At 34.6% G+C, this 131,330-nt stretch overlaps 10 protein-coding genes and 1 long non-coding RNA gene across 15 annotated transcripts; 9 read left to right on the forward strand and 2 right to left on the reverse strand.

The window, feature by feature from the left end:
• Nucleotides 1–818: 818 nt before the first annotated feature.
• Nucleotides 819–20,704, reverse strand: LOC136807371 (60S ribosomal export protein NMD3-like). The gene is made up of 16 exons (XM_067063945.1): nt 20,588–20,704; nt 12,452–12,586; nt 10,292–10,385; nt 9,846–9,926; nt 9,434–9,562; nt 9,248–9,338; nt 8,926–9,004; nt 6,931–7,027; nt 6,392–6,444; nt 6,218–6,282; nt 3,372–3,493; nt 2,875–2,990; nt 2,541–2,613; nt 2,114–2,217; nt 1,451–1,521; nt 819–1,168 (listed from the first exon to the last, which is right to left on the reverse strand). The coding sequence occupies exons 1-16, from the start codon at nt 20,623–20,625 to the stop codon at nt 1,047–1,049; spliced, it is 1,470 nt and encodes a 489-aa protein (XP_066920046.1). The 5' UTR covers nt 20,626–20,704; the 3' UTR covers nt 819–1,046.
• Nucleotides 20,705–27,892: 7,188 nt separating this feature from the next.
• On the forward strand, nt 27,893–29,970 carry LOC136807372 (ribonuclease 3-like). Its single transcript, XM_067063947.1, has one exon. The coding sequence runs from the start codon at nt 28,774–28,776 to the stop codon at nt 29,887–29,889; it is 1,116 nt and encodes a 371-aa protein (XP_066920048.1). The 5' UTR covers nt 27,893–28,773; the 3' UTR covers nt 29,890–29,970.
• A 132-nt stretch (nt 29,971–30,102) lies between these two features.
• LOC136807373 (NFU1 iron-sulfur cluster scaffold homolog, mitochondrial-like) lies at nt 30,103–31,105 on the forward strand. Its single transcript, XM_067063948.1, has one exon. It carries the CDS (start codon nt 30,208–30,210, stop codon nt 31,018–31,020), a length of 813 nt encoding a protein of 270 aa, XP_066920049.1. The 5' UTR covers nt 30,103–30,207; the 3' UTR covers nt 31,021–31,105.
• A 1,040-nt stretch (nt 31,106–32,145) lies between these two features.
• On the forward strand, nt 32,146–40,122 carry LOC136807374 (tyrosine-protein kinase HTK16-like). Its single transcript, XM_067063949.1, has 14 exons — nt 32,146–32,775; nt 33,523–33,769; nt 33,921–33,988; nt 34,586–34,723; nt 34,957–35,226; nt 35,930–36,062; nt 36,229–36,372; nt 36,826–36,965; nt 37,407–37,460; nt 37,621–37,713; nt 38,197–38,382; nt 38,709–38,800; nt 39,375–39,501; nt 39,839–40,122. Exons 1-14 carry the CDS (start codon nt 32,203–32,205, stop codon nt 40,034–40,036), a joined length of 2,463 nt encoding a protein of 820 aa, XP_066920050.1. The 5' UTR covers nt 32,146–32,202; the 3' UTR covers nt 40,037–40,122.
• A 1,183-nt stretch (nt 40,123–41,305) lies between these two features.
• Nucleotides 41,306–51,329, forward strand: LOC136807375 (caspase-3-like). Of its 3 annotated transcripts, none has more exons than XM_067063950.1 (3): nt 41,306–41,393; nt 48,877–49,036; nt 49,509–51,329. In XM_067063950.1, the coding sequence occupies exons 1-3, from the start codon at nt 41,346–41,348 to the stop codon at nt 50,729–50,731; spliced, it is 1,431 nt and encodes a 476-aa protein (XP_066920051.1). In that variant the 5' UTR covers nt 41,306–41,345; the 3' UTR covers nt 50,732–51,329. The 3 variants fall into 3 exon arrangements, with proteins under 3 accessions (XP_066920051.1, XP_066920052.1, XP_066920053.1); XM_067063951.1 differs by lacking the exon at nt 41,306–41,393 and adding an exon at nt 46,248–46,422; XM_067063952.1 differs by lacking the exon at nt 41,306–41,393 and adding an exon at nt 46,599–46,697.
• LOC136807376 (leucine-rich repeat-containing protein 58-like) lies at nt 41,358–45,539 on the forward strand. The gene is made up of 2 exons (XM_067063953.1): nt 41,358–41,954; nt 44,485–45,539. Exons 1-2 carry the CDS (start codon nt 41,497–41,499, stop codon nt 45,068–45,070), a joined length of 1,044 nt encoding a protein of 347 aa, XP_066920054.1. The 5' UTR covers nt 41,358–41,496; the 3' UTR covers nt 45,071–45,539.
• Nucleotides 51,330–52,417: 1,088 nt separating the features above from the next.
• On the forward strand, nt 52,418–55,855 carry LOC136807377 (uncharacterized). Its single transcript, XM_067063955.1, has one exon. It carries the CDS (start codon nt 52,503–52,505, stop codon nt 55,077–55,079), a length of 2,577 nt encoding a protein of 858 aa, XP_066920056.1. The 5' UTR covers nt 52,418–52,502; the 3' UTR covers nt 55,080–55,855.
• Nucleotides 55,782–57,313, reverse strand: LOC136807379 (cilia- and flagella-associated protein 68-like). Its single transcript, XM_067063957.1, has 3 exons — nt 57,021–57,313; nt 56,520–56,610; nt 55,782–56,048 (listed from the first exon to the last, which is right to left on the reverse strand). Exons 1-3 carry the CDS (start codon nt 57,225–57,227, stop codon nt 55,921–55,923), a joined length of 426 nt encoding a protein of 141 aa, XP_066920058.1. The 5' UTR covers nt 57,228–57,313; the 3' UTR covers nt 55,782–55,920.
• A 61-nt stretch (nt 57,314–57,374) lies between these two features.
• LOC136807378 (cilia- and flagella-associated protein 91-like) lies at nt 57,375–77,134 on the forward strand. Its single transcript, XM_067063956.1, has 18 exons — nt 57,375–57,624; nt 64,886–64,962; nt 65,469–65,626; nt 65,959–66,048; nt 66,334–66,390; nt 66,784–66,962; nt 67,201–67,267; nt 67,694–67,804; nt 68,879–69,036; nt 69,319–69,585; nt 69,829–69,995; nt 71,234–71,305; nt 73,599–73,745; nt 74,575–74,667; nt 75,339–75,467; nt 75,663–75,811; nt 75,995–76,086; nt 76,704–77,134. Exons 1-18 carry the CDS (start codon nt 57,558–57,560, stop codon nt 76,913–76,915), a joined length of 2,292 nt encoding a protein of 763 aa, XP_066920057.1. The 5' UTR covers nt 57,375–57,557; the 3' UTR covers nt 76,916–77,134.
• Nucleotides 77,135–107,340: 30,206 nt separating this feature from the next.
• Nucleotides 107,341–120,316, forward strand: LOC136807380 (uncharacterized). 3 transcript variants are annotated; one of them, XM_067063958.1, is made up of 19 exons: nt 107,341–107,548; nt 110,735–110,865; nt 111,606–111,674; nt 111,930–112,100; nt 112,551–112,645; nt 113,048–113,194; nt 113,534–113,711; nt 113,933–114,029; nt 114,284–114,501; nt 114,690–114,791; nt 115,056–115,292; nt 115,665–115,835; nt 117,238–117,309; nt 117,511–117,562; nt 117,963–118,000; nt 118,269–118,387; nt 118,578–118,648; nt 118,784–118,866; nt 119,632–120,305. In XM_067063958.1, the coding sequence occupies exons 1-19, from the start codon at nt 107,422–107,424 to the stop codon at nt 119,716–119,718; spliced, it is 2,265 nt and encodes a 754-aa protein (XP_066920059.1). In that variant the 5' UTR covers nt 107,341–107,421; the 3' UTR covers nt 119,719–120,305. The 3 variants fall into 3 exon arrangements, with proteins under 3 accessions (XP_066920059.1, XP_066920061.1, XP_066920060.1); XM_067063959.1 differs by lacking the exon at nt 107,341–107,548 and adding an exon at nt 110,469–110,543 and having other exon boundaries at nt 119,632–120,316; XM_067063960.1 differs by lacking the exon at nt 115,665–115,835 and having other exon boundaries at nt 119,632–119,812.
• Nucleotides 120,317–127,230: 6,914 nt separating this feature from the next.
• On the forward strand, nt 127,231–128,519 carry LOC136807381 (uncharacterized). Its single transcript, XR_010846671.1, has 2 exons — nt 127,231–127,343; nt 127,564–128,519. It is a non-coding gene; the product is annotated as an uncharacterized lncRNA (long non-coding RNA).
• Nucleotides 128,520–131,330: the final 2,811 nt, after the last annotated feature.

Raw genomic sequence — 131,330 nt, forward strand, 5'->3', positions numbered from 1 at the left:
GATTTGTAAGCACTTTTTGGTCCAAATTTGCCCAAATCGGGCTCCGTCACTTTTTGGGAATCACCATTTTGCATCAATGTGTAAAAAATCAGAAAAAACTAATGAGCAAATCCCGAGAAAAGCTGGTAACAGACGAACGAACGAACATCAGTTAATTTAAAGGACCTCCACCCACCCAGGTAGGTTCAAAAAGAAACTTACGTTGATTAGCAGAACGATTTTGCCCATTTTGTTTTTGACCAAGACCAACCAATCACAAATTAGCCTTTTTATTATTTTTTTTTGGTAAACTGTAAATAAACAAAAATATGAAAGGTAAGGTATTGAATTACTTACTTAATACTTGATTTGACAGTCCATCTTGCAGATTTTAAAAACATTTTGATTATCTTCAGTTAAGGACATCAAAAAAGTTAACTATGGTAAAAAAGACACTAAAGGTAGCCAGTTTTCCAAAAAGTTATGATATATTAGATGCTTCCAAATAAAACATTGTCATGAAGAAACAAAAGGAAAAATCCATCATTTTTATGAGTGTGATATTCATTCATTCAATATTATAAAGTGTATATAATATAATTTCTGAGAGTACAAAACAAAAAAATATTTTGAAAGTGGAAGCGGGACAGTAGAGAAGGCTTAGTCTTCAGCCATATGGGCAGATTTTAGATTTGGATGAATTATCAGATTAACTGTTGGGTTCCTAGGTATCATTCACTAACAAACTTTTTAAAAATCTGTGTGCCAGAAATAAGTTATCCTCTTTGACTTGATATTGCAGGCAGTGGCAGAAAGATTTTTCAAATATTGTTTTGGAATCATTAAGAGAAAAGCCTAACTTAAAATTTGGTGTATTACTTTTTAATTTTACTTTATTGGTTAAAAAGTTATATTCAAAAACATAAACTGTCAATTTGTCAAAATCCCAAAAATACCCTTCAAAACAAGATATCCGAGTATACAAAAAGTGAAATTTTTAAGATGAATATCAGTCCTTCTCTATTCATCCCATTTATCCAATCATTCATTCATTTATTCATTCGTTCTTAATCTTCATCACTTGCCATCTCAGCGTCCTCAATCTTTAGATCATCCAACATCTCTTCCAACCCGATCTTCGGAACGTCGCCCGATTCACTCGCACTGTCAGTAGCGAACTTCGATGGATCTACAAAATCAAATCAATGCAAGCATTACCAGAGCCCGAATTTCTTAACCGCAATTGAACGGTCTGGATTCGCTATAACAAACCTGGATCTGCTTCGTATATATACAGTAAAATAAGGTGTTGAACGGTGGAAAAGAATTTAGCTATTATACAATAACACAAGGGAATGGTAGCTTGGGTATGCTTATCAATGTTATACACATGATTGGAAAACATACAATCATTGAATTTCGTTAGAAGAGAACCTCACTAGAAACTATTATGATGAATAAAGCAACAAACCTTTATAAATATTGATGGCCGATCGATAGTCTTTATCCTCTTCCAGGTCTTCTAAAAAGTCATCGTAATCACTAAAAGGGAGAATAAAATCACTACTTCACTAACCAACAAACGCAAAACTGAAACACCTGCAAAAAAATGGATGTTTATATAGATAGAGCCGATATTGTACGCCGACAGCTCGGTAATCTAAGACTTTTAGACAGTCTTTTGATTATTTTCACGGGGTCCACCCACAGCTAGCCGGCTCGGCTATCTATGAACAGAACGGAAAAATGGGAAGGATCGGAAATCGAACCAGGAACCCCCGGTTTACGGTATTGGCGTCTCGACGACTTGATCATTGGTCTTTTTATATTTGCTTCTGTGCCATCCGAATCAAATCAATTGGACAAAAATTCATTATAAGCCCAGCTAGCACACAACGTTGTTTCAACGTTCATCTAACGTTATATGGACGTTGTGAACGTTAGATGAATGATGAAACAACGTTGTGTCAGCTGGGAGTGTTGCATAAAACTAAAACGTGACCCGACTTTCTATACTATAAGTGAATCAAAGTAACGGAACAAAATTGTTGATGATATTTGACAAAAGGAGTTCTGTCTCATCATCATTGTTTGACCATTTTCCCGCGTGTTAAGAAAAAACAAAACCACTTACTCCGAAGGGTTTTTCTCCTCCGTTTCTTTAGGGAGTTCTTTCAACCTCCAAACACGTTTAGCTCTTCGTCTAGTACGTTCCGCGAACGATTTCTTCACCAGTGCCTACGAAAATATCATTTTAACTGTGTATAATCTGTCTGGGGACTTTTGAATAAAATCTTTTCTTTTCCCTATCCAAAACAATGAAAATAAAGTGCTTGTAAAAAGGCATTATCCAGATGTTTGTGGACGGACTATAAATCAAACTGTAGACATTTTTGAAACATCAACAAAGAACAAGAACAAGGTTATTTCGATTGAAAGGCTGAGACAAAGTTTCCACTAAGTAAGAATTCATCAGAATAAGATTAAGTCACTGAACGGTTTTCATTCGAGAATTTTCAAATTTTCAAATGAGAACAAGGAGACAGTAGTTCCTTACTTACCACATCAGGAATATTTTCAGGCTTCATTTCAGCCAAATTGTCATCATTTAAATTGGCTGTTGTAAAATCGACCCTGAAATTTGAACAAATACACATTTTACATACTTGACAATATGATAGGTCAGGTAACATTGATAAACAGTAAACATATTTGAGCAACCCTAACACTTTTAATACTAAATTGTGGAGTTTTTGATAAGAGGAATAGAGAGGCTCATCCCCCATCGTCTTGCTTTGTGAAACCGCTAACATTGCAAAAGTAGAGCTAAGTCTCTGCATCATCTCTAAATATGGGACTAAATCTCCCGTAATAATGTCATTATATTACCCTTACCCATTCACGATGTCGCCAGCTTTCAGAAGATGTCCAAGATGTGTTCGGCAATGCACTTGCATGTCCGAACCAACGTCAACATTATTTTTCATCAGGTACACGTCAGCTTGACAGTACTAAAGATACAATTTTTAGATTTAACAGAATTCTCTTTAGGATTCGCGGACTATTTTATCATTGAAAAAGTAATAAGTCCACACTCTTAGGTCGCAAATAGTAGGGCAAGAGGAGGGAGGGGGTCCGGATAAAAGTGGGTCCGAATAAAAGGTGGGTGAGATAGAGACATTACTTCGGGACCTAAGTATGGTTTGGACACTTACTTAAAATAACTCATAGCAATCAATCTAACTATATAATATCGATGGAACAGTGACATCAAGCTACCTGGTTTTGAATTAAATAACTTATATGACCGAGATTTCCTTCACAAATGTGGCGGAAGTTAAAGTTAAAACTTAAAGTGGAAAGTTGCAACACTTAAATCTCAGGAGACGTACCTTGGATTTCATAGTTTGTCTGTTGATTTCCACATCAATAACAGTGAATTCAGCCAGCTGTTTTGCACCAGTGAATGGTAAGAAAGGAGCCCTCCAGTATGCAACACCACTCAATTCGCCAACTATAAATATAAGGATGGATTGTTATCATGGCTTATTGGTAAATTTATGAAGTATAAAATTCTACATGATATGAACCCCTGCTTTGTCTTCTTCTGACATCACGGCCGTTTCAAAACAGCTTGGTTTGGTTGCAAGTGACATATTGGTTAGAAAAAGCAATCAAAGTTATATAAATATTGTTGCAGTAGTGCATATCATAAATACAGAAGACTTTCCGTTATTCGTTTGTTGTTCGAAGGAAAACAGAAATTCCTAGTTCTCCTTTGGTCCTAAGCGCTGTTGGATTTAAAGTTAAAGCAATCTTCTATCAAAAATACAACCCCCATTGAGCTGAAAACTTTGTAATTACTTTTTCATAACTCTTATTAGGAGACTTGAGCACTTTTCATTTCAATGATAACAAGCAACATGCTGAACGGACCTACCTGGTGATCAGAATCAGATAAAAATAGGACAAATAGCAAGAGAGTAAGAAAGTGTAATGAGCAGCTTGAATAGATTACCGTGAGTATCACAGCTCAAATTAGTCCAAAAAGTCAAAAAAAACCATGTTAGGCACTTTTCTGCCCAAATTTGCCCCAAAAAATTATTTTTTGAAAATCGGGCTTCAGATTTTAAAGATTACCATTTTACATCAAAGTGCAAAAAATCAGGAAAAAATATGAATCCAATCTAGAGAAATGCTCTTTTTCCCTAAAAATGACATAATAGAATTTCCCTAAATAAGAAAATCCGATTTTTACGCCCAAAAATTTTTTCAGGAAAAAAGGCTTGAGTGGCGTTTTAAAGAACCTTGCCTTTTATCTTTGTCCAAAAAATTTGAAAAAAGTAATGAAACAATTTCACACAAAGTCCAGAAAACCCCATTTTTAGGCACATTTTGGCTTAAATTTGGCCCAAAAAATTGTTTTTTGAAAATCGGACTTCATCAGATTTTAAATATTACCATTTTACATCAAAGTGCAAAAAATCAGAAAAAAATATCGTTCCAATCGCCAGAAATTTTCCCTAAAAATGACATAAGGGAATTTCCCCAAATAAGAAAATCCGATTTTTACGGCCAAAAAAAATTTTCCGAAAAAAAACTGCTTCAGCCACTTTTTAGAGAACCTTGCCCTCCATCTTTATGCATAAAATCAGAAAAAACTAATGAAGCAATTTCACACAAAGTCTAAAAAACCCCATTTTAGGGACTTTTTGGCCCAAATTTGCCCAAAATTTTTTTTTAAATCGGGCTCCGTCACTTTTTGGGAATCACCACTTTGCATCACTGTGTAAAAAATAAAATAAAACTAATGAGCCGATCCCGAGAAAAGCTTGTAACAGACGAACGAACAACGGTCAAATTAAATGACCTCCAGGTAGGTCCAAAAATGTTCTGAGACATTTCAAAAGGTCTCCATACTATTACTAGGTTGAAGAGATTAAGTATGAGATTTAAGTTTGCTTAAAGAGTGCACTCTTTCTTTTGCAAAACAGAAACCATGCAAGCGAATTAAGCTAGTTCTTTTGAGATTGGTTTTCACATAATCGCAAAAAAAACAAGTGATACTTTTATGGACCTACCTGGTTATGCATTTAACACATTTATAATTGATATCTACATGACGTGACCATTAAACAATCATTCAGAACACAAATAGTGACGATCTATTTAAATTAGTCGTTTGTTTCTTATAAAAAAAACGTTTAGAAACCAAAATTTCATGCTCTTGAAATATTCTTTTATATTCAAGACTTCGTGAGCAAAAAAAACATCTATCTCATCAAAAAATTGAGTTATTCGGCTAAGAACATTGATGTATGCTTATTAATAGTGATTCTTATAGATAAAGATGCGTTTTTTGAGCCGAAAAATTCTTTTTTTACAAAAATCTGCTTGAGCCATCTTTTACCTACTTTCATGCAAAAAATCAGAAAAAAACAATGATCCAATATTTCAGTCCAAAAACCCGTTTTTTAGCCGTTTTTTGACCCAAATTTGCCCAATAACATTTTTATTTGAAAATCGGACTCCGTCACATTCGAAGGTTTATAGTTATGCATCTTTGTGCAAAATATCATAAAGAATGAAAAAGCCAATCTCGAGAAAAGCTAATACCTAAGTAATCGATAATGTGCTTATAAAAAATATCGAATTTGGCCAGTTTTTTCTTAAGAACACGCCAAGCAACTAAAATTTCCTGTCTTAAACACACATATTCTTCAAAAGTAAGCCCTCATGAGCAAAAAAACATCTATCTCATAAAAAAATTGAAGTAATTTGACTAAGACATTGATGTATGCTTATTAATAGTAATTCTTATAGATAAAACATGCGTTTTTTTGAGCCCAACAATTTTTTTTGCAAAAATTCTGCTTGAATTCTGCTTGAGCCTCTTTTACTATGATGGTACCCCTACGTTCTGCAAAAAAATCAAAAAAATTAATGATCCAATTTTTCACAAAGTCCAAAAAACCCGTTTTTTAGCCGTTTTTTGGCCCAAATTTGCCCAAAAATTTATTTTTCGAAAATCGGGCTCAGTCACATTTTGGCCACCACCATTTTGCACCTTTGTACCAAAAATCAAAAGATTCCTATGATTCAATCCTGAGAAAAGTTGGTAACAGACGAACGAACGGACGGACGAACGAACAAACACAGGTTAATTTATAGGACCTCCACCGGGGTAGGTCCAAAAAGCAAAATTAAAGCAAAATGGAGTTTTAATATTTAATGGTACCTTTTCCTGTGAATGGGTCCACCAAATGAATCGTAGTGGCGATTTTCGAGCAGATAGCAATTTGGCTGAAATGCAATACAAGAGTCCCATCAGTTATGATTGTTCAAAAAAGTGTAAAATATCAGACTTAAGAAGGATTAGATGGATAAGAGTTTATAAAAGAATGAAGTTTACCTCATGTTTCCAAGAGAGCGAGCGACTTTCAATGGTAGGCAGACAATATCGTTCTATAATTTAGATAATAATAACTAATTTTTAACTCTTTTAATTCTTTTGCTTTAAAGGGACATTAAAGTAGTAAAATGTAAAAATTGCGCGAACCACGTGTCATTAAAGAGAACAATTAAAATCACATGTCCAAAACAAACTTGTAAAACAATTGAACAATCAAAACTAGCCATATTTGGTTTGATTTTTTATTTTGACATGTGACATTTGTTTTGATTTTGTATCCGCTGCATACAGTTTGTTTACAAATTTCGCAAGTACTGTTATGTCCCTTTAAATAGACCGATGTGCGAACCCCATAATAGGCTCAACTTCAGTATTTTTCCAGCTACTCAAAAAGCTGATTGTAACACACCCCCAAAAAACAACATAAGATAAATCGACAAATCAGACCGTTCTTGCCCCCCTTTGGCATAAAAACCTGTCACCAGACTCCAAAATGTCAAAATTCTTAAAAAATGAGAAACACCCCTCAGGTGACCTACCTTACAAATGGGAGCAAGCTCCACTGAAAATGTATGTTTAAAATTAGCAGTATTATTTCGAATATCTGATGAAATTAGCCGTTCCGATTGCTTTGTTCTGAAAATAAAAGAAAATTGTTACTGAATTGATTAGAAGGTCCTAGACCACAGTGAAGAGAATCACAGGAAAAAACTTTTGATTTCCAAGGTTGGAAATTCAATATTTTTGGGTTGGAAATTTTGGTTTTATAATTGAAGATTGGAAATTTGAGCGATTACCTTAAGCTGATTTGGAAAACGTAAATTACCCATAGGTTTTGTAGAATAAACCAATGCCCTTGAAAAATCAAGTGAAAAAAACTCATGTAGAAATGACAATTTTCCAAGGCTGGTTGGAAAACATGACTTTTTGGGTGGGAAATTTTTATTTTCCAAACAGTTTGGGAATTGAAAAAAAGGTCAAAAATCGATGTAAAAACAGGGGGGGGGGCACGCAGTTATTACAAGACATGATGTGTAGTAAGTGCTTTTTCAACACTTTTTTTCAGGACCACCACCCTTTGCAGTTACTACACCTTGGTAGTAACTGTTTTCAGAAAAGATTTCCAGGTACCACCCCTGTTTTTGAGTGATATCATCAAAAACATGCTCGAAATTACCCTAAATTGCGATTGTTTTTCAACCTAAAGCCATTTTTGTGCTAGATTTTCTTTTAATTTACTTGGTTAACAGCTGTTGAGAACATTTTAATGATAATTAGGGAAAGCATAATTTCAAAGTTGGGTCTGAGAAAAATTTCAAATTTTTTTTCGTCCATAAACAAAAATAGTTTTTTTTAACAAAGAATTTTTTCACAAAAAAATTCATTTTTTGTGAAAAATTTTGAAATTTCTTTAAAAAGAATTAAAATATAAGCACTTACTACACCAAAAGAGCTAGTTTTCGTGTTTGGCACCATCCCCAAACAGCAGTTACTACACTGTGTAGTAACTGTTTTCATAACTTCTAAATACAGTACCACCACGGTAGTAAGTGTCATACTGTCTTGTAGTAACTGCGTGCCCCCCCCTGGTAAAAATACATATTTTTGTAAATTTGATACCTCGGGTTGAAAAACTAGACTTTTTGGGTCGGAAATTTGTGTTTCTCCCAAACAGTTTGGAAAACGTTAAAAATCCATGTGGAAATTACATTTTTCTAAGATTGAGACCCTTTCTTGGAAAACTAGAGTTTTTGGGTTGGAAATTTGTGTTTCTCCAAACAGTTTGGAAAACGTTAAAAATCCATGTGGAAATTACGTTTATGTAACCATTTTCTGCGCATGTCTTTTGAGAAAACCACAAGCGATTTTTCGCTCAAAACTGTTTTGATGTTTAGCTAACCTAGATATTAGGCTATAATGTGAGCAGTCAAGCTGTAAGTTTCCGTCAGGTGAGGCGTCCCTTCGGAGCGGCCTCGGTCAATCGCAGTGAGTTCGCACAGTGAAGCACATAGGTACTTGTGTCATAGTTTCAAATGGTGCCCTGCTGAGCTGTGTGGGTGATCTAAGATCAACGACGTATCTGTGCGAACAATAACGAGAGATTGACCGGGAGCCATCGAGCCTAGGTTAGCGAGTGACTGTTCACAAAAACAAAAACCTTGTTTAAGATCTCTTTTTCCACATCTCTGCCATCACTTTTTGGATTTTGGCTTTTTTCAACCTGAATTTTTGAAAATTCCAACCTTTTTTAGCTTGGGATTTTGGTATTTTTCAACCTGGATTTTTGAAAATTCCAACCTTGTTCGGTTTGGATTTTGGCTTTTTTCAACCTGGATTTTTGAAAATTCCAAGCCATGGAAAATGCAAAATTTCCAACCTTGGAGAATGTCCCACATTTCCAGGTTGGATTTTCCATTGGACTTTATCTTTTTTCCAACTAAGAAAACTTGAAATTTCCAACCTTGGAAATCGAAAATTTTTTCCTGTGAATATTAATCAGGAAATTTAGATTTCAATTTTAAATTAAAATTTACCTCAATGGAACTTGTGTACTCAGAAAGTCGACCATTCTTTTTGCATGTTGCTTGTTTGCATAGTAAAAGTCAAGTCCCTCTGAAAATGAGAAAACCTTTTTTAGCGTCGTGCGATTGGAAATTTGGAATAAAAAAACCAAAAACATCAAATGGAATTAACAAAACTTCATGGTTTTTGCTACCACAAAATCTATTCCGCATACAACTTTTATCAAAAGTCTAAGTGTTGATTGGGTGTCATATTTAAAGTATCAGACAAGATATAATTGTTTCTTTTACCTAATCATGATTCTAAATGGAAAAAAATTTATGATTCCCTTACCATGGACCTGTTTTATATTGAGACAACTTGATGCAATACCATGTTTTATGATCAACTGTTCTAAGTAATAGAATGTTTTCTTGTGTGGAACCTTAAGGAAAAAAGTAGATTAATTAATATCAAATCATAATCTTTATAAATTTTGACAGGAAAAAAAGGTCGATGGCAATTTGGATGGAAACTTACTTTTTGTCTGACTTGAACAACTGCTTTCCAGAAATCTTTGGCTTCTCTTCGATGACAATCGTCACACATTTGACCCTGTACCTGGAATTCCACAATGAAAGTCTGTTGCAAGATTGTTGACCCTAATACCTGCAAGTGAAAACAAATTTTGAAACACGTTTATTTTTGTGTTTGGTTCATCCTAGTCAAACTGAAATAGATTATCAAATAAGGATTCTGTAAGAATAGAAATCTGGTATTGCAGTTTTGTTTACAAACCAACTGGCAGTCATGATGTAAAACAAAAAACAGGACTTTGTTTTAGTTCGACAGCAGGTTTGCTATAATGTATGAAACACTGTCGATTCCCTAAGTGAGATTGACCTTGCGAGTAAAACTCACTCTTTTTTTATATAACAAAATATAAACAAACCTCCTTTTGAACTGTTAATTTGACTTTAATCCTTTTGGAATGAGGTTCTGTCCATACAAAACCAGCATCGATTAGATGTGCCTGTAAAACAAAGAAAATATTAACAAACATCCCTTATGTCGATAAATATTTGCCTCTTTTCACCTAATTTCTTTCATTTTTCTAGGGAAGAATGTACTGGCCAAAATCCTGATTTTAAATTTTTTGTTAGGACTGAATTTCAGAAAAATGGCCAAAATTCGCGGAAATTAATCCATGTGAAATGTAAACTCTTTTTGAAAAGGAAAGAAATTATTTAATATAGCTTCATAATGGTGTTATCGGATCTTTGTCATATTCCCTATACCTTCTAATAAACAACAAATAAATAAAAAACAATAGTGGTCCCCGTTGTTTTGACACTGATACTTTAGGGAGTTTTCAAATACAAGTGAAAAAGGATTTACCTTATTCAAACCTTTGAGTTTTTTCAAACATAACGCAAGTAATTCTCTTGATTCCAATTGACAAACAACCCACATATTGGGAGGTTGGAAATATCTAGAAATAGTTTACGATTAAAAAAAATGTTAGAACAATACCGGGTGACCCACGAAAAAGTTCGGACGGTTTTCGTTGGCTAGTGTCTGAAATAAAGGTAATATAAACTCAATCTTTTTTTTTAAAGATAGAGGATGCTCTAACTTAAACTTTGAGCTATTACTTTTTAAATTTGGTTCAGTGGTTCTTCATTTATGAGCTTTTAAAGTCAAAATTCAAATATCGGAAAGTGCAAAAACACGTCAAAAATGAGGTATCAAATTATAATTGTTTTCTTTATCTTTAACATTGTGTTTTTCGAGTGTGCTGATGTTTTACGACCTCGTTAATTAGTGTTGTAGGTAATTAAAGTTTATAAAATAATAAATTAACAACGAAGTAGATTTATATAAATTTATTGTAAATATTTTTATCAAAAATATTTTGCAAATAGGCATAATTTGCCTTCTTTATGAAAATGTCGTGTCTTATGAAAGAACAGAGAGTGTGGGTTTGCCTGGAATATGCTAGAAAGTGTATGGTGGTGGTTCTTTTCTGAACGAATAACTTGTTAATAAATTTTGTGAAAGTAAAGAATCTAAAAATAGTTTTAAAATTGAATAAAAATATCTAACATGCTCTTTTCTAACGATTTAACGACCTTGCTTGATTGATTGATAATAAAAGAATTTGATACCTCTTTTTTGACGTAATTTCTCTCTTTCCGAAAAGTGAATTTTGACTTTAAAAGCTCACAAGTAGGGAACTTGTGAGTCAAATTTAAAAAGTAATAGCTCAAACTTTAAGTTAGAATATCTACTTTCTACATATTAAAATTTCAAGAACTTTGAGACATTTGTTCGGCCTCGAGACGCCGAAAACTGTCCGAACTTTTTCGTGGGTCACCCGGTACACCAACCAGTCATTTCAAACTCTTTCTATATAAATCGCAGAATACAAATAATAAAGCAATACAGTGCAAAGATTGCAAAAGAAACTTCATCCAGCCAAACAGCTGAACCAACGCTTTGCTGCAGCCCTTTTTAAATTAAAACTAGAGTGTTTATTTTATTTTGTCATATCATCAGCCTATTATGGGGCGAATACACTTTAAGAAACTAGTTTTACCAAGCAGCCTTAATGTTTCTTTAGAAATCGGCCTTTTGAGCCTTAAATGTTTCTTACATGTTTCTAAACTTTTTGACGTAATCAGCCTATTTTGCATGCAAAGAAAAAAAAAACATTTGTTTTGATTGGAAGGTTCTTAAAAAAACGAATTAAAAAATGTTATTTTCTCATTCTGAGCCTCAGCATGTTTCTTAGATGTTTCTTAGGGTACAAACTATTGGTCACATTCATCTGCTACAACATCTACAAGATATTCAACTCCTGCAACTTTGTCCAAAGATTTGCAAATCTGCAGGGTTTGTAGATTGAAATTTGTTGATTGCCTACATGATTTCTTTTCTCCGACGTAACGAACGCCGACTCAAGGATAGCTAAAAATTGCTCTGAAAGGTGAGTCCGCCCGCTGTGATAATAAAGAGAAGAGAAGTCACATGGTTTATCCTTGGTCAGTCATCCTTTTTTGACATTGCTAACAAATATCGGTTTTTAACCTTAGTAAATTAAACCAAAGAATAAAAACAAATATGGCAGATTTTGTAAATTCTGTAGGGTTTGTAGGGTTTGAATGTCCAAAAGATTTGCACATTTTGTTTTGCTGAGAAAAGATTGAAATTCAGCTACAACTCCTGTGATATCTGCAAACAAAGTAGCTCAAGAGGTACTGTGTTTGAATCTCCTTCAAACGCTGCAAACCCTTCAAATTCGTGACCAAAGATTTGCAAATATGGGTTTTTTGCAGGGTTTGCAGGGTTTGTAGTGACCAATAGTTTGTACCCAAAGTTTTTAGACATTCTGAGCCTCATGTTTCTTAAAAGTGTGTTTCTTAAAAAAAACGTGTAATGTAGATGTCAAATTGATGCAGTCTTTTTAATCTGTCATGGAATATCTAAAATATAGGTCTAGCTTTAATGACAATGCCTATGTACAAAATAAAATGTAAAAACAGGAGAGGGCCAAACCTTTCACATCCTTTACAGAATTGAAGGTAGGCTTGTTTTTGGATTCCTTCAGTAATATCAACTTGACTCCTGATGCATCCAATACAAATGTTTGCTGGATTTGGTGGCGTTGGTGTGCCACATTGACAACATAATCTGCAGAAAAATGGTAACAAAAAGATCATTGATAACAATTAGAGTTTACTGCAAAGAGAAATATAAGACCCCAACAAATACCAAAAGATTTCGATATAACAACGACAGGCCAATTTCTCTTTTCGTAAAGTAGAGTCTTTTTAAAAGTCAATGCAGGATAGAATCTGCAAAATCAATAAATAGGAGGATTAGGACCCATCAGATTTTCAAATCTTTATGATCATTTCCATTCATGTAGATTTGTTTACATAAATGCACTTTGAAAATAAATTGAGCTAAACAGCAGGGATCGAATTAGCGTATCGCATTTCGCAATTCACGATAGGGTTTTGGATTACTTACAAGCTAAAAATTGAAAATTGATCTTTTTTAGGATACAAAATCATGCTTATCAAAAATTTGCGATGCACTTTCTATCCCTTATTCATTTTTTCCAGGGATAAAAGTTTTATTCTAAAACTTCCAGTACCTGATTTTAGCTTGTCCACCCTCACTTTGAGGTGTGAAGAAGAAATTTTCAAAGGGTATTTTTGCAAATTTTGCTATCTTCCAGTGGGTATCCCACACATTTTCAAGAATTTTTTTAGCTTGAAAAACTAAATAAAAGAGGTAAGTCTAGCTCATGTATGGATTTTAAATGGAACAGACCATTGGAATTGTCTACTTTATAGACCAGGAATTAAAAAATCTCATATGACATGTACAGAGAAAAAAAGAGTGTTACGCTAGCAAATTTCAAACTTGTTCAGAGGTTTCCAATGAATGACTACTTTTATTCCAGGATTTTAAATAGAAATGTCTTTTCCAACATAAAATTTATTAAATTTACTATACTATGTATACATGATTTATTAAACAAAATAAATTAGTATGAAAAAAACGTAGAATTTACCTACAGGAAGGCCTTATTTTATAAAAATTATTCCTCAATGTTATACTTTACATTTTGTAAATGGACTAAAAAAGAAAAACCCTCTTGATAATGTGAAACATCAATCGAGTTGTCTTGCAGTATGTTCAGTTCTGTCAATTCATAGCAATTTTCAAAACATTTACATACACCTTTTATCCACTTTGGTCTCAATTCACAATTCTTGAGTTCAAGACACTGTAATTGCATTGACAAAAGTTTTATGAAATGAATCAGCTTTTTACCACATTTACCAAGGTTTTTATTGTCACTCAATCTAAGATCAACCACGTTCCTAAAGGATTTGATACAGTTGATAAAGAGCTGGATAACATCAATACCAAGACCACAATCGCACAAAATTAAAGACTTGATGTTCTCAAATGGCAGTCCTTCCAAAGCACAATCTTTAGGAAATAATTGAAAGTTCATTGATAAATCCAAAACATTCAGATTTGGCAGTACAGATATACAGTCTGTGAGAATTTTCCATTTCTGGTCTTTCAAATTACTGTTACACCAGTTCAGTTTTTTTAAATTGTGGCATTTTTGAAGATCATGACATAAAGTTATTAGCTGTTTTTCTTCCATGTGATTAAACGCTAGATTTATTCCATACAGATGATCCTTCGATATTAATTGAAGAGTTCGACAAATTTGATTGGGATTAATTCCGTAAAATGACACATGAACGATTTTTAGGATAAATATTTGTGATTGATCAGGTTGATGATGTTGCATCAGAAAGTCACGTAACATATCAAATGTTTCTGTGCCAAGAATTAAAGCTGCATTTATCTTTACTGGTGTAATTCTAATTAATACTGGATTATCCAAAGCTTTAGGTTTTTTGATTTTCGTTTTGTCCTTTTTTAAAGCTTGAATTACATTGGAAAAACTTTGTGTCCCAAGAACAGAATTATATTTAAGGTGTGCAGGCAATATTTCATTCATTGATAATAAATGCAGTAAACATTTAGTAAATGATTCATTAAAACCATAACCATTTGAGATAGATTTAAAAATATTCCTTCCCACCAAGTTGAGCTCTTTGATATTTTGAATTGACCCATTTCGAAGCTTAAGTATTATCAAAACCAAAAACTCAAGGTTTTTGTCCAAATCTTCTGAAAGATTAAGAATATCAAAAGTTGATAAAGTCCAGTTTTCAATTAGATTGGAAAACAAAATAAGCTTGTGATTCTTTACTGCCAGATCTGCAAGTTTGTATAGAACATGTGCTGGTAACTTCTTTGTAGCCAATGGCATCAATTCAGGATAATTCAAAAGTTTTTGCATCACAATGGTTACCAAGTTGAAATGCATTCTTTCTTTTTTTAATTAACCTATTAAAAAACAAGGATTATTCAGAAAACACCTTTCCTGTAATTCCCAAAACGATTGCACACATATATTTTGTTTATCTCACTGGGTTTGAATTATATATTTCAGGAGCTTTGCTATTATTCTGAGCGAAGAGAGGTTTTTTCACTGTTTGCAAAGCATTTTTAGTGTTGTTTGAAAGAAAATGCAAAAGTATCTTCAATGCATTTCTATAGAAAAGCGAAGTAAGACTTGAAGTAAGAGATTGTAGACAAAGGAAAGTATAATGAAGTTTATAAGTAGGGAGTTGGAAAAAGCAATAGATAAATGAATGAAGAAAGTTGCAAGGAAGCAAGTACATAAAGCAATAGATAAACGAATGAATAAAGTTGTGAGGTAGCGTGTTGATAAAGCAATAGATAAACGAATGAAGAAAATTGCAAGGTAGCGAGTTGATAAAGCAATAGATAAACGAATATAAAGTTGCGAGGTAGCGAGTTGATAAAGTAATAGATATATAACAAATGAATGAAGAAAGTTGCGAGGTAGAAAGTTTATGAAGCAATAAACAAACAAATGAATGATAATGACAGATGTTTTCTTAGAATTTTTTGATTTCGCGTTTTGGAGTTAGGAAATCTTTTTTGATTGGTAAATCGAAAATTCACTTCGTATTTTGCGAAGTGCGAAGCTATAGGTGATGGCTTCTTCATAAAAGCAAAAGACACAAATATATTTTTCGGACCTGGCATGCGGGAATAGTGTCAGAACCTGCAGGCAACCTAGTAGGGTTGTATGGCTGTGGTTGGGTATCAGTATAGGCTAGGAATGGGATTATTATCAGTAAGGGTCAGGGTTGGAGCTCAAAACAAACACTCTTTTGCGATTTTCTCTCAGTATAGTCTGGTCTGTAGTTTGTATAATATTTTAAATAGCTGAAATCAAATGAAATCAAAAAGGAAACCTATTACACTTCATTGAAACAACTATTGAAAAAGCAGGAAATCTTATTTCTTGGATTTTACAAACATTTACTTGTCGCTCATCTCATACTATGCTTACTCTATATAAATCGCTTGTTATCCCAATTCTGGAGTACTGCTCAGTTCTATGGAGCCCTGGGTACTGTCGGCCTTATACTTGAAGAGATACAGAAATCTTTCATAAAGCAAATAAGAAGAACATCTCAAAATTACTGGGAATGTCTCATGCAGCTCATCAAGATATACTCACTTCAGAGAAGGATTGGAAAATTCTAGAAAAAAAAAGTACCAAACATCAACGATAGCTTCAAAGCAAAAGAACACCCGCATCTCACGTGCGCTTGGTTTGGGAACGCGAACTACCCATGTCTAAACTTTTCAATATATCTCCAGAACTAACAGATTTTTTGAAATTCTGTAAAAAGGTCCAAGTTCCTGAATAGTTTTACTATGTTCTGTGAAAAAATCATAACCATCAGTGAAATACTCGTTCATCTATTTAAGATTGAAGACAAAAATTTGCGAAGAAAAATAAACCTTGAGCACAAAAAAATGCTTTTTTAAACACTTTTTTCCACCGAAAAACAAATAACTTTTATAAACTTACCTTCCCCAAACATTGAAGAAGCCTCTACTAATTAAAGTAAATGAGATAAGATAAGATAAAACCTTAAAATCAACCAGAATTTACAACTTTTCGTCCGAAGCAAAAGACGTGCTTTTCTCGCAGCCATCTTGTTTTAGAATGAGAATTCCAGAGAATTCCATTCGGTTCCAGTTCCCCTGTCCTTTTTTTCATCCAATCAGATCACGCGATTTCACTTTCACTTTCTCTAGTCCAATAAGACTGCAGGATTTGAGTCATGTGACATCTCTATTGAAAAACCCGCGCCGAATAAAATAGAAATACAGGGGGTCACACTATTGCCTACAGGAACTGAAAGCAAGCAATTAAGGCCAATATTTTTGGTTTTTCTGAAGGTCAAAAGGTATAGATAGGAAGCTTTACTCAAGGAGGGATAAGGCTGGGACTATCTATTTAAAAGATATGGACAAAAAAAGGCGTGATAATTATTTTTGGGTGATAATTAAGATTTTACTTAGAAACTTTAATTCTCTTACCCCGTCTCGGGCCCCTCTGATATGAGCAAGGGAACCATGTTGGCCACCCCTACTGAAAATTTCAGATCAAAACTAACAAGGAATTAATTCCTGTAACTCGAAGAAAATTGGAAAAAGCTGGTTTTTGACTGTTTCTGATCCTAAAGTGCTATTTTTTGGTAAAAGCTATGCAATTTATGTTTGGATTTCTAGAAAGCTTATTGTCAATATATTTTTTATTTGAAAGTAATCTCTTCATGGAATAAAAAGATATAGTCAAATCTTGTAGGGTCATTTTTCAAAAAAAAATTGCCAAATTCGATTTTCGCATTTCGCCATTTTACCCTACGCAAACGCACGTGATCTAGGACAAATGTACATCTCAAAAAAATTCCAGATGAACCCCAAATCCATGGTTAAACAGGGTGCAGGAGAGTTGACTCAAACTCAATTTTAGACATGAAATCTCTCTACTGATCTATTCTTCCTTCAGGAATTGTGAATTTAACAAACCACAGCCTACCGCAAGTTGGTCTAAGGTCTACACCCCTCATCTAATTTTGACACCCTTCTTTTCAGAGTTACCGTAACTTGGTCTAATGTTGACACCCCTCCTCTAATTCCGACACCCTTTTTATCAGCTGAAAATGATAGAAAGGTTGAAACTGTTTTTCTTTGCTTATTGGTCAGAAAGGAATATAATATATTTTCAATCGGTGATTCAAGCTTTCATAATTCCTGTCTCTAAACCAGATGGTAATAATCTAACGTTCAATTGTGATCAAAGTAATCAATAATGATCGTGGTCAGTGACCACCTATCGATTTTATTGGTGATCGAATACTCACTCGACTCCAGATTTTGGCATTTTCTTCGACCATTTTCGATTTGTTCAATCATTTCTATTACTTTTCGATTACCTTTGATTATATTGAATACCTTCGATTGTAATATTGAGTACAGGCCATAATCTAGAAAGGCAGGGCAGGGTCCGTTTTGAGACAAAAAGGGTATTTTTGTTGCTTGTTTGCTCAAAAAAGGCTGCTTTTTGTACACATTTTTGAGATTTTAAGAAGGGCAGCGTTCGATAACCGGACGCTTAAAAGGCATAGAAAATGGATTGGAGTACTTTCCAGCCTATCAAATATGTTTCCAGTAGCAGCGCGTCAAAATAATCTGAAACTGCAAACCTCTTCTTCATCGAGATTTGCACCACTGACCAAAATTTCAAGTAATTTCTCTAGGCGGGTTCCACGAAAATTAACATCCTTAATAATCTGCCGTTCAGAGCCTAAAATTTTGTGAGCACGAGCTAAAGATTTGTTTCTCTTTTTACGGAACGGCCCACTACGGTCCGATTTTTGTGCGAAAAAAGCGTTTGCGTATGCTAGTTAGCACATTCTCCTAAGTAGGAGAGATTGCCAAAGGTATTCTAATTTGCACTTGTTCTTGACTGTCAGAATGCGCAATACCGTAGAGTCGTTTAATCTCGACATACGTCTTGCAATCTCGACATAGCTGTAGGCTGGTCTTCGAAATAAAAAATCAAACATAAACAAATACATACCAAAGTTATCAATCAATCACTAAAATGTACTCTCTCTCTATCACGTCACAGATTGTTAATATAATATGAGAAATGTGAAGTGTTATTACTTATACTTATATTTGAAAAGAAAACTTTAACGATGTAGTAATCGCTAAAAACTAATTAGCATGCTTTCAACGAAGATGTCTAAATCACAACAACACAACATTTTGCACGCGAGGAATTTTTTAGTAGACATTTTTACCGTGAACCGAAAATAATAAAAAGAACCCGGTTTCCTTTTGAATTTAATGTGACCGCCATACTGGCCATCACGGCGTGCGGCCTGTTAGCGCCTAGAGCGTGTGTTTTTATATATAATGAAGGGGAAACCAGGCTAAGCGCGCGAATTATTTTTATCACGTGACTTGAAGCGTAATAAAGTTGTAAAATTTTAATGATGGACACGAGAAAGTTACGAGGAAGTTTGCATGCGTTTCGTGTGTTGTGTAAAACTGCTTATAATTTGGCTTTCTTTTTAATTGAAAGGATTGCAATGTTTACTGAACTTCTAGTTTGATGGATGAACTTGTTCGATAAGAATGATACCAAGAATTTCATTCAAGGTTTGTTTTGATTATTCTACAGATCCGGTGTCGAGATTGCAAGACGTATGTCGAGATTAAACGACTCTACGGTATGAGTTACTGAGGAAACCCAGGGCAAAGACACAAAATGGTGGGAAAAATGGCTGGGAAATAAGGGGCTCAATCTTATGGCGGGGCTTCTTTTGTGCTTTGGTTTTAGGTCAGTTTTTTTGGTTTTTCCTAAGATATATCTTAGTAATTGGTTATCGAAGTAATCAATTGGTTATCGAAGTTGCCAAAGTTATCGAAAGTAATAACATAACAATCAAAGTACTCGAACGGTTATCAAGTCTTTGAAGGTTTGTTAAGAGAGTGATTGGGGGCTAACAGCGCCCCCCTAAACCCCCCTGCTGAAAAAATCGCACCTGCGGCGCACAAATTTTTCCATCGTTAAAAAATAAAAAAATAAAAAAATTTAGGAATTCAATATCGTCTTTACGCCTTCGGCGTGGCCTTTGCACCAATTCCACACTGGATTAGACAAGGGGTGTTGCTATTAGACCAACTTACGGTAAGAATAATAAGAAGGTTGCGAACAGATTTTTTCCTTCTGACTGCTAAGCAAAAAACATAGTTTTAATCAGTGATTCCGCCCTTCCTATTATTCCTACTATCTCTAAAGAAGGGTGATCAAGTTAGATGAGTATTAGAGCAACTTACGGTACAAACGTCCAATCAATGTTTTTTGTCACAAGTTTGAGTTTGGATGGCTCCCGCCCCCTAGGCCAACTTACGGTATACACAACAGCGTTAGCTTACTGGCGTGATTTTCAAAAACCCCAGGAAACCCGGAAATCAGTCAGGCACATCCTGGCAAAAATGAACGGGGTATTTTTCACTTGTGATTGGTGGCAAATGCAAGGGGTCGAAAACAAAAGTGATGTAATAGTGCTGAATACCCCACGCAATTGAACCGGGTTTGAAATATTTTGCTTCATTTTGAAGAACTGCATAGATGAAATTTTTTTTCCATAAGTCAATTTTTTCTTCGAAGATTGAAGAAACTTTTAACAAAAAAATAAAGTTCCCAGTTATCTTCCTTTTTTCCCATTTTTCCCATTTTCAGTTTGAAGTTCATTTTTATTCATTTTCACGCTTTTAGCCTGAGACGTCCTATCTCATTTACACTGGGTGACGAATACCCCATGCAAATGCTCACCCCGTTCATAATTGCCAGGATGTGCCTGTGACTGGAAATCTTTTCCCTCAAACTCAATATTGCGCTCTAATTGTATTTTTAACAATTGAATCAATCACTTTGATAAATTTGCTTTGACTGACTTTGAGCAATTTCAATCAAGTTCTTTAGTTAAAATCCCTTGAAATGTTGCAGAGTAACCAGAGATCAGGAGTTCATCAATTGGTGTGTAAAAAGGTGGCAACCCTGGGAACACCTCTTGCACTCCATTTTCTCTACTGAGGCCCTAGTTGAAATTCAGTGCTGGAGACAAGAAAATAATAAAAATGAATTTTAAAGTATTTTAAACAGCGCATACAAATCAAACTCACATTTGCTGTTGGGTTCCTGCTGATGGAGTGTACTCCATTTTTTAAGCTTTGGAGGTTTCGGCTTGAATGTTTACTTCCCGAAACCATCGAGGAAAAAAGTATGAACATGTGAGAATTACCATGGGTTTTCAACTTAAAATTCTTAGAATTTTTTTGCCGTGCTAAGCGAAATCGCTTTCCGCGAAACTTGGGAAAGTAGCTCATTTTTCTCTGTACAATTGTTGAACGCTTAACATGACCTGAAGGAAAAACTTTGAAGTTTTAGTAGTAGGTAAGCTAAAATTGAGCGATCGAGTGAAGCGAGCGAGATTAGCGCGGACTCACAACTCAGAGGTGGGATTGTGGAAAAAACCGGAAAAGGATAATTACAAGGTCTCAAAAGAAGGTTGTCTATTGCTCATTCCGACATTTTAAATTTTCCGGGGGTTTTGTTGTTTGGAATTGATTAACTAACAGTTAGGTAGGGTCAGGGTTGCTAGTAACGGCTTGTCACTGTGTCGGGTGCATACTCGGCGCCTTGGGCCCCGCAGGGTTGCTAGTAACGGCTCGAATTTCAGTCAGGTTGTAAGTCGATGTCGGAATGAGCTATAGACAACCTTCTTTTGAGACCTTGTAATTATCCTTGTGGAAGTGGCAGTTCTGGCAGTTCAGAAAAAAAGGAACAAAAAAAGGTAAATGGAAAGTCAAACACAAACAAATAAATCCTCCCTTAACATCTATCACGTCGTTACATATATTGGATGCTCCAATTTCAGCCCATAGCAGGTATAAGGTGTATCCTTAATTTATCGTTCTTTGCTTCGTGGTGTGTGTGTGTCATGTGAATGTGTTGTGTTCAGTCAGGGAAATCCCTCAATTGCGGTATACTGCAATTGCGGTAGCTCTCATTCGTGGTTAGCCTACAAAGGCTTATAACGGCTACCGTCAACTGCTCTAACTTGGGACGATTGGTCGAAACATGGGGACTCTGTGCTGTTGCATAGCTATCTGGTCTGTATTTTCACTTACTGTAAAATCGAAAGAGAAATCGTGTATTTTTAAATACGCGGTTCCTTAACTCAAATCAAATGACTTTGGAGGTTCGGTGAAATGGTGGCTGAATTGCCGTCCCATGTTTTGTCAGATAGTCCCAAGTTAGAGCAGTTGACGGTACATATAGTGCTGGTCGACAAAGATAAACAAACATCAACTGTAAAAAATTGTACGAGAAGAAAGTTTTTCTTTATTAAAAGAATCTGATCTACAGAAAAATAGACCTTTTTTCAAAGAGGCCACCCTGTTGAATAATTATGTAGTCCAGCAGAAAAACAATGATAAAACCATACATAATTATTACAATACCGTAGAATTGTCTAATATCGACATGCGTCTTCTAAAGTCGACACCGGATCTGTAAAATAATCAAAACAAACCTTGAATGAAATTCTTGGTATCATTCTTATCAAACAAGTTCATCCATCAAACTAGAAGTTCTATAAACATTGCAATCCTTTCAATTAAAAAAACAGCCAAATTATAAGCAGTTTTACACAGCACAAGAAACGCATGCAAACTTCCTCGTAACTTTCTCGTGTCCATCATTAAAATTTTACAACTTTATTACGCTTCAAGTCACGTGATAAAAATAATTCGCGCGCTTAGCCTGGTTTCCCCTTCCTTATTTATCAAAAACACACGCTCTAGGCGCTAAGAGGCCGCACGCCGTGATGGCCAGTATGGCGGTCACATTAAATTCAAAAGGAAACCGGGTTCTTTTTATTATTTTCGGTTCACGGTAAAAAGGTCTACTAAAAAATTCCTCGCGTGCAAAATGTTGTTTTGATCTGGATATCTTCGTTCCGTTGAATGAAAGCATGCTAATTAGTTTTTAGTGACTACATCGTTAAAGTTTTCTTTTCGAAAAAAACCCACTTCACGTTTCTTACATTTCAACAATCTGTGACGTGATAGGGAGAGTACAATTTAGTGATTGATTGATAACTTTGGTATGTATTTGTTTATGTTTGATTTTTGGACCTACCCCGGTGGGGTGGAGGTCCTATAAATTTTTCCGGAAAATCGGAAAAGTCGGGAAATTTTTCCGAAAATCGGAAAATCGGGGAACGTTTTCCGAAAATCTGTCCGTTCGTTCGTTCGTCTGTTACCAACTTTTCTCAGGATTGAATCATAGGAATCTTTTAATTTTTGGTACAAAGGTGCAAAATGGTAGTGGCCAAAATGTGACGGAGCCTGATTTTCGAAACAAAAATTTTTTGGGCAAATTTGGGCTAAAAAACGGCTAAAAAACAGGTTTTTTGGACTTTGTGAAAAATTGGATCATTAATTTTTTCTGATTTTTTGCATGAAAATAGGTAAAAGATGGCTCAAGCAGATTTTTGCAAAAACATTTTGTTGGCTCAAAAAACGCTCATGTTTATCTATAAGAATCACTATTAATAAGCATATATACATCAATGTTCTTAGTCAAATTACTCAATTCTTTGATGAGTTTTTTTGCTCACGAAGTCTTGAATATGAAAGAATATTTCAAGATCATGAAATTTTGGTTTCTAAACGTTTTTTTTATAAGAAACAAACGACTAATTTTAATAGATCGTCACTATTTGTGTTCTGAATGATTGTTTAACGGTCATGCTCACGTAGATATCAATTATATGTGTTAAATTCATAACCAGGTAGGTCCATAAAAGTATCACTTGTTTATTTCGAAGACCAGCCTACAGCTATGTCGAAATAAAATGACGCATGTCGATATAAACGACTCTACGGTATGCATGATACAGTAATTATGCATGGCTCTATCATTGTTTTTATGGCCGGACTACATAATTATTCAACAGGACGTCCTCTTTGAAAAAAGGTCTATTACATTGTCTATGCGTTAAAAAGATATGATGAATTATGTACAAAAATTGCCTGTTTTCTCCTTGAATCTTGAATTCTGTTTCTTGAATAAACTGCAATTGCGGTATATGAAAAATGTAAAAGTGACGTTTATACCGCAATTGCAGTAAAAAATTACTACCGCAATTGAGGGATTTCCCTGACTGGTGTTATTAGTCTGTCAGTCACGGAAATCCTTGCATTTGCACGGGGTGTGCATTTGCATTGCAACGGTTTCAACGATTTTTTCCGACCCTTTGCAAATGAGCTAGAACGTGTAAGGCAAAATGCGCGAAAATTAACAAATCGCAACCTTAGAATAAAAGGTGAAGGCTTCTTCATAAAGAGGAAAGACATGTATCTATTTTTCGGATCCGGCATGCAGGAATAGTGTCAGGACCTGCAGGCGACCTGGTAGGGTTGGGTATGGGTGTGGTTTGGGTGTGGTTACGTATCAGATTGGCTAGGAATTGGGTTATTATCAGTTAGCTTAGGGTTAGAGTTGGAGCTCGAAACAAGTATTCTTTTGTGATTTTCTCTTAATACAGTCTGGTCTGCAGTTTGTACAATATAAATAGCCGTCAGAAACGCTTTCCTGGCATGAATCCGTGGCGCAGTGTATAAGGCATTGGGTTTCAAAACTTTGGAGCTTTGCATTTAGTGGGTTCGAATCCCACCGGTGGCGATCTGTCGGTAAGTCATTCAGTAAGTTAGAAAACATAGAAAATAACTCACAAAGAACCAGAAAGTCAGGAAAAACTACGAACAAGAGACTGGAAAGTACGAAATAAATCCAGATCTGTCTTTCGTCTTTATGAAGAAGCCACGACCAGAATAAAAGGGTTCTATCGCAAAATTTCGACTTTTTGAATTTTATGCATGAATGAAATCTTGAGGGCATAGAGAAACGTTTTACCGGTTACTTTTTTCAGTTTCTCAAAATTAAGAAGATAAATAGGTTCTATCCCAAATTTTGACTTTTTCGTTGGAAGAAAAAGGTCCTATCAGGCAAATAGAACCTTTTAGACGTTATTTTGCCGATCGTGCAATCTTTTTCCGGTAAGAAGCAACAAAAATAAAAAGGTTCTATTTAATTTGGATAAAAAGGTTCTATTTAGCACATTCATTGAAAAACACCCAAATTTCACTTTTAATGCACCCGTATGCATTTCTTTAGATGTGTTATTGGTGGAAATGGCAAAAGAATTGAATGTAAGACGTACCGTGAGTGGTCCTAAATTCGACAGCCCTGCCTAAATCCGATGGGGTCTTTCAAAGATACAAACTAAAATAAAAACAAACCTTTCGCTGTGACGCAATGAAGATACCAAAGTGTCAACTAAACTGATGAGAGATTTGATACACTGAACCAATTGAACCAAATAACAATAATTGCTTCTAATACAAAACATAATTTCTTATTATATACAAAATTGTTAACGTTTTAAACACGAATAACAGATTCAGAATAATTAGAGGTAATTATTTTTACAACTCGCGCTTTTTTGATCACATTAATTGACATCTTGGCATTATAGTAATCTTGTTAAGTGTTTTATTTCAAGAACTCTTGCAATAGTTTATTGTTCAACTTGGAGAGGGAATGTTTGTAAACATATAATTTTTTTTCATAGCAGTTATTTGGGGGGTCGGATTTAGGCAGGGCTGTCGGATTTAGGACCACTCACGGTATGGTACGAACTAACCTTAAGAAATTAAGAAAAATTGACAATAGAACCTTTTTATTATAGCAATTTTGGGAACATTAAAAATAAAAAGGTTCTATCCAAAAAATCACTGCTTAATAAAAACAGGGGAAATGAATGTAAGAACATTTAAATAATTCTTTTTGTAGTTGTAGGACACAATCTTTCAGAAAAACATGGTTTTTAGGTTATCAACAATGTGGAACCAGGTTATTTTTCATGTAATTTTTTCAAAACGATTTTAACAAAATCAAAGAAAATGTCAAATGGAACCCTTTTATTCCAAGGTCGCGAAATCTCAACTTTAAAATGAAAATGGCATAAAACGAAGACAAATGGCATTTTCATTTTCTCTTTAGAAGATTCTTTAGCCTTTTTATGAAAATTTTTGTCTACAGGTTAAAATTTTGATCTGTGCATTTTTTTATAATCAAGTGTAACATTTTCCACTCTGTGTAAATGCAACGGGTCGCAGTGATCGAGTGTATTTCGTCACTTTCGTTTTCCACCCGTTGCATTTGCCGCATGTCGAACCCTGTGCAAATGCAAGGATTTCCGTGACTGTCTGTGGTTAAACAATAGCGTAAATAACAAGTATAGGGTCGGGTGGTACTCACTAATAAATTCGGGTTTGGAATGGCTAAATATTTTGTTCTTAATTTGTCATTTAATTGTTGTTTTTTCTTGTCCTTTGTCGTTATTTCTCAGTCAGGCAGGGGGGTACCGTCAGTCAACTGCTCTAACTTTTGGGACGATTGGTCGAAACATGGGACTGTTGATATCTGGCCTGTATTTTCACTTACTGTTAAATCTCTTTGACAACAAATTTGTTTTGATAACTCCACCAAGTTTATCAATCATACTTTCTGTCTTGACATGTCACGATAACTTTCACTGATAGCGCGCCCTTTTAACTTTTTTGTTTTCATTCAAAACGTGACTATGACCTAATAAGGCAGTTAGGAACATTTGACGAGTTTCTGTACGCGACCGCAATCAAAATAATCATAACAACACTCATTAAAAAATGGCGTTCGTGTCTTTTCTCACTTTTTTTAGCCTAGACGCTGTAACAAACAAAGTAAGTATAGGCACACTGTGCTTTTAATTGGCTGAAATTTTTTTTCGCGCTGGAAAAACTTTTTCAAACTTTCAGCAATGATTGACCAAACTGTTATAATGAAAATTATCCAGCGCATTTTTTATCTTCTTACCTTCTTCATTTTCAATGAAGCACTCAAAGTTTACTGAAGGTTAGCACATAAGATATTCTTATAATTATTGATATTCATTGAAACACCGTTCGTTGTGCGCTGCGGTGGTGTGCGTGACGTAACTCGCGCAGCAACTAACTCGCCTTCTGTTGGAAGATCATATTGGGCGTTTTAGCGTTACCACCCTCGAAGCAGCGGGCGCCTCTGTCTTTCCGCAACTCTTTCCACCATTTTAGATGGCCTTAACAATAGATCCAAAAGGGCGCCATAATCTTGGAAGATAATTTGTTTTCGTCTCCGGCTTTGGGAAGTAGTAATGTTTTTGGTTGTTTTTGATGGGAAATGGTAAGAAACTTAAGTTTACAAGTGTCATTTAGTTTTTGCTAGCTTATAGAATGGCAGGATCCTGGATGGTTTCCCTAACTGTAAGGTCCAGGGGGGTTGGAAAATTTTCGAAAAATTAACAAGCGGGGGGGGGGGCATTTATTTGGAACCTAAGAGTACTCACCACTTCAGTGTCGATAGGTTGTTGCGTTCTCCTAAACGACTATTGAACTCTCAATTATTAGGCCCACTTTGCCTTCTTTGGTTTTGTTTTCAACTGGTTTTTGGTTGAATAATATTAAACCGGCAAAATCAAGACATCGGCTATTATATAAACAAATTTACAACAATTGTGTTTTGCTTTCTTTTCCATGTTGTCTTTCAGCATCGATGCAGGATCCTTTTAGATATTATTTTGAAATTTTCCTTATTATTTTACAAGTATAGAAAAAAATTTTAAATCACCTTTAAAAATCCCAAAACTATTTCCTGAAATAGACCCTTTTGTTAGTCAGGAAGTCATTTTGAATAATTGAAAATTCCAGCATTAAAAACAATGAGATATTAAGTGTGTATAATTTTCTTATCGTTGTTTTGATATCTGTTGATGCTGAAGTTTTTATTATTCAACAACCTCTTGGGGTGCATAAGGAACTCCCTAATGGTCGTATGAGGTTCCGCCCCTTTAATGTAAATGTTTGTAGGTTTTTCAAAGCGTTTTGATATCGAAAATGAGATGGGGCATGATCAGATGGTCAAACTTGCTGCAAAATGAAAAAAAATCAAAAATACCAAATTTTTTTGTTGTGATTTTTGCTGACATAAGCAAAAAAATAGATTTTTTTCATGGATCGTTTCCTTTCATCCATTTGCACCTTTAGTGAAAATTTGAAGTCAAAAGCTTTCTCCTATTTGAAGTTATCAAGATTTTCTTTCTATGATGTCCTGTGATGTCATCAAAATGGAGCGAAATCGATATTTTCTCAAAAAATTTCAATTATGGAGCAAGTTGGACCATCTGACCATGCCCATCTCATTTTCTATATCAAAAGGCTTTGAAAAAACCTAAAAAAACATTTACGTTAAGGAGTGGAACCTCATGCAAGTTTGCCTAGTAATTAGCAAAGTATTTTACAATTTTCTTGACTTTCCGAATCAGGAAAGTGAAACTATTTTTATAAAACTTTGCTAGAAATACAAAAAGTTGCTTGTTCCCAATAGCATAATTTGATAGATACCAACCTTCTCTATGCTCTACAAAAATTGAAAGTTTCAAAGTGTAATATCTTTTTCTATTTGTACTTTTCCTGGCCAAGTTTGAAGGTAAATGCTACAATATCATTTTTGTCAAACTGTTTGAAATAAATTAGCAAATGTTTTATTAAATTATTTATTAACATCTCAGCCAATCAGAGTTTTGATAGCATCCAACTTTCAAGAAAGGTGTCATTAGGGGTGATAGTATTTTTCTCTTATAAAATGGAAGCTTTATTAAGCTTAAAGAGGGAGTCAAATAAGTATAAAGGCTAGCAAAAGCCTGGTCAAACTGTCCATCATATTCAATTTTGGGTAAAATATTTGGTAGATGAAAAAATAATGTCAAAGTAAGATTTTCTCTCTCAGCACCTTTCACCTTTTTAAACTTTTCCCTTTAAAATTAGATTTTTTTTTGCATTAGCAGGTGGTAAGCTTAATTTGGGATAGAAGTAGATATATGTATAGGGCAGGGGATGGAGTATAAATGGGGACTTCACACCCTCCTACCTATTATGGGAATCATTATTGACAAATTTAATCAAGTTTGTGAAAGTAATGGAACAGAATGACTGTATTAAAAAGTAAAATAAATGTCCTTCAACTATCTAAAACTATAATAATCTTTAGGGGCTGTAGGGATAGATATAATAGATCTTTCATTTCAAAAGGCCTTTACAAAAATCGAATTGGACAGACTATACCCAATTGTTATCTTGCAAATTACACCTATCAAAATCATTAACCTTTTAATTTTAAAACTTTATAGCTAATTAAGCAGAATTGTGTACCATCTTTATTGAAGATGGCAGCAGTGCAGCTTTTCAGAAGAACCATTTTAAAGAATCATAATTTCAAAAAGGCTGGTAATGTTCTGTTAAATTTTCCATCAAAAATAGTGTCAAATAATGTTGGTGCTGCTTCTCAACTTTCGTTTGAAAGGTTTTATCGTGGAAGTAACAGAAGTAAACGGCTTAAAGAGGCAAGAGAAAAGAAAAAGTTGGAAAGAGATCTTGAAAACAAATATGGAATCAAAAGCAAGCCTGAATTCAATTTTAAAACATGGATGAAGGAAAACTATATGAAAGAAGTTGATGCCTTTCAGAGCAGAATTGGTATTCAGTTCAATGACACCAAAATGTTGATTGGTGCTTTTGCCCACAATTCATTTCGTGATGAGATAGGAGCATTGGTATCACTATCTAACTCAGAAGATACAGCAACTGCAGATATCTCTGCAAGATTGCAGATCATTCGTCATTTACCTGATGTCACCTATGATCGGTTATCACTACTGGGTTATGAAGTTGCAACATCAATCATTAAAGAAGAGCTCTACAACAAGTATAAAAATTTAACCCCTTCTATTTGTCAAGATGTTTGTTTATTTTTGACAAGCCGTGAAGTTATTTCTAGCTTAGCCAAAAACATTGGCTTGGAAGACTTTTTGCTCTTGTCTCGTGAACTAGACAACCTCAATGAAGAGGCAGAAGAAAGTGTTTATGTAAACACAATGGAAGATTTGTCAATTGATACCTTTTTTGCATTACTTGGAGCCATCGAGAAAGATCTTGGCCAGACTGAAACAATAAGTTTCATAAAGGATTTCATATTGCCCCATCTTGACCATACCGACTTAACAAAATATGTTGAGATGGAGGACCCACATGGGGAGCTTATGAAGATCTTTTCTTTGCAAGGTATTAGTACAACTGTTAGAGCTCGAACAATTGTTGAAACAGGAGTGGATTCACATTTTCCAGTATTTCAAGTTGGGATTTTCTGTAGAGGAAAACAAATTGGTGAAGGAACAGGCCATTCAACTTCAATTGCCCGAGAGAATGCATTCAAAAGTACTGTTTTTCAATGCTTAGAAAATGAAGTTGATTTTACAAGGCTTAGGAAAAGCAGTTCAAAGTAGTATATATCATATAAGAATTTTATACAAAATTTTGTATACCCTTCTATGGTATATTAGAATATATTAGACTGGTAAAACTTATTTTTTCAATCAGTTTGTTCATTTTTCTGTGAAGATCTTCCTTAATGGGAAACTTATAACAAACTACTTAAAAAAAGAATGATCAGATGCTTCTTCTTTTTTGGAAAGGTCTGGAGAAAACATTTTAAGAAAATGATTGGAATTATAATTTCATCTATGACATTTTAGGCTTAGTCTGAATGAATTCTACCACACTTTTTATGATTATTTTCTTCTACTCAAGAATAAACATTTAAAATGATGCCAAATCGCTACTTTCAAGTAATGAGAAAATTTCCAAAGAGATTGCCCAATGCAGCCGTCTGCCAGAGGAGGAGTTTATCATTAATTTCCAAGTGTGTTACTGGGCCTACACAGCAACCAAGACATTTATTAAGAAAAACCTTACCATGTGTTAATGTCATATCAGCAAGAAGTATGTTTATTCGTGTTCAAGAAACTCCTAATCCAAATAGCTTAAAGTTTATCCCAGGAGTTGAAGTTCTTGAGAGTGGAACTGTTGACCTACCCACACCCTCGCATGGCTATCGTTCACCGTTAGCTAGACAGCTGTTCAGAATCCATGGAGTGCGTGGTATTTTTTATGGCAAGGACTTCATCACAGTAACAAAATCAGATGATAGTGATATGACATGGACTCTTCTAAAACCAGATATTTTTGCTGTCATTATGGACTTTTTTGCAACCAACATGCCAATATTAACAGATGAACAGCCTGCAGAGGATACTGCGATTTCTGAGGATGATGATGAAGTCGTTACATTGATCAAAGAATTATTGGACACGCGTATACGACCAACTGTTCAAGAAGATGGTGGTGATATCATATTTAAAGGCTTTGACCCTGAATCAGGAGTCTTGCAGTTGAAACTTCAAGGATCGTGTTCAGACTGTCCAAGTTCTTCGATTACTTTGAAGAGCGGTGTTCAGAATATGATGCAATTTTATATTCCAGAGGTAACCTCTGTTGAAGAAGTCACTGATGAATTGGATGACGTAAGCAATGAAGCTTTACAAAAACTGGAAAATGAATTGAATTCTAAAGAGTAGATTAGTGCACTAAAAGCCTAATTTTACTTTTTTCTTAATAATAACAATACTTAAGTTACTTGACTGTAATAAGAATCTTTTTGTAATTATACCGGTGCACCACAAAAAAGTTTCTCTCTTTGAAAATGATTTTCTCAAAATCTAAAAATTTTAAAATAACCATTCCTATTCCATTAGAAAGAAGAAAGATAAACTTAAATAATGATAGGTCATTTATTAAATTCCTTTAATCAGATCAAAAGTTATGCTCAATTTAATAAAAAAGTTACTTTCAGAAAGTGCCCGAAAACGTTAAAAATCGACCTATCAATTTTTATTTTCAAAATTGGAAATCACAATAGGCTTTACTTGATTAAGACCATTTTTCAGTAATTAAACATATAAATTTTGAAACTGATGGTTCGAAAGGGTTTAAAATCTTCATCAAGATCATTTTAATTTACTTTTACCGAAACTTTCCTCAGATTTTTGGTTCTGAAAGCCTGGATACACCTCGAAACCCATATTTGATGTATTTTAATGAATTTTTATAAGTCTTACCAGATTTTTTGGCTTTTTTCGAAGAAGTTCTTCCTTTCATTGAAATTCAAACTTCCTCTATATAAGAAAAGGTCGTTTAGACAGCTAATTATCATTTTTAATGACTGAAACGAAAATACTGATGCATCACGTAATTATGCTTCTGTTTAATTTGATAGGTCGACTTTTAACGTTTTCGGGCACTTTCTGAAAGTAACTTTTTTATTAAATTGAGCATAACTTTCGATCTAATGAACTGAATTTAATAAATGATCCATCAAAATTTAAGTTTATCTTTCTTCTTTCCAATGGAATAGGAATAGTTCTTTCAAAATTTTCAGATTTTGAGAAAATAAGTTTTAAAGAGAGAAACTTTTTTGTGGCGCACCCGGTATGTTTTGTTATATTTTTAATTTAAATCTAAAAATGAAATCACCAAACTACCTTGTTTTTTAACCAATGTTTTTGCATAATTTGAAGAAGGCTTTTTAAGTTGATTCCATTGATGACTTGTTTATATGTTATTCTAGTCATTGGCTTGCGGTTTTGCATTTTCCTCTTTTTCATTCTAAATTGATATTTTCGTTTTATTTATTTTACAGGTGACTAAATAAGAAAAAAAATTGACAAAAAAAACATCATGAGATGAAATGAATTTAAAAAATGTTTTATTCCAATGATTCATTGCATTTTTACCATGGGAAGTTATCAAGAGACCAAGCATCACAAATACTTTTGAGACATGGTAATGGTAAAGATGGATATTATTTGATACGTGATTGTAGCCGATCGCCTGGTGATTATGTTTTATCAATATGGATCCGAAATCAGGTCATGCATTTTCAAGTCCAATGTTTTGGTGATAACAGATTCGCAATAGATGATGGCCCTGTATTTCAAGGATTAGATTCTTTAACTGCACATTACAGTGTGTCACCAGATGGTTTACCTTATAAATTGACTGGTTTTGCAGTAGGACAACTACCTCCGTTGAAATCTTTGAAGTTTGGTGTTGATACTAATTTACACAGTGCTTGTCAAAAGAGGAGTATATCAACTGTAAAGCAATTACTACAAGACCCTAAAGTACGTTCAGATATTGACGGAAGGAGTTCCAAAGGACAGACAGCCCTTCACATTTCTTGTTTGAATGGAGATAATGATATTGTAGCAACCCTCTTATATGCGAAAGCAAATACTTCAGCTGCTGACAACACTGGTAAAACTCCAGTTCAGGTTTGTATTTAATATTTTCCTTTGGTTTTGATTGCTTTTAAAAACCGGGGACAAGATGGAGTTTTTACAAGCTCTTGTTTGATTTGGTTGGTCGTTAACCAGTAATGAAACAATTTTGTTACATTTTTTAAAGAACGCATTTTTTTCATTATTTCAAATGACCAATTATTAAAGTATCTTATAAAAACTCTATCTCATCTCAAAAACCGACCCATTCCCATTAAGTGTACATAATTTGACTTTCACTTATACGGTTTCTTACATTTTGGAGGCATTTCTTTTTTGTCACTTCTCAGCACTTGGAATTGTTCGCAAATCTCCTCTGGGCGAAAACATCTTTTTGAATGCTGTAGAGAATGGAAAATGTAAAAATCTGATATTTATTTCAAAATATTTTTTCAAGGCAACTTGGAAGAAAGTCGTTTCAATGTTATGTTGGGCTTTTCCAGAAGAATATTTTACCCCCACTGTTGAGGATATTGATTTTGAAGTATCGAACCCCCTGGATATCCTACTTTATTAGTAAAGACCCCCTGGATATCCACTCTTAAAAATATGCTCAACTCCCTGGATATCCTCTCTTATAAAGATACTTACCCCTGGATATGGTATTTTTTACTTGAAAAGACACTTTACCCCCTGGATATCCGCTCCCTTGTAGATATTTAACCCCCTGGATATCCGATATCCTCAACAGGGGGGGGCAAGGACTATTTCTGGAAAAGCCTATTCCTAATTACTGTTTAGGTAACATGTATGGCTGGCCATGCACAAACCTTACGAGTTCTGATCATGCAAGGGAATGCTGATTTTCATGAACGTAATACGTTGAACGGTTGGGTTCCTCTTCATGAAGTTTGTATGAGAGGTTTTATGGATTGCGTCAAAATTTTGTTGTCCTTCCAAGCATCAATGCACCCGAGAACGAGTGATGGTGATACACCACGTGATCTAGCAATCAGATATGGACATTCTGAAGTCGAAGAATTTTTAGGTGAGACTCAAATCCTCGTACATTGTGATCTACTCATAAAACACTAACCCACGTATAAATGTACAATATTTTGACTTGATTTTCAATGACAGTATATTGATTATTTGCTCATACAAAAAAGTTTCAGATTTATGAATTTCATATTATTTAGATAACTACCCTGTTCCTGCACCAAAGACGACACCAATGCAATGGCTTCATCAGAATCTTGATCGGAATGTAAGAAGTTATATTTTTTAATTTTAAACTTGAAATCGTGCTGTTAGGGATAGGTAGTATAGCTAGTAGCGTTGGCCCAGTGGAATTTTTTTTCTGGTTAGTTATAACGAACGGCCGTAAAAACTGAAATAGTTACAAAAAACATCATTTCATCTTCTGAGAAATTCATATTTAAAAGACCCCTTACTAAAATAGCTACGGCACTGGGGAAAGAGAAAGCCAGGGTATCAATGAAATCGGGTCAGAAATTAAATGATAAGGAAATGGGAAATAGGGATCCAATGAACAGAACATTCGATTCTTAAACCAAAAGAGAAATTCTTAAACTTTAAGCCATCGCCGGCAAAAAAAATTGAATATCGCAAAAAATATTGTTGTTATCGTTTCCGAAAACCCGCGAAGCTTCTGATTGGTCAAGCCCTGAAATTGTATTGTAATGTCATGTGACCTAGGTAGGATTTGCTACCTAACAACGGCACAATTTTCAGCAAAAGTACGACATCTAGCCCATCGGGCTTTATGAATCTATGGGTAGGGTACCAGTTTGATGGAAAGGGCTATCTACCATTCTCATATAATTTATTTTCTTTTTTTTAGGCTGCAGTGAATGTGTTAGAATCAAACGGCTTGATAAACGGATCATTTCTCATTCGAAACAGCATCAAATGCCATGGATATTACGTCCTTTCTCTTGTCTGTGAAAAGAAAGTCTTCCATTTTCAAATCCAAAGCAGGGTATGGTTTCTCGAATCTCTTGTATTTTTCGTCTCCTGTGTTTTTTGTTCATATCTTTTATTTTTGGAATAATTCTTGAAAGAAAGATTTTTTTACTGGAAGGGTGACTCATTTTGTTGACAATTTACCTGCAGGCTTTCTTGTTTGTTTTTTATTTGGTTATTCGATTTTTTGTCTCTATCAAAAATACCCCATTACTAACTTACAAATCTACTTTTAATTTCCTTTCTCAGGCTGATCGTTGGTTTTACATCGATGATGGCCCTTTATTCGAGACATTACCACACCTTGTAGACCATTACCTACAGTATGCTGACGGTCTGCCGTGTGTGATCAAAATTCCTGTTCCTTCACCAGAGAATCGTAATTTGACCAAGAGGTCACCTCTACCACCTCCACCAGCTCAAGGACATCCTCAATCACCATTACCAGGGAATCCTTCAGGGAATCCAGTGTCTCCTCTCGTTTTGCCAAGCAGACCACCAAGACCCTCAACTAGAAAAGTAATACTATTTTCAGTTTTTACGTCTGATACTGTCTGATACAAGGGCGTTCTCAATTAAAGGCCTAACAGACCTGTTGATTTCATTGCTAGTTGATCTCTTTGCTGGTATTTGGTCAATTTTTAGGGGGGGGCCTCTGGTTGCTAATTTCGGTCCCCCTATCCCCCCGGGGGCTTAAAGCTTTTTTATAGGCTGGATGGCGCGATTAAGTGGCCCGGTAGTGTATGGTAATATGCTTTTGCTTAGGCGGACTGTAAAACAGTCCGCCAGATTTTAGTTGTTTTTGGAAGGTAAAAACTGTATGAAGTAATGTTTTTATTTGAGAATAAGGGATTGTAAATCTGTTAATCATGTTTGTTTCTCATTTTTGATTATATTTTTCAACTCCAAGTAGTTTTATTGTCATTTGGATTTTTAACAGTTTCTCTCAAAATGGCGACCTCGCCAAATGCTCCTAGTCTACTTCACTGGACTCAGCGTCATAAAAAATTATCAAAAAGCAAAGTTCAGCCACAAGTAGACTCTAGTCTACGGTCCCCCTCGCTATTTTACACCATAGTTTTCAGCCGTAAAGAGGAAAAATATTGAGGGTGACGCTACTCGAGATGATGAAAACTGAGATCAAAAGATTTTCATATATTATATGTGATATGTTTGCAAATCTTTCATTGCTTACATTACTTATTCCGCTCTTTTTACTAAGGACTTACCATCGCCTATACCTCGTCAAGGTAGTCGAGATGATGAATTTCAGCATCAGCGCCCACACCCACCACTGGATCAACGCCCTAGCAAGGGTGGACCACCCGTACCAGCAAGTCGACCAAGTGTCAAAGGTATGTCTCTAATTTTAACTCTACTTTTAGTTAATGTTTTATTTCCGAACTTAGTGGTAGAATAAGTTTTGGGTTTATGATAACTATCCCTTTTTTCAAGTTCTTCAAAATTTTCAAGTTTATCACACGGTCAATATTCGTTGAACATCATTTCGTTATGTTGTAGGCTCACCATTACCAGAAACGCCCGCCTCTCCTCAGCATACCCCTCAAAGCCATCCACAATTCCCGCCCTCACAACAACACCCTCCGCCACAGCCGCTCAACAAGCCGAAAGTGGCGTCACCAAAAGCAAGTGTGAAAGCAAAAGGTATTATGGATGTTTTTCTGATTTTCGAAATTGAAATGTTATATGTCGCATATGTGATTAGGACCCGTTATTTCTTCCTTCGTTTCAAGCTTAAAATTCCCACACTTCGGGATTACACTTCTGCTCTGGTTTTAAATATTGAATTTCTCTGTTTACATTGTATAAGGCCTAAAAGCCTGGAGCTGTCTATTGTGTAGACTAATATGTGATATAATAAGTAAAGTTCGATAGTTGTTATTATACTGTGATACGTTTCTTTACGGCTGGTGATTGTCGTTCATACGGACGGCATGAAACTTTTAGTGCCAAAAAGTCTTTCTTCTAAAAGCTCTGACTTTTCATCGAGCATTTCTGGTGTAGAGGAGGTTATATACTGCGACCGACATAAATCTTTTGGAAAATGAAAATAAAATCTTTTGGTCACGTAAAGAAAACGTTTGTTTTTCTTTATAGCCAAATCGCCTGCACAGCAATCCAACAACGCACAACAAACGGTCATTCAAAAAGATTCTTTGGAACTTGGTCAAGAATTGGGCGTAGGAGAATTCGGTTCAGTTTTGAAAGGTGTTTGGAAGAGTCCTTCTGGTGAAAAGGTTAGAGCATCGGTAGCTTAGACAAGGGAAGCGCAAAATTTGTGTAGGAGAGCAGATTTTTATGACACAGTAATCATATTTTGATATTATGAGTAGATAATTACAGTGGCATAAAAATCATCTGCTCTCCTATACAAATTTGGCGCCCCTTCTGTCTACGCTACTGAGCATAATTATACATTTGACGCTCTTTAATTCGATTTTTAAGGAGAATTGGATTTTCATCGAATAAGGGAGCGTCGTTTATGAGAGTTTCTTGTTGGCGGTGACTTTCAATATTTATGGAATAACGGAGCGGATCGGATGGTAGAATGTCAAATTAGAGAGCATCAGCTATATCCTTCTTCACTAAATTCTCAAGTAATATTACTTGCTCGATGAGTTTATTCTGGTTTTTATTTGATTAACTATTTAACATCTTTTTTTAAACTTTGTTTTTAGATTTCCGTCGCTCTAAAGACATTACACAAAGACAAATTACTCCAAGGAGAAAAGGTACAGCGAAAATAGTAGACTAAAGCTGAAAAAGATTTTCTTCGACAGAGTAGTATTTCACAGGGCTGATTGCTCCACGAGTCAATCGATCAAAGATATTCTTTTGTTTGTACTTTATACTCGGACTTTTAAAAGTTAACTCTATTTATCTTCCCTTTAGGAATTTTTACGAGAAGCGCGCGTCATGTCGCAATTGGACCACCCGTGTATTGTACGCCTTCTGGGTGTGTGTTTGGGACCGCCAATGATTTTGGTAAGACTTGCTTTTCCCGTAGCATTCCATTAGTTTGATATTGAAGTCTTATTAAACCACGTAATTTTTCCACCTTCCAGAATAAAATTAGTTTCAACTATAGGACACTCTCTCTCTCTGGTGAATCAGAGAAAGAAGACCTGTGTTTGAGAAAATTGGATCATTTTAGATCTTAAATGATGAGTAATGTCGTGAATTTAACTTTCTTCAATAGTATTCTTTATTCTAAAAACTCAAAAATAAAATTCTACAGAGTTGATCTTTGAAGGCACATAAAGTCTTAAAAACCATCGGTTTGGTTTGTTTTCCACTTTTTTTTACCGTCTAGAGGTTGAAATTAAACTGACACATCAAAAAAGTAAATATTTACATGCAAGAATGTCTAGATTGTAAAGCATGTAAAATTTCTGAAGGGATTTTTTTTCTTCGGAATTTTATTGTATTGTTAAGAAAATGAACGGTGTGTATCTTTCTCTATCATAGGTTCAAGAGTTGGTGACGATGGGTGCATTATTGGACCATCTCATCGATCACCAAGATGATATCGGAGAGATTGATCTTAAATTATGGGCTGCACAAATTGCATGGGGCATGATGTACCTTGAACAGAAACGTTTTGTACACCGTGATCTCGCCACAAGAAATATTCTACTATACAATAAGAGTCAGGTAAATGGGTTCTATTTTTATTATGGTGAAATTTTGATCATTCGAGAATTTAGAGATTCGTTCTATTCCGGCCCGAAGTTAAATTTCCGTTGTCAAGATCTCACCACCATATCAATTTTTGACTCTGAAAGATCAGTTTGCAATAGAATTATGCCTAACAATCAGTTATCATAGGAGGCCTCAGGAAAAGAAGCCCTGGGTTTTATTTTGATTTTTTTTCATAAGAATTCGCTTTCGAGGAACTTACAGGAACAAATCAAAATGAGAAGAATGAATATGAAAATCTATGACTTGCAAATTTTAAGATGAATGATATTGTTTTACAGGCGAAGATCAGTGATTTCGGGTTATCGAGAGCTGTGGGAGCTGGTAGTGATTATTATCAAGCGCAACAAGGTGGCCGCTGGCCGGTCAAATGGTATGTCATGTTATCCTAAAATTAAGCACCTAAATTATTTTGACACTCTTCAGAGATTAAGTTTTTTTTGATGGTCTACTTTCTTATTTTTTTGTATGCACCTTTATCTGCAAAGGAGAGAGAGTTGGAGAGGGAGTGATACAAAGTCTTCAGCTTTTAACTTGACAAAACTGCAATAAATCCAAGTGGGTGTGGTTGTATATCAGCTAGGCTAGGCTAGGCATTAGGTTATTTTTAGTTAGGGTCAGGGTTGGAGCTCGAAACAAGCACCCTTTTGTGATTTTCTCTTAATTGGGTCTGCTCTTTAGTTTGTACAATTCAACCGGCATGAATTAGTGACGTAGTGGTCAAGAACGCTGGGTTTCTGATCATTGGAACCTTGCATTTGATGGGTTCGAATCCCAAAAAATTCAAACTGTTTAAAAACATAGAAAATAAATCACAAGTCTCAAAGCCATGACCGAAATGAAGGGGTCTTACCCAAAGGATGTAAATATGCTAAAGGTGCTATGAAAGAGAAGTGCTTAAAAACCCCTAAAGCGCCTTAGTAGTGACTGTGTCGACTCCGTTTTAGGTATTCACCAGAATCGATCAACTACGGGACATTCTCACAGAAATCTGATGTATGGAGTTATGGAGTAACTTTATGGGAGATGTTTACTTTTGGAGAGCTACCGTATGGTGAAATGACCGGAGCTGAGGTCGGTGTTGTTTTTTTTCATAAAAGAGTGGTGGTGTAGTTTTTTAATCAATATCGAATCTTTTCAAACATGATACAAGCCAAATCCATAATAAGTTGAAGGAAGTCTCGACGATTATAGATCTGGTTAACGCTTTAATATCCATGGTTTTTTAGAATAAGTGAATTCAATGATACAGTCCACGCTCACTAATTCAAGGGAACTAGATTCTCATCGAATAAGGGAATGCATCGAATAGTAGAGCGTCGTTTATGAAAGTTTCTTGTCGATGGTGACTTTCAATATCATCGAATAATGAAGCGTCGATTGTACTTTAAATTCTGAAATCAATTTACAGGTGATATCGTTACTGGAGCAAGGTCAAAGGTTGGAACGTCCTGAGGACTGCCCACAACACACATACTCTATCATGTTAAGGTGTTGGCATATCGATCCTGCACAACGACCAACTTTCAAAGAACTACACACGATCTTTTCCACGGATCCTGAGTACGAAGACGCTCGAAAGTATAGAGAAAGACTAAAAAAGAAATAGATGATACATCTCTACAGTATATTTTTTTCAGACGTCGTAACTTTCGTTTTGGTTTTAAATGCAAATTTTCTTTTAAAAAATTGCTTTAAATTATTTACAATACCTTAACAATTATGTTGATTGTGCCAAAAAACACGTGTTTTTTATTAGAACAAACTATATAAGAACATAAGGTTTCGATGGCCAAAATGTTAAGAACATTTTAAGGCTTTGCGGACCCTAAAACGTCTATTTTCTTAGGAAAATTGACAAAAATACTCTCTTAGTGTTAATAAAAACATGTTATGAACATTTTTAAGCTTAAATTTCAATAAGTTAAGTTAAGTTAAGTTTGCAGGCCAATGAAATTTTCAGGGAAGATTTGAAATTTTCTACCCTTGGTGAAAATTGTACATTTGTATGTTCATAAAATAACTTTATGACAATTTCGCTGACTTACGTCAATTTTTCACTTTTCGCAGATTTTGATAGTTAAAGTTAGTATCTTTTAAATTCCGTTCCCTAAAATAAAATTGCCTCCCTTTATTACTGGTTAACTACCAACTAAATCAAATAAGAGCTTGTAAACGCTTGTAAAAACTCCATCTCGTCCCAAAGCATCCCCATCGCCATTGAGCAGTGCAAAAAAGGGATTCTTCATCTCAACACATCGGAGTTTTAAAAGGATCTGTTTGCGCAATCATCATTATTTGGGGGCTTAGTCACCTCTATCAACTTTGATTGGATTTAGTTTTTTACAAATATGAATGTAATTTAAATTTGATATCTCAAAAGAATTTATTTGTAAAGAAACTACATGTAACTTATCCTCTTTTTCTGTCCCTTTTCCCTCTTTACTCAAATTTGAACTTAAGAGAATTTTTCGTGAATTTTCGAAAAGTAAAATTGAAAGTTTTTCTTTACAGGCCATTCCATTTTGACCGTACATTTTGTTTTCGTTCTCTAGGTCGAAAGGGGTAACCCGGGTACCTCGGGTGCGGAAATGTGGGTGTGGCTAGACCCCAGACTCTTTTCACCCCATATGTCATTACGCAGGTGCAATATCATGATGCATTTGCGTCACCTTTTCATGTTCCCACCGCATGACAGTGCAAAGTTTCGAGAAACGTCAATGATGCAATAATTATAATCCGGAAATAAATCGGATTAACCGAGCTTCGAACTTTGGAATGTTTGGCCTTACGCAACTTCGAAGCCACGTGTGGCCTATTTCACTAAGGTGTTTTCCTTTGAAATCTCAAATTTTTAATCTGAGGCAGTGTGACCATTTGGCTGATCAAATGTAAACAAACATCTTTAGGTTGTAAAAATGGAGTGGAATGATGAAAGTAATGATCAAGCCAAATCCAAGTTTGAGGTAGTACATTGCACACATTTGCTTTACTCTTTACTTTTCTTTAATTTCACTAAATGTTGATGTTTAATTGTTAAAAAGGAAACAATAATTTTTGAGTGAAAACATGGATTCAAGCGACGCAGAAGACAATGCAAGAGAAGTTGATATTTCGATGGCAGAATTGAGAAATTTTGATCCATCTGCATTGAGCTTATCGTACAACTTTAGGCCTGAAATTGTTCAGAAGCTGACACTTTATGGTAACGATTTGAACATTTTACCAGCCAGCATTGTGCAGTTTATTCACCTAAGACATTTGGACATTTCTTCAAACCGAATTTCTTGGATTAGTGGTGAAGTTGCAAGATTGCCATTATTGAAAATACTTGATGCTCGAAATAATCGCCTGAACAACTTGCCCAAAGAAATTGAACAATGCCCCAAACTCTTAACTTTAAATTTAAGTGGAAACCAATTCAAAGTTATTCCTACACAAGTCTTTACACTGAATCGATTGAAAGAGCTTTATCTTGGTGGGAACCAAATCGAAAGTCTACCTCCTCAAATTCAGAGTTTAGAAAGGTAAATAATATTTACTTACAATAGTTGTTTTGGCGAATGCAATGGTCTTTTGTGAATACTGTATAAACTAATTACTCACTCCACAGCAGTACCTACTACCTAGAGACAAGATAGTTTATCATGTTTTTATTAGCTGAGAGAAAGTAATGTATGGTGGAGTAATTACCGTGAAGTCAGGTAACTTGCATCAGTGGAGGCTAACATGCATAGCCCTTAAATCAATGACCTGTCTGGTCCTTAAAATACAAAGTTAAATCAAAACAAAAATGGTAGAGTAGAGCTGCGAGCGAAGCTGCATACTTTAGGCGTACAAACTTTCGCGAGCAGAAACTTTCGCGAGGACGAAAAATCGCGAAATTCACGACATTTACTTTCGCGAATTTTACGGAAAAATATTTTTCGCGAGCATAAACTTTCGCGAATTAAGACGTAAAATTGAGAATTTTCACATGAAAAAATGGCTTAGAGGGACAAATACTTCTCCGATTGGATTGAAACATTTGTCCTTTGACTTATTAGTCTTTTAGCAGGTTAAAAGGTGCCATAAAAGTTACATTTTATTCAAAGTTTGAAGTTTTACAGATTTTTTATTTTGTCAAGAATTTTTCGCGAGCACAAACTTTCGCGAATGGCCCTTCCTAGAATTTTTAAAGACATTTACTTTCGCGAAAAGGGCCAAAATTCGCGAAAATCGCGAAAGTTTCTGCTCGCGAAGGTTTGTACGCCTAAAGTAGTTCATTTGTTTTGAAATTTTGCTGCTTTGATAGGTTCAAAAGCCTGCTCAACAAAAATATCACTTCCAATGATATCCACTGATTGGTTATAATTTCGGCAGGCTTTTGGGTTGTTTAAAATGCTGCAGTTTCTCGTGTTGAATGATTAAAAAACCTATGTATTATAGCAGTAGGCCTTTGCTAGACGGAATACCAATAGTAGTTTTGGAGAACGTGATGGCCTATTAAATGCCTAATTACTCCAAAACAGCTACCTAGAGACAAGTATATGTGAATTAATTTGTTATTCAATAGGCTGTTGCGTTCTTCAAAACAACTACCGTAAGTTGGTCTAATAGCGACATCCCTCGTCTAATTCAGACACCCTTCTTTAGAGACAGGAATAATATGAAAGCTTGAATCACTGATTGAAAAAGGATTATTCCTCTCTGACCACTAAGCAAAGAAACACAGTTGAAATGAAAATTTTCTATCAAATGTTTTGGCTTAGTGACCCTTATAGAAAGTCAATTTTCGGAACTGATTGTACCATCTGATATAGCTTGAAAAATGCTCCAAATTTGGCTCATTTACACTCTTTTTTTATAAGCATAAGGGAAAATCAGGTTGAGGCTCAGTATGCTTAGTTTTGTTGATTTTCTTTGGGTTCATGGAAATTTCAAATTCTTAAGTCGGAACATTGATTAGACTAAAAAAATTACTCTTTTTTTGTAATTTGGCGCCACAGGCAAAAATCTTTGGTCCAAGAAAGCTAAAACAGCTTTAAAAGTAACACTAAAAAGGTCTTAGAAAGGTTTTAGAAAAGCTTTATATACTTAAGTATTTTTGCATTTCAGCTTGGAGGTATGCTTAGCATTATGCTTTTTTTTACTAATTTGAGCCTAAGTATGCTTATAAACGTTATGCTTACGAAAAAAGAGTGTACCTGATTTGTTATCTAAGCCCCTCATTAATAATTGTTTATGCAGAGGCGTCAGAAATTTTGGCAAAAAAAATACTCTCAACAGATCACAGCCACAGAAATGTAAACTACCTTATTGGAACCAATTTGCGACCTTACTTCAACAAGGTTCTATCATGAAAATTAAAGATTTCTTTGATATGAAACTGAAATTTGTGAAAATTCCAGCTGGAAAAGCTAGTTCAGGTCTTTTTTGTCATTTTTAAACATTTTTGTATGCTATTTCTTCTTTAAAATTTTTAAAAATGGAAGCAGTTTTAGTAAGATGGAACCTTGTTGACTTTGCGCATTACTGAGTCTTTGAGGCAACAAGGTTGTATCGAAAATTTTATTTCTTTAATAACTAGCTTTAATATTTTGGTTTTTTACAGCTTTAAAGATTTATTCATGCTAAAATTATATTTCTGTAACAGAAAAAAGGAAAGTGAAGACCCAAGCTTTAAACTAAGGTCTTTTATAAAGTTACGGAATTTTCAAATGCATTTTACTAAAAAACGCAATTTGCAGAGTTGGAACCTTGTTGAAGTAAGGTCGTGAGTTTTCGGGGGAATTAATTTTAGCATTTTTTGCAGTTTTACCTCTTTTTTTGATGCCAGAAAACATCTAAAATTGGTTTCCTTTTTTTTCAATAATAAACTTCAAAAATTGACTTTCTTAGGGTCTCCAAATGACCCTAGTCCCTTCAATACTCAATAGAAAATTTTCTTTAGCTTTGCCAGCTTAACAAAATTTACAACAAGAAAACTAATTAAAAAACCATTTATTTACCTTTTCATTATATATTCCCAGTTATTCCAAATCCTTTAAATAATATATTTTACCTATTTTTTAATAGCTTGGAGATGCTGTACCTTGGTGGAAATAAAATTTTCCAAGTGCCACCACATCTTGGAAAACTAACCAATCTACGTCATTTGGTTTTATGTGACAACAAAATTTCAACCATTCCTCAAGAACTTGGTCAATTGAAGAAACTTGAATCTCTAAGTCTCCATAAAAATGAATTGAAACTATTACCAATGGCGATTGTAATGCTTTTAAATCTACAAGAACTAACATTGAGAGATAACCCTCTTGTTCACACCTTTATTAAACGCCTAGAATTCAACACACCATCTTTATTGGAACTGGCTGGGCGAGTAGTAAAAACACAAAACATTCCATACAACAACAGAGTAATACCGAAACGATTATGCTCATACTTAGACAGTGCTAAAAGGTGTGTCAATCCTAAATGTGATGGAGTTTATTTTGATTCTCGTATTAAATGTGTTAAATTTGTTGACTTTTGTGGAAAGTTTCGCTTACCTTTAGAACAATATTTATGCTCGCCATGTGATACTCACGAAGAGTGTTGCGGTGATAGCAAATCAGTAAGCGCTCAAATGTTGAGGAAAGCCTTACTACCAGACAATGTTTAAATTGAATTGTTGTATTTCACTATAGAGATGAAATTTATTTTATGAGATGGGTAGTTTTTTTATATTTTTATACAATCATATTTAAAGATCTAAATTTTAACCTGCAGGTTCCGATATAAATTCATATTTATTTACATACATTCTTTTGACACAAGAGCTTTTGTTGCAAGATTTATAAAAGTCAAAGAGTTATATAACCTGCTAGATAAAATAGAAAAAAAAGTTAAACGTTTCCTTTTGCCCAAATTTTGCCTGAATTTTGCTGCTGTTTTATTTGTTATTGAGTCTAACAATAGAATATATTATTTTTGTAAATAGCTGACATCACAATCATTTTTTTATTTCTAGGCAATCATCTAGCTAAGCCTCGCTTGGGACAAGCCTGCTAAAACTAAGCTAGAATTTTTTAATTTGCTAAAATTGTAAATATTTACCTTTTATTTAAAAAGAAACCTTTCTCTTTGCTAAACTTTTTACTGGTGTACCTGAAAGGCCTTTTAATTTAAAGTAGAACCTGTTACATTTAGGTAAAAAAGTGATTATATAATGAGCAGTAATGAGCATTACAACATTTTTGACAAGAACTACACCCTTATAAGAACAAAGTATGTAAGAACATCAGACTCCAAAGCCAAAAAAGGTTAAGACCATCATAAGATAATTTTTAGTTTTTTTTTAAGACCCAAAACTTTAGGATACGAGGAGGCTTCTAAAAGACCCCATTGATATCCAAAATTAGTTCTCTGTTAGAGCAAATCTACCCATGACAGAGGAAGTTGTGAATTTTTATCATCCACCAGGGCTTTACCATAGATGGTTCTTTCTTTACAGTTTTTTTAAAGCTTCAGTCACTGCAGGGTTTGGTGCAAGGTCTACTTTTGCTGCATTGAATATTGTGCTTATTTTTGGGCATAGTTTTTGCTTTCAACAAAAGAAAAGAAATAGTAGAAAATTGAAGTGTTTGCTCATTTGGAATAACTGTGTACGCATGGTGTACGTGAATAATTTCCTTTGGATAAATATGTTATGAGAGATTTACTCTCATCATTAGCTATACGAAGGAGAACATATAAAATAAAATATCTGTCATATAAAAAGGAGAGTGTTGAATAGCAAATGCTATCTAATGAATAGAATCTTTGGTGAATTAAACCTATTAAAAATTAATTGCCATGTTATATGTGAAGTGAACAGATTTGTCGATGTGGTGTCTTGTTAAAAAAAGTAAAAGGTTGTAATAATAACATTTTTTTCAACTGAGAAATTATAAAAGAAAAGACTTTTTGTACCATCATCAATAAAAAGTATCAATATATAAACGATAAAAAATACATTTTGATATCAAAAAATAGGTAAGTATATTTTGAACGTTTTTTAATTGACATTTTTTTAACATTTCCATAGATAACAAAACTAAATAATAGTGAAATTTAATATTTTTACTAAAAGTCTCCCTCTTTTATGAGTTAAAGCTTGAACCCATTTTTATTTGAATTATTTGTTTATATTACCCTGTTGAGAACCCTTTTTTCTTCATGGTTTGAGGGGTTTCTCTGTAGTTAGTATAGTTTTGTGAAGTTAAAGAGTGTTAAAGTTCGTTCAAAACACACGAAAATATGGATAAATTGTAAGTTTTTGTATTTTATGACATACAAGGCCATATCCTAAAAAGGGAGATCTATCTATCTAAAAGGATCTACACGTTTTTTTTTTAATAAGGAACACGTTTATAAGGAACTCGAGGCTGAAAATGGTCCAAAAAATAAGGAATTGTTAAGGAACTGTTCAGGCTGAGAATAAGAAAACAAGTTTTAAGGAATCCAATTTTTGCGAATCCAAACTTAGCAGCTTAGTCTTTTGAGCAAAATTCAAACTTGAAGAAGAAAATCTTTTTTTCACTTTCTCGCCTTTCCTTATTCCAATTTTAAGAATATTTTTCAGAATTTCCTTCATATTCAATCTAGATGTAAAGAAGAAGTTGCTTCCTTCCTTTAGTCAAAAAAGCAAAACGTAAACAAATTTGCGAAAAGGAAGTTCTTCAGTCTTCATAGCTCTTGATCATTCATAGCAACAGTGTCTATACTATGTTCTTTTTCTTTCAAGTTTCAAATCGCTGTTCTTAGGTATTCTTAGGTCTGTATTTTATAGAGGAAAGATTAAAAAAAAAAGCATTTTATTTAGACTAATACACCTCCCTCTCACAGGGTAGGATTTTATCAGCCAGTAGGGGTAAAAATAACGGACCAAAACTCGATGGGGATTGATATTCCCATGTTTTTTTATGGCTAAGGATTTGAATTCCATTGTTTCCTAGCCAGAAAATTCAGTGGGATGGAAAAAAGAGCACAATATTTTGCAGTGGGGATTTGCCTATATGACTATTTTCAACGGGGACAAAAATAAGAGTATAATTTTCCACTAGGGACGATACTTTGACCAATTTTTCCAGTTTGAAGGGTCCCAGTGGGTCTGTGAGAAGGGGGTGTACTAAGTCATTCAAATTTCCAGTTTCATTTTTCATTACATCTTTTTTTTAAACCTCTAAAGCTTAGAACTTTAGAATAGCATAGCAGGACAAATTTTCAGACCAGGAAGTTGCAAAGAATAATTAGCTCACCTGAATCAACAATTCTGCGAAATAGGAATGCTTATTTTTTCGTAGAAAGTCTTATCTCTTCTAATTGGAGCGTTTTTGTTAATGAACACTGCGAAATTGATTTGTTCAAAATTTACGGATTATAATTGTCATCGAGTTTACTCTAAGTTTAGTCTTATCGAATTTCGAGTCTTATGGCTTAAAAGTCGTCTTTGCATGCACGAATTTCTTGACTTATTTTCCCTTGGATACTGTGTAATGTCGTTTCAAATTTCATCGTGTGCCTTCTCTTTCTCAGAAGTCAGTGTTCGTTTTGGTTGTTCCAGTGTTTACTCAAGTTTCAAATTTTATCATAACATTTAAACATTATTTTCACACGGAATCTTAAAAATTCTTTGAATACCAATACTTTCTTTTGCTTTATTAAGGCTTTAAAATTAGATCAAATTTTTATAATTGTTTCTGAAAATGTTTCCATACCATTATTAGGACTCGAGTCCTTGCCAATCGGCGACATGATTTTGTCCAAGTAACTCTCTACCCACCTCTACGAACTACCCTATCAACATTTTCATGGTCTTTCTATTGGCAATCATCATGTCTCAATTCTCTCCAAACATTTACTTATCAATACCAACTATAAAGAAAACTGGGAATTTTCAAACGATCTTATCTCGCTTTTCATTGACTTATAAAGCCCCCTATAAAACCAATATATCAATTTATATTCGAAACAGCTTTTAGTTCAACTTTCAGTTACAAATAGCGAGTCATCTATCGTGGTGTTGGCTAGTTATTACAATTTTAGTCCAGTTTGGAATTCTTTTCACTACTTTTTCTTATAGTTGTCTATTTGCCGGGTTTAACACCATTATATAGTTTAGTTATTAACCCCTTTCGAGCCTAATTACCGATCATCGACCTCTAACGTTAGAGGTCGATGTACCGATGCACCTTCCAATTGTAACTTGATTAATTGTTAAATTGTTCAAGATATGTATCGATAAATAATTACAAGAAATGCTAATTAAGATTATTTTTCGATATGTTATTAAGCCTCTATTACCCAATTTACTAAGAAAACTTACCCCTGTCTCGATAATCCTTATTAATTTTGCTTGAAATACCTTTTATCTAGAACACTTTCAATAATTCAGTTTTCATTTTCTTCCAGAAAATAACAAACTTATTTGTCTTCCCCATTTTTCAGTATTCAATGGATGAGTTAGACCGCCCTGGAGATATTCCACCTCCCAAAACATTGAAAACGAACGCCCAACACACCATGGGGAACCGCCCTCCTGTTGCAATGGACCAAAGCGATGCTATGGATGAAGTAGACCAAGTAGCGAAACCAACAATTTCACAAGGTAACTCATTGTAAAACACTTTTTTTATAAGAACATCAAATTTCTTTGTAGTTTTCGGATGCTCTTAACTTTTTTTGGTTATGAGCCTAAAAATGTTTTAGAGTCCTCAAAGCCTTAAAATGTTCTTAACTTGTTCTTATATTTTAGCTATCAAAGCCTGATGTTCTTGTATAGTTTGCTCATATAAGAAACCGTGTATTTTATCCATAACAGCTCATTAGAGAACCATGGTAGTTTCATTCTCTGCTCTGAAGGGATTCGATGAATACGAAACTTACTCCCTTCGCTTTATAATTCAGATAGCGCTTGCAATGGTACTGCATCTACCAGTTAAAATTGGTTCAAATAACTCTGATTTCTTGAGCTAAAGGGTGAATCTCTGATATTTTCATCCAAACCATGATATTTTGCGAGCTTTAACTTACTGCTAAGTAAAGTAATCAACCTTTTCAAAACCTTGTATTTATTTTAGCTGGGGAAAGTGGAACAACTGAGCGCCCCTCGGTGATCATACCCGCCCCTGGTCAACAACAACCGCCCGACCTTGAACGTAAAGAGTCCGAAATATTATCCAGTATCGCAATGGACGAAACACCACCCGTTTTCCCGACTAAGAAGCCCGAAAAACCGGTTGAAGAAATGCTCTCAACCATTGACATTCCTTTCGACAATGATAAATTTCAGCTAGAGGAGATACGACCTGAATCACCTGGCGCTGATGCGACGGACGCCCCAGTTTTGAGCCAAACTGATGGCCCTTTTACGTCAACATTTTTCAAACCGGCGCAACCGATCCAGCAATTAGTTCAACATCGTTCAGAACGTAAGAACAGAGAAGGGATTACTATCAAACATACCACTTATCACCCCAAACCTTTGGAAAAGAATTCCAAAATGAGTGACCACGCATCGAACATTTATTCTGATAGTTTTTACAAAATGGACTGTTTTCCACGTGGGAAATTAACATTGATCAATGTTAAACATTTCACACGTGCTTCTGGTATGGGAGATTATCCACGTGAGGGTACCAATAGGGATGCAGAGGGCTTGACCGACTTATTTCTAGATCTTGGTTTTGTCGTTGATCGTTTTGATAACCCCTCTAAGAAGGAGATCCTAGCCATTGTCAAAGCTGCTGCAAATGAGGATTATTCAAAACAAGCGTGTTGCGCATGTGCAATTTTGAGTCACGGTGAAGAAGGCATTATTTACGGTAACGACGATTTTGTGAAAATTCGTGACATCACCAAAATGTTTCGTACGCGTGGCCTAGCTGGGAAGCCGAAATTTTTCTTATTCCAAGCGTGTCAAGGGTCAGAGTACATGAATCCGTACGATGCAGTGGACGGGAAACCCGGTCAAAGATTATCAGAGGAAGAAATGGCATTGACGCTACCGTCAGAAGCTGACTTTTTGTACGCTTACTCCACGGTGCCTGGCTACTACTCTTGGAGAAATTCTAGACGGGGATCTTGGTTCATGGAAGCATTGGTTCAAGTTTTCCGTGAAAATGCTCATCGTATGGATGTCATGCGAATGTTGATTAGAGTCAATGATATCATTTCGTATCGCAAATCGCGTACTGATGAAATAAAAACCGATAACAAACGACAGATTGCTTCACTGATCACTCAAATGAGAAAAGATTTCTTCTTGTTCCCACCATACGGACCTTTGAAACATGCTCAATAAACTCATGTTTTTGTGTAGGTAGTAGCTTCCTTGCGTTTTATTATAACTTTGATGTTGAATTATCTCTTATATTTTTTAAAAATTTTGTATATATAACTGGCACTCATCTTGGGTTCTAAAGACCCTTTAAAAAATACTCCTGCTCAAGATGTTGATATACAATAAATTTGTATCAGTGCAAAGGTCAGTGACTCTGGTAGTACTTCGGTGACGGAACACAGTTTCCGTGTTCAATGATCTGGAATAAAAGGAAAACTCGTGAAGGTTTCTGCCTGAAAGAAAACTTGATTAAAGTTGATTTCTCCTTCAGTGGGAAAAACTAACAAAATTAACCAGTGGGATAGTCTTCCATTTTCAACCAAGACTAGTTTTTTAAACTCAGCTGATGATTGAGAAGAATCGGGATGGAATGGGTTTTGACTGATTTTATGTGTTAAGATTATTTAATATTTGAGTTTATCATTATTTACCATCATCAAAATTGAGTATAATCGTTTATATTTAGGAAAGAATTTTTTTGATATTTATAAAATGTGTATTTTGACGAAATTTGTAAAAGGAAAAATATTGATTGCTTTTATATTTCATTGATTGAAAATTGTTTTGAAAATTTATTTTGTACGACGATCTCTTGATTTTTCACTCATATACAAAAAGGTGTTCTTTTGAAGATGTTTTTGAAATCTGAATTCGAGGTATGGAACGTAGTAAAGTTTTCGAAAATACTCTTAGTTTCTTTGGTTGAATCGTAGGCTTCTGCTCATCCTCTAATGATAAAGTTTTTCTAGAAATTCACATCCAATGGAATATACAAAATACTTGAATATCATCATGCGTGGGTTGTATGAAAGAGTTTGTGCTTCAAGGCTTTATAATAAAACTTTAAATTGGCAGGAAGGTATTTTAACCTGAAGATACCAAAAAACAGTACACGCTTTTTTTTATATAAGAATGGTGTACTTTGGCTGAAGGTGAGCATTATTCTTATATTTTTCTATTCTTCTAAACAATAGGCCCATTGTTTTAACTCACCCTGATATTCTTATATAAGTTATTCTTATATAAAAAAAGCGTGTATTGCAATCATTGTTTTTTGAATACGACAAACATATTTCTTTTAAGCTGATATAAAATGTAAGCAACCAAAAGGGCAAAAGAGTTGCTAGTGACAACAAAAAATCTTAATGATTTTGCATATTCGTTTTAGAATACCCTATTCATGATATTCATGACGTATTCTTTTATACGGAAGCACCCGAGATAACCCGGAACTAGTGGCAAAATAACAAAAGACTAGTGGCAAATTTTGCCACTAGTTCCGGATTATTTTGTGTGCTTCCGTATAAAAGATTACATCCATGAATATCATGAATATCCTATATCATATCAGAAAGAGAAATTAGAGGATAAATAATTCACTGATGAGACGAATGGTGATTGGTTGGTGAGTGATTCATCCTTTGTTTTTGTCTGTTTTCTCAGAATATACTGTTGATGATTGAATTTTGATATTCGTTTATAAGTCATGCGAGTGACTTTAAGAAATCACTTGATTACTGGTCTACATTTCTCAATAATAATTCTATAAAGAAAACAAGAAAATGTGAAACTGCGATATTATTTGTTGAAGGTATTCTGGGGGTAGCGATAACTAGTCATTTGGTTAATTTTCTTCTTGGGATCGATTTTTCCTTATTCTTATTCTTTTATAGATAGTAGAATTCATTAAATAGTCCGAGTGATATTGACATCGCTGATACTCTGCTACAAAATGGAAAACGAAAATTTATCTCATTTGAATGAACTGCTCACAAAAATTGACGTTCAAAAACATTTCCCGAAAATTTCAGACGAACAATTCAAATGGTTTGGATATGGCCTTGGTAAAAGTTTTGGACAAATTGATAATGAAATTGAGTTACAGGAGCTTATCCAATCTTTCATGTTCTCTGGAAGTTTCATGGAAGGGGCAGCCTTTGCCCGATTGATGAATCCTAATTTGAAAAAAGAATATATTGAATTTGAATTTGACATGATGTTTCCTATGGGAAGAATCATAGAGGGTCATGAAGATTCTGTTATCAAGAATTTAGAATATTCGAAAGGTTTTGCTTGGTTGAGATATGATTCAAAAGATATCCACTTCGAGCCAAGCAACGGAAGGAAAGTTGAGGAATTTTTATATAAGCATACTGACGATCATCAATATTTAGATTCTAAATCGTTCAAAGAGGATACAAACATGACTGTGTTTCCTGATAAGAAATATTTCAGTAAATTTCAGGAGGAACTTCAAGGACCATCAAATAATTTAGATGCAACTATGCTTCTAAAACAGATGGTATTGGATCTGAAAGCGACCAAGAAAGCTGACTTGCAAAGAGCTGTACAGATTTTAAACGGCCTTCTTGGTATCATTCAAAGAGCTGATATCCAAATGCACAAATATTACCAACATATTGTGCAACAGTTCACTGAATTCAAAAAGAACATGGAGAAACAGTTCAGTGAATCCAAAACGGATACCGTGCCGCAAGAAACACCAGCCGAACCTGACACCAAAACGGATACCGTGCCGCAAGAAACACCAGCCAAACCTGACACCAAAACGGATACCGTGCGGCAAGAAACACCAGCCAAACCTGACACCAAAACGGATACAGTGCGGCAAGAAACACCAGCCGAACCTGACACCAAAACGGATACCGTGCCGCAAGAAACACCAGCCAAACCTGACACCAAAACGGATACCGTGCCGCAAGAAACACCAGCCAAACCTGACACCAAAACGGATACAGTGCGGCAAGAAACACCAGCCGAACCTGAGATCTCATCTAAAAATGAAAATCATATTCCAGATCTTGATATCGAGGAATTCTTATGTAAAGTTTTACCAACGTCGCGTGAGAAAATCAATGATTATTTACATCTGCATTGGGCGTTGATCGGTTTCATAAATGAGATGATATTCTGTCTTCGAGTCATCCAAATAACTTTGACTAAAAACAATCTTGAGAAATCGCTTGGATTTTGGAGTTATGCATTCATGCCTCTTCTTGAGCATGGGAAAACTTTAGAACCAAAATTGGTGGAATTTATTCTCCATTTGTTTTCACTACCAAGACAAATGTCTGAATGCAATGTCGAAGGGAATAAACAAAGTTTCTATGAAACATTTTTCAAGGAAACCATCGAAAAAATTCCTCTTGAAGTGGCCAAAGCATTGAAATTGTTTCACAGATGTATGATCGTTTTAGGGCCAAGATTTGTTATTGTTCAAGCCATTTGCTCTGATACCAAGGATGATGATGATTTCAATATTCCTGACCAGAATGAATTATCTTTGAATATTGATCGTGTTCCTGCCATTGCGGTTGTTAATTTACCACATTTTTGTCAAAATTTCAAAGACAGAGAACGTGCCTGGCCACCACAGGCCATACTGGACAAGATTTTCAGTTCTGGATTTCATCTGGTACCAAAACCATCATCAGTTGGTGAACGAAACGAGAATTTGGATTGGCGATGGTCATTCTCAAATGCTGAAATGATTTTAGCAAACACCAGGAATGATAAGATGGACATGTCTTATCTATTTCTTAAATCAATTCTTTATGTTTATCTTAAAGCTTTTGAGTGTGATGACAAAACACTTCCTTCTTATTTCGCCAAAACTACGTTGATGTGGGTTTGTGAGCAGTACCCAGAAAAATGGTGGAATGAACATTCGTTGTTTGAATCTGTATCTGTTTTATTGGATCAAATGAGATACTTCTTTGAAGATGAATTCCTACCACATTATTTCATCCAAGGTTTGAATCTATTCGATGGTGTACCGGGGGAATTGATTGAGTTTGGAAAAGCTGTTTTTATATCTATTTGCCAGGATCCTTGGATCTGTATTTTGGAGATAGCCAACAAGCTGGCTAACATGGAAACAGTTAAAAAGGATGAAAAAACACCAGTGAAGACGGACCCAGTGCATAGATTGTTCGGAAGAGAAGGCACAGAAGAAAAGCTCAAACAACAAGGATCTAACATGCCGTTAACCATTGCTGAACTTCGTCAAGCATTCGAAGCAAGAAAGATACGATTCAAAGATACCCCTGCGAAACAAGGCCTCTTACTGCTATTACAAGAGATTTATGAAAATATTGCTGACATGTGGCCAAAAGACTTTGCAGAGAGCTTATCACTAGAACCACCAGAGTATGTTGCGGATATCAAAGATATGTCTTTCAGCTTACAAATGAATGATGTCCAAAGTGAACTCACTCATACACATGTTTATAATTTCAAGTTCAAAGGAAGCACTGGATTGACCTTGGAAATCGATAGTCGACGGTGAACAATTACTGTATTACAAATTGCTGGTGTCCCAGAGTGTGTTTCTTCTTCGCCAGGCTTTGAATAATAGACGAATGTTAATGTGTATTATATTTCATTTTGAATTTGAACATGTTCAATCAGCAATTTTAAATTTACTGATTTTATTAATGTAAAAGCAGTTTAGACTTTAACACCAGGTTCATACCGGTATGTTTCTACTTGAATGCACGTCGTTATATATAATTCACGATTACACGCTTTTTTATGGAATAGTGTACTTTGGCTGAAGGTGAGCATTATTCTTATTTTTCTATTGTTCTACTTGTTCTAACTCTGAAATCTAACCCTGATATTCTTATAGAAGTTATTCTTATAAAAAAAGCGTGTGTACCTTCTATTTCATAATCAATATTTTTTATATGAATTATTTTCAATACTTTATTACCAGACAAACAGTAATATTTGGAACATGTTATTTTAATTTTATCGGCAAAATATAAAATTCTTCAATTATCAAAATTGTTTCTAAAGAATATATCAATAAAAAGGTTATTGTAAAATTATACAATCATAAAAAAATTTGTAAGATTTTGACTTCCTTGTATATTCCATTCGTATTTTGTGATAATGGAATATTTTTTTGCTCGATCCGAGCTTAAAGCGCTTACACGGCTTACACCATTGAAATAAATAAAACTACAAATAAGGACAGAAAGGAATATACTGTATACCAATAGTGAAAGTAAAAATCCTCCCAACTCTCAAAATTTATTGATATTCAATTATCAGAAATTATTATAAGTTGGAACTGTTATCTTTATTTTTCTTTCCATAAAATCATGTTCCATATCTATCGAAATCTACTTCTTACGGTGGTCTTTATATGCAGCCATTGAAGTAGAAACGAATTCATTGTAATGATGTTTAAAGCTGGGTGGATCTAATTCTGGTTGATGACTGGGGAATGTTCTTGGCTCACACTGGCTACCTATAAGATAAAGTTGGGGTTTCAAATCAATAATTTAAAATTAAACCAAATAGTTTTAAGGCTTTTGGGGGCCTTTTTAAAAGTTACGAATACTCATTTTAACTGTATTTTTTTTGAAGTGATTACACCTTTTTCTTTTTATATATAAGAACAATTTTATAAGAATGACGAGGCTCAAAAATAAGAACAATCTAAGAACAATCCTGGACCTGAAATTACTAAATTTCAAGCAAAAAATTGGTATATATGGGTATAAAGCCTAAATAACTCAATTTTACTCTATAAATAAGAACAGGATAAGAACAATTTGATGCTGAAATTGCCAAAAATAAAGGAACAACCGAGCATCATCAAAATTTACTTTTAGTTCTTATAAAAAAAAGTGTATTTATAACGTAAAAGAATCGACGTCAGAATGAGAATAGGCGTTGCAAAAAATAACTTTAAATATATAACGAAAGATTTTCTTACCACCCAGTAACTTGACATGATCTGGCAAATTTTGAATATTCTTTTTGGTTGAGTAACTCTTTCTGTGAGTCGTTTCAAAATAATGATTGTACTGAAAAAAGAAAAAGAAAATTCAATAAAGATTTTCGGGTAAAAAAAATTGAAGAATAAACCACCGAAAATATGGCATTTTTATAAATACTTTTGGTGTGATCTTTCCATCAGGCTTTTTATCTTTAGGTCCAGACAGTGTTGAAAATATGACATTTTTATAAATACTTTTGCTGTAATCTTTTTATCTGTTTTTTTAACCTGAAATTTAGCTATCCTTTTGATTAGGGTTATCTGAATTTTTCCGACTATTTGTCATTGTTTTTTGAACCCTTTATAGAGGAACTGAAATTAGAATGAACAGACCTTTAAAGAATTTAAGCCATAAGCGATGCGACCCTCCTACGGCTACCTACAAACCTAGCGGAGTTTTGGAGGCCCAAACAGCATTTTTCAAATGATCATTATTACCTGTGATGGAATTGGTTTCTTTTTAGCCAAATATTTGATATCGTATCTCTCTTCATTCCAATTTCCAATAAGTGTTTCCGATTTAAAACCAGATTCATTTGTCGAACATCTCCAGCCGAACTCCACAAACTTTTTTGCATCGGTTATATCGTAAATTTCTCCATTCGATGATGCAGACAAGTTAGTGAAAGGTAATAGAGCTGACATTTTACACCAAAAAGGTCAATCTTATCCAATTTTCAGCACTTTGTGGGCTTAGTTAGCTCGCCATAAATCACAACAAATCTTCAACCTGAAAAATCGAATGCTATTGTCTACCATATTTGTTTACATGTGCGTCTGCCATTTTCAAGCATTCTACGGTTGCCAATAGTTACAAAGCACACACGGGATCAAAGGGGAAAATCAAAACAAAATTTTCAGCAAGTTTTGGGGGTAAGGCTTTCACAACCACTGAAAAATGGTACAAGATCCTTTCCTAGCAGCCTAGTTGAATTATAATTTTAAAAACAATTATACACCAGAAGATATCATAAAATGTCACAGACAAGAACATTGACAAAGCCTCCCGTCCAACCCTCAAGAACCCACGATTATCTCTATGGTAAGAGCATAAATTAATTTTTGAATTTCCTGTCTGTCTGTATGTTTTTCCTATTATTTGTTTGACTCTTTTCTGCTATATCGTTGGTAAGAGAGCCAGATTATACCAAAACACCCCTTAACAAATAATGTTTTGAAGTGCACAATCATAAAGTTCTTGTTGAAAAACTGTGTTTACCGTGAGGATCCGAGTAACTTGCATCAGTGCACTGTTGCTAACATGCATAGCCCTCAAATGAAAGACCTGTCTGGTCATTAAAATACAACTACACAGCTCCGCTCGCAGCTTTACTCTATCATTTTTGTGTTGATTTAACTTTGTATTTTAAGGACCAGCCAGGTCATTCATGCTACGGTCGCTTTTTTGTAACTTTTTACTCCCAATGGATCATTACAACTCAACATATCATACATTTCTTTTAGAAATCTTTGTTTGGATTTTGCCTACCCTTGACAGTTACCGTAAGTTGGTCTAATTTCGACATCCCTCTTCTAATCTCGACATCCTTCTTTATAGATAGGAATAACTAGACGGTTCCCGTCGTCGTAAACGCCGGTTAGCGGTTTTGCTTGCGCATCAAAAGCCTTTAAAATACTATAATGTGGGTTAATTCCTGACATCGTTTTGGCTTAAAATGCCAAATACATAATAAAAAATATACTTCTAAACTTTCTACATTAGTCAAAATTTTGTGTCTGTAAGCCTCGATGATATGTCTTTTTAAGATAACGGAAGTTTGTGTTCAATGAAATGCCATAGTGACCCTGTCAAAATTATCGAGGGTACCCGTCGTTGCAGACGCCCAAAGGTGTCTGAGGTGGTGAGAGGGTTGCTTCTAGGAAAGAAAAAGCCTTAGTTGTGAAGGAGAGGCTCGCGCTTTGCGATTGAGCACTGAAGGTTTTCCCGTTTGTTGGCTTCGCATGCGGACAGCTTAAGACCGGCACATATGCAATGCAACCAACATTGAAACCTTTTTAAATAATGTTAGACGAAGTTTAATCATCAAACAACAATGTTGAATTTTGTTGCGTGTGTTGATATAAAATAATTCGAAATCGTGCAACAAAAATGCCACACCTTTTTATTTGAAACTTTGTGACGTCGCAGTACTTTTTCATGAAATTGACGTCAGAACTTTTTTCGTTTACAAATAGCAGTGTAGAGTCTTCTCTAATCCGAGTTTTCTAAGCTTGTCAAACTTAGCGCGAGACTTTTTGTATCGAAGGTGGATAGGTTTTCCAGCCGCGGCGTTCAAATTTTAGAAACCTTAACATATGTTACTGGGCTAGCGTTACAGACATTTTTCATAAACTCATTTAGTATAGTAAGATAAGAAGGTCGAAATCACTGATAGACTAAAGATTTTTCCTCTCATTGCGCTAATGAAAGACAATCAGCGATTCCGACCTTCCTATTGTTCATATCTCTCAAGAAGGGTGTCGAAATTAGAAGACGGATGTCGACATAAGACCAACTTACGGTAGTCACACTAGCGTGCGCCAAAATGCGTATCAAAGATTAATGCTGCGAAAGCGCTGTATCGTTTACTTAACTCGCAAGCAAAAAATGCGCCGCAAAACTTCTAAAGGGATTTATGAAAAAATAACCCAGCGCTTTTTAATGAAATTAACATTTTCAAAAACTATGAGAAATTGCCTAAAATTTGAGCTATGGATGAAAAAATTTGAGCCAAGCCAACCTTGAAAACTAATTTGAAGATCAACTTCCCAAGAAAAAGATCTACGGGGGAGATGGAACCCACTTAGATCCGCGCACCACCGGAAAGGCTATATCCCGGAAAATTTTGCCAGACCTCAAACACTGACCATTTACATGTGCAGAATTTTTTTATTTTAGCGCATAAACAAGGCCTTAAAAATCGAAGCACTGTCTCTGGAATTGAATGACAAAATTTGGTTGGTTGATATTCCGGTTACTGCACATTCACAATCGGTCATTTTGTCTCATTTTAAGTTTTCAAGTTTTAATTAATTGTCTTGGGAACTTGATTCAGGTATATAACTCTCATCCTTGTTGTTTCAAATACATCCTGTAGATGACTGATGTTGTTTTTTCTGAAAGCTTGATTTCCTAGTGTGACTAACTGCTAAGTCTCAAGAATTACTAATAAACTAATTTCTCGTATTTAATTGTCAAATTTTGATGACCATTTGTTTATTTTTTTTCAGTTCTATTTCCATTTTATATTTATCATTAGGTAGGTCCAATATGCATTGTTCTTGTTGTTTTTTCACTTATCCTTTAGTGGTTGGGATTCTACATCTCCTCTGTTTGTATCTCACAATCTCCTATTGTGATCTTGTTTGCTGTCACCTTTTCTTTGCTGATCTTGTCACAAATTCCTAGGTGCTCTGTAGTGTCTTCTTCGTTCTCACAAAATCTACATAAACCTTTGTCCCAATAGTTTCCTTTCGCCTTTATCATATATTGAGTTGTACTTTCAGGAGAAGTTTTACATCCTCAAAATGAGTGTTCTCTACTGTATAGTCTTCTTATTCAAAGCTTGTCAAAAATCTCAATTGTATAACTAATTACTTCACGCTTCATTGGATACAAGTAAAATAAGAATTGTTGAATTGGATGTTTCCTATATTTGCAATTCAATTGTCCAATAATGGGCTTGATCTTCTTCGATTAATTTCAAATTGTTCAATTAGGCATTAAGACGTACAAGTCTTAGTCTTTTTGTTAGGCCAAAAATAAAGCACTTCCAAAGGTTGATGACAATCGAATATTATCCAGGAATCAGTTGTCTATTTGTAGTATTTGATCAAAGTTATTAAATTGACACCATGGGAAAAATCAAATGATTAAATAAAATGATAAAGTGATTGCTTTCTGGAGAATCAATCAAAATACAAGCACAGAAAACAGCGCTAGGTCTCTCCTTGAAACTAAATTCTTGCTGAAGCCATCAATCGCTAGCAATAACAAATATGAGAAAAATACAGTAAACGGCGTTGGTTTTTATACAATTGTGGATAGTAACATTTACTGCCAGAATTTAAGAAATGTAAAATGCAAACAAAGCAGGCCACACTACACTGAGCGATTTTGAGCTCGATTTTTTGTAAACAAAATTGCTGTGAAAAAAAGATATCGGTGACATCAGGATAGAGCGCATGATGTCACCGGTGCTGCAAATTACATGCTGGTAATTGGTCTCTGTATCAGTAACGTTATTTAATGCTGAGTTTATGGAGACAAGAATGCCGCTGTGTACTCAACTGCAAAGAAAGTGCTGGACTAAATCATTTGTTATGTAAAATGCAGTGCATTATTGCTTTACTTTTTTTGCTTGGAAAATGTTAAAGATTTGCCCAAATCCTTCATCTCAATGAAGACACCATGCAGTAAAGTTGGGACCAGAAAAAATATTCCTCAAAATTGACTGAGGATGAAATAGAAAAAAATTATGTATAAAGCAACTGAACAGGAGCTACTGCCACTGCAGCTCAGCCAAGGGGAATGGTTAAGGAGATTCAAAAGCTTTAAACAAAAGGTGGCAGACAATCAAAAATGGATAGACCTTTTCCTAATCACGATGCTTTTTAACTCAATTATATTCAAACTTTTTGGGGGCTCCTATTTTCAAGGTTGCTTTCCACAACCTTTCCATGACTTTAAGTAGTATTGAGGTGTCAGGGACCTAAAACTTGGTATAAAATACTCTCTACCATAATAAGAACTACACAGAATAAAAGAGAAGTACTTTCAGCGCTTGAGTTAAAATAGGTAATTGCGTGAGAATAGGTGTTGAAGTGAAAATAGGTTTCAATAGAAAGAGGGAAAAAGTAGTAAACAATAGCTTAACAGATGTGATATTTACTGTCTCTCCTGCGTTGTGACTTTTCTAACACGGGGGTAGAGTTTTCTTGTTAACAATTTCACAAATGAGTAAATATATTGTTTAGGTGAATTTTATTATAAGAACGTTTTTAATCTAAAGACACATTTAATTCTTATAAGGCGTGAAAAGCTACATTGTATAAATATCTTTATAAAGATTTTATAAACAAAGCGAAAGTGCTTTTAAATTATCAGAATACGGTAGTAAAAATAGAGTTTCATCTCCAGCAAGGAACTTTAATACACGCTTTCTTTTTTATAAGAATACACTTTTTAGGAGGTTCTTGATGAAAGTTAAGAATATGCCATTTTTAGAGCATTTTCAATTATAAATTTATATGCCATTTTATGCTTAAAAACACAACACAACGTTATGATTTTTTGTAAACAAAATTGCTGTGAAAAAAAGATATCGGTGACATCAGGATAGAGCGCATGATGTCACCGGTGCTGCAAATTACATGCTGGTAATTGGTCTCTGTATCAGTAACGTTATTTAATGCTGAGTTTATGGAGACAAGAATGCCGCTGTGTACTCAACTGCAAAGAAAGTGCTGGACTAAATCATTTGTTATGTAAAATGCAGTGCATTATTGCTTTACTTTTTTTGCTTGGAAAATGTTAAAGATTTGCCCAAATCCTTCATCTCAATGAAGACACCATGCAGTAAAGTTGGGACCAGAAAAAATATTCCTCAAAATTGACTGAGGATGAAATAGAAAAAAATTATGTATAAAGCAACTGAACAGGAGCTACTGCCACTGCAGCTCAGCCAAGGGGAATGGTTAAGGAGATTCAAAAGCTTTAAACAAAAGGTGGCAGACAATCAAAAATGGATAGACCTTTTCCTAATCACGATGCTTTTTAACTCAATTATATTCAAACTTTTTGGGGGCTCCTATTTTCAAGGTTGCTTTCCACAACCTTTCCATGACTTTAAGTAGTATTGAGGTGTCAGGGACCTAAAACTTGGTATAAAATACTCTCTACCATAATAAGAACTACACAGAATAAAAGAGAAGTACTTTCAGCGCTTGAGTTAAAATAGGTAATTGCGTGAGAATAGGTGTTGAAGTGAAAATAGGTTTCAATAGAAAGAGGGAAAAAGTAGTAAACAATAGCTTAACAGATGTGATATTTACTGTCTCTCCTGCGTTGTGACTTTTCTAACACGGGGGTAGAGTTTTCTTGTTAACAATTTCACAAATGAGTAAATATATTGTTTAGGTGAATTTTATTATAAGAACGTTTTTAATCTAAAGACACATTTAATTCTTATAAGGCGTGAAAAGCTACATTGTATAAATATCTTTATAAAGATTTTATAAACAAAGCGAAAGTGCTTTTAAATTATCAGAATACGGTAGTAAAAATAGAGTTTCATCTCCAGCAAGGAACTTTAATACACGCTTTCTTTTTTATAAGAATACACTTTTTAGGAGGTTCTTGATGAAAGTTAAGAATATGCCATTTTTAGAGCATTTTCAATTATAAATTTATATGCCATTTTATGCTTAGGACGTAAGTACTAAATGTTAAATCAAGTCTGAAATAGGATCCTAACCTAAGAATGCTGTAACTGTAAGAATATTTTAAGGTATTATATTTTATAATGGATTTACACCATTCTTATAAAAACAGCGTGTGTCTTGGCTCCAGCTAAATGTTGTGGAAATTATGGGACAGGTTTTAACTTTAAACGAGACTAAGTTCCCGGCTAAATGTTGTCGAAATTACGGCAAAGTGAAAATAGGATTTCGGGGGCTCTTCAACGCACTTTATGAGACTTTCTTGTAGAAATTTTCGTTTAGGGAAGGGTGTTTCTTTATGGGGGCGTTTATTCGATTTCGAAGTATTGCAGTATCTAATGGTTGGTATTAGAAAGAAACAAGTATATTTTACAAACTAATGATTTTTCCAGAAAAATGTAAATCTATCTTTTACTCCAAACAATGCTTATAAAAACGAAAACCTATATTCACTTTTCCTAATTTAGCTATCTTTTACTTCAAACAATGCTTATAAAAACGAAAACCTATATTCACTTTTCCCAATTTAGCCATCTTTTACTCCAAACAATGCTTATAAAAACGAAAACCTATATTCACTTTTCCTAATTTAGCTATCTTTTACTTCAAACAATGCTTATAAAAACGAAAACCTATATTCACTTTTCCCAATTTAGCCATCTTTTACTCCAAACAATGCTTATAAAAACGAAAACCTATATTCACTTTTCCTAATTTAGCCATCTTTTACTCCAAACAATGCTTATAAAAACGAAAACCTATATTCACTTTTCCCAATTTAGCCATCTTTTACTCCAAACAATGCTAATAAATATTGAAAACCTATATTCACTTTTCATACCTTAGCCATCTTTTACTCCAAACAATGCTTATAAAAACGAAAGGAAAACCTATATTCACTTTTCTCAAATCTCTGCTTTTCCTAATTCAGTCATCTTTTATTTTCCATTACACCATTACTTGATGCATAATGACGAAAAAATCCTTTTAATAATTGTTCAAATAAAGAAAAATCAAACAAAAACAAATTACATAAACATGCTCGTGAAATTATGTTTGACCCCCGTAAAAAGAATTTTTGAAATAAAAGATGATCTCCTCCGCTGCAGCTTCGAAAACTCATAGTCACGCAGAATACCTCTCCTCACGCAGACCTATTTTCACATCAGCGCTATAAGTACTGGTGGAAAAAAATTGGCTTGATGAAAAAAAGAATAGCTTTTTAACTAACAAATTTGCTAGTTTTTACCATACCATTGAAATTGACTTTTGAAAATCTATGCTGAAGATGGTATTTGTAAAGAAATTTTGTTTTGCGGCGCTCGAGAGAAATTCTTTAGTAAAGTAACAACCAGATTTATTATTTGAAAAAAAGGGAAGTGTGGGGAAGATCTTTTTATAGTAGCTTATTATAAAACTTTTCTAAAAATATTTGTTTTGAGAAGCCTCTATTTCCCCTACAAAAAGGTTGAAAACCCTTGGGGTCCTCAAATCAAAAAAGACCTATACCCACATGAGCTCTTCAAACTGAGCAAATAAATTCCCAAGTTTCCTAGTTATTTTAAAGTTACGGAGCTTTTTGTTGTAAAGGTCTTTAATTTTGCATATATTATGCAGAATTTAGGGAAATTCCCCATTTTCCTTTCATTTTTTAAAATTTAATTGTCATATCTTATTCCAGCATTTTCATAATTATTTAAATCTTTTTAATCATAAGCATTCAGCTAGCGATGTCCTATTTGTCCTTTTTACGTGTTTTTCTAAGAACAAAAAAAGGTCAACGCAAGATTTTGAAAGTGAATTATGTAAGGGTAATTGTTACAACATATCTTATTTAAGAAAATCATTTTTATTTGTTTTAGATCCACTATACTCTTTGTCGAGTGAACGAGATCATGCAAGAGCCACGTTTAGAGCAACCACGAATGTCTCTCGGATAGTAAGTACATGTTCAATGTAAGAGACATTCTTCCAGATCCTCTGTGATGGAGTGCAAAATATCTTTAGCCTTTGAATAAGCTCAAATTAGTTGTTGTTCTTATAATCCTACCCTAATGGTATCCTCCTACACACGTATGTGCTCAATGTCTTACTGATAAATTTCTTCTCATGTTTTGTTTATAAAATTGATCACATTCTATTTATTTTCTTCTTGTTTGCTAAAATCAGTAAATGAGAAGTATTGTAAAATGAATATTTATAATTCCTCCAATTTGAAACTGATTTAGTAAATTTGTCACATAGTCTGTTAAAAAAATTGAATGATCGTATTAAATAATTTATAATCCAAAAAAAATATTAGTAAATATTTATATCCAATTTTTTTAATTATTAAAGTAGGATAATTCTAATCAAGGCTTTCTTTCTTCTGTTGTTTCCTATCATCTTGACTTCCACAAAGATTACAAACATTAACCACCTTGAATCACAATTTTTTTATTATAGCGGAGGATACCAATGTTTCGAGACATGTTCAGTTCACTGCAACACTTTCCAAATAGTCAAGTTCAAATAGATGCCCATGACCCTGTACCTTCCTTCATGCCACGCCAATGGAGAGGCTATTCTGATCAAGCCAGAGAAGCACTTGTCAGATACACAAAGTAGATAATCTATAGTTAATGTTTTGTTTTTTTGAGCTCCATTAGCTTTTATATCGCAAAGATGGGGGTAGATGGGATTCGCAAATACCTTCTTGTTGTTAGATAAATTATTTCTAGTTTTTTTTAGATTTCTTAACCATTCTAAGTAGGAATAATTGGTTATGACCTAAAATGGCGTACTTACTGTAAATGGTATTTTATCTCTGTAGTTTTAGACACCTGTTGAGTTACAATCTCTGTTCATCTGTCCGTCTATTTTTCTTTTTTCAAAAAGAAAGACATTTGTTTTGTGCCTGGAGGTAATAAGTTTTTTTTTTGTTATCATTTTATAGATTCAACTATGATCCAAGTGTTCAAGTACCGTCTAAGACATTCGAGCAAACTGATGTATCAGGAAGTGATCGGTATAGATTTTTTCGAAGGTAAGCACCATTTTACACAGTAAATTAAAGATTTTTGGTTAGATCAGTGGGTTTTAGTTTGTAATGTAGTCACTTATGACATTGTTCGTATTTAGTGACAGGACCAACACTAAATACAATTGAACCTGCAGGGAATTTATTGATTTGAGGAGCCCTAGGGTGTTGCCCTTCTACCTCCTTGTCACCTCCTTGATATGTTTCCTACTCCGACAGTATCAATGCACTGGATTCTCTCAAATCTCTTTAACTAATTGATTCAATTTATTTTTCTTTATGTTAAAATAGACCCATTATCCCATTTCTGCAACAAGTTCCACCTGAAGTGGTTTTACAAGCAAACAGGTAAGTGCAATAGATTCTGCAAAGCTGCCGAATTCTTCAGACAAGCGAAAAACTAATTTCAAAAGTCACATCTTTTAATGAGATTTATGATTTTTCTGATTAGTTTTTTAAAATACACTCTCCGTTCCATCTTTTATGTTGCTTTGTTTTCACATTGAATCGTTATAGATTTGATCGAAACTTATATCAATCTTACATGCTTTATGACAAAAGAACCTACACCATACATTCGATATCAAAATTTTTAATTTGCTTTTATGCTCATTTCAATCATTATTGAACTTATTACTTATTACTTATTACTTGAACTTAACTTATCAATACCATACCCAGTGTTAGTTTTGGTCAAAATCTTTGCCACATGTTTATATTTTTTCCCTCTCTTTCTCACAGTGGGCCATACACAAACACAGACGTGATAGCAGAACGGGCACCCACGCCATTGACCAGGAATGTTATGGTGCAAACAGATTACCGTGAAAGTGAAACACAGACAGATCCGTACACACCAGAATGTGTTGCACAGCCTGGATCTTCACCTGAACTGCTAACAGTCGCTAATTTGTCATGGGGTAACTTTTTTACATAATCTCTATCCATCTACAAGGAATCGTCAAATTAACTTCTCTTGAAACCTTATTTTGTTGTGTTTTTGTTGTGTGGTGGCCTTAGTCACAATGTTTTTATGTGCGGGGCTAAACCGCCCCACTGTCTGGGTGTTAAAGTCACCAGCTAAAAGTTTGAAATATCTTGTTTGGAACTCTTGATATCCTAATCCAAATTTCTTACTCTTGACCTTCTCAATTTTAGGTCGAGGTTTGCCAGCTGGATTGGCCGAAGTGGAGATGATAGAACGAGCTCGAATCAAAAGAGCATGGTATTTCCCCTACTAGTTTTTTTTATTGTTGTTGGCCTTGAGAACAATAGAACCTTTTATAAAACATTGGAATAGAACAATAAAAACAATAGAAGATTTTATTAAACAATGTTATCAATATTATGGTCATAGCAAAAGGATTCGAATGCCGTTTCTTCAATATATAAAAAACATGGAAGAAGACAAAAGTTAAAGAGAATATTTTAAGAACACTCCAAAACTGCACTGACTCGAAATCTGATCCATAAATAATTGCAACATGCTGCCGAGAACAATTTCAGAACATTTTTAATTTTAGGCTGAAGAAAATCCTTTATGTCAAAGAACGTGTAAAGACTTCAAACCCTAGCGTGTACGAATCCGAATTTAATAGTAAGGAACGGTGCCACTAGAAAACTCTTTTTCAAATTCTTTTTGTGATCATAGGGAAGCGACCTTGCCACCGTTAAACGATCTAGAACAGTTGGACGAACGCCGTAAAATGATGGATGAACAGGAACGAAAAGAATGGGCTTTCCGTGAAAGTGAGATCGAAAAGTAAGCTGCCTTTATTATGTTAGAATTTAGACAATGTCTAAAGTAAGTAGATAAAATATGGAAAAGATTTTACGCAGTAGCATGGTGCTCCATTGTTTTTTTTGTGGGGAGGGGCGCTGAGAAATAAAAAGCCCCTCTGATCACTAATTTCAGCGATCCTTTCCTTTTTTAATACCACACAGATAGCATTTTTTTCTAAAAAGAGGAAAGATTGTCCCAAAGTTCTTGTGCTCGCTTTATTTGCATAGTTCTCGTACAAAATGTGCCATAATGCCAAATTGGGAGACTTGTTTTCCCAACTATCCCTAATTTTGATAAAAGTAAAAACTGACAAATTCGAAACTCACTAGTTCTTGTAAAAAATATTGTAATCACGCGACCACAAACTGTTTGTGGTTCTAAAGTGTTTATTTTCCACGAATTTTAAGAATAGAGAAAAATCATGTTTTCTCACTTTTCCGCGAATCAAAGTGTTACTGACGTCAATATGTGGTACCCAAAACAAGATTTTCAAAAGAAAAAATCCTGAAAAAGTGTTAAAACCCTTATATGTTAAGTTTCCCTTTTTCGTTAAGGGGGTGTTTTTAATGACGTTAGACGTTGTAATGGTAGGTAACGGGGAGGAACGAAAATATTACCGTAAAAAGAGCAATAAAGTGCGCAGAGCATGAAATATATTATAAATTTCGAAAATATAGTAAATATTATTTTTTGACGATGTTGATGTAGAACTAATAAGAAATCTTTTTGTTCAGATCTGCTCTCAGTAGTGGTACACGCTCTTTTTTTATAAGAATGATGTTTTTCATTTCATGATGGTTATTCTTAACTTTTTGGGGAAAATCATCTTAAAATATTCGTACAGCATTCTTAGGGTCCTAATTCAGACTAGATTTAACATAGGTCTCAAGCATAAAATGGCATGTTTATGAAAGTAGTGAATCTTACTTGGGGGTTATTGGTAATTTTTAACTGAAAATGCTCTAAATAAGGAATTCTTACTAGCTTCAGACGCCAAATTTCATGATGGTGATATTCTTAGCATATTCTTAATTTTGTTTAATTTTAATTCAGATTACAAGCCATCAAGATTCAAGTATTGAAAAAGATGTTACAGAATCGTGAACAACGGAATAACGAGATGAACACCAAACGTCTCGATAAACTTTGGTCTAAAAAACAAAAAGAAAAAGACAAAAAATTCGATAAGATAAGAGCTGAACATATCAAAAGTAAGCGTATAACGTATTACAAGGTGTAAACTTCCTCTTTGTACATGGACCCCGGAGAGCCATTTAAAGTGACGTGACCAACAATTTGGGGAAAATCGTCACCCATCATTGTTAGACGACGAAGAAATTTTTGTCAGGTTTCTGACTTTGAAGAAAAATATATTTTGCAAAAAAGTGGCGGGGGATCCTGGTGGACCAAGTAGTGTGAGAAAAATCATTCTGAACTTGCGGTAGATTTTAGTCTGAATAGACTTTTGTTTATATATACTATACGATTTATAGTGATTCGTAAACTGACCGGTAAACAGCGTAAAATCGAAGGAAAACTCGAACGTCGTGACATTTTACGAGATTATTCGGATCCCTCATCGCAAGTTTACGCGCCCATATCACGCGTTGGTGTCTTTCCTGATCGTAACTCTGGCAAAAATAAAGTTCGTAGCCGACATCTGACCACTTATCAAGGTCTTTTGGAACTGGAAGCATCGCTCCCTGATTACGTGCTACGTCCAAAGATTCAAGCACCCAAACCAAAATCTGCCACTAAAGGTTTGTGCTAGTTTGAAAATGTTGAAAATATTATCAGCTGTCAAGTATAGACAAATATTCTAAAGGAAATCCAATTTTATGATATGTTCTAAACTCAGAGGCTTGTAACCGTTTCATCATAGCTTGGTTGGAAAACTTGATTTGTTTTTTAGCTGTTAAATCAGTAAATTTTGTGGCCTGGAAATTTTGAGACCTGTTCCTCAAATTGTAAAGATCCTGCCTGATTTAATTTTTCTCCATTAGGTTATGTCAATCGTAAATACAGACGTCAACATGAATTACAAGAGGTCGCTAAACAACTGGAAGAAGCTAAGAAACCAGATGAACCAGAAAAACCACTTCGTTATCTTGAGAAAATCGAAAAACCCATCCCAAGACCTCCAACCCCGTCTGTTAAGATACCTAACCAGGTAAGAAAAAATTCGGTACAAAATAATTAGACCAAAACGATGATGTCTGAGGTGCTTTGCAAATCTGCCTTTACTAAGACCATGTTCAGGCGTTACAGTTCAGTTTCGCTCCGAAACGAAACGGTTCCGAAACAAATGTGAACGTCAAAACTCGAAAAGTCAAAAAAGAAGACGTTACACAGCAAAATAGATCCACTATTTTCATCGGAACGGATCTACTTTGTTTTCTTGCTCCGAAACATCCTGAAACTTATGAACACTCTCGATCCGTAACGAAAATCACACCGGAGCGAAACGGAACCGTAACGTCTGAACATGGTCTAAAGCTAATCACTGAAATCCAACCCTTACTGATTTTTGGGATCACATCACTATTTTCGTGCCTTTATTCAGAATAGGTTATTCAATAACTTATTTCAGCCAGAAGTGTCAGTATATAATGAATGGTGTCAGTAAGAAAAAGCGTTTCGTACGAATCAGAAGGAAATCTTTATCTTTTACCAAGACTGAGAAGAACTTGGTCTAAGATAATATCACAATTTCTGCCCTCGTTATATTATTTTGAACGTTTTTTGAATTGTATTTTGGGCTTATCTGTACCTCGTTGTCGCTGATTATGACATTTTAGTTCTTAAAAGTTGAGGTTACGGTAAGAAAATAACAAAGAAAATAGAAAAGGTTTAGTTTCATATTATGTAACTTTTAATCCTATAATGTTATTTTTTGACCAAAATTCTTCAAAAATATAAAAACCCTCAAAAGAAGATTTCAGAAAAATTATTAATCCCATATGTTGCTGTCATGGGAATTTTTTCTTCTAAGTTTTCATGACCTAGTCAATACTGAATTCATTTCGAATAGATACACATCGTTACTTTATAAATATTATTCAACATAGGCTGAAAAGATCGTGAAATATTTTCTTGCAGCTTATTGAAATGACGAAATTCAATGCATAGGATTTTTTGAATAACAAACTTGGCCTCACTTTTTTCAACAAAAAGACTATCAAAACACAATAATTTAGAGAGTTTGACCATCGACACTTCATCAATTTCATAATAATTTTCATCTTTTTTTGTTACGTCACCAATAGATTATCAAAACCGTTATTTGTAACTGGTGGAAACAGGGTTTTATACTCCCTCCCATTTCTTCCTTTTTCTTTGTTGACCTCTCGTGACTTCTACCCTTCATATTTTTCGACCTCCTCATTTTCTTTTTCATATGAACGACAGGCTGAAGAAGATCAGGAATTAGCTGTTGTCTTCTTGCAGAAAGTCATTCGTGGACGAGCCGTACAAAATATGGTAATTATTCAATTTTCTTTTTTTATTCTTCTCCTTTCACAACATTGTTTCGTTTACGGACATTTTTTGGTCCTGATAGTCATTTTTAAATCATTGTAGCAATAGATTTTGCCTCTTATAAATATAATATGTATTTTTGTCTCGATCCTCCGTCCGATATATTATAAATATAGATATAATATATGTGAATCTGTACGAAAGCAGAAATCCTAGGACCGTACCGAGAAACTGTAAACCACGACTGGAGAAGTCTATTACCGATTGAACTGCCCCTATTGGTGCTTTCAAATGGTGCATGGGTCACGGCGCTCATAGATCACTACTGGCGTTATCGAGTCAAAATAAGCGTGACGTAACGAACCCTTTTCTCTGAAATGGCCTAGAGTCACCTTTTATGGATATTTGTATATTTAGATATTCTATTAAAAATTTTGAGTTGCAGATTTTAATCATATTGACAAGTTTGGCATTAAATTATGTATGTGCAAATTAGGTCATTTTAAGATTAATGATAGTCTCTTAAAACGCTAGCCTGTAATTTGCATGATCAGTTAATTTACTTTGATAAAAGTTAACGCCAAACAAAATGCACTCACACTTGACATGAGAATATTTCTTACTTTTGGCTTTTTTTAAGTTCGTTGGTTTTTCTTGATAAGAAAGGAATGTGATATCACTATCTCTCTTGCTTTGACGTCAGTAAAGTTCACTAAAAGCATTATCAAGATCTTCTTCTCCCTGACAGAGCATTTTTACATTGCTTGAACCTTATTGGTGGAAAATTATAAAACTTTGAAGCGTAACGTTTTGCTCAGTTCGATTCTTTCACCAAACTAGCTCTTATCTCAACCAATAGAAATTTTTAGTGGGTAACATATGAAAGAAGTAAAGAAGCTTCGATGATAAGTGAGCTATTTTTTATCGATTTGTCTGACTTTCAAGGGTAACTTTAGCGCTATCTGTTATACAACTTTGTTAAGAAATAAACCAATGAGAAACAGCCTTGGAAAATTTTCTCAACGCCATCTATTGGATTTTTTTTTAAACTCTTATTTCAAAGATTTTGCCACTTGCACTTTCTAAAAGAATGTTCATCAACCTAAATTTCCACCAAAGCCTTCCTTATTTACTCTTTGGACATGTAGTATTTTTAGCATTTTATTTCACTTTGGTTTGCTAATAAATTTTAGTCTTTGCCTCGTCTTCAAACTTCTAAGTTGTGGTATGGGATGGGTGACAAACTGATTCAAAAGAATTTTCTTATCGTGCTTTCAAATAAAACATATGACAATGGGGGAAAATTAGAACCTTGCTTTGACTTTATTTGTTGTTCTCCTCTGCAAAGAAATCTCGTTGTACGTCTATTTATACTTTGTGGTGGTTCGAGACGTATGGGGTTTTTGTTTTGGTCTTCAAACAGGGTTTCAAAGTTGTTGAATTCTCTTAACACGCTTCTGGGTGAGTAAAAACCTTTATAACTCTGGTCAAAAGAGAAATGCTATTCCTAATCCCACGCAAATTTCCTTATCTTGATACACAGTCGTCTTTCATAGTTTTCTTTCCTCATCAATTTTGCTCGATCTTAAAATTTTCCCCAATTTTCCCCTTCGTTTATATTTTTTCTTCTGTATTTTCTTATTTTTTGAGGAAAATATCTTGAATTATTAAAAATGTTTGTCAGTCTGTATGTATCGTTGTATTTTTTGGACTTGCTTTTGGAATTGATCCTTTTGATTTCGTACGCTTTACATAAGACGATCAAAATTTTGAACTTCACATTTCCAATGAATATTTCTGAAAGTCCTGAATATACAAAAGTTCGTCACTGTATCTTGAAATTATTATTCACTGAGACATATTTAAAGGTATCTCATTTTCAAAATCTTCTACAGCATTTTGATTTTCACTTTTTTCAATCTGTTTGAAATCAATCAGGTTCTTGGACCGGCTTGTGATTTTTCTAATTTTGATTTTTATAAGTAGGAAATCATTAATATTTAGGCAAAATTATCCGACTGCAAGGTCAATATTTTTTTAAGAGTTGAGTGGAACAATACTTTTCCATTTAAAATTGTCTGCAATACTTGTATCAACAATATTCCGGACGCTTTCGTATATTATGTACGGCAGCTGCATGATTTTTACATTAGAAAAACTCTTTTGGATGGCGAAATTAGGAATATTTAAGAAAATTTTCAAGCTTATAAAACCCGATTTTTTGACGATGTGTTCTTGTTTACGTTTGAGTGATGAAGGCTCTAATGTACTTTCATACCTTCTATCCTTTACTTAGATGTATGATGGAAAAGAGAAACGACGTGAATTGATTGACGAACTGCGCAGTACGCATGCGCTACAACAAGCAGAGATCAGTTTGAAGAAGAAGGAGAAACAATCTATCCTTCAATTACAAAGACAAGAAAAACTCACCGAGCATTACGTAAGTTTCAAAATAGCGGAGTCTCTTTAACTCGAACCTCTATAACTGGAGTGTCTCCTTAACTCGAACATCTATAACTCGAATGTCTCCTTTACTCGAACCTCTATAACTCGAATGTCTCCTTAACTCGAATTCTTAACTTAACTCTCCTTAACGTGCATTTGGAGTTATGGTGACTCCACTGTAACAATACTCTACCAATTTTTGACCTAAATTTCTTTCCTGTGGATAGTCTGAAACTGGAGGGTTTGGTAGATATACTTCAAAGAAACTCCAAAAAGAGAAGCTTAGTTATAGCATTTTGAAGGAACTGGGTGCGTTTTCAGTCAGAACACAGCACAATTTACAACGCCAGTTTTCTTGCTTTATTCACCATCTTTCGTGCCTTAGAGTATGCTTCATACTTCAAATATATTTGGTTAAATCATTACATTTGATTGGATTATTTAATGATATCATTAATTGTGCAAATTAGATGAACCGTATGACTTTTGTGGGTAAAAATAAAACTGAGCTCAAGAATCACCATCTTTTATATGAGGCATTGTAGAAGATTTGGAATATATTCGTAAATGGTCGTGATATTCGAATGTATTTCATGACCGTTTGATTAAATGAGCTCGAGTCCATAGTTTTTTTAGCATTTTACCTATTGAGCGATTCTAAAAACTTTGAAAGTCTTCAAATTCGCGTTCTGTTCAACCTTATGGAGAGGTTCAAGTAAAAACGAGTCCTTTTGAAGCATTTATTAGGTGAAGACTGGACAACTTTTCGATTCGAATTAAGGAGAATTACATTTCATTCTTTTCTTTTTTGTGATTGATTACAGGAATCGAATGTGGATGAGATCATTGGTGAATTGGAAGGATCATGTTTGGGTGATATGCTTGACTTCTTGAGTAAAGAACTCGTCAGGTTTCAGGTAATATCATCACAACAATACTTCAGTTTGTAAAAAAAGCATGAAACTTGGCACAGGCATGCACAATTGTATTCTGAACCAAAAAATTATAAAGGTCGTTTCTACGCGAAATGAGAGAATTGAGTATGATATGGACCCCTGCCTGCAATGACTTCGCAAAATTATATAACTTAACTGGTTTTTTCAATACATCACTTTCCATCAATCAACTGTTCTAAAAGTGACGTAATGTCATAAGGCATCACACGTATGGCTATACGAACTTCCAAATACTACCTAGTGATCATAAAAATTCCTCTTTTAATTTACCATTTGTATAACCAGTATCATATAACAATTAGGAGTAGATATCCATGTACTTTATATGCTTTTCCAAAGATAACCATAATGTGACCAAAAATAAAGTTCTTACTGCTGCACGAGAGCACGAATAATATCATAGCGGAAGTGTTGTACATAATGTATAGAAAATTTGCTACGATCTCCTAACTCGCAATGAGGAATAACCGATGAATCTGCTCCTTGTGCGGTGGAATAGTGTAGATAACTCCATTCAATAGATAAGTCTTTTTCCACACGATGAGAATTTTCCGCCCATTATATTTTTTGTTTATCATATGCATTATGCCAAGTGTAAATAAAAATCTCTTGTTTCGATTATTTTTATTTAGGAAGAGCGACGTATCCATGCATTTGCCATGCTCGCTGAGCGACAACGCCGCATACGTGAAGCGGAAGAAAGCGGCCGAAGACAGTTGGAGGAGAGGCGAAGACGTGAAGAAGATGAGATCTTTAAACAGGTAAGATTCCAACGATTTCGACGACTATAAGTCTCAAATTTATAACAAAAGTACCACGTCTTTTATACTGTGCCCTTGGACTGTAGCTGTTTTTTTCATAGATTTCAAGTTTTAGAACAAATGTCAAAAAATACTTCAAGTATCTCAAAGTTGCTTTAAACGAATGAATTTTTAACTTTTTTCTCGCCCACCCAGGTGATTGGTGTTCATCAAGAGACAGTAGAAAGCTATTTGACCAACATTATATCTGGAGCTATCGAGACAACAGCAGAGGATCAAGCGAGACGAGAAGTTGAAGAAATGGCCGCCAAAATAAATCAAGTTGCTCACGACATGGAAGCTTCGTAAGTTTTCTTCTTATGATCAAATTTTCAACTTTTTTTAATAATTTAAACTCTTCAATCACACGTCTTGGATGTTTGACTACCCGTTTCCCGCAAAATTAGAGGTTGAATTTTCCCACGACTTACGACGCTCATCCTGTGGATACATGTCACAATTTAATTTTGGCTTTTCATTTTGTTTAGCCGAACGCAATTGCAAAGTGAAGAAATCGTGGCAGAATTAGTGACGTCATTTTTATTACCTGAAGTTCAAAAGATCAGCATGAGAGAAAATGGTAAGACGCAAGTTTCTTTCTTTTTGAATTGTGTCAAGGCCGGTCTCCACTTTCGCGCGAAATGAGCGACAGTTTTTTTCTTAACCTTTTTTGCCTGAAGAAAGAATTACGTCATAAAAAAGTTTTGCGCGAACAAAAAAAAGTTGAGGGAAGTTCTACTTTTTTTATCCGTTACGTCAATTTCGACCAATGGAATTGCTTCATTTTTCAACCGACCAATGACCTTACAAATAGGGTAAAAAGTTTTTGCTCGCCCGAAAGTGGAGACCGGCCTTTATACGTAAGTTGTCGGTTATAGAATGGTCTATCCCACCTTTGTTCACTTAAGTACAGAAACCTGGCGACATACGCCAAATACCAAAAACAACGAAAGATTTTACTAAAGATTCTTTTCTTGGACCACATAGAATGCTCGTTTTTTTCTTTAAAAATGCCCTAAAAGAATGAATATACAGAAAGCGTGGTATGGGAAAAACTTTCCAACAAAGTTCCCTCTTTTATTACAAATATAAATTTAGGTGGTGAAACAAAGGGAAACGATCCCTTTTTAATGATTTCCGTAGAATAATTTAATTCATGATATAGATCTAAGAACATTTTTCATTTGTCTTATCTAGTCAAGAGAAACCAGCGAAAGAACTTACTAGCTGCTCACCGAATCATACACGATGAAGTTGATGACATTGCACCGGCAGAAAAAATAATCGAGCCCGACGAATCGAAATCGAGGAGGAGCAGTGTGCGGAGAAACAGTGTGAGAAGGAATAGCGTTCTAAAGAATAACGTGAATGCTTCTACAAAAACGACTGAAATAAAGGAAGAAAAATAAAATAAATCTAAGAATGAAAGTTCTATTACCTATATATTTTTATAAGCTTTTTATGTAAATTATTCCCTGACAACCATATGATGTGTACATATATGATATGATGATATAGTGAACAAAATAATATACTAACGAATAAACAAGCTTACTCTCTTCTAGCCTCGTCTTGGGGGTAATCGAGGACGCTTGCGTTTTTGAAAGATATAACTGAAACAGCTCTGAGATATCATTGATTACTTTTAGCACTAAAATATATAGCTTGTGAAGGGTGAGAGGTGTTATATTTATATTTCTTTAACATTCTTTTTTGTTCTACTAGCCTAAGCGGGGTTACCAATACTACACAGGTTGACTTAGGGCACATCATTTGATAAAAGCACAGAGTCTTTTTTCAAACCTCAAACTTTTGATAGAATTTGTATTGAGTAGTGATTTTGTGCTCGTTGGAAAGATTATCGGGAAAATGGACTATGATTTTGATAAAAAATTTGATGAAATATCGAAAATGAAGAAGAATCTTAGCTCAACTAAATTGTGAAAAAAATTTTGAAAAATATTCTTGCAATCCAACTGTTTCGTTTATTTCGTTCAGCCACACATTGTGTAAAATTAATTGCGATTTTTCTCAATTTTTCTCGCGTCTAATCTTTTCACAAGTGCTGTCGACTCACAAAATTACGAACATAAGTTCTCGTAATTTGGATTGATGTTTGAATTTTTTTGAACTTTTTACGTCACTTTCGCAACAATCTGTCCGTCTGTCTGTCTGTCTGTATATCTATCTGTCTGGCAAATCGTCTGGCGTTAGCTGTTCAGTCGGGTTTACCTGTAATATGCAAGGACCTTATCTTAATAAAGTAAAACATAACCATAATATCATATTATAACATTCTTTATCTCCGATTCGCGTACAAAAGAGGTGGTATAATACTTGGTTCTGTTATCATTGTAATTACTATACTATATGTAGTCCTAGTATAATACAGTTGAGCCCGACTGTGTTGTCTGCTACATCAACAACTTCATTCGCATTCCTCGCACATGCAGAAACACCAAGTCCTCTGGTCTGAACATAACACCTAAGACCAGTCACTCATCTGTTTCATCACTTCAACCATCAGTACAAAAGAGGTGAATCATTTTGTAGTTGTAGTTTGCCAATTTGCTTATTTTTTTATGTTTTTAAAACACCAGGGCCAGGATGAACTGAGGCGTGGGCATGGGCAGGCAGGAAGGCAAGCCACCAACAAGCATTATTGAACCCATTTTTGTGATTGAATCATCAAACAGCCATATAGTTTGTAGTTTGATTTCCGAATGCGGGTGAATAATCATTGAACTTTATCAGAAATCTTCAGACCTGTTCAGCTGGAGCTGTTCAGTTTGATTGATAGACTTAATAAGTTTACAGCTAGGCCGTTCGTATAAAATAACTTGGTTCCCCCATGACCCCGACTTTGAAAATTATGGTCAGATCAGTTGGTCAGTCGGCACAAAAAAACTGTACCATTTTATAAAGTTAGCAGCAGGCCAGTTTGCAGAGTACACTGTCAACTGCTCTAACTTGGGACGATTGGTCGAAACATGGGACTGGTTGATATCTGGCCTGTCATTTCACTTACTGATAAATCTCTTTGACAACAAATTTGTCTCCACCAAGTTTATCAATCATACTTTCTGTCATAACATGTCACGATAACTAACTTTCACTGATAGCGCGCCCTTTTAAACTTTTTTGTTTTCATTCAAAATGATGGGACGCCGATTGGAGAATTAGAGAATGCCCGCCGCCTAACCGCCTATCACCCGATGAGATTACCAAATAACGAGTGTGTAACTTCAAAAGTCAAACGCTCTATCGTTTTGCCACTAATTTGATCTTCTTCGTTCCAGACATTCGCGTGTTCAAGGAAAAATTCGAAAATACCAAGTTCCGCTCTGGAAGAGTGCGCCTGATAAATTTTGGTCTGGACAAGGTGCACCTAACGTAGTCGTCTAAGAAAACAGCTATTTTTTTTTAGAATCTTCCTTACAATCTAGTTTTTCTATTTATAAAAAGTAGATTGCTGACGTGCGGAAAGGAATTTCGGCATGACTGATCCATCAAAGCGGGAATTAATTTTCTTCTCGTTTCTTTCTTTCCTTTTTCTTTCTTATAAGTTCACGCTTTCCCTCACCACTCTCAAAGCGTGGTTAGCTCAAGCGGTTAGATCGTCTGTCTCATACCGTGAGAGGTCCTAAAGCCGACAGCCCAGCCTAATTCCGACCCCCCAAATAACTGTTCTGAAAAAAAATTCTATGTTTACAAACATTCCCTCTCCAAGTTGAACGATAAACTATTGCTAGAACTCTCGAAACAAAACATCTAACAAGATAGCTGTAATGTCAAGATGTCAATTAATGTAATTAAAAAGTGCGATTTGTAAAAATAATTACCTTTTATTCTGGATCAGTTGCTCATGTTTAAAACAATAACAGTTTTGTAATAAAAGTGACTTGTGCGTGAAAAATACGTAACAACTTGGACTGGTTTCCATCAAGAAACAAACAGACTAAAATGGCGCGAAGTTGAAAAAAGGGCGGATGTGGTAGCACTAATTTGAATAACAAACATCGAATCAATGAGGCGGCAACTATCAACGCCCTTTTTACCAACTATAAGTCCGAATGTTTATTTACGGAAGGCCCGCAATCGGACAGCTCTTCATTTAAGTGTACTCTTTGACGACATATATTATCTTTACTAGAATAGGAGCAAGGTGTCATGTAATACATAATAATTGTAATATACGTTGTCTATTTGTATTCTTATCATGTAATATATAATATAATGTAATATACATTGTCTATATGTATCCTTACACAAAGTCCTGGCCCCGCAATCAAGCCAAGTGCCAGTGTAAAGTAATAGAAACCAGGCTTGATTACGTAACGTTTCAAAATGAGCACGCTCGTACACAGACCTCTTTTATATTTTCCTGTGCTTTGGAAAATCAAAACATCTCGTTACATGATGTTGTGCATATTGCAATAAAAAAATATGTTTTGTTATAAGAAGCAATTATTGTTATTTGGTTCAATTGGTTCAGTGTATCAAATCCCTTAGTTTAGTTGACACTTTGGTATCTTCGTTGCGTCACAGCGAAAGGTTTGTTTTTATTTTAGTTTGTATCTTTGAAAGACCCCATCGGCTTTAGGCTGGGCTGTCGGCTTTAGGACCTCTCACGGTATGCACGGGGCTCCGAGTTCGATTCCGATGGGTGTCCAATTTTTCAATTCTTCAATTTTCGTTTTTTAATTCTCTTTCTTTTATAATGAAGGTCAATCAAACAAGTAACTAGCATATATTACCTCCGCTCTCTGTCTAAGGTTTAGATAAGCTATGATAGCATCACTTAATAAGAACTTTTTTAAGTTTTTCTTCTTCAATCTTTTTTTTGCCACAAGCGATTATTCAAGGCTGAGATATAGAACAACGGGTATAGGCGTTTGCGCCTGCGCTTGCTGACTGACAGTTTCAGTTCTACTTTCACTTTCACTTTCACTTTCAGCCAGCGAGTGAGTGAGATTCGTTGTAAGAGAATCGTCAAATAACTTCTTTCAGAATTATTGAACTTCTCGTTTTATACTTTAAAGGCAGAATAATAATTGATTTCCGGGTCAAAATGTTTGGCACTTGATCCAATTGTTTGCTTATCTTTCTTGTGTGGTCGTTATTTGAATTTCAGTATTCAATGCTTATAAAATACGGTTGTTATAAGAGTATTAAACTCCTCACTAGGAGGGAACAGATCATAGATTCGAATTGAACGCGTAATTACTAATAGCAATTAACAATACATAACGCGTCGATATCTCTTCACTCTAATGAAAATGTGATACAAAATTAAAGTGATGAGAGAATCACAAAAAAAATCAAGAATTGAAAAAATTGGACATCCATTGGAATTGAACTCGGAGCCCCATGCATATGAGACAGACGATCTAACCGCTTGAGCTAACCACGCTTTGAAAGTAGTGAGAGAAAGCGTGAACTGATAAGAAAGAAAAAGGAAAGAAAGAATCTAGAAGAAAATCAATTCCCACTTTGATGTTATTATCGAAACAAAAGGATCAGTCATGCCAAAATTCCTTTCCACACGTCAGCAATCTACTTATTATAAATAGAAAAACTAGATTGTAAGGAAAATTCTAAAAAAAAATAGCTGTTTTCTGAGACGACTACGTTACCTATACCTTGGAAAAAATTGCTAAAATTAGCTGCACTTAAGGAGAAAATAGCGTAACTCTGCAATTGAGGTTAAAAACCGTCTGCACTTGCACCTGAAAACCGGCTAGTTCGAAACGCAGGTTCAGGTTTCAGGTTCAGGTTTCAGGTTACAGTAGCTTTAGGTTTCAGGTTACAGGTTAAATCTTTTTGATGGAAATTTCAAAAATAAAATATCCCAACGTGTAGAGTGGAGCTTTGCGGTTTCGACAATATATAAATTATTCTATATTTGTTAGTTGTCTTGAATTATCATACAAAGTAAAATGTCTGTTTTTATTTTGAAACGCGTTCAATTTACTGACTTAATATTCATTTTACAGACCGGTGTTTCTAATCCAAAGTTCACGCACTGTGGATCCCCTGATCGAATCCGATCCGGTTTGGGTCAAAGTCCCAATTTTTGACCAGGTTTTGTTATTTTATGTTTTTTTGGGTGAAGATTCCAAAAAAAGTGGTCCGAAGTCCTGAAAAGTTCACGGGAAGGCTCTACAGGGGGGGGGGGGGGGTCAGAACTCATACCATACCAGACCAGCTTTGAGTCCCCGGTGGAATGGAAAGCAGTGAGATGTTTCTACAACTCCTGAACCACTTGGTACTGACGTACACTTTCAGCCAAGTCTAAAAAGTGATCTGAGGGGTCCCTATTGAGCTCTGGGCCAAGCCAAGCTAGCAAAGGAATGACATCGCTGAGAATTAACATCAGTGCACGGCTTGAAGTTGGCCCAGTGGTACAAGGAGTTGAGTTCACGCACTAGGGATCCCCGGATCGAATCAGGTTAAGGTCACCTTTAAAATTTTTATCCAGGTTTTGATATTTCGTGTTTTTTTGGGTGTGGATTCCGAAAAAATAGGTCCCAAGTCCTGAAAAGATGACGGAAGGGCGCTACGGGGCTGTAAAGGACCCGTACGGGACAGTAAATGACCCCCTCCCCCAGTGCCGGACTGGGTAAGTCTCACGACTTGAAACTTTCTGGAGACGTCAAGCATATCGAAGGGGGAAAGCATGCCAAATTTCATCACTCCACCGTCACTGGTTGCCGGGCTACGGGCAAATCAACTACTGGCTACATTGCTCAGAATTTCTAAATGGCAGAGAGTGATAGTGAAGTTCCAGGCACCAAGATCGGCTTCCCGACCCTTCGACTTGGTTGGAGTCGGTTTGGTGACAGGAACCAAGTTATTTTTTACAAATAGCCTTTAAAAAAGAGATAAAAAATTCAACCAAAAGATTCCTCCTTCCATATTCCTTACAGCAGAACCTCCAAATTTTACTGGCTACTTGCTTTTTTTAAAGTCAAGATATTTAGGTTTGTAATTTTTAGTTTCAATCTAAGATTTCAGATTGTCATATCCAGACGGTCTCCCTCCTGACAATTAACTTTCAGTTTAATGTCTTTTTATCTTTTCAACTTTTTGATTGTGTACATTGTAATTACTCTTCTACTATAAGTTGGTTTAATGTCGACATTCCTCTTCTAATTTCAGCATGATTCTTTAGAGATAGGAATAATAGGAAAGTCGGAATCACTGATGGACTCCTCAACTAATTGCTAAGCAAATAAAATTTCAATCAGCAATTTCGACCTTCCTATTACTCCTATCTTTAAAGAAGGGTCACAAAATTAGAGGAGGGATGTCAACATTAGACCAACTTACGTATTATGCTTTATGTTTTAGCGCTTTGTATATATATTTCCCCAGGGACTAGGTATTTCAATTTCTTAGTAGAATTGGCTCCTAGAAAATAATTTTTATCCACATCATATGATCGCCTTGTGCGTGAAATACTGTGTGATGGTTGTTCCTAAAAGACATGCCTAAAATAATTGCTTTCTCAAGATTTTTTAACCAATAAAAATACGATCACAGAAAACTGTGCTCAGTCTACCCTAGATTAGAGTCAAATTCTGACTGGACTTGTCTTTGTTTTCTTATAATTGTTGAGGCTGAGTTCAGTGAAGTAGACCGGTAGAATTTTATAAGGTCGACGTTTTGAAGAAAAACACAAAAAATCCTGGCAACAAAAAATTACTTTGAGTTGAAAATCATAATTTTGAGAATGGGAAACAAACACAATTAACAGATTTTTGATCCCTACAATACAGTTCCCTGTTTTACAGGGAACCGTAATGAAAATTAAAAAAAAATGATTCAGCAAATGGCTTTTTGTTGCCAGGTTTTCTGGGCTAAAATCTGCTAAATTAAAGGGGAAGTTAAGTAATTTCTAGGGTACCCATTTTTTGCTGTTATCATCATTATATGACAATATCATGTGCCTCAGGTTACCTTTTATTCGTTCGAAACACTTTTTCTACGACATATAGCTCTTTTTTGCAATAAAAGTGAGTTTTTAAAGAGAACGCGTTTTTTAAAGAGGAATGGCACGAGCATCTGTTCTGACGTAATTTGCTCCAAAAGACGAACAGAAATTTTTCTTTTAAACAAAATCTGTACTGATAAACAGTGTTTTGTAAAGAGATTCTGCTAGACCTGGCTAGACATTTATTTGTTTTTTTCAAGATTTCTTCACGTTTCTTCGATCCTATACTTTCTCATTCTTTCTAGCTACAAGATTAGTAAGTCCTTGACCTTTTGTGATAATTTTAGTTTGATGAAGCAACCGTAAATGCTAGATTTGTAGATGCGGAAAAAGCTTCGGCTCTCCAGAGGAAAATGTGTCCACGAATAGTCCTCATCCTGATTGGGTAAATCGCTAATTCCACTTGAATTTTGTGGCTGAAAATGATTCCATCGAGAAAAAAAAGAATTAACATTATTTTGACTTTGACTTTACTGTGCGAGATTCAAAAGTTCCCTAGAAGATTCTCCTTCCTTTACTTCTCCTAGAATTTAGAAAAATATACATTTAACCCAGTTGCTTTCAGACTTCAATTTCCCACTGGATTAGCTAGCTTTTAGAAAAACCTACTGGTAAAAACAAGTTCTAGACTTTAGATATAGGGCGCACAACGTACGTTAGCATTAACTCACTAACGTTGACTTGTCATGAAATAGGAATTATTTAACAACATTTTTCTCTTTAAAGAGTGAGGAATGGTCTAAATACAATTTTTATATCTCTTGTCTTTCTTGTCTTTACTTACGGCCTCTTCAAATGGAAAGAAGTCCAAAACTTACTAAGCTTACTGGACCTTTCTGAAAACACAAAGATTCTTTCACATACCTAGATATTGTGGCTACCATTGAATTTCTATTTTAAAAAAACAAGGTTTTTGGATTCTAGTATAGTTAGACCGTATAAAACATCAAGTAACGAAATATTGAAAAAATCAGGGGTTGAAAAAAGTTTTGATCAGCAGTTATGATACAGCTCTTTTCTACTACAAAGTCGTTTAAAAAAGATTCTTTCTGGAGCAAATGACGTCACATAAAAGAGAGATTAGAAGAAATTTTAAACAAAAAGGGGGTCTTTTAAACACCGGTTTTTGCGTCTAAAAAGAGTATGTGTTTATGAAAGATATATTGATGTTTAGACATTGAAGTTGAGATTTTCTTGAATTCTATGATGTTAGGATTGGTTTTCATTGGAAAAACATATACCTTAAAAATCACTTAACTTCCCCTTTAAGTTCCTGCCAAATTTAAATCTCCTGAAAACAGATTTTTCTTATTTAATAGCATTTTTTGATAGCGGTTTTTTTGGCTCTTATATTGGACAATGAGTTTTCTAATCTGATGCCCAGATAACTACCAGTTAAAAAAATTGTTTTACAGTATTACCACTCCAAGTTGAACTAAACACTGAAGAAATTTCTTTCAAATCAAAACATTTGACAAGACAGCAAGTATGTCAAGATGCGGTAATGTGATAAAAAGTGTGATAGATATTCAAACCAATTACTTTTTTTTTGAAAAATGTACCATTGATTGGTTGGGTGTGACTTCTTCCTTGCTTTTACTTTTTGTTTCTTTTCATTCTTTCTTTTTTTCAACATTGGTGCCCGGCCTGAGGACTAGTTATAATTACATAATTTTCAAGCACCAGTTATGAAAACATATAAATTTTAATGATGTTGTGGAGCTGTTCACTGACACATTCATTGGACATGATAATGGAAATGCTGGTTTTGTATAAGAAAGATTGTTTTTTTTGCATATACTGTTTTGCAGTCTTCCAAAAGCTGAGGACGATTCCAAGGTCAATGTGAGCCTTGACGTCTGGAACTAAGCTCCCAAGGAAAACAAAGTTACTAATGTTATCGACATTATTTCCTTAGATTGTGGTGTAGTTTTGAGAGGAGGTTAGAACCTTACATTTGTCAATTTTATTTTCATTCCCCATTTTATTCCTTTGATATTAGCTCTTGCAATTTCTGGAAACTAAGGGCAAGAAGTGTTGTGTCATATGTACATATTTGATGATGAGAGCGAGATTGTCCTCCATGGCAAAACGTTGGGGTACACATCTTATTACATCAATGGCAAATCCTAAGAAGATGTTGAACAAAGGTGACAACAAGCATCCCTGTCAAAGCCCAATCAAAACAATAAACCAATTTGTTAGTTTCCTATCAATAGTTATTACACATTCAGTATTCTCATAAGTTTTCTTTATAAGTTTTTCAATCTTTTTACTAATCGTGATGCTCAATAGACATACATCTTCCATAGAGCTTCTTTCCATATTGTATCAAATGCTGATATATAGTCGACAAAATTAAAGTAGACATTGACATTGTGCTTTTTAGCTTTTTCAATGATTTGGAGGGTTATAAAGATGGTGTCTATTGTTCCTCGGTTTAGTCGAAACCCAAATTGGTTATCCTTAATGAAGCTTTTGCTTTGGGCTTTGATTCTCTGGGGGGGGGGGGGGGGGATTGTGTGTAAAGACTTTACCAGGAATAAAAATGAGAGATACAGCACTGTAATTTGACAGGTCGAGCTTATTTCTATTTTTATGCATAGGGTAACAATCATTTTGGAGACCATGGTCTAAGGGTGGTTTCTCTTCATTCCCCATTTGTTAAAACATGTGCATAAATTGAGTCATTTTATCTCCTCCTGCTTTTAGGACTTCAGCAGCATGATCGAATCATCTCTAGGGGCCTTTCTATTTTTCTTACTGCTGATGCTTTTTCTGATTTCCTCTGGTTGGTTGGCAATTAACTAGATTTAACTAGGCTATGTCTTTTTCTGTCAGTAAGTGAAGTTCTTCACTTCAACTATTCAAAAGTCATAAAAAAGAATCATTCCCAAATAGTTTCAAGTACAATTTTGTTGAAAATTTCAAATGAAAGACCATTTTTCGTGCTAAAAATGCTCAATAACCTCAAATCAACTCCTATAAAAGGGTGTTCAAAATTACCAAAAGCTATCTTTGATCAAGTTTTAAAGTCTTTATTAGATCTGTTTTGAATTCTTGATTTTGATAATATAAAGCTTTTACTACTTTAATGGGATAAACTTTCGCGGGGATTAAATTTTGTGGATTTCGCGGATTTGGGTGTCATCCGCGAAAATCCGCGAAATTAAGTCCCAATGGAAATTTGGAACGGCCTCATCCGCAAAGTATTTCTAAACAAAACTCAAAATATCTCAAATAAATACTATTTCAATGGTTACTTGCATCAAAGAAGCGCAAATAATGCGTATTTCAACAACCAACAGGCATGATTTGACAGTAAAAGTCACAAAATTGTGAAAATATTACCACCCAATAGTTCCACCCGCGGAATTTAATCCCCGCGAAAGTTTATCCCATTAAAGTAAACAATTTTCGTGAAGAATTGTCCCGTAACACAGCAATTCCCCGGCGAGTGATTCCTACCTCCAAGGCCCTCTCTAGACTAGGACCAGATATATAGATAGAATTTTTATTTTATCCTTAAAATTTTTTCTTAGTATACTTTAGTCCTTATCTATCTATCTAAACCATTTCCGTTGATCACTTCGACCCCAACTTCTGCTACACCCCATTTTTCTTACCAAGTTAATATTACTCTCAACTCAAGTCCATCTTTACAAATTTTTTAGTCTCTGTCTACACCGACCCTTAGTCTCTCTTTCGAGGTGATTCCCATTTTCGCCTTACGCCATCGTACCGCCCCCACTTCCACCCATACCCTTTTACCACGCTGTAGCTCCCCTTCTGACACACCTTTTTATTAGTACATAAAGGAAAAACGAAAACGATGTAAATATATTTTATTATTTACTTTTTTTCCAAAAAGAAAACCTTATACATTATACCGTAGATTTTTATGGTGATTAAAGAGATGTTAATAAAAAAACGGCATATTTCAAAGAAAAACGCATTAGTGCAGATTTGTGGCACTATACTCAACATAAAAAGGAATATATATTATCTGAAGATATTTCTTGAGAACTTTTTTGACTTATTATATCAGGTTTTGTGGGTACAATTGTGGGTGTTTTTAGGTTTTTTGAACATTTTTTCCAGAGTTGAACTTGTGCATTATAAATATATAGTGGCTTAACCCTATTCGGACTAGGGGGGGGGCTCTTTCTGTTTGGAGGTCAAACTATTGGTAATAGTTCCTGAAATAATAGAGCTTTTGCCGTGAAAATTTCTGTAAATTCCTAACTTTTATTTAGCTTCAAAATAAAAAAAAAATTGACACCTAAATATTTTCACACCTTGAGCATGATGACATTTCTGACAGTAAGGTGTCACAAAAATTGACACTTTTCTAATACAAATTTATTTTTGATGTCAAATATATCATTTAAACCGTAATTTATTGAATATTTAGGATAAAATAAGTATTTTAAACTCAGACAAATTTTTTCTAAAGCCTTTGTTAGAATACAATAGCTATTTATAAGAACAAAGGAAATTTTCAGTTTTTGCTCACTTTGGGCATGATGAGTGACGTCATCGCAAAAATTTTTTGTCAGAAGTTACCTTACGTGACAAGGATCTTGTGTGCCAAATTTCATCCAAAAAGACCTACTAGATCAAAAGTTAAGGGGTGGTACAGGAAAAGCCCCCCCCCCCCCCCCCTAGTTCTGAACCGCCCCTAAAAGCCTAGGTTGAATAGGGTTAAGACTTCTCTAACAGCTATTTCTTTATTTTCATCTTTTTCCAACATTGTGCTGCATTGTGGTAGAAACGGGTCGACGATATAGGAACTTTGTCCAGAAAGTATCCTTTCATTGTTGTTAGTTTATGCGACTAGGTCTGTGTATTTTATGTTTTAGTTTATTTTATATCCCACCTTTTATACTTTTCATAAAGCACACTGAAGCACATGTTTTAATCATCTTAAATCTCTGTGGTGATAGTTTAGTTTGCAAGCGATCTTGAGCTATATATTTTACAGCTCATAATCCAAAATTTTTACTATAGATCTTAAGCTAAATATTACAGATCACTTAGTCCCAAAGTTTTACGGATCATGATCCGAAATAATGGATCACGATCCGAAAGTCGTTTTCCTTTGGAAATACAAGAGATTATTTAAAAAGTCGTTTTCCTTGGAAAATACAAGAGATTATTTTAGGTCAATTTCCTTGGAAAGTACAAGAGATATTCAAAAAGTCGTTTTCCTTGGGAAATATAAGAGATTATTTAATAACGGATCATGATTATCATCATTATATACTTTATCAGCTATATTATAGATCATGTGATCAAACTTGTATATGTAGCTGATGATTATTAGCATGAAACCTAACGTAGAGCACTCTGCTTGGTGATATAAACCCACTCTCATCTGTTATGGATCATTTGATGCGCAAAATGATCACTGTGACGGGGCTTCTTCTATAAAATGGAATACCCATTTCCATCTGTTTTTATTAATACTAGTCTGTTCCAAAAATGTTAACATTAAGGTAATACGTCTTTGAGATGCTAATTCTGGAAAACGAAAGTGTGAAGTGAAGATAATGAAGACCAGAAGACTATAAACTTTGCTGATTTCAAATTTAAATTCAGATTTTTCCAATCTTCTTTGGTTAAAAAGTTGCAGCCCTCGAAAGTGGGTCCATTTTGTCACCTTTTGTAACCAATTTCGGAGGGCTGTCACATTTGATCCAAGAAAGATGAAATGAAAGAATGTGCTTTACACGTTGCTTTTTTATAAGGAACACCTTTATAAGGAACTTGAGGCTGAAAATGGTCCAAAAATTAAGGAATTGTTAAGGAACTGTTCAGGCTCAGAATAAGAAATCAAGTTAAGGAACAGTAAGAGTTTAATTTGTACATCTACAACTTAAACAAAAAAGCGATGAAATATTGCTGAAACGACATTCAATGTGAATATTTACATAAGTTGTACTTGTACTGAAGTTACATACTTTGCAAATTCCAAAAATCCTAACTTAGCAGCTAAGTAAAACAGGAACTCTTTTCACTTTGAGGCTGAAATTCTCTGGAAAAATAAGGAAATCCAGGCTCGGAGCTAAGTTAAGGTTCCTTATAAAAAACGTGTATTATTCTAAATTTGATTTGCTTAATTGCTTAATAAATATTTAGTTGTGCCTAGTCTATTGTAAGAATGAATGTCACGATCGAATATTTTACTGACGGATGATAAAAGGTAGTGAGCTTGTAGTAGGCTCTCGTTTGGCTAATGTATTTGTTTTGTCAAGTACATTTGTATCCAGTCCTTTAAAGCTTAAATGATAGCTAAATTTATTTTTGTTTTCAGTCAGTTCTTTCTCCATTATTCCTTTAAATCACAATTTCTTTCCCAATTTTCTGTCACTCAAGTAGTTTGAGGGAACGTGGGAGTCGTGAAGTTTGATGACACAAACAAGTGGATGTTTCCTGTTCTATGTTTGTTTTAAATCTGAAGAGGCCCCTTCAATAAAATTGAAACCACATTCCGTCTGTCCTTGAACCACCTCGCAATTTATAAGAACTCTACATATAGTTTGTTATATGCAGAAAAAGGATTATCTTTCTGTAATTTTCGAGAATATTTGACAATAATTTTTGCTGTTTTGCTTGTATGCGTAATTTCTCCAGACTTTCCAATTTTGGCTGTGTTCTTCTTGTGTCCATTATTTCCCAATCAAAGGTATTATTTTTTTTACTTAAGCTGTTGCTCAAGATGCTTTTATAAGAAACTAACCTGTCGCATAGCCTATTTATTGACAGTCCCTGTAATAATAACAATCTTTGTTTAAAAAAGTGGTTAGAAAAGCCCCCCTGGTTCATCCATATTTGTTTGTTCTTCTTTCTGTCAGTTTTGTATATTCGTGTGTTTATATATTTAGAGTTTGGATGGTTATGCAAACTAAAATATTTGTTGATCTTTTGATTATTCGTGAGGTGAAATATCCCCAAAATAGTTCTCAAGATCGCAAAATCGTTTATCACGGTATGGGTATTTCCTATCGAATTCATCTTTTCTTATTTTAAGATTCTAATTTATATTTTGAGAAATATTAAAATCGGTCTTTGATGTTAGCCTGCAGAATACTCGCTTAGCTTAGTTATAAGAATTCTGTCCTTCTTTCGAGTAGACCTTATAAGGCTCTTATATTATGGTTTTAGATCCCTAATAAAGGATTGTTTGTTTGTAATTGTTATTTATCGTTGACATAAGAACAAATAGCTACTAGGCTAATACCATCCTACCTATTTACAACTTATATAGTTCTTAAATAAAGCCTACACCATCAATGTACACTTTACATATTCTACACGGACATAACGTTGGTTTCCAATGCTTAATTTTGTTGTCTTTAAATTCTTTAAGGTCATTAAGATGACAAAGTTCTTGGGAGACTCCTCACCATGGAACGCTGATCTCTGAGGGCACTATGATACTACCCCAAAGCTTGCCTGTACGAGACCCAGATCTGTCTACTAAAGTCTCAAAATTCATACCTAAGAAAAACCTGTGGTAGCTTCTTAGAACTTCTTATAAAAAACTTTAATCCAAATTGTTCATTTTATCATCTCTGAGGTTTTATGCAAAGGTGCAATGACGTAGCTAGAATGATTCTTAAAAAAAGAGTCGAAAGGGGTTTTCATCTTAGAACTTCTTATAAAAAACTTTAATCCAAATTGTTCATTTTATCATCTCTGAGGTTATGCAAAGGTGCAATGACGTAGCTAGAATGATTCTTAAAAAAAAGGAGTCGAAAGGGGTTTTCATCTTAGAACTTCTTATAAAAAACTTTAATCCAAATTGTTCATTTTATCATCTCTGAGGTTATGCAACGGTGCAATGACGTAGCTAGAATGATTCTTAAAAAAAGAGTCGAAAGGTGGTTTTCATCAATGGAGTGACACAGTCTGTATAATAAACACCCACCATGTTTTAAAGAGATTTGGAACAATGATAAACCGTAAGACAACCTCTAGTTTCCCTTCTTGATTGTTGAATCAATTTGTGAGCTGTAGGGATACTTTTCTTCTCCTTGTATCCTGTTTTTCTTTCCTTTCTTTAAAATATACTGATATTTTTATCTTTGAATGTTTATGGGGCTCTCCTCTCACTTTTTCTTTCTATTTTTGAATTTACTTACATTTTAGTTTAGGTCTGTTTTAGCATCTAGCATGTTTAATACGTTGCAGTTCTATGGTATGACTTGTAAATTTTGTATTTTGAATATATTCAGAAAAAACATTTAAAGTCGTTTTAATTATGGAACCTTTTGGTATTGATTGTGGTATTTTAAAACTCATCACATCTTGTGATCTGAAATATTTTTTTGGAAAATTTTGGGCAATTCTTGTATGTAGTAGGTAGGTCAAGGTGTATTGAAAAATATGAAAATAGCGGAGAATCAATGCGCTTGAACAAGGTGAAGTGACATGTTAATTTTACTTAATTGATTTCTACTGACAAATCCAAGAAATTTCTAATTTACCGGCCAATTAGGGAAGAAACATTTTGTAGAACGATGGGCAAAGATTTATCATCTTGAAAACGAAAATCAATTTCAACAGAAAGTATTTTAGTTTATGTGTAATCTTAACCACAAAAACTGTTTCCCTTCATCATTTAGTTTGTTGTTTGGCAAATCGGACTAAAAAATCGGGATCAATCGGGGAAACTTGATAAAACCTATTCTCTCACCATACAAAATGTCCATTTAAACATTTGATTAATGTTTGACAGCAAAGTTAATTTGATCAGGAAGTTCAGTGGTCAGCTTGCAGTCATTATAACCTTTTGTTATGCTTGTACTAAATGATTTCCTGTAATATCATCTTCTCATTCACCCATTGTCAACCAAAAAAAGCTTTTTTACGATCTACTCCACTTGTCTTTTGTGACAGGAGGTTTTTGTTTTTAAATGCTATCTCTATTGTGACTTTTTGACTCGTTTCGTTTGCATATTGTCAAATTCATGAGTGCTTTACTCTATGCGTGCTGTTGGGAGCTGAAAGTCCTCGTTGTGTATGTATACTGTATTTTTGTATTTTTTTATATAATCCCATGTGAATTTGCTTTGTATCTATGTATTTTAAAGCTAAGAGTCGATGCTGAGATATTAGTTGGTGTTTTTTTTTCAACTGGCTGTTTGACATATGATTTAAACGGTTCAACCCTACCTCAGTGAATTTTAAAGTTTTACTTTGTACTCCTACTCCTAATATGTGCCTGATTTGCTCGGCATTTTTAGCAAGCTATAATCCTATCCTTATCAGCCACGAGATTATCTTAAGCTGCTAAATATGTTTGAATTCTGCAGAATAAATCATATTTTGGTTATTCTGGGAAGAAAGTTTTCCTTGTTTCGTAATACTTATGTTTTGTCGGCTGCGGTATGTGAATCATTTTTGCAACATTCTCTATATCATTAATCAGGATAGACGCTTTTTCGCAGAATTAGAATCAGGTCATTTTGGGAATAAAATGTTTTTTAAGAAACTTTTCTACTAAAAGTACCTATTTGAAAATTTTTGAAGATTTCCACCGACTCTATTAAAGGCATATGGTCAGTTTATTTATTTTTTATTATTTTAATACAACTATTTTAATCTATCGCTAAAAGTTGTACGGAGTATTCGCGCGCCCATTTCTTTACAAATCTGACGTCATTCAATCCTGGTCAACTCTATTCCAATCCTCTTGTGGCTCTAGAGGTTTATTCCTTTTATGATATTAAAAGGAGACGCATCTCTTATACTGACAAAGCATGCTCAAAGTTCCATCCTATATAAATCAAAAGTTACACTATAAGCGTCTTTCTCTGGCTTGCTTGTTTATTATTTTTAGGGCTTAGCATATATTGCTCGCCGCCGTGGTTTATTTTTGTACAACACTCTCTTTGTTCAGATTTAGTTCTTAGCCTGAGGAAAATTCTTTCAATCATGAAAGCATACCATAATCTTCAATATCGAATTTCCAACTCAATATTGTCTAGAATTATTCATTTGAAAAGGGTGTCGTAAAAAATTGGGATACCGTCTTTAAGTATTCTTGTTATTGCTCTTATTAATACATTAGTGAATTAGCATGCATTTCCTAAGTAGCTCATTCAATGGAAGGTGCTAAGCTTCAAGTTTGGGGTGTTCTTTTTCAATGAGTTGAAGTGAATCAGTTTACTGCTAGACGATAAACTTGAATAGTGGATGACGTAGAAACACGTTGCATTCATTTGTAAAGTGTGGTTGGAGGAAAAGAATATACCGAGATTTTAAAGGTACAATTCTATAAACCTTATTATTATTCGATGGTTTGAATCTTGATGATTGGAAGAGGAAAGTTTTCGGAAGTTATATGTCGGATTGGAAAGTTCAGTAATTTTGAAGTTTGGAAAATTCGTTTAACGTGAATTAGATTGATATTGGACTTGTACGAAAATGCGACTTGCTGTATCTATCTGAATCAGACCTCTGTCCTTTATTTTGTATGGGCATACAATACGCTAAACCGTATCTGATCAATGCCAGCGGCACGTTCTCATGCCTGATGACTTATAAAGTATTTAAGATTAAAAAAGCTACAAAAAGTTTTTTTTACGTTTTGTAGGAATTGCGGTTGGTTAAGAAGTTAAAAAGGTAATGGGGTATTAGTTGAGGCATGCCTTATAAATGACTCGTTTTCTTTTTCTTTTAGCTGATGACATCATCTGCGTATTATCTATCTTATCGCTTTCATAATGTGTACAGATTAGTAACATTCTAGAAATTGCTTTACTTCGATGTTGCTTTTTGAACTGATACAGTTTTGCGTGGTATTTCATACCACGTGTTGGTTTTAAATGAAACTGGTTTAGTTTTGTATTTTTTTGAACGAGCTTATAACTAATGTGAGTTCTAAAGAACTGACTTAACAAATCTGTAGTATTTCGGGGATGAATCTCCAGAGCTAGAACTCGCCATTCTTTATTCGAAGTAATCCATTCTAAAACAGCCGTAGCATAACTTCGTCTTTCAAATACACACTCATTTGTCAATGTAATTCTTTTCAAAATCGCGCCTACTCTTCCTTGAAACATTAAACTCGTAAAGTGTTGCGGTCACGTGCAATTTCCACTTAAATGAATCCTAACTGGAGAGGAATGGGGTATGAGTTTTTTATCAAATGTCTACGTATTTATTTAATGCTATGGTTTCATAAATTTAACGGCATTTTACCCAATTCATGATATTCATGACGTAATGTTTTCTACGGAAATACCCCGGTTTTAGCCAGTAGTGGCAAATTTAACCTAGACAAAAGTTGTATAAAATTTGCCACTACTGGCGAAAACCTACTGTCCGTAGAAAACATTACGTCATGAATATTATAAATTGTAAACTCGAACCTACTTCTCTTTCGCTGTAAGGGTAGATAAGGTGATCTGATGAAAATCTAAATAATGCACTTTGGCACATATACCTGCCAATCAAAAAGTTCATGCGAACCAGACAAAAACGTTTTCGTATTGTTTTCAAAAGCTTCGATTCTGCTGATCAATCATTAAAAAGACATTTCTTTTTTTCAAAAGACGAAAGTTTCCTGTATAACTTACAGCATGTTGATTTCGTTTAACTTATTTGGTCATCGAAGGAAATTACATTGGACGTTCCATTATTATTTGTTATCATTATTTTTCCTATTCATCATCGAGTCTAGGGTTGAGATGTTCTTGATTGAAGATGTGGTATGGTATTACGCCTTGAATTTTATCTTTCAATAATGTTACAAAGTTACAAAAGTCTTATAGGAACGAGATACAGCTTCATGAACAGGATCCCAGCTTGTACAAAACGTTATTTCAACAGTCATCTAACGTCCATATTCTTGACTGAAGACGTGATATGATGTTATGAACGCCTTGTTAAGTTTTTAAGTTTTTTTTGTTGCCGTTTTTCATCTTCAGTATTTGGTTTGGTGATACCAAAGACATTGTATCTTGTACAAAATGGTAATTGAAGCCTCTTTGCTAGATGCTCAGCAACTAAGCAATTACTTTCCGGTAGACAGCTATCGAAAGAGGGGTCTTTGTGTCCCCCCGACTGTGGTTTAAGACTTACTTTACTTATACTATTTTTTGACTGATGAATGAACGAAATACGATGATTACTTCTCTTTGCATTATTTCTACAGATTGGTGTTTCGGTCATACACAAATAAAAATCTCATTAATATTGAACATAATTTTCCACAATCTACCAAGTTACGATAGCTTTGTAGAACCGAGATACATCGTCATGAAATAAGGATCCCAGCTCGCGCACACAACGTTGTTTTTTAACAGTCATCAAATGTCGTAATATTGGACCGTTATGAACGTTAAATGGGCTTTAAAATAAGGTTTGTATGCAAACTGATAAAGCTTTGACTTTCAAAATTCCTTATTTCTCAAAAGCTGGATCACGGTAAAGATACTATACTTATATACATAATCAAACGAAATGAGTTGTTTTCGTTCACTTCAAATCTTCAACCCACACTTTGTATGTTCTTTATTTTTTCTTCTTTTGAGGGAGGGTTGTTTTCTTCGTACATTGCTCAATGAGTAGCCTACGCCGTTCAATAAAAACCTCTAAAATGTTTCGAAAATTCGTTTTTTTTTTATACACGCCCACACTATAGACTCGGAGAAAAATGTCTTAAAATCGCATGCCTATTGGGAAATTCCATAACAATCTTATGAGTGAAAATCATAGTTCGCCCCCATAGTGACACCTTCCGAAAAGTTGAAGAAGGGGGGGGGGATAGCAAGGAAGGGGGATAGTTTAAGAAGGGGGCTTACATATATTGTAGATTATTTTCAAGCACAGGTTATGAAATTTGGTGTTCATGAAAGGAGTAGTCTGAGTCAAATAGAAGAAAGAAGTTTATTATTCCACTTTTTCTCTAAGATATTTTACCATATATTTGTTAGCTATTCTTGTCCAAGATCCTTGGGGGATAGGCATTTTCAGACCCCTTTCCGCACTATGGAAAAAAGCTCCAACAGGGCATTGAGACAGCGGTGTTATTTAGATTCTTAACGTTTACAAATGAGCAGATATCTGTACATTGACCGCAAGCTTGGAGTATGTATCAGTTAAATAGTTCAGATGAGATGGAGTTTTTATAAGATACTATATATTATAAGAAAATCTCTCGCGTGGAGGGCCTGCAACAAACTAAACAAAATTTGGAAGTTTAATCTAGATAATAAGATTAAGGTACAAACCTTCAAAACCTTAATCGAACCTATTCTCCTTTATGGGTCTGAGACCTGGACAATGACCAGAGCCATGGAAAAAAGTATAGACGGGTGTTACACAAACCTCCTCAAAAAGGTTCAAAATCTAAACTGGGCGAATCATCCGAACCTCAATCAAATATACAATAATCTACCACGCATCTCGCGTATACTCACCAATAGAAGACTTCAGTTCGCAGGCCACTGTTTTCGAGCAAAAGAAGAAATAATATCCAGACTTCTTTTCTGGTCACCAACGGGTCTAGTAAGATTAACCTTCCTGGATACTCTGAAGAGGGAAACAGGTCTCGAGATTGAGGAAATAAAGACAATCATGCAAGATAGGGTATTGTGGAAGGAAGGCTACGCAAATTTTCCGACGTAAGTCGAAAGATGATGATGATAATGATAAGATACTTTAAAAATTGGTCATTTGAAGTAATAAAAGTGACGTGTTCTTTAGAAGAAGTAACAAAATTGTTTTATTACTGGTTAACGACCAGCCAAGTCAAAAAAGAGCTTGTAAAAACTCCTCCATCTCGTCCCAAATAGTACATTTTAGGTACAGTACATTTCAGGCACATTCGAACTTTTCCTTTATCGAATATCACGTATTCCATTTGATCAAAAATTAATCTCGGCTGATCGTATGCCAAAGGAACTCGATCGAATTTACACCAATAGAACAGTTTTATTTCGTTATGGAACGAACGGACGAACTGTAACGTTTAATTCAAACCTGGCTTTTTATCTTTGACTTCTGTGAATTGCACGTTTTTCATAAAAACAAACTATGTAATGAGAACACGAGGAGGGGATAAAATTTTTAAGAACATTTTAAGACTTTGTGGACTCGAAGACATTCAATTTTTAAGAACGAAGAAAAAACACAAAGAATGCTTCAAATATTCTTATAACGAAACGTGTATTGTTACCAATGCTTTAGGCTTGTGTTGGTGACAGTTCTCACAAAAATTTTAAAGGGACCGAGCTTTAAAACCATAATTTGGTTCAATATGTATTTTTCTCTTAATTCGCTTCCTCAATTTTTTTTCTTCCCGACTTCTTTAATACTTTAATCTTGTCTCTTTAAATTTACATACAGTATACACGTTTTTTTTTCATAAGAAATTTTTAAAGCCTTCGGATGTTCTTAACTTTTTGAGTTTTGAGTCCAAAAGGGTTCTTAGCATGTTCTTATTTTTACCATTTTGTGAGTATTTTTGTCCATTTTCATAAAAAATTGGGTGTTTTGGAGTCCACAAAGCCTTTGAATATCCTTAATTTGTTCTTAATATCTTTGCGATGGAAGCTTTATGTTCTTATATAGTTTGTTCTTATAATAAAGAACGTGTACTTAAAGATATTTAAAAGAACACACAGACAAGTCTAGAATAACAATCTTTCAGATATTTTTTCTTTCAACTCTTTCTCTCGCCTCTCACTATTTTTCTTCAAATTTCTTGCAGTATTATCATAACGTTTTTGCGTTATTCTTTGATGTTTAAACCCGATGACAAATGACAAACTAAAGTAGCTCTTTCAAGCACTTCAAAATTCTCTTCGAAATGAGTTATTAAGTTCTCTTGTATTCATGCCAATTCAGGTCCTGGAACTTTTCTTTTTCGTCAAGGTTTCTCAATGCAAGAGTCTTTTCTGATATTCTCAGTACCTCGGAATAATTCTAGAGCTAGAGCAGCTCCATGCCTTTTAAAGTAACAATGGAGATTTTTCTCTAATTAAATACTTTCAATATTCATATTCAATATGGAGTACTTAAAACCAAAAAAATAAAAGTGCAGAATGTTTTTGCTTGTTGTGTTCTTGTTCCCATTTTATAGCAGCATGGTGAAACCATGGTGTAGGTCCTACGTTAATAAGTGTATTTGGTTAATGGTTGTTTCATCTCTGGAATTCTCTCAATGTGGCACCTTTACATCCTATCATAAAAGATATGTTTTACTATGCATACTAGTTATATAGTATAGTTATGTCATGCCGTAGTAATATACTCGATTTTACACAAGAAGTATTATATATCTTAAGTTTTGCTGTGCTTAGAAAAAATAGATGACACTTACATAAACTAAAACACTATGACATCATTGTCTGAACCGTAAAGAGAGAGAGAAAGAGAGAGAGAGCTACTCTTTTATTCTTGTAAAATGATATCAACACTATACCAAGGATTTTGATGAACTCTAGGAGTGTGATATCTCAAAAACAAGCTTTTTTTTCTTTCTTTCACTGTACTGTCTAATATCTATCTTTTAACTTTCTCTTTTTCTTATTTTATGAAGCTTTGTAATAGAATGAATTTATCTCAGCATGAAGCCGGTTCGTTGTCCTGTATAGCCCGATTACAGTTTTTTTTTCATTCATTGAGTTGAGTTGTTTGCTGGAAAGTTTGAGTGATGGAGTTTTTCAACTACTTTTGTACCAAACATTTTGATGACATTGAGGTTATGTTTCGTTTTCTCATGAAAGACATAACTGGATATAGAGACAGAAAAGTAGGTTATAGATGTGTTCATATGCATCATAAAATGTCTAAAATCAAAAAGCGATATGGAAAGAAATTAGCTACTAGTTATAGATTGATTGTTTGTTTTCTCATGAAATACTGGAAGACTTGGATGTGATGGAAACAGAAAACGTTTTTGAAGATGTCCGAGTTTCTCGTTTGCTTATCTAATGTGAAAATGAAAATGAAAGTAAATGAAAACCAGTAGAACCGGTATATACAACATTAATAATGTCATATATTGCTTACTTTAACAACCTTCCTCCCATGCCCCATCATAATTGTGTGGGAATCAGCATTCTGTTTATGTGGGGCATATTACTTTGGCGGATTTTAAAAAGTACCGGTGAACTATCACTTATCGGTAAACTCTTTAGGGTCATGATACCTTTTTTCTGTCTTCTAATTCTGAACTTTTTTCAATTTCAAACGAGACGAGGATCGTGACTTTAAAACAGTAGATTCTTTTGTGAAACTACAAAAAAATTATGCATTTAAAAATTGCATGTCTTTTATTAATGAACATGTTTTTGATGATGTAATTATTTTGCTAATGGTTTGTAGTTTTATCAGTAGTTTCGTCGAGGAAAAAGTTTGTCGATGGCAATGGTCGTGTCATTGCGAGAGGATATTGATTCTTGACAAATTGAAGCAATCCCGGATAGAGTGGTTTGTCCTGGAAAAAGTAGCTCAATTCCGGACTGATTGGTTCAATTCCGGACAGACTGGATCGATCTCGGACAGGGTAAATTGAACTCTAGCATATAAGTGGATGCAAAGAAAACACTCCGAGAGAGGTTTACATTTACTTTTTGTTTATCTCTTGAGAGGAGAGAAATAAGGCGTGTTTTATTTTAACACATGGTGCTATCACACGAGCCTTAAAATGAATGTTTTATGCTCCGTTTAAGTTTTAAATCATGAAATCATGAGGTTTAAAGCGTCGAAATAGTTGTTAGCTAATTCTTAGTTTAGTATTAGTTAGTATTGGGCAGTGTATGTGAACTTGCAGCTTAGTCATGAACTTTTTGAAGAATAATTTTTTTTGTTTTTTTGCTTTATAAATGTTCCAGCATAGCAGCAAAGAGTAATCAATGTTGGCGCTGTTTCATGCTTGTAATCTTTTTGAAAGAATGATTGATTACCTTATTTTAAAGCTATTTTTTAAAATGAGGAGCGTTTAAAGTGCTCTTCTTCTTTTTCATGAGATATTGCTGATTTTACTTCAGCTTATTTTTGTTATTGGATGTATTCGAATTCGTTGTTTTGATTGCTTGGTGACCAAGTAACCATATTTGCAGTATTTATTCTTCGTATTGCTTCTTCTTCGCTATGGAATTGTTGATATGATTTTCTTTTTCTTTTTTATTTTACTTTTCGGGTTTTTTTTAATTTTTCTTATTTGTTTTTCTTTGCTTCGAAATGTTTTGAAAGTGAAGATTATACAGAGGTTTTTTGTTATTGTTTGAATATTGCAGTTTTGAGGGGACAGGTTTCTGAAGCGCTTATCTTCTGACAAAGAATAATGGGTGTGTCATCTTTTTAAGCTGGGTGTGTCACCCTTATTGGAATTTCCATTGTAATATTTTTCACAGGGTAAGCTCTAGTTTAGACGGTCGACTTTTCGCCCTGCCTATTCTAATTGTTTAAGCAGGCAAAAAGTGAGCAGAAAGTTGGCAGTTTAAAAATTTAGCTCTGATAAAGATGCAAAGAAGTCATTTCATTGACGTCGAAATAGGGCAGTGCATTGATTTTAGACAGCCAACTTTCTGCCCACTTTAATTCACAATTAGAATAGGTAGGGCGAAAAGTGGACCGCCTAAGCCAGAACTTATACAACCATTTCGCTGGAAGTTTTATGAGAGAAGTTTGGGTTCGAGTTTCCCGGGATCGAATGACGTCAAATGTCTGAAGTCATTGCATTGACACCCTTAAAGGAACATATATTTGACGTCATCCGATTCATATAAACTGGGACCCAATCTCCTCGTGGCGTTGATAGGTGTATGAAGAGGTTTTTAGAGAGGCTCATGTAAAATTGCTTCTGGTCATCTTGTCTTTTTCAGAATTCCCAATGTCATAAAAAGATTGACAGAAAGGCATGCTTTTTAATCTCTTCTCTGAAATCTTTAATAGGCAATTTATCATTCTTAGGTATTTGATAATACGATAATATACATGCGCCAGCAATAAAATTAAGATACCAAAAATGTGAACAATTTTTTTCTTATGTGACAACAACACACATTTTTATAAATATGAACTGAAAGATGAGATTAAGTCAACCGTTATCTATATAGCATTTTTCCTCCTTTTGGCTTTCAATATTTTTATCGTTCCATCACTCATTGATCAGATGAGAGATGGTTGTTAAAAAATTATGAAATTTTCATACAGATAAGATATTTTTGGGACACTTTTATAACATGTGGACGAACATTTTTGAATTATAAATGTGTCCGTTTTTTGAAAGATTTGTCCGCTGATTGAAGATGTCCGGAAGCTTTAGTTTGTTTCTAAATGACGTTTGAACCCCTGTCTCATTGTTTAGGTGGAGTAATAAAAGTTAGTGGAATTTTCACTGGGGCTAGTATTTGAGCTAAAATATTAGCCAGGATGGTCTATTTTCATTTTGAAAAGCACAAAAGTGTTTCTAGTTATAACGATAAATGACAAAGTTTGAATTTTGACCGAGATTACACTGTATTTATATTCAATTAAGATTTTTCCTCGGCTTGGGATGACTGAGGCTTCTGTTAGGTTTTCTGCCTTAGGCACTGAGACAGGCATGTACATACAGGGGGGGGGGTGCAGACACAGGGTACTGACCCATAGCCAGGTGGTGGTGTCTATTTTTGCATTTCAAAAAAGTTAGTACCCGGTACTACTTTGGGGGTGGGGGTGTGTATTTTTCACCTTCAAGCAAGTACAGGATACTATTTGGGTACTTTTTCACAGAATTTTGCTGTTTTTCAATAAAAAAATAGTTTGTTGTAATATTTTTACTTTTTTCAAATATTAATTTTTTTGATTTGAAATTTTTGAATTTTTTTTTACTCTTTTGAGATTTTTTTGAAGACAAAACTTCCAAAATGGTCAAGAAGTGTGTGATGAAAACCAAAGAACAAAAGCTTCTGACTCCATCATTGATAGTTTGCTTGAAATATCTGTCAATTTTCAGTCTGAAAAACTAACAATAGTACCCCTCTCTTGGTCTAATCTGTACCTGGTACATATAAGCTGTCTTTCCAAACTTTAAAAAGCCCTCTCACTTTAATCATAAATGTTCCTCGATTTTGATTTCACAACAACTTGTGATTACCAAGACATTCTAATTGGCTTTCCTCAATGTGCTACCTACTCCTTTTAAAACGATCAATCAATGTAATAGATTGGCTAACAAATATCAAAGAATCATCCTTAAATAAACAATTGAAGGAATGGTCAAATTCTTGTTTCCCCCTTTACGATTATTCTCATGAATATCTAAAAGGTAAAGTAGTTTGTCTACCCCTTGACCCAGGTAGTAGTTTTATATTTTACTTTTATTGGTACTTCTAGGTGTGACAAAGAAACCTAAACCAAAATTCCCTAACAATATTCTTGGAAGAAGAAAATTTCACACAGTTCTCGGCATATGGGGGAAGTCTGAATGTATTTCATAAACATTTAAAGTCAAAAATCTTCAAAAGAAGTAGAAACTGATGTGTTTAAGGTCTGTTCTTTTTCGCACATTTCTTGATGAAATATGAAAAGGAAACTAATACTTCGATAGTTGAATATTGATTACTGCATTCATCTTCGGAAAGACAACATTTAGGGAATCGATTTCAAAGCAAAATGCTGCACAGTCTCCGCTTTTCGTTTTTAAGGAAATTCTTTTTGGGCTTTCCTAATGTACAAAGATCAGTTTGTCTTGTACCACGTGATGAATTTATTAAACTAATCTTTCTGTGGGCGAGTGAAACTTCTCACACAAAGAAAGCTATGGAAGATGGGCGAAGGTTTAATAGTTTATGTAACTTACAACTCAGGGGCGTTTCTCTTCTTCGCGCCTTACAATCTTATGATACTTCTAAACGTTTTTACATTTTGAATCGTCTCCTATTCTTTTACACTTGCACTTTATCCATCTTTCTTCGCCGAAAGGGTTAAGACTTTATCACTGAAGAAGAGCCAAACGAAGATTTTGAAATACTTTCATTTATTTTCGGGATTCGAAAGAGACAGTTTTAACCTTAAGACAGGTCCTTCTTTGCGATTTATCGTTATTCGAAGTTGGGAAGTTGAAAGTTTGCACAATCTTCTCGATTCCCTTTTCCAGATTTGTTGTGTCTAGAATGAGTGCTACTTCCAATTTGCATTATTTTCACAAGTTATCCTCATTACAGCGACAGGTTTGACCTCAACCCCGGTGGTCATACCAAAGATCACAAAATGGTAATTGATGCCCTTTCTCTTTGATGCTCAGCAATTAAAAGAAGGTCAATGAGAAATCCAGGGAAATGAGAGGCATGACAGCTAAGAAAAAGGGAGAGTTTGTGTCTTGCTTACTATCTTCTTCACTTTTTTTATTTTTAATCTTACATAATCTTTGGAGAAGAGGCTCATTTGAAACCGTATTTTCGTCCTACTCTCGTCTTGTTTTTGATAATATTTTGGACTCTCCATTTTTCTTGTGTTTGTTTTTTGTCCAAAATTGTTGGTTGATTTATGTTGTCTAAAACACTGTCTGCCGGTTGTTTGGATTGTTGCTCACAGCAACGAGATTTTTGCTACGTCATTTATCAACACCGAATGACGAACCATCTCTATAAAACTGGAACACTGTTTGTATTTAATAAGAACTTGGTGACGTAAGTATGCAAGGTTCTGAACATTTACGTAATCTAGGGTTTCAAATAGGCTCGGGGTTTGACATCGAAAATACAAAGTTGCCTTTAACAAGGTATCTAAATTTCAGCGTACTTCAATAATATTCCAGATTGTTCTATAAGCTTCTACTGTTCTTATAACAACTCATGACAATTACGAACGATACGAAAGTGTACATCTTATAAAGTAATCTTTGCATACGTCATCATCATATCACTCAGTGATGTCATCCCAACCTCTTCTTGAATGACAATTTGTTTTAAAGTGTTATCAGAGAGAGAAATTAAAAAAAAAGACTGCTCCCCTTTTGATATTATAAATCTCTGTGTAATTGGTTGTAATAATATGATGAGTAGCGGGTTAAGCCTTTAATGTCTACTCACACACTTCGTACACAAAAGGCATCAAAACGAATCTGAAAGAAACTTTTAAAGTGATGCTATATGTTGAAATTTATGCCGTCACCAGTTTAATATTTTTTTCTTTCGTATGTTTTAAATGATGTATTTTTTGGTCAAGAGAAGGAGAATATGATACTGTAGAGATTTCTCATGCTTCACAATATATGAGAGGTTGTTGTGAAAGATTAGACCAACTCTTTTTTTCTCCTTTCGATGAAGGGATGAGAGGAATTCCTCATTTCTCGTTTGATTTTAAAGGCTGGCTGATTAAAAAGTTGAGTTTCGTTTATTGTAATCCTTCAGAGATTTGATAAAGTGAAAGTTTATTTCAGTAGATTGATCATCATTTTTGATAGCTCTTCAAAATTACCTGGTGCATTAAAAAGCCATTTAATTAAGCTATAATGATCATCAACGACCAGAGTAAACTTGAATTCTCAAGTATTTCTCTGCTGTGCCTAGGTAATTTATTATACAGTTATGCTCCTTTGATTCAATTTTCAAGGGGAATTTGATTTTCATCAAATAAAGGAGCGTATCGAATAGTAGAATGTCGTTTATGAGAGTTTCTTGTTGACAGTAACTTTCAATATTATCGAATAATGGAGCGTATAACGTTAGAGTAGAACGCTAGTAAGAACTCGTTAATAAAGCGTCGAGTTAGGTTAGAGAGCGTCAATTGTAGTCTTAAAAATTCTATATCCACTCCAGTTGATGTTTGAATAAAATCAACTGGGGTTTGTTTGACATCCAGATTGTGTTGAGATAATTCACGAGTGGACTTGATTTTCATGGTTGATTCTGGAGTGATTTTCTATTTGAGTATTAGCTTAAATCTACAACCTACAATATTTGAGATGAGGTCTAATAGATGAGTTGTATGCAAAAGTGCTCAATACTGATGGCTTGTTCGAACTTGTTTCTCCTATCTTGTTTATTTTGCCATTGAATATTCTAACCAACAGATTCATTCAAAGAGGTATTTTATGCTCTCACTGTTATTGGTGTTGTGGATTTCACTGTGAGAGCTCTAAAGATTGGAAATGGATTCTCGTGGCTTTTCCTCTTCGGTTTTTCTTCAAATTCGTAATATGAAGGTAGTGTTATATGTTCATGATTTCAGTATTTTATGGCTATTACATGATTCTTAAGACTTTTTGGGAAAGGCGAAAAGGTAGTATTTTGGATGTCAAATAGTTTCAGAGATGCAAATCATTCAGTACACCCATGTATCCGTTGGAAAGGGAAGACTTTTTGATTTCCTATAACGTCTCGCAAACGCTGCAGGAAATTGAAAGGGGAATTTGAGGACCTTTTGAAAAAATGGTACGACGTACTTGCCTTTTTTTGGCCTGAGAATTGTTTAAAATGCTTTTCACTGTCCCTTAAACGAACACTTGAGATAAATTTAAAGTTATGAGAAAACGTTTGCTCATTTCGTTACTTTCTGAAAGACAGGATGTTTCAACTCGTTCATCCAAACCAAAACTTCAATGAGAAAACAAGAAAAAAGTTGATTGATCGAGACAAACATTTGAGTAGAGACAGGATACCACAAATGGTTTTTCTTTTGACATTTCAAACAGGAAACTCAAATGTAATTTTGTTTTCCACTCTTTCTCTCCTACTCGCCTCTGTTCGTTCGCTCGTTATGTTGGTTGGTGTTTGAAAGATGGTGTTTTTGAAATATACTGAAAAAATTATTTGAAAGAATATATTAGTTTGTGCTGAAATATTGTATTTGAATCTCTTTACATTTCGTTTCATGGGTATTATTGTGAGACATGATCCTTTGTATGTTTTGATCGTTTTTCTTTTCAATGTTTTCCGTTTTAAATACAGTTCACGCTCTCTTATTCGATTTTCATCGAATAAGGGAACGTATCGAATAGGAGAGCGTCATTTAAGAGAGTTTCTCGTTAACGATGACTTTCGGTATTTTCGAATAATGGAGATTATCTAATAGTAGAATGTCGAATTAGAGAGTGTCAACTGTAACTACAGACTTGGAATCTTGAGTGTTTTTAAATTTAAAATTTGATAAGTTCACACGGTTTTCTCTCATACGAATCGACTTAGTAACGAACGATGTTATTGTTGACAACGTCATCATCTTTATTACCTCATACCAACTGTTTACAATAAAATTATTACTTTTTGATTTGTCCAGTAGGGGGTAGTTGACTTTTGTTTTCGACGTAAAATTCGTAATTTTTGCGTATACTGTAACCTGTGTTACTTTCACTTTTTTGTATTGTTTTTTTTTCAATTGTTTTGTCTGGTTTTGTAATTACAGTAAACGATTTTGAATGACTGGTATACCTTTTTGATGACAATTCAATTCTCTTTTACATTTTGATAATGAAAATTTGATTGAATTATGAGGGTCATTTGTATTGCATAATGTCATAAACACACTGCTAATTTGCTTGTTTCGATTTTTTTCATGTTTCTGAATTATTGAGATTCTTGGTATTTTTTATCACCAAGGAACACTTTAGATGATTCGCCTCGTGTTTTACTGGTCATCAAACTTGAGTTTCTCTTCTCAGAATGGTTGGTATGATACTGAGAGAGTTTTTGATTTGACAATGAACATTTCAATTGAAATGAATTCAAAAGGAAAGTGATGTTGCTTTAAATACAAGGTGTTTAGGGGAAAGTTTTCAGATTTTTTGTATCATTACTGTAGAGAGAGGGAGTGTATCATTCATAATGCAGTGTTCATTACAAAAGATTCTGGTTATAGCTGACTGTGAATTTATCTTCTATATTTCAGAGAATAAATAAACCAATAACAAAAACAAATCAAAACAAATACATCAGAAGACCAACACCTAATCGCATCTTAAATTGTTTATTAATGCCTGTCTTTGCATTCGAATCAGCCATGGCGTGCTTATCAGCCGAAATTACTGCCAACAATCAATTATTCATCCAAGAAGACCAAAAGAAAGCATGGGTGCTGAATGAAGAACTGTATGACCAACGTAAGTATTACACTTTGTCTTCACAGGCTATTTCTAACCTTTTTCATGGAACTAATTATCATCAGGTCATTTCATCGAACCGTGTTTCTGGCAAGGTTTTCGCTTTATATACCCACACTTTTAACTGTATTTTTTCTATTTCTGTTATACGAAAAGCCTAGAGTAATGAAGTCAATGAAGTCTCCTCAAACCTGCTATATTCGAAAGTAGATAAAGGTTTTTGGTAGAAATTAGACTATTAAAAAACGTAAAGGCTATAGTGATGTGTAGTTTGATTGTAGCTCTCTCAGTGTCTTTACTTTTCTTCACTATACTCTACTTGTTGTAGGGTACTTGTTGTCTTTTTCATCACACTTGAACACAGACCGTCTCTCATACGTCATAAATACCGTACTGTATCTTCATTAATACACCACAACTGGTTTTCCTTATCTCAATGACAAGCTGGCAGATAGAGGCCTCTCCTTTAATTCTTTCTTCTTTTTATCTCAAACGTGAACTGATTTTTCTTGCTTCATTTTCGTGTTGTAACAAACCAACCGTGAATTTTAATACCTTTTTTCAAGATGTATGACATCGTTTGGAGTGCACATTTTCCCTTTTTCTTTCCACCTAGTCTTTTATCCATATGGTTATTTAGCATGATTCAACTGCAGACGGAGAGTATAAATTCGCTCAGTTTACTACGAAAAGTTAGTGAAGAGTAGCTAGCAATATAAGGAAGAGCTGGACCAAGTTTCTTTGAATATTTATGGTTATCTATGATTGATTTTCAGTTACGGAATGGGAAAACCAATGAGTTGTAAGTGTTTTGTCTAATGTTGGCTTCGAACTTTTGACAGTTTTAAACTGAACTTGATCTACACAAATCAATATCGATGGTAGCTAACTTTACTTACAATAAATCAATCATATCACGCAGGTCCGGCTTTTGTTTATTGGATAAAATGACCTTTAAAAACACAATTGCACATTCATCGATGACTTCACCCGGTTATTTTGAAGTGCTTGACGGGGGATTGTACTTGAGTTTGACAGGAAGTCAACAGAGTGGCTCATCTGAAAGCATGGCATACTCTCTTGATTCATTATCAAGATTTTGAATACAACGGATTTCTACTCTATCGTCCCTCCCCCTTTTCCAAAATGACGTCTTAACATTCCAAGTCATATTTTTTACTTCAGCTACTTAATTGATTCTACTATGTGTATTATATATATGGCATCGATGAAATTTATTTATAAGCAAAAGTTTTTCATGGCTTCATATCTTGAGATCAGAAACCTCATGCCGATGCAGTATAAGACATTCTCTATATATGTTATAAATGCTGAAGGACTTTTGTCAATACTATGTCTAGTCAATGTTAAATGTCGCCCTCCCGCTTTCCATTTTAATCCTTATTGCTCTAAATGCAGATCCATTACATCGGTCATTTGTATTAAGTTGATCATTTCAAAATAAAATAAAAGCCTTTTGATGATACCTTTAAAAAGTTTTTGTAAAGGTTTGAACCTCTATGTTGTGATTATATGAATCAATGATATCCTCAATTATAAATATCCTTTCTGAATGCCACGCCCGAAGAAGGCGGAGTTTTTAACAGAATTTTATTTTTAGGAGATAAAGAATTCCAGCTATGTCTCATTCTTTGAAGCCTTAACATAGTTTTGTGTCAAATTCAAGATATTAGAAAATTGCTAGGAATGTGTTATTTTATCCATTTTATCTATTATCATGCTTTTACCATCCTCGTGGCAAGTGAATCATCAAAAAATTTATTTTTTTGTAATTTCAGAATAACTTGCTAACTGATTCCTAGACATACTAAATGGACCGTTCGTTTCATTTTAGTACTTAACATTACATCATCGACAAGTGAATGTGTTCATCAAGTCACAAAGCTCGAACTGATGGATACAAAATTAATATTCATGAAACTTTTAGCTGGTCGCCTGGTTATGTAATTTCACTATCTTCGTTCCCAAATAAAAATAAAACGGAAGGAGGAGGAAAACTGTGAAATGTTTTTTTGCTGACGACAGCTTTTTGACGGAAAAACAAGCATGAGCAAGCCTAGGTATCAATGTCAAACGACCTTCACACATATCAATCAACGCCATGAGACATTCGCCAAAAAACAAACAAACTTAAAAAGAAATATAAAAACAAAACGATTTATAAGAAATACTCAGAAAGGTTAAAATATGCTACACTAGTTATAGTATAGATTCACTATAGGCTCTACATCTTCCCACGGTTACCACCCCGGGGACTGGGGATAGTTTTTGTGTATCCATTCAACATCGTTTTTCATATTACAGGGCTATGATGCTAGAGTACCAAAGGATGCTTTTAACTTTTCTTAATCCTTATTCATACGTCCCCTTACATATTCATACGTCCCCTTACATATTCATACGTCCCCTTACAGTTACAAAGCAATGCTAGAGGTATCCATAACCTAACACCTACTTTAATTTCAACAATCACGCTATTCGTTTTTCTCTTTCGGTTTGTTTATATCGAGCAGAATTTGCATAATGAACAAATCTTTGTTTATGTGTAGATGCATAAGTAAGGCAAAGTTTGTGGCTATAAGTAGATTTGACATATATCAATGAATTTTGTCTGGGTCCCGCTTGTAACTAACCTAGAAGGGTCTTAGACACAGATGCATTTGTATGGTTGAGTTTTTGGAATTTCTTTCTCACAGAGAAAAGTCTATTACGTCACAGAAGCTCATAACATTAGTCAATTTCTTAGGTTTTTCTGTGGTGACTATCTGACTTGTTGCGATTGATTTTATTTTACGTTCGAATTCAATTTCAGTACTTAATGTCAGCAAACATAAGAAATACAGATGAAATAACAGAAAAACTGAAAATTGTATTTTAATTAAAATCTGTATCAAGGAAAATATATTCAAGCAGGAACTTTTCAAATTGCGTATTATAAATTGGGGGATGGATCTCTCTATGATGTATCAACTATGTAAGATATTTGATATCCGCTATAATCATTTTGCATATGAGTCCCACCAGTTAGATCTTATGATAGAAAGTTAGCCCTTTAGATTAGTAAATTAAAAAATCTAAAAGTCCTTACCCCCTAATTTCTTCACTTCTAAACCTATTCCTTTATATTTGTATTGTTTTAAACCTATTCCTTTCCTTTCACTTCAGTGCGACGTCAACTGCAAGAGCTCAAAGTGGAAATCTGCAAACAGTGTAAAAAGAATTTCGAACTCGAAAAAGAAGTTAAATTTTTCGATCAAAGAATCGCACTTTTGATCAACCATAAAATAAGTGTAGAGGTAAGGGTCACTTTTCTCTTTCATTTTCCTTTGCTTTTTACTGGTATTATATGATTCTTCCTAAGTCGAATTTAGCTTGATATTGACGGAACTTTTGAATCCTTATCTGAATATCAATCTGAAGGACGATCCCGCTAATAAGCAAGAAAGTCGGCGACCATACCCGGTACGGATGGGAGTCGAAGCTATATCGATCATTATCTACCCAATGGTAGGCAAGGGCGCCACTTTGTCTCCCTTGATTGCTCCACTTGCCTCTAGTCCCTCTCTTTAAATGCTGAGCATCAATCAGAGAGGCATCAAGTACCATTTTGTGATCTTTGGTATGATCCGGCCAGGTAATGAACCCAAAGATTCTCAAAATGGTACTTGATGCCTCTCTACTTGAAACTCAGCAATTAAGAGAAGGATCACGGGTAAGTGGAGAAATCTAGGGAGAAAGAGTGGCGCCTTCTCCTACCTTCGGGTAGATAGCTATCGAAAGAGGAGCCTTTGGGTCGCCTCCGACTGCGGTCACAGACATACTTACAACTATTGAACCCAAGGCATGACAACTTCAGCCGGATGCTCTACCTTTACACTACCCAGCTGGCACACAACGTTGTTTCGACGTTTTTCTAACGTTCACAACGTCCATATAACGTTAGATGAACGTTGAAACAACGTTGTGTGCCAGCTGGGTACGGCTCACCGGCTACCTAAGATTGAGTTAATCATCTTTCTTCTCCTTTATTTTTCAGGAATTTCCAGACAATATCTCATACGGAGAACACAGACTCGATACATTGAAAGATGATATTCAAAAACAGGTACTTGTCTTTCAGTGTCACTCCTCTCGCAGCCGCCCAGGAGAATGGGTGCAAGTTAAGCAGGGTCGAATTTCAAGAAGACATTGCATCAACGCGAATAAAATCGAATTGTCTTGTATTATCACTTTTTTGCAGTGATTGATAAGTAAACTTGACAAAATTCAAACTTCTATGGTTTTGCTTTTCAAATCAGTATAGTGTACGACATTGCGTTTGAAAACCATCGTATTTAGCTCTATTTCTTCTACTTTTCAGTGTTTTGGAAACTTGTTCTTCTTGCTACAAACGGAGCCAAAATACATCGCTAAATTGACGCGTAGTGTGGACACGACAGAAATTGATGAGTTGTTACAAATCGTCATGTTTTCTTTGTATGGCAACCAATACGGTGAACGAGAAGAACACTTGCTCCTCAAAATGTTCGAGGTAGGCGAAAAATTTGCCTGTGTCAGCCCCTATCGCCCACATGCAATTTTTGCTTTTTTAAAAATTATTGCAGTTTGTCTGTGTCGTTTCGCTTGTTTTCTTTCGCAAACAAGAGTTTGGTACAGACTAGCTAAAAGTAAGTTTCACGGGGTGATTTGTGCTCACTAGTGGTCTTCCAGCATATTACTTGCTTTATGTAACGATACTGTTGGTTGAAGAACCTGACGAACTCAGAACCGAACTTGCTTCCATAGACTGTGAAAAATGAGCATGCCAATGTCAATAATAAAGGTATTGAACGTAAACAAGCAACTGCAGTAAAAGCGATTCCTAAAATGTACTGTAGTCTAAGAATCAGCGGGCTCACTATACATTGTCGAGGTAAAATCGCCTTTTAGTTTAGACTGAGGTTAAAAGCTATAATAATAAATAATATCCATCTTTTCTCAGTTGGCATTGAACATGGAATTCGACGAGACTGATGAATTCGGAAGCTTGATGAGACAAAACACAGCAATCTCAAGAATGATGACCACTTATACAAGGTACTTAGACCTTCTTCTGTGAATGATCTTTTTCAATCTCCGTAATAATACCGTCTACATTTTATCCCAGTCTAACAATCAAAGTTCTAAGCCTGCCTAAGAGATGACTACAGTTGACATTATATTCAATAATTATTGAAAGTCATCGTCAACAAGACACTTTCATAAACGGCGCTCTACTATTCGATAAGCTCCTTTATTCAATGAAAATACAATTCGAATACAAATACAATATCGAATTATAATGCATCAAACTGTACTTTTTTTACGCAGGATATAATATTCGTTATCGGACAAAAGATTACTCTTCTAGGCCCTTCTGAATGAGCTCTGGAAAGAAATATATACGTTTGATATTCTGGTGTTTCATTTGATATGATTTACTTTCTTTCTTGATTCTAGACGTGGGCCTGGACAAGAGTATTTAAAAGACACACTACAGGAACTTGTGGAGCAAACGAACTTAACTGGTCTCAGTGAAGATCTCAATCTTGAAGTGAACCCGGTGAAGGTCTATTGCGCTCTACACAGTGTCGTCGATGACGAGAGGTTAGTTTACCATACTTCATATTGGATACTGGTTGTTTATCTTGTTCTCATTGCATTATCTGATTTACAATATCGTACTTTTTCAGTCATTGCGTTTAGGCAATGATAGTAGAATATATTCTTTGATATCATGGCATTGATATTTTGTTAAACAAGGAACGACAGGCAATTCTTTACGGTTGAAGGGTTCTAAATGTCTGGTAACTGTCTGCTTTTGCAGAAGATGATTTTTTGAACGTAATTCAAAAAATATGGCGTCCATCAGTATCGTATATAAAACCTAGGATACACGGGGACGCGGTTGTACTAAACATTTTATATCACGTGATCATTTTTCAGGAATAACGTCACAATGGAGAAAGCATTGAAAGACAAAGATGTTAAGGCCACCATCAACGCTCGCCTAGTCAAACTGGAAAATATCACCAAATATTTCTTCGATGCTATTATCCAATCGTTGAACAGTGTACCTTATGGCATTCGGTGGTTGTGCAAAGCTATCTACCAACTCTGCCAGGTATGTACTGATTAGTCTAATCACCGTGGTTGCGAAGAAAGGGGTGGGCAAATGGCTATTGATTGATATCTCTGTCGTCGTGTCAAGTCAATAGACTCGTCTTGGAAAAGATTGTTAATTTTGGTCTCAAGTGTGATAATTTTTATTCAAAATAAAGCATTTCTTTGGCTAAGCTATCAATGGCATAATTATCAAGCTTGTTTTTTCTTCTTTCTTTACAGGAGAAATTTCCTCACGTTTCAATTGAAAATATTACAGGGCTGATTGGCGGGTTCTTCTTACTACGTTTCATCAATCCCGCGATTGTTTTCCCGCATAGTGAGTATAATATCCCTCTTCTACTATCTGTTTATATTGTTTGCACTAATATATAAATGAAAATCTTCAAAACCATCTCTCATTGAAGATGTCAGGCCTTCAAGCCCTTCATGCGTTTTCATGCCCTTTTAGTGCCCGGTTATTGGCCACCAACACGGACGCTGCCCTGCCTTTCTAAAATATGGCCTGGATGTTGTGTGTTCCGTGGCTTACGATAGGTCTTAAACGATTTTTCTCCTAACTTTCTTTTCTAGATTACATGCTTCTGAATTCTCAACCTCGATCACAAATGCGAAGAAACTTTGTGTTAATCGCAAAACTCTTACAAGCTATCAGCAACAAAGGAGCTTCACAAATTCTGAAAGAAGTCTACATGAAACCTTTGGAAGCTTTTGTTGAATCGAGACAACAAATTTTGCAAGATTTTCTCATGAAGTTGTGCAATGTGGACGACTTCCATTCCAACCTCGAGGTACCTTTTTCATATTTTTGACTTTAAATCCTTTTTTAAGAAAATATTGTATTTGTCTACAGTATGGGAATCAAAGAAAGGATTATTTTTTAAATTCCGTGTTTCTCTTTGTCATTTGAAATCATGGATCTGCTATTAACCTAAACCCTTAGTCAACCGTAATGACGATTCTCCCTTCCTTTCAACAGATGGAGCAGTATCTATCACTACCGAAAGATATGAACATTCGAATCACGTTAAAAGAGATGTATCGCCTTCACGATCTCCTCTGCAAATACCAAGATTTCCTGGTAAGTTGCCCGATAAAATCTTTCCCGGTTATTTCACGACTTAGTGTCAATTTCGAAACGTTAGCTTTTGACGTTTGCAGGTCTTTGGTTTGTAGGTCGGCTTTTGTCTCAAAACATCAAATTTGCAATCAAACTAGAACAACCAGATAATATTTACGCGATTGGCGGAGTTTTTCGAAAATTTGAAAAAAGAAAAAAGCACTTCTAGGATCAAAAAGATCATTTTGCGCACAGTAAGTAACCCTATGTTTCCACATTTTTCAGACGGTCGAAGATAACGAAAAATTGACTGTTCTGCTTCTCGAACTTGGTGATCCAAGCGCCAAATATCGTGACCAACAGGTTGAGAATGTGAGTGTTGACATCAATTTGTTGAGCCGTTGGGATGTCTCTTCCAACCTCAAGAATGACATGATCAATGATTATGAACGCACTTCCGAACGTGGTATCAAAGCTTTAAGGAAACGTTGTCAAAATTTATTGACAAGGCTACTGACTACGGTAAGGCAGTTTGAGTTTTTATAAGACATTTCTTAGCTTTTAAAGTGTGTGTTAATTTCGCTCCTGAATTGACCTATCATGCTTCGTATTCTTTTCGGTCTGGCACTTATCTCCTATGAACGATTGTGTTTGAAATTGAAAATGAAAGTTTTTTCCATGCTTTCAGTGCATGAATTAGTTTCGAATTATATTTTGCTTTGATTCCATGTATTTCACACGAAAAATTATCAAATAAAGTCCTGAAATGCCTCATGAATTATAAATCAAACATTATAGTTTTGCTTGAATTTCTCTTAAAGTCCAGATTTTTGTATACTTGATTTTTTTCTCATCTCGAAACTCTTGTATCAACTTTTCGGTCATTCTCTTTAGGCTCCATACTTAATGCAAGAGTTGACGTTGAAAAATGTCTTTGCGCATGCGTACAAGACAGGTGATGACGAGATCGAACGTATTACACAACTCGTGAAATCACATCTCGATTCGCTCAAAGAATCTGACCCCAACTACAAAGAAGAAGAATTTTACGTGCACGTCAAAGATGTAAGATTCGCTTTCATGAGATAATTAACTACTTTCAACAAAATTTTGTGTAAGAGAAAGTTTATGAGCTTTCACGCGTCAACCGAATTTTCCGTATCAAATGATATAATTGACTTTCTCTAATTCGATCATCAAGTGACCAAAAATTTTATTCGAATTAGAGAAAGATTTAAATTACAGGAGTAATTCAAACCACTTCAGCTTAGGGGACAAATATTTTAGTTGTGTTTTAGTTGGATGTAATTGTTCTAGGAAGCTCTCAAGATATCGACGTTGATAATCGTGAAATAGTTAAAGTATAGTGTGCCGACCATGTGGAAGCTGCCTACACTTATTTCATAAAACCTCTTTTTTGAAAGAACGCGTGCTTCTCAGCTGTCCCATTGGCGCTTGAAAGATTAAATCCCGAATTTCCGATTAATAAAGTATAATCCGTTATAATCCTATTTGATTTGGTTGATCCTGAGTTAAGCAATCTCTTAATTTCAAACACGCTATTTATAACTTTCGTGCCTGATTCTTACATTATGTCATCAAAATGACGTAATCTTTCTGTCGTTCTTAAGGCCTGTTTCCATCGATCGCGCGAGCGTGCACGGTAGGGCAAAATTTCCTAAAATAGCCCATTGACGTCACGAATGAAATTTTCTTGTACACAAAAAGTGTACGCTCTTGTACGCTTTTGTGCTCTTTTCTACGCTGAAAATTTTCAACTTTTTTGAGCGTACAGGAGCGCACATCTCAATTAATAATTTTTCAACCAATCAAGAAAGAGAAAAACTGCTGAGTAAACAAAAAAATGTAAACATACAGATTGTGTATGTTTTTGATGGAAATCAAACATTGATCGCGCGGAGTGTGCGGCTAAATCTATTTTAAGAATTTTGGCCTAGCGTGCACGCTCGCGCGATCGATGGAAACAGGCCTTTAGTTAGTTTTGTGCCCGTCTACTCCGACTCCAATTATTGCAGATACCTTATCGGGGAAAATTTTCGTCGGGGAAAAATATTCGTCACTTGCTGGTAGTTGGTAAACGCATTAAGGCCGGGGAAAATTTTCGTCGGGGAAAAATATTCGTCACTTGGCCAAAATTTCGTCACTTTTCCCCGACGAAGTTTTCCCCGATAAGGTATCCGAATCTAGTGAGCTCTGGGTAGTTTTAACTTTCTCCAGTCTCTTTAACTCGAACCTCTTTAACTCTGATGTCTCCTTAACTCGAACAAGTTTTATGGTCCCTTCAGTTAGCATTGCCTTATAAACCTTACTCCATAACTCAAAACTTCCTTAACGCGGACAGTGTTCCCCGTACGTGTTCGAGTTATGGAGAATCTACTATATCATTCAAAGCGCTAGCTATGAAATAAAGACCCTTTGATAATAAAGTATTTGTATTATCTTTTAGAGTGTTTCGAAACAAGAAATCCATTATGATAAAATGAGCAAAGAACTGAAAAGTTTGAAGAACGTTCAAGAGGTTGGTAAATCATTGATTGATTGATTGATTGATTGATTGATTGATTGATTGATTGATTGATTGATTGATTGATTGATTGATTGATTGATTGATTGATTGATTGATTGATTGATTGATTGATTGATTGATTGATTGATCATTTTCATTGGATATTGATTGGTCTATTGTGTATTGAAACCTAATTATATCTTTCTTTTTTAGACACTCATCTGGCACGGAGAGTTCTTGAGTCAACAGCTAGATGCATACAAAGGTTAGAACCTTAAACCATCTTTAAAAAACTCTTCTCTGAGGTCATGATATAGGCTGTAAAATGAAATCAGTGTGGTGGGAAACGTTTTTCTTTGTGGGGTCCCAACAAGCACTCGGCTATAATGAAATCTAAGCCAATTAGACAATAGTAGGCGCCCAAGTAATTCCATCCCAGGTTAATTAGCCTTAAAAAGAAGAAGTGATTTCTATTCAGTTTCAATTATAACCCATCGTTTAAGTTAATTAAGTAATCATATAGGACGTCCTGCTGCGAATTCGATTAAACCATTTTGATGTGATTGTGCGCGTCCGTCTTTTCTATAAGAATATTAGAGATAACCCCTTTTGAACCATATGAAGGCTAGCTTGACTTTGACTTTCATTTTGTTTTTGTCTTTTAGAATATTTACAGGATGCAAGAAATAAGGCAGCTGTCAGAGTAAGTTTGCTTTTAACATTTTTTTCCCCCAAAGCTCTCTAAAGCAAGGAGATTTCAAAACATTCCATATTCAAAGTCTGTATAGGAAACTTTTTCATGAAAAGTAAGGAACAAACTTTGCCTGATAATTTTTATTTTTACCTACCTGCCTGCTTTTTAGAACCTCCATTGGTGCACAATTTTAATTCTTCTCTACGCTAAAAGTGTCCGATGGAAACTGTTTACGTTGGGAACATATTAAGAAGGAATGTTATTCTTCGATTTATAGGAAGGCAGAGCATCTCCAGGAAAAATGACCAAACAAAATTCAGGACCATACAAATTCTCATACACTGCTCTTGAAAAAGAGGGAGTCATCTTTGAATGCAAATCCATTAGCTATAAGAAGTAAGTGTTTATACCAATAGACCTGGGGCAAGGAGGATTAGTCTCTTGAACAGCTGGGGTTTACATTGTGAGCGCACCCTGAAAGAAAAATTTTAAAATTTACCAACTTGAGATATTTGATTTATGTCAAGATTAATTGTGTATGGTTGATATGACCAAATACTTATCTTCATGTTTTCTTTCCTTCCAGAAAACAAAATATTGCATTTACAGTCTTCTGCAAGGAACCTGGAATCTACACTATTCAATTGCATTATAAAAGTGAGTAATGCAGCGTATTGTTGAACGTTTTGTTTTGTTTTGCATTTTCACTGCACAAAGACATTTTATCGTTCTAATTTTTTTTTAAAGATCCGAATTTTTCATTACACAGTTTTCTTTTTCTTTTTCCTATAGTACCTCTTCCTGGCCAACAGACCCTAATGGAGTTGGATTTGCACCTGGAAGATTTGTTGAACCTCCAACATTTTGATGACCCTGTAAGTAACGTTTGTTTTCTCCAACTTTCCCGCCTGTTAAATTAGATATATAGATACCTCAGAGCTTCAAATAGCGATTGGATACCGGACATTTTCAGACTCAAATTGCTCCCTTTCCGACTTAAAAATCATAATTATCTAGCCAAAGCAACCCTGATTGGACATTTTGTCTGACCCACTTGAAATCGTTATTTCGAGCCATGAACCTTTTATTTTCATAACGGCTATTTCACCTTGCATTGCCAACAAATAGTGGTTAAAAGTACTTAATGTGGTTAAAGAATAGCGTCCTTTAGCGGAAATAAGCTGTAAACATATTAGCCTAATTTGAAATTGATTTATTTGGATCTAACAAATACATTATTCACTGGCCGCGCGTTTTCAAAGGCGGCCGCCGACTTTCCGTTTCCGCCGCGAGGTCAAACCTTTGAAATGACTTGTTTATTTTTATTGCCTTCATAATGTTACCGTTGTACTATTCGCCCATTTTTGAAATACCTGTAATTCCTTTGAAACTCTTGATATGTATGGTGTAAAGAATAATGTAATCATGATTCTACTCGAATTTCACTGTGATGGAATCAAAGCTTAATCTCTGTCGCCATCGATGAAGATGAGATACTTTCAAAATTTTAGCTTTTCTTTTCTTTTTGCTGATATTACCAACATTAATTATCACGATTTAAAGTCTATCTGAAGCCTCTCAAAATCACTTTAGGTTATTCTAATGAATAATAATGACATTCTAACCACTTTCTCTTACAGGTTTACAACATCAATGAATACGTTGTACTGGATGTCCGACGCACCTTATCTTTCCTGCATAAATATTTCGGGCCCAAGAAATTATGACTAACCGCCGGGGGATTCAACACACAGCTTAGAACTTTACGACGGTCATTCCGTTCCAAAAGTCACCGCGATTCTGTCGGTTGATGGGACGGGAAATGGTAGCCGAGCTGTGTTGTTGGATATTGTTGAATCCTTGGAAGAGGATTATGGGATATCATTATTTGGTGAAATACCCCCAGAATGCACTACGATCTCGCATAATGGTCACAATGTGATTAAAGAAGAACTTTCACCTAGGCACCAAAGAATTCGATTCAAACTGATTCAAATGGTTTCAGGCTAGCCTCTGGTAGGTTGAGCTATATGGGCTTTGCGTCAAACGTGGCTTTAATTTTGTGGGTCACTTGCCGCTATTGAAGGGGAGGGTTTCTATAAGAAATCGTGCAACCCTTTTTTATTTATGCTGAACATTATTATGGACCAAATGAGCAGCTTGAGGACGCGTCGCAGACGAGGTCCATAAACGGGTGCCTTTATGTTGGTATTTCTGATGTTTTGTTCTGATGAAATATTTCATAGCATTAGATTATAATGGCCATTTTATATGCTATTAATTAGAGTTATTATACAGTAATAAATATCATTCGAAATTACTCCTGGACCTTATTATAGATTTTATTTATCTTATGTTTACTACGTTTCAAAGTTTTTTAAGAAATTTGTTTTTGTAGGGTCCAAATTTCCGCCTCTTAGTTTTGTACAAAGGAAGCCTGCATTTTTTAGAATTTTATTATTATGAGAATTAGCGTAGGATTCAAAAATACCCCCTTCTCACAGACCCGGTGAGATTTTTTCAGCCAGTGGGGGTAAAAATAGCGGACCAAAACTCAATGGGGATTGATATTCCCATTTTGCTCATGACTGGCGATTTGAATTCCTTTGTTTTTGAGCAAGAAAATTCAGTGTGGAGGGAAAGAATAGCACAATAATTTGCAATGAGGATTGGTTTATCTGATTATTTTCAGCGGGGACGATATTTTGGTCAATTTTTCCAGTGGGAAGGGTTCCCAGTGGGGCTGTGAGAAGGGGATATTCAAAAGAGTTTACATTGTTTACTAAACAATGCTACACAACTATTCACTATAATTTCGAAGAGAAATCGAGATGATTTCTAGTCTAGCAATGTATTTCTTACATTTTTTGCCCTTATAAAGAGCAGTCTCTCATCGATATTATCGATTAATTCTAACGACTCTGATAGACCTTGATACCTCACCCAGGGTAAATTTTTTATTCTTTATAATATACATACATAGCAAAGTATACATATTTTTCTTTTTCTATACTTCCTCTTATAAATAAGAACAATTTTTTATGAAATTATTTCTTCATACATCATACGATTTTGATTTTTCGTCTTTTGATATCTGTTTCTAATTGCAAGTTTTCTTCGTTTCTGCACTAATCGAGAAAAGTACTTACATGCTGGTAAAGTTGGCTTTCCCTTATTCAAATTCGAACATTTAACTCTCCCTAATTCGAACTCGAAATTTTATTGAACTGTCATCTCTTTTCTTCTCCCTCTGAAAACGTGGATTTTTTTTAATATACAGTAGCATTTTTTTCTGCAGTGACGAAAATTTTACGGATTTATCACTGCCATTGTAAATACGATACGACAAGTTGTTCATATTATTATTAAAACATATTTTTTTCATGTCCCTTTTTCATAGTTTTAGTTTTTGTTTGATCAGAAATATTTTTAATGAAATTTAGTAAATTTTTGATTTGTTGTCTCCTGGATTTACACATTTTTTATTGAAATGTCAAAAATTTCCACATTTCTTGAATTAAGCATAGCACCTATCCTGGATGGCCGGGGGTACGGGCAAAAAGGGGTACGAGGATGTGCGTCAAGGTACCTTTTTTCAACTCCGCGAGTCCCAGGTAGGGTCGCAAAAATACCAAAATAGAAAAATCAGTTCCTCGTAGGGTACCTTTTTGGGGGAATTTGGAAAAATATGGAAGATTTTATAATTTTAGTCTCATTCAGGGTCGTAGAATTCATTTTTTGAACTTCAGCACACACCCCCTCGGTCGGTAAGAGTAGTGCCCCCCTCCAGCTATTTATTAAAGAGAAAGTTTAAATTTAGCCAGCCCCCTCCCCCTGTAGATATGGGCTAGAGCTATGTTAGATAATATTACTTGATACCCAGCGATATCAGAATCGAAAATCGTCGAACTAATATGAGCACCTTAAACTCTTTTGGATTCTTTAATTACAATTAGAATCTTAGATTCACATTTCCGCACTTTTCTAGCGGATAAAGACCAGGACTTCGGGTATAGTTGAAAAATAAGCTTCGGAAAGTTAGGCAGTTTTGTGAATTAACACAAATTTTCCGTACCTTTAGAAACAAACCCTTTCCAATTTCATAGAAAAATAGCAGAAACGATTCCAGAAAAGTGACAAGAATCTTATGCGGAAATGGGAATCTTATCAAGAAAGGCCATTGCTCAGGTAAGTTATGGAATGTCTCAAAAACCTGAATTTTTGAAGACCATTAGCCGGCAGAAAATGAGCAAACTTTCGCGAAAAACTTGTTTTTTTCAAATATCTCCAGTTTGGCTAATGGTAGAAACATGAAATTTGGACCAACGTTGAATATCATTAAAAGGATCATTTTGCAAAAAAACTTTTCCAAATTTTGCTGTCGTCAGCAGAAATCAGAAAAATACGCAATTCGGCAAATAAGTGCTGATGTCAGCAAAATTTCAAAAAATTATTTTTGCAAAATGATCCTTTTAATGATGTGCAACTTCAGTCCAAATTTCATGTTTCTATCTTTAGCCAAACCGGAGTTATTTAATTTTTGCTGACGTCAGCATTTTTTGGTTTTTGCGGTTTTTCGTGAAAATAAGACCGTAATCAATTATCAGCGAAACTTCATCATGGTATCCTTCGTAGCAAATCATTGGTTTCCTCATTTTCTGCCGGCTAATAGCCTTCAAAAATTATGGTAATTTTCAGACTTCTGAGACATGTCATAACTTACCTGAGTGCAGTTATATGCCGAAGACTCAAAATTAGCTTTAGGTTTAGGCCAGCATGATGGTTGGGCGAAACGCGCAAATTTTTTTTGGATTTTATATCCTCCTTTGGCTAAAACAGCCTCTCTCTAAACGTCAATTTTGAATAATAATATGGAATCTGTTTAAAAAGTTTGCTCAAAAGCATGTGAACACTTCATTTTTTTGAGAATTTTTCTGCACGCATTTTTTTTTGTATATTAAAAAGCTATACACCGTTGGAAAGATATTTCCCAGGCAAAGAGAATGATCTTAAAGGAAAAATATTGTTTTTAAAGTTGAAAAAACGGGGAAAAAAATCACGACATCAGACTTTTTATTTAGAATATTTGAACCTAGATGATTTATAACCTGTATTCAGATTTTTCATGTCTGCTTTGTTGGATAAAAAGGCACAGCCCTTTGAAAAGTAGGCATAAAACGTCCCAAAATGACTAAATTTAGCAAAAATGACCTATGACCAAACCAACAAGCTGGATGCTGAATGGACCTGCCTGATGATGAAAGTTGGATAGAAATAAGTGCAGAAAAATGTGCAACTACAGCTCGCGAGAGATACAAGAAAATATCCCCTTCTCACAGACCCGGTATACTAGGTTAGGATAAATAACGGACTGAAACTCGATGGGGATTGATATTCCCATATTTTCTATGGCTGGGGGTTTCAATTCTTTTGTTTAAAAGTCAGAAAATTCAGTGGGGATGGAAAAAGTAGCATAATTGCCCCCGCAACGAGCGTAGCGAGTGAGGAGGCCTTCATAGCTTCACGCAAGGATATTGGACAGGAATCTCGAATTTTTGCGCGCGCGTTTGTTCGTATTGTATGTTCCGGCCAATTAAGTGTTCCGCAGAAATATGGCGGTAAATTATACAGCGGTAAATGTTATCACATTTTCATATTACGTTATATGCTATTACCATTATTATATATTGCATTTCATTAGTTTTGATTTAGGATTGAAAAGCTGAAGCGAGTGTTATAAATGCAAATTATAGAAAAAGTATATAATTACACCATAACAAGGATTACAATATTACTTTTGCAAATCAAAACAAACAAATGGCAGACTGGTTATGATGATGAGCTGATTCGATTCATTGAATGTAAAAAGTGTTTGTATGTCTAATTTTGTTTCTGTCTTTAAAACGATAAATACCTGTAATTTAGTCAAAGTTCTTTCAGCAATGATTCAATTCTTTTTCGGGAATCTTTAAAGAAATTTGCTCAAGTTTTCAAATGTACATTTTGGTGTATTTTGTTCAAACTTATCAAACTGTAATTTATCTTGTCTGTTATTTTATTAATAACTACTTTATTGTTTATAGAGCTTCTTAAGCTTTAAAGACCATTATATGTCGTAACTCGGAATATCTTTCTTAACTTGGTAAAACAGATACGGCAAACAAAAAGTAGAATGTAGCAATGAATCCAAAATTGAATGTGAATCGATGTAAACAAACTTTTTTTTGTCTTCAAAAGATTTACCTCACTAGAGTGTTTTAACTTTGTTCAGTGTGGTAAATCTATTTGGAAAACCTGAAAAAAGTTTGTATAGGCGCATACATTCAACTTTTTCAGTTGTGATAGCCTACGTAATAACTTGCGCTCCAGTAGTTTGGTGAAATAGCTCCAATTCTGGCTTTCCAAGTTAGGAGGGACCTTCCCGAAGGCATTAACGGTGGTTAGGAGGCCACACGACAGTCATACAGAACGGTAAAACAAGATACCGTCAAGTACAAAAAAAATAGCATATGAACCAAATGAAGTGAATCGATGTAACAACTTTTTTTTTGGTCTTAAAATAGATTTACCTCACTTAGAGTGTTTTCACTGTTTGTTCAGTGTGGTAAATCTATTTGGAAAACCTGAAAAAAAGTTTGTATAGGCGCATACATTCAACTTTCAGTTGTGATGCCTAGTAATACTTGCGCCCAAGTTTTGGTGAAATAGCTCCAATTCGGCTCCAGTTAGGGGGCCTTCCCAAGGATTTAACGGGGTTAGACTAGGCAACACAGACCAGTCATACAGAAACACCATAAAGTGAAGTATATAGTATAACTCAAAAAGTCTAGCTTCCTGAAGGCACGTCTCTTCATTGTCTGCGCTGCGATCATCTTAATGGATTCAATCAGCTTTTAGTTTGGAGAAAAGATTGCATCATGAAAAATACTATGCACTTTAAAAAAAGGCGTATTTCAACTTTTCTCGACTGTACGTCTGAATGACCACAATGGCATTCTTTATTTTTCTTTTGACCAACAACATAAAAGATTTTGCTTGAGAGTACAATCAAACGTAGGCGAGTGGAAGTCCGGGCCTTAGCTAGGATTGGTTTCTATTTCGCCCTATTTAAGATGGCGCAGAACTTTTTGATAAATTTTATCCGCATATCCTCTTGACTATTGTTATTAGGCAAGTAGCAATAGAGAATCAATCAATCATCAATCATATTAAATCAATCAAATCAAATCAATTAAAATATTCTGATTATTTTTATGTTTCAATCTTTAAAAGCATTAAACGCTTTATCTCGTCACCTGTCCGACAAGCTCGTTTCTTGAACCGTCTTACATTAAACTTATTCCATGTAAATTGGAAGTTTGTTTTGCTACCATGTACAAACACTCTCAGGAAGATACTCTCGGGTATCTAATAAACGTACATGTCGGTTATTAATTTTAACAAAAATTTTCCTCAATTTCAAGTGCCTACTTTGTTTCTCTATGAAAATATCCATCTTTGACTTTTGAGGTTTGTTCTACTCGTCAAAAAAGCAAATACCAATATTTACCCCTAACCTCATAAAAAGATCCTTCAATTAGGTTGCATGCCTCCATTTTCGACCCTGTACGTTATCGCTACTGTAGTTTATTAGGTACTCGAGTAGTCTAATTACTCTGATATGGTTTCCACATGATAGCAAAAATGAATGTCAATTTAAGTGGAATAAACTTTAGCTTGCAAAACATAAGAGTCATTTCTTTTTAATTAGATTTTTTCATGTCTTCGTCGAAACCTTAATTATAACTAGGCCATCGTTTTTATTTATTTAGATGGAGTGTTATTGTTATTATTTTCAGGAAAAAAGAAAATCTTTTATTTCTTCGTTTAACCGTGTAGTTACTTACTATTTTTTTGTCCCCATGCATTTCTTATAATCTTGCAATTGACATTGTTATGATTATACAATTTATTATAGAATTCTTTAAATATTATATTGCTGCGGTGGCATGTTAGTGTAAGCTATGTACTAGTATTTTGCAATGAGGATTGGTTTATTTGATTGTTTTCAATGGGGGGATAAATTGGAGGATAATTTTCTACCGGGGACGATATTTTCGACAAATTTTCCGTTGGATCTGTGAGAAGGGGGTGTTAAAAACTATTTTCCCGGTAAAAATCAGTTTTATTGACAATCGAATCATGCTTGATCGTGGGTATTGTTATCAATAATGTTTTTGTGTGAAAAGACAAGCTAATGTAATATAATAAGGATAATCTACCTTAAGGGAACTTATTTTGGCGGGCAGCAAATATCCTAAATTTTTTAATTTTGGCGGGAACTTATTTTGGTGAGGGAGCAAAATATTTAATTTAATTTTGGCGAATTTCGTCTAAATTCGCCAAATCCGCCAAAATAAGTTCCCTTGGTATGAAAAATCTGCAAAATCAGCGAGTTCCGGTATTTTTGGAGGAAAAAAAATTCTTACTAAAAAATCGAACTTCAGTTAGGTCTCGGGCTCTGTCACCTTTTGGACATTGCTACTTTGCATCTTTGTGCCAAAAATCAGAAAAAAACTAATGAGCCAATCCCGAGAAAAGCTCGTAACACAGACGGACGAAATTTTGGTGGATAGAATGCGACTTATTTTATCGATTCGAGAAATCTTATTGCCCCCGCAGGAGCGCAGCGACGAGGAGGCACTTATAGTTTCACGCATAGATATTGGACTGGAATCTCGAATTTTTGCGTTTTTTGTTTTGTTTTGTTTTGTCGCGCAAGCCTACCCGTAGTTAGTCTCTTCCGTAAATGTTCGGTTTTTTTTCAGGGACGGCAGTTGCTAGCCTAAAAACTTTTTCTTTATAATAGCAGGCGCCGCGGGCATTTTACTCAGCTTTCGACAGTAGATTCTATTCCGCTTGTAGAATTTTGCCCGATTGGTCAACATGCAGGAAATGGAATGGAGAAGTTTCTGGAAGTTTTTTTTAAATTCAAGCTCTCTCTTCCTGCAGTCAAAATTTTTGTATGCATTTACTTTTGACTTTCGGATTAAACAAGATGTATACATATACCAATCAGTGAATTTGCTGACAGTCAAATTACAATCTGTCTCCTGTATTAGACATTCAGGAGATTGATTCATTTTTCGATCCAAACAGTTTGTCCCCAATAGCAATAATAATGAACAATGATTAAAATGATAATAGTAGAACAATGATTGAATATGGACAAAAGTGATTATTATATTGTGGTTGTGGTTGAATTGGCAACGAAATTCCACTGTAACTAAATTTATTCGACAATCGTCATTCAACATACTCTACTCTCAACAAGAATGCTTAAAAATCCTGTGTTATGGTATACTTCTCGACAGTAAGTATAAATATTTTTTTCTTTCTGTACTTTTATATAAGACTTGGTTTTTTTAATCTTTTATGTTTAACACAGGTCTGTGTTCTTGTTGATACTTACCAGGCACTATTTGGGAAATTATTATCAAAGATTGAAAGAAACTTTTGGTGAACTATTTTTGAGGAAATTTCAGTACACTCACCATATCATCTAATTTCATGTTTCTTATTTTCCCTTTAAGCTTTTTATGAATGAGGATTCGTTTACCTTGACAACGCAATATTACCTCGTTACTGCTACTATTACCACGTTACGTCATGATTTTCCATCCTTCTACGCGATGTTGCTGTTACAACAGCAAGATAACTGGCATATCTTTTTAATGTAAACAATTTTGTCCGTGAGATCCCTTATCATGCCGTTGGAAAAAGTCCTGAATGTACGCTATTTCCTGTTAATACCTGCTTCCTGCTCATCAATATTGCCTCGTTACTAATACTATTACCACGTTACGTCCTATCATCTTCCATCCTTTACACAACGCTGTTACAGCTTCTAGATTACTGGTAAATCCATTTATTGTAAACAATTTTGGATCACGATATCCTTTGTTAAACAGTTGGAAAAACTCCTAAGTACCGTGAGATTGGGTAACTTGCATCATTGGAGGCTAACTTGCATAGCCCTCAAATGAATGACCTGGCTGGTCATTAAAATACAAAGTTAAATCAAAACAAAAATGGTAGAGTAGAGCTGCGAGCAGAGCTGCGTAGTTGTATTTTAATGACCAGCCAGGTCATTCATTCGAGGGATATGCATGTTAGCCTCCACTGATGCAAGTTACCCAATTTCACGGTACGTTGTTACCTGTCAATTTTTGGTTCCTGCTTGTTATGTTTCTGGCTCATAGCATTTCTTATGCTGTTTGGTTCTACTATGTTTCATTTATACCTATTTCAAATTGGTTGAAATAAATATAGTTGCATGTCTTTTGTCTGGTTTAGTATACACAAAAACACAAAAACAAAAAACAAATCTGTAACTGTCTGTAATTGATTCTACCTGGACACTTTTCCTAATGAATGTTTTAAGATTCGTATTTTATTCTTTGTAAAAAGTAATTCATATTTTTAGAAAAAAAATGTTTCATTTATGTTAGCTTATTCATTGATATCTCAAAGAAAATGCTGAGAAGAATCATTCTACCTATTCCAAATCATTTCCAAACTTTTGCTATAAAGCATTAAAAAGCCTTAATTAGCATTAATTAGTTTTACAAGCATTTGTATTAATTAGCGGGTGGCAGTTAGTGAAAGCTATGGCTAGTTATAGGCCCTATTAAAGGCTTTGGGACAAGAGAAATTATTTTCGCGTTGGTGCAATGCAACATGTTCTATCCCACCAACACAAGAAAAAAGTGCGTGTCCCATGGTTTCTTTTTGTTTCATGGGACAAAAAGTGAGGGAAATACCCAAAAGACACGCTGATTTTGTCCGTCCCAGGGACAAAATTGAGATTTTACTTTAATTGGTTGAAAGAAAATGTGTTGAAAATACAAGAAAGCGTTTAAGGTTTGTGGGATGGTGCATGTTGCATTGCATCTATGGCGCGCCAAAGCGGAAATAAATACTATCTTTCATTTCGCGACACTATCTTTCATTTCGCGGCACTATCTTTCATTTGGCGGCACTATCTTTCATTTGGCGGCACTATCTTTCATTTCGCGACACTATCTTTCAGTTCGCGACACTATCTTTCAGTTCGCGACACTATCTTTCAGTTCGCGACACTATTTTCCCAAAAAAAACATTATCTTAATTGAAACAATACTATCTTTTTCACAAGATACTATCTTTATTATGAAAGCCGAGAAGTGCCATCGAGAAAAAAATATTTAATTTTAGAAAAAAAATATTTAATTTTAGTAAGAAAAATTAAATTTAGAAAAAATATCAATTTAGAGAAAAAATTAAGTTCACTTCAGAAAAAACTGTTTTTAGAAAAAAGTTTTTTTTGGGAGAGCCTGATTCCGTGCATGCTTACACCAAAAGTCCACCGTCTGAAAAAAAAATTAAAAAAGAAAAACTTTTTGGCCTGATTCCTCCCGGGCCACACACTTACTTACAACTTTCGTTTTCATACTTCCTGGATTTGTTTTTGGATTTGACTTTTGTTCAGACCAGATTATTTTTTTGCACATCACATAGATGTCAATCCACAAACAATTCAAGTTGACAGAACCGATATTATGCTCAATATTTAATACCTTTTATTTATTGGGGAAAAAATGTCGAAGTTTTATTTCGTCAGGGAAAAAAATCGTCACCTAGAGGTATTTTCTTCACTTTCTCCCGACCAAAATTTCAAATTCGTCACTTTTCCCCGACCAAATTTACAATTTAGTTAGTCACTTTCACATGACTAAACTGTCCAAATGAAATGGTTTTCTTCACTTAGCTCGAAAATAAATCTTGTAATTCGACGTTTATAAAACACTAATTTCGGTTAATAAAGGTGTAAAAAATTTGGATTTGAAGTTTGGTTGGGGGAAAAATTGAGTAAAAGTTTTTGGTCGGGAATAAAAAAATCGGGTATTATATAAATATAATTTTTGTTGGGGAAAAATTTCGTCACTTTCCGCTGACATTTTTTCCCATAATAACAACGTACAACGTAGGTAAAAATTTTTTGCATAAAAGTAGAGCATCATAAATAGGTAGGTAACGGTTGCGTTAGATTTCGGTAACAAAAATTAATGTACATAACATACAAACCGCGAAAAGCGCTAAAATTAAAACCCGCGAGAAGTAGTTCCAATTAAATAAGGTATGTTACAAGGTTTTAATTTTTTTTTACTAAAATAAAATTAAATATTTTTTTCCCAATTTAAATTTATTTTTCTAAAATTAAAATCAAATATTTTTCTCTGAATTCAAATTTATTTTTCTAAAATTAAATATTCTTTTATTCTAAAATTAATTATTTTTTCTGAAATTAATAAATATTTTTTTGTCGATGGCACTTCTCGGCTTCCATAAAAAAGATAGTATCCCGTAAAAAAGATAGTATTGTTTCAATTAAGATAATGTTTTTTTGGAAAGATAGTGTCGCGAAATAAAAGATAGTGTCGCGAAATGAAAGATAGTGTCGCGAAATAAAAGATAGTGTCGCGAAATGAAAGATAGTGTCGCGAAATGAAAGATAGTGTCGCGAAATGAAAGATAGTGTCGCGAAGTGAAAGATAGTGTCGTGAAATGAAAGATAGTGTCGCGAAATGAAAGATAGTGTCGCGAAGTGAAAGATAGTGTCGTGAAATGAAAGATAGTGTCGCGAAATGAAAGATAGTATTTATTTCCGCTTTGGCGCGCCATATGCATCAACGCGAAAAAAACTTCTTGTGTCCCCAAGCCTTTAATTTAAAGGCCTGTAAGATTTCTCGAATCGGGAAAATAACGGAAGGGAAAAGGCGCCTTTTTATACGCGTTGTTATAACAACTTAAAAAGAAAGAAAAAAGTTGAATGTTTGACCCCCGGATTATGTTATTTTATTATCTTTCATCTTTCTAATACGTTTCTGTCTTATCGAACAAATGGATGTTGTTATAATCAACAAAAAGTTGAAAGAACAGCCGCGGCTTTGTGTTAGTATAAGAAAAGCCGATAACAAAAAATTATTTTCTTTTTAGATTTTTTCTCCTTCTCCCCTCTCCACTTTCAAGAGAAAGACTTCGAGTTCAGGAGGAAAATATTGCTGTATTTCTTCAAAGTTAGGTTAACGAAAAATAATTTGTTTTGGAATTTTCCCTTAAAATGATGTGCTGGACCAAAAAATCGAAAACAGAAAACAGAAACGTGTAAGTTTTTTTGAAACAAAACAAGCAGATGCATTGAGATGAAATAATAGTAAGGGGAAAATGTTTTTGTTTTTTGTCTTTCTCTCATGAAAGGAAATCGGTTTATGAGTAATTAAAGTTCTTTTATTACAACACAAAAATAACTCATCATCGT

Source organism: Clytia hemisphaerica, unplaced genomic scaffold (genome assembly GCF_902728285.1).
Source record: "Clytia hemisphaerica strain Z4C2 unplaced genomic scaffold, Clytia hemisphaerica genome assembly, whole genome shotgun sequence".
In the NCBI taxonomy this organism is placed as follows: Eukaryota; Metazoa; Cnidaria; class Hydrozoa; order Leptothecata; family Clytiidae; genus Clytia; species Clytia hemisphaerica.

Coding starts and splice junctions, on each gene's coding strand:
- LOC136807371 (XM_067063945.1), bottom strand. CDS start 20,625: ATGGAGTACACTCCATCAGCAGGAACCCAACAGCAAAT. Junction 9,563..9,845: donor AATTAACAGTTCAAAAGGAG/GTTTGTTTATAT, acceptor TTTCACTTGCAG/GTATTAGGGTCAACAATCTT. Junction 6,283..6,391: donor CGCTCTCTTGGAAACATGAG/GTAAACTTCATT, acceptor ATTGCATTTCAG/CCAAATTGCTATCTGCTCGA.
- LOC136807372 (XM_067063947.1), top strand. CDS start 28,774: ATGGCAGCAGTGCAGCTTTTCAGAAGAACCATTTTAAAGAATCATAAT.
- LOC136807373 (XM_067063948.1), top strand. CDS start 30,208: ATGATGCCAAATCGCTACTTTCAAGTAATGAGAAAATTTCCAAAGAGA.
- LOC136807374 (XM_067063949.1), top strand. CDS start 32,203: ATGTTTTATTCCAATGATTCATTGCATTTTTACCATGGGAAGTTATCA. Junction 33,989..34,585: donor ATCAGAATCTTGATCGGAAT/GTAAGAAGTTAT, acceptor TCTTTTTTTTAG/GCTGCAGTGAATGTGTTAGA. Junction 39,502..39,838: donor GTGAAATGACCGGAGCTGAG/GTCGGTGTTGTT, acceptor ATCAATTTACAG/GTGATATCGTTACTGGAGCA.
- LOC136807375 (XM_067063950.1), top strand. CDS start 41,346: ATGGAGTGGAATGATGAAAGTAATGATCAAGCCAAATCCAAGTTTGAG. Junction 41,394..48,876: donor AAGCCAAATCCAAGTTTGAG/GTAGTACATTGC, acceptor CCCATTTTTCAG/TATTCAATGGATGAGTTAGA. Junction 49,037..49,508: donor GAAACCAACAATTTCACAAG/GTAACTCATTGT, acceptor TATTTATTTTAG/CTGGGGAAAGTGGAACAACT.
- LOC136807376 (XM_067063953.1), top strand. CDS start 41,497: ATGGATTCAAGCGACGCAGAAGACAATGCAAGAGAAGTTGATATTTCG. Junction 41,955..44,484: donor CAAATTCAGAGTTTAGAAAG/GTAAATAATATT, acceptor ATTTTTTAATAG/CTTGGAGATGCTGTACCTTG.
- LOC136807377 (XM_067063955.1), top strand. CDS start 52,503: ATGGAAAACGAAAATTTATCTCATTTGAATGAACTGCTCACAAAAATT.
- LOC136807379 (XM_067063957.1), bottom strand. CDS start 57,227: ATGTCAGCTCTATTACCTTTCACTAACTTGTCTGCATCATCGAATGGA. Junction 56,611..57,020: donor AGAAACCAATTCCATCACAG/GTAATAATGATC, acceptor TTCTTTTTTCAG/TACAATCATTATTTTGAAAC. Junction 56,049..56,519: donor TCATGTCAAGTTACTGGGTG/GTAAGAAAATCT, acceptor TTTATCTTATAG/GTAGCCAGTGTGAGCCAAGA.
- LOC136807378 (XM_067063956.1), top strand. CDS start 57,558: ATGTCACAGACAAGAACATTGACAAAGCCTCCCGTCCAACCCTCAAGA. Junction 74,668..75,338: donor AAGAACTCGTCAGGTTTCAG/GTAATATCATCA, acceptor ATTTTTATTTAG/GAAGAGCGACGTATCCATGC. Junction 75,812..75,994: donor GCTCACGACATGGAAGCTTC/GTAAGTTTTCTT, acceptor CATTTTGTTTAG/CCGAACGCAATTGCAAAGTG.
- LOC136807380 (XM_067063958.1), top strand. CDS start 107,422: ATGCCTGTCTTTGCATTCGAATCAGCCATGGCGTGCTTATCAGCCGAA. Junction 107,549..110,734: donor TGAAGAACTGTATGACCAAC/GTAAGTATTACA, acceptor CTTTCACTTCAG/TGCGACGTCAACTGCAAGAG. Junction 118,649..118,783: donor TATTCAATTGCATTATAAAA/GTGAGTAATGCA, acceptor TTTTTCCTATAG/TACCTCTTCCTGGCCAACAG.